This window comes from Leptodactylus fuscus, chromosome 10, assembly GCF_031893055.1.
Source record: "Leptodactylus fuscus isolate aLepFus1 chromosome 10, aLepFus1.hap2, whole genome shotgun sequence".
Lineage (NCBI taxonomy): Eukaryota > Metazoa > Chordata > Amphibia > Anura > Leptodactylidae > Leptodactylus > Leptodactylus fuscus.
The window spans coordinates 62,291,751-62,434,232 of record NC_134274.1 but is presented as its reverse complement, the minus strand read 5'-3'; the positions used below and the strand labels follow the sequence as shown (position 1 = coordinate 62,434,232).

At 43.6% G+C, this 142,482-nt stretch overlaps 1 pseudogene; it reads right to left on the bottom strand.

Moving 5' to 3' along the window:
- Positions 1 to 42,449: 42,449 nt before the first annotated feature.
- Positions 42,450 to 128,486, bottom strand: LOC142183487 (transmembrane protein 132A-like; annotated as a pseudogene).
- Positions 128,487 to 142,482: the final 13,996 nt, after the last annotated feature.

Genomic DNA, 142,482 nt, shown 5'->3' with positions numbered 1-142,482 from the left:
AAGAATTATTTTAAAAAATATAAACTTTATTAATACAAAATTACAATGAATGTAATCACAATAAATGGTGAAATACAAGGTGAAAATACAACCAAGGTCACAAAAAAAGTGACCAAACTACTTGAACCACACCCCCATGAGAGACTTTACATGAACATATGATGGAAAAGTACAAATAAGTTACATACAAAAGATGGACCAATCATAGAAACAATATTATAATAACACTATGTAACAGAGTTTTTGTACTTGTTCATCAAATGTTATTTGCTAATAGTGCATAGTTTGGCATTACAGAAAATACAAATCAACTTAGTTTTTATGACCACGGCATCGAAAACAATAAAAATGTCTGATATTAGTATAAATAACAACTATATTTAGCTGTCTAGCTTCATATACAATAACCAAATGTCATAGAAAAACAATGTCATTATTAGAGATGAGCGAGTAGTGAAATATTTGATATTCGTTTCGAGTAGCGCCTCAATATTTAACCGAATATCGAATCCCATTATATCCTAGGGGAAAAAATGAATTTCAGGGGAAACCACTATTCGACTAATAAGAGTCACCAAGTCCACATTGACACCCCAGGAAATGATGCCAACACCTCTGGAATGCAACTGGGACAGCAGGGGAAGCATGTCTGGGTGTATCTAACACGCTCAAGTCACAGGATCACAGCCCAATATCACAGCCTATCAACTAAACACTCCAAACTCAATATGGAAAGTGGAAAAATACTTGGAAACCTTCTTTCCTCTACATTAGCATGAACAGAAACACAAATTTTAAGCTAAAAAAACATTAGCATGCACCCCTTTAAATCAAGTTGCCCATGACAACCATAGATGGCATAGGCAATGGGAAATCCAACAGCCCCCACCCTTAACTGTCAATGTTTATGTGTGTGTGTGTGATGTGGTGAGACCTCCAAAAATTAAGTTTCTGGCCCTTCACGTGAGCCCTTCCAAATTTATAGGCCCTTAAGCTGAACCATACAAAAATTTTCAATATACTTTTCAGGCTCTTGGGGTGAGCACTCCCAAACTTAGCTTCAGGCCCCTGGAGTAAGTTGAGCCTTGTACCAGCAGAGTTTTAGGCCCTTAAAGTGAGTTGAGCCTTGTATCAGCAGAGTATTAAGCCCTTGAAGTGAGTTGAGCCTTGTACCAGCAGAGTTTTAGGCCCTTTGGGTGAGTTGAGCCTTTAACTAGCAGTGTTTTTGGCCTTTGATGTGAGTTGAGCCTTTTACCAGCAGAGTTTTAGTTTTTGGCCCTTTGGGTGAGTTGAGCCTTTAACCAGCAGAGTTGTTGGCACTTTGGGTGAGTTGAGCCTTTAACCAGCAGAGATTTGATGACCCTTTGGGTGAGTTGAGCCTTTAACCAGCAGAGATTTGTTGACCCTTTGGGTGAGTTGAGCCTATAACTAGCGGTGTTTTGGGCCCTTGAGGTGAGTTGAGCCTTAAACCAGCAGTGTTTTTGGTTCTTTGGGTGGATTGAGCCTTTAAACAGCAGAGTTTTAGTTTTTGGCTCTTGGGATGAATTGATGATTGTAGGAGCATAATATTATGTTCCTATGGGACTAATTGAGCCTTTTAGGAGCATAATATTATGCTGTTGGTATGAATTGAGCCTTGTAGGAGCCTAATATTATGCTCTATGAATGAATAGAGCCTTTTTGGAGCATAATATTAGGCCCTTGACGTGAGCCTTAATGGGGTGAATTTAACAGGGTTTTTTTCAACTGTGATGGTGCAGAAGGATGAGGAGGAACTGGAGAGCTGGAGCACACACATGAAACTTCATGTTGGGGTGCTTGATACTGTTGGACATGCAAATGATGGGTTAATCCAGTGGCAGTTCATTTTGATCAGCGTCAGCCGGTCAGCACTGTCAGCTGACAGACGGCTGTACTTATCGGTGATGATGGCACCAGATGCGCTGAAGACCCTTTCCGATAGAACGTTGGCGGCAGGGCAGGACAGCACCATCAAAGCGTAAAGCGCAAGTTCCAGCCATAAGTCCAACTTTGACACCCAATAAGTGTAGGGCGCAGAGGAATCAGAGAGGACAGGGCTGTGTTCGGCCAGGTACTCACACAACATGCGCCTATACTTGTCCTGCCTGGTGACACTAGGCTCCTCAGTGGTGGTAGTTTGGCAAGGGGTGCCATTAAGGTGTCCCAGTGTGCCCCTGGTGGGTGTGGACTGGATGGCAGTTGTTAGCCTCTTGGAGGAACTATCCTCTATACCACCAGCGAGAGTTGATGGAAACATTTCCATCATATTTTGCACGAGTTGCTTGTGGCAATCATGAATGCGATTGGCCCTCCCCTCTACCGGAATGAAAGACAATATATTATTTTTATACCAGGGGTCCAGGATTGCAAAAATCCAGTATTGGTTGCTCTCCAGGATTTTGACAATGCGTTTGTCACTCGAAAAGCAGCCCAACATGAAGTCAGCCATGTGTGCCAGAGTGTTATTTGGCATGACTTCGCTGCCCCCACCGGAAGGGTCACTCTCCACCGGAAGGGTCACTCTCCATTTCCTCCCCTTTGCCCCTGAAGCAATGGGATGCACTGAACTTCCCCACTAGCTTTGTGTGTGACAATGATCTCATCTGCCACTTCATCCTCCTCCTCCTCTTCCTCCATCATTATAGGCTGAGAAGCTGACAGGAGTGTGCACTGACTATTCTGCTGGGATGGGTCTGCTCCTATCCCCGACTCCTCAGTGTGCAATGCATTATCTCTGATGGCGATGAGGGATTCTCGCATCACACACAGGGGCAGGATGGTAACGCTCACTAGTGCGTCATCACAGCTGACCCTCTTGATGAACACCTCAAAGACACGTAGTATCTCGCATAAGTCTGCCATCCATGGCCACTCATGGTGCAGAAACTGTGGGAGTTGACTTTGAGGAACCCTTGGGTTTTGGAGACGGTACTCCATCAAGGGTCTCTGCTGCTCACACACCCATGTGGTACGTTGAGTTCCATCATGTGGGGACGTTGCACAACAGCCAATGTTCGGACAGATGTAGGCGTTGCTGGAGGGTTCGGAGGCTAGCAGTGGCTGCTGTCAACTTACAAAAGTGGGCGCACAAGCGTCGCACTTTCACCAGTAGCTCATGAACGTTGGGGTACATTTTTAAAAAGCGTTGCACCACTAAGTTGAAAATGTGGGCCAGGCATGGAACATGTTGGAGGCTGGCAAGCTCCAGAGCCACTACCAGGTTCTGGCTATTATCGCACACGACCATGCCTGGGCCCAGGTGCAACAGTGCAAACCACATTGCCGTTTCATCGAGGATGGCATCCTTCACCTCGGAGGCAGTGAGCTGTCTGTCCCCCAAGCTGATGAGTTTCAGCACGACCTGCTGATGTCTCCCTACGCCAGTGCTGCAGCGTTTCCAGCTCGCAGCTGGGGTTGATGGTACAGCGGAGGAGAAGGAGGAGGGGGAGGGTGGTTCAGAACCCCTGCCAGGAATCTTGGGCGGGGAGAGGAGGTAGGCCGCCCCACTTTGTGACCCGGTGCCAGCCTCCACTACATTCACCCAGTGTGCTGTGAGTGATATGTAGCGTCCCTGTCCGCATGCACTTGTCCACGCGTCGGTGGTCAAGTGGACCTTAGTGCAAAGTGCATAACTAAGGACATGACTAATGTTACGCGACACATGCTGGTGCAAGGCGGGGACGGCACACTGGGAAAGTAGTGACGGCTAGGGACGGCATAGTGAGGTGCTGCAGCTGCCATCAGTTCACGGAAGGCCTGAGTCTCCACAAGCCTGAACGGCAACATCTCCAGGGCCAGCAGTTTGGAGATGTGCCCATTTAAGGCTTGTGCATGTGAGTGAGTTGCACTATATTTTTGCCTGCACTCAAACACCTGGGAAATGGTGGGTTGCTGGGAAGAGTTGCATGATGGTGTTGGAGAAGGAGCAGAGGCAGGAAAAGGGGAGGATGAGGGTGAAGTTCCCAAAGTGACAGAGGCAGAGGCAGATATGGACGTGTCCTGGCTGGTGGTCTGGACTGCAGTGACAGCACTGGACACAGTAGAAGATGGCAGTGGCGGCAACACTGGACGATGATTGTCCTGTGTTTGCTCTCTCCCACTGAGCCCAGTGCTTGCCTTCCAAATGACGGCGCATGCCTGAGGTGGTAAGGTTGCACTCTTCAGAGTCCCTACTCAGTTTGTAGTTGCACAGTGTGCAAACCACACTTAATTTGTCCTCCGCGCATACATTGAAAAATCTCCACACCATCGAGGAACGTGGCCTGGAATGGGGAGTTTTTCTCGAGTGGCTAGGAAAGGGAACATCTCGGGCCCTGGGGGGGCAACACGGTGGCTCAGTGGTTAGCACTGCAGCTTTGCACCGCTGGAGTCCTGGGTTTGTATCCCGCCAGGAATAACATCTGGAAGGAGTTTGTATGTTCTCCCCTTGTTTGTGTGGATTTCCTCCCATTGTACAAAGACATACTGATAGGGGAAAAAACGTACATTGTGATCCCTTCAGTATATGGGGTTCACAATCTACATTTAAAAAAAAAAAAAAACATCTTGGGCCTTGCCGGTTCTGCCCTGGCTTCTGTGAAGCAGCTGTCCTCTGCCTGTAGCCACCTTTTTTGGTGCTGCGCTTGCCTCCAGATCTACGCTGCTTTCCCCACTAGACATCACCCCCGTCGGGTCGGTCGCCTCGTCGTCCACCACCTCCTCTTCCAATTCCTCAATCTGCTCCTCCTCCTGCACACCGCACATGACAAAAGCTTGCCCCGATGGCAACTGTGTCTCGTCCCCTTCCACGTCCATGTCCCTTTGCGCTAGCCTTATGCATTTTGAGATGTATACAAATGTTTGGGTTTTTTTGTATACACAGAGGGTAGATATATTGAGCATATATACTGCCGTATATACCGTATAACAGTGTACAGGAATGAGTGAGTGAGTTCACAAACTGATGGATTGTATACATTTTTTTTTTTTATTCAAATTTTATTCAAAATTTTGTAAGAACATACAATAGTATTTCAACAAGTGTAATATATATGAAAAAATACAAAGAATGCAATGTACAAGCACCCCTATTAATCTTATTCATTTTTACTTCTAAATATTTTGGTGTTTGCAACAGCCATTTCAGTTTGATATATCTAATAACTGATGAACACAGTAATATTTCAGGATTGAAATGAGGTTTATTGCACTAACAGAAAATGTGCAATATGCATTAAACCAAAATTTGACCGGTGCAAAAGTATGGGCACCTCAACAGAAAAGTGACATTAATATTTAGTAGCCAAGATATAGCGGACCAGCCTCCTCACAGGATTCGGCCAAAGACAAACAGCGCTCGCCCGTGGTAATGGATGAAAAACTTCTTTATTTAGAACCGATACACAACGCGCTTCTGGCTAGGAAGCCCTTTCTCAAGTGTTATAAATTTCTTGAATAAAACATACAAAAACCAATAATAAAATGGAATGAACAAAATAGAATGAACAAAAAGAAGATGCATAGAAACTGATTGCCATATTGTAATGCATAGGTAGATCCCATATCTAACAAATTGGTGATATCATGAGTATGGTGTTACACCAGAATTATAATGCTCTAGTGGTAATAACAAATGTCATAAAGAGTATGCGTAACAGTAATTAAGAGGCTATGTCTCAAAAAACACTGTAAATGAAAGGGCTGAGCAGAGAACTGCATATAAACAGTTAAAAAATGGTCCTGAGGTCTTAGTTTGTAAAGTATATGTAGCACACATAAACCATTTCTAATATCAAACATATTGGTGGTTCAGGGCATATATAAAATAAATGGATCAATACTTCCAAGTGCAGCAGACGGTTATTATGAAACTTACCCTTCCACAGTGGGCCTGAAGCATGGCACCACCATGGTGGGTGATTTGTTATAAAGCCCCTTCAGTAGGAGGAGTGAACGCCTCGTGCCAAGTGTAGCGGCGTTTGTCACTCGAAAAGCAGCCCAACATGAAGTCAGCCATGTGTGCCAGAGTGTTATTTGGCATGACTTCGCTGCCCCCACCGGAAGGGTCACTCTCCACCGGAAGGGTCACTCTCCATTTCCTCCCCTTTGCCCCTGAAGCAATGGGATGCACTGAACTTCCCCACTAGCTTTGTGTGTGACAATGATCTCATCTGCCACTTCATCCTCCTCCTCCTCTTCCTCCATCATTATAGGCTGAGAAGCTGACAGGAGTGTGCACTGACTATTCTGCTGGGATGGGTCTGCTCCTATCCCCGACTCCTCAGTGTGCAATGCATTATCTCTGATGGCGATGAGGGATTCTCGCATCACACACAGGGGCAGGATGGTAACGCTCACTAGTGCGTCATCACAGCTGACCCTCTTGATGAACACCTCAAAGACACGTAGTATCTCGCATAAGTCTGCCATCCATGGCCACTCATGGTGCAGAAACTGTGGGAGTTGACTTTGAGGAACCCTTGGGTTTTGGAGACGGTACTCCATCAAGGGTCTCTGCTGCTCACACACCCATGTGGTACGTTGAGTTCCATCATGTGGGGACGTTGCACAACAGCCAATGTTCGGACAGATGTAGGCGTTGCTGGAGGGTTCGGAGGCTAGCAGTGGCTGCTGTCAACTTACAAAAGTGGGCGCACAAGCGTCGCACTTTCACCAGTAGCTCATGAACGTTGGGGTACATTTTTAAAAAGCGTTGCACCACTAAGTTGAAAATGTGGGCCAGGCATGGAACATGTTGGAGGCTGGCAAGCTCCAGAGCCACTACCAGGTTCTGGCTATTATCGCACACGACCATGCCTGGGCCCAGGTGCAACAGTGCAAACCACATTGCCGTTTCATCGAGGATGGCATCCTTCACCTCGGAGGCAGTGAGCTGTCTGTCCCCCAAGCTGATGAGTTTCAGCACGACCTGCTGATGTCTCCCTACGCCAGTGCTGCAGCGTTTCCAGCTCGCAGCTGGGGTTGATGGTACAGCAGAGGAGAAGGAGGAGGGGGAGGGTGGTTCAGAACCCCTGCCAGGAATCTTGGGCGGGGAGAGGAGGTAGGCCGCCCCACTTTGTGACCCGGTGCCAGCCTCCACTACATTCACCCAGTGTGCTGTGAGTGATATGTAGCGTCCCTGTCCGCATGCACTTGTCCACGCGTCGGTGGTCAAGTGGACCTTAGTGCAAAGTGCATAACTAAGGACATGACTAATGTTACGCGACACATGCTGGTGCAAGGCGGGGACGGCACACTGGGAAAGTAGTGACGGCTAGGGACGGCATAGTGAGGTGCTGCAGCTGCCATCAGTTCACGGAAGGCCTGAGTCTCCACAAGCCTGAACGGCAACATCTCCAGGGCCAGCAGTTTGGAGATGTGCCCATTTAAGGCTTGTGCATGTGAGTGAGTTGCACTATATTTTTGCCTGCACTCAAACACCTGGGAAATGGTGGGTTGCTGGGAAGAGTTGCATGATGGTGTTGGAGAAGGAGCAGAGGCAGGAAAAGGGGAGGATGAGGGTGAAGTTCCCAAAGTGACAGAGGCAGAGGCAGATATGGACGTGTCCTGGCTGGTGGTCTGGACTGCAGTGACAGCACTGGACACAGTAGAAGATGGCAGTGGCGGCAACACTGGACGATGATTGTCCTGTGTTTGCTCTCTCCCACTGAGCCCAGTGCTTGCCTTCCAAATGACGGCGCATGCCTGAGGTGGTAAGGTTGCACTCTTCAGAGTCCCTACTCAGTTTGTAGTTGCACAGTGTGCAAACCACACTTAATTTGTCCTCCGCGCATACATTGAAAAATCTCCACACCATCGAGGAACGTGGCCTGGAATGGGGAGTTTTTCTCGAGTGGCTAGGAAAGGGAACATCTCGGGCCCTGGGGGGGCAACACGGTGGCTCAGTGGTTAGCACTGCAGCTTTGCACCGCTGGAGTCCTGGGTTTGTATCCCGCCAGGAATAACATCTGGAAGGAGTTTGTATGTTCTCCCCTTGTTTGTGTGGATTTCCTCCCATTGTACAAAGACATACTGATAGGGGAAAAAACGTACATTGTGATCCCTTCAGTATATGGGGTTCACAATCTACATTTAAAAAAAAAAAAAACATCTTGGGCCTTGCCGGTTCTGCCCTGGCTTCTGTGAAGCAGCTGTCCTCTGCCTGTAGCCACCTTTTTTGGTGCTGCGCTTGCCTCCAGATCTACGCTGCTTTCCCCACTAGACATCACCCCCGTCGGGTCGGTCGCCTCGTCGTCCACCACCTCCTCTTCCAATTCCTCAATCTGCTCCTCCTCCTGCACACCGCACATGACAAAAGCTTGCCCCGATGGCAACTGTGTCTCGTCCCCTTCCACGTCCATGTCCCTTTGCGCTAGCCTTATGCATTTTGAGATGTATACAAATGTTTGGGTTTTTTTGTATACACAGAGGGTAGATATATTGAGCATATATACTGCCGTATATACCGTATAACAGTGTACAGGAATGAGTGAGTGAGTTCACAAACTGATGGATTGTATACATTTTTTTTTTTTATTCAAATTTTATTCAAAATTTTGTAAGAACATACAATAGTATTTCAACAAGTGTAATATATATGAAAAAATACAAAGAATGCAATGTACAAGCACCCCTATTAATCTTATTCATTTTTACTTCTAAATATTTTGGTGTTTGCAACAGCCATTTCAGTTTGATATATCTAATAACTGATGAACACAGTAATATTTCAGGATTGAAATGAGGTTTATTGCACTAACAGAAAATGTGCAATATGCATTAAACCAAAATTTGACCGGTGCAAAAGTATGGGCACCTCAACAGAAAAGTGACATTAATATTTAGTAGCCAAGATATAGCGGACCAGCCTCCTCACAGGATTCGGCCAAAGACAAACAGCGCTCGCCCGTGGTAATGGATGAAAAACTTCTTTATTTAGAACCGATACACAACGCGCTTCTGGCTAGGAAGCCCTTTCTCAAGTGTTATAAATTTCTTGAATAAAACATACAAAAACCAATAATAAAATGGAATGAACAAAATAGAATGAACAAAAAGAAGATGCATAGAAACTGATTGCCATATTGTAATGCATAGGTAGATCCCATATCTAACAAATTGGTGATATCATGAGTATGGTGTTACACCAGAATTATAATGCTCTAGTGGTAATAACAAATGTCATAAAGAGTATGCGTAACAGTAATTAAGAGGCTATGTCTCAAAAAACACTGTAAATGAAAGGGCTGAGCAGAGAACTGCATATAAACAGTTAAAAAATGGTCCTGAGGTCTTAGTTTGTAAAGTATATGTAGCACACATAAACCATTTCTAATATCAAACATATTGGTGGTTCAGGGCATATATAAAATAAATGGATCAATACTTCCAAGTGCAGCAGACGGTTATTATGAAACTTACCCTTCCACAGTGGGCCTGAAGCATGGCACCACCATGGTGGGTGATTTGTTATAAAGCCCCTTCAGTAGGAGGAGTGAACGCCTCGTGCCAAGTGTAGCGGCTGGCTCGCACGTGCAAGCCGCCGCCGCCTCCGGAAATGACCACTGCGCATGCGCCGGCTCCCGGACCATGCACATGCGCGGTATAAGGATGCTCCGCTCCGACACGCCGGGCTGTACGACTGCTATAATTCACTGAAAGGACCTAGATCCCAAAGATAGGGTATAAACAAAAATAATTAAAACTTCACCTTTATTGGAATAGGTTAAAAATTAACCATACATATAAAAAAGGTAGAACGCTTGTTGTGATCGGCCAAACTGACGTTCATAAAGCCAATGTACATGTGTACCTTCAACAATCAGTACACTAGGGATAAAGGTGTAACCAGGGACAAAAAGTCTCATATATGTCCCTATATACTGGTACCCTCACTCCCTATATCGTATGCAGGCATGTCAGGGGATCCTGGTTATGAATATAGTCACTCTGAGATCCCATGTAACAATATTGGCGAGCGTGCCGAACCCCCCCCTGAGGATACTGGCCTAACGCCACACCAACAGGGAAGGAAGCCGGCCACCCTACACCAATGAATCACAGAGCTTCAGACCAGTTGCCCCAGCCACACATATAACTCCTAAAACAGCCCTACGCGTTTCGTCTTATTAAAGACTCTTCAGGGGCAATTTACAAGTGATGTTGATTACAGCAACATAGAGCTGCACAGATAAATATTTGGCGGTAAATGTGCTGACCGTCGGCAGGACCGCTCACCAGCAGCGGTGAGGCGTACTGCTCATGCCGATGTATTTAAACCTGTAGCCACTCCCCCACACCCTGCTAAGCCAATCACGCTTAGTATATGAAACCAACCCATTTCTTTGTCCACGTGTGTCGGAACATACAATTCTGCCTGGGCAGCGTCATAGCCAATAGGGTGCAACCGTCAGACCCGCCTCTGACCTCATCCCCCATGCGCTCTAACTGCCCATTCAGGATACGAGGTGCTGGTTATATTCTCCACTACATACACCATTCGTACCCGATGACTATCAGCAGTGATATAGCCCGCCCCCTCCTTTACGTCACGCGCATGCGCGCGGACCTTTTAAAACAGCCTTTGTTTTCTTTTTGCTGTTTATAATACCGGGGGCTGCAAGTGCCGATCCGGATACATGGAGATAATAGATAACCAATAATAAACCCCATAATAGACCCAAAATACTGACACACTATAACAAATAAGGGTGTAAACATATATGTGGGATCGCAAAATCTGGCCAGGTTCTAAACTATATGGAAATATAAAAACAGACTATGATAGTCCATTATTCACCGAACCTACAGCTAAATGACACAATGTATCCAGGAGGGATACTTTAGACAGTTTAAAGATCTTTAGGTACTCTATTACAAGAAACCACCATGGTAAGTATGAAACCCATCTCCAAACATATCATGCATAACCATGCCCTATAAGCTAGCTTTTGGAAAGAACCATAGGAGGTAGAGGGACATTAATCTATGATGTATCTCAATAAACAATTGTTAATCCAGACTGATGTTATAATATAAATTACTTATTATCTAAACAGTTGACAATCCAGAACTAATGTTATATTTTTTATTTTATTTTAGATGAAACAGGTAAAATCCAATTGTTCATTCAACCCCTTAGGGGATAAAGTGTCTAATCTGTATATCCATTGAGCCTCTTTTTGTAGGATCAATCGATCCCAATCCCCCCCTCTCACTGGGGGTTTCACCACCTCTATGACCTGGACCTTAAAGCCGGCTACAATCCCAGCATGTTTAGTTACAAAATGCCTTGCCACCGGCGTGTCCGTCTGATTTTGAATGTCACAGATGTGGTCCCTCACTCTCCTCCTCAATTGTCTAATTGTCTTTCCCACATACTGCATAGGGCATGAGCAACTCAACAGGTAAATAACACCCATAGTGGTACATGTAGCAAAATCCCTAATGGTAAAGGATGTGTTCAGAGTGCTATTATAGAAGGACTTATTCCTATCAATAAAGGGGCACGCTGTACATTTACCGCAGCTAAAAGTGCCCACTGGTTTTCTTCCACTTAGCCAAGTTTTCTGTTGCGGTAATCCAGATAAGTGGCTATGAACCAACCTATCCTTCAAATTTCGTCCACGCCTGAACGTGATATTAGGTGTATCACCAATTGTACCCCCTATCACGTCATCTGCCTTCAAAATATTCCAGTATTTCTGGAGTATTGATCGTACTTCCTTATGGCGACAGTCATATGTCCCTATGACCCTTGCCACATCCTCCTCTTTTGCCGATGTATGAAGGTACACATGTACATTGGCTTTATGAACGTCAGTTTGGCCGATCACAACAAGCGTTCTACCTTTTTTATATGTATGGTTAATTTTTAACCTATTCCAATAAAGGTGAAGTTTTAATTATTTTTGTTTATACCCTATTAGAGATGAGCGAACACTAAAATGTTCGAGGTTCGAAATTCGATTCGAACAGCCGCTCACTGTTCGAGTGTTCGAATGGGTTTCGAACCCCATTATAGTCTATGGGGAACATAAACTCGTTAAGGGGGAAACCCAAATTCGTGTCTGGAGGGTCACCAAGTCCACTATGACACCCCAGGAAATGATACCAACACCCTGGAATGACACTGGGACAGCAGGGGAAGCATGTCTGGGGGCATAAAAGTCACTTTATTTCATGGAAATCCCTGTCAGTTTGCGATTTTCGCAAGCTAACTTTTCCCCATAGAAATGCATTGGCCAGTGCTGATTGGCCAGAGTACGGAACTCGACCAATCAGCGCTGGCTCTGCTGGAGGAGGCGGAGTCTAAGATCGCTCCACACCAGTCTCCATTCAGGTCCGACCTTAGACTCCGCCTCCTCCGGCAGAGCCAGCGCTGATTGGCCGAAGGCTGGCCAATGCATTCCTATGCGAATGCAGACTTAGCAGTGCTGAGTCAGTTTTGCTCAACTACACATCTGATGCACACTCGGCACTGCTACATCAGATGTAGCAATCTGATGTAGCAGAGCCGAGGGTGCACTAGAACCCCTGTGCAAACTCAGTTCACGCTAATAGAATGCATTGGCCAGCGCTGATTGGCCAATGCATTCTATTAGCCCGATGAAGTAGAGCTGAATGTGTGTGCTAAGCACACACATTCAGCACTGCTTCATCAAGCCAATACAATGCATTAGCCAGTGCTGATTGGCCAGAGTACGGAATTCGGCCAATCAGCGCTGGCCAATGCATTCTATTAGCCCGATGAAGTAGAGCTGAATGTGTGTGCTAAGCACACACATTCAGCACTGCTTCATCAAGCCAATACAATGCATTAGCCAGTGCTGATTGGCCAGAGTACGGAATTCGGCCAATCAGCGCTGGCTCTGCTGGAGGAGGCGGAGTCTAAGGTCGGACCTGAATGGAGACTGGTGTGGAGCGATCTTAGACTCCGCCTCCTCCAGCAGAGCCAGCGCTGATTGGCCGAATTCCGTACTCTGGCCAATCAGCACTGGCTAATGCATTGTATTGGCGTGATGAAGCAGTGCTGAATGTGTGTGCTTAGCACACACATTCAGCTCTACTTCATCGGGCTAATAGAATGCATTGGCCAGCGCTGATTGGCCGAATTCCGTACTCTGGCCAATCAGTGCTGGCCAATGCATTCTATTAGCTTGATGAAGCAGAGTGTGCACAAGGGTTCAAGCGCACCCTCGGCTCTGATGTAGCAGAGCCGAGGCTGCACAAGGGTTCAAGCGCACCCTTGGCTCTGATGTAGGAGAGCCGAGGGTGCACTTGAACCCTTGTGCACCCTCAGCTCTGCTACATCAGAGCCGAGGGTGCGCTTGAACCCTTGTGCACACTCTGCTTCATCAAGCTAATAGAATGCATTGGCCAGCGCTGATTGGCCAATGTATTCTATTAGCCTGATGAAGTAGAGCTGAATGTGTGTGCTAAGCACACACATTCAGCTCTACTTCATCGGGCTAATAGAATGCATTGGCCAGCGCTGATTGGCCAGAGTACGGAACTCGACCAATCAGCGCTGGCTCTGCTGGAGGAGGCGGAGTCTAAGATCGCTCCACACCAGTCTCCATTCAGGTCCGACCTTAGACTCCGCCTCCTCCGGCAGAGCCAGCGCTGATTGGCCGAATTCCGTACTCTGGCCAATCAGCACTGGCTAATGCATTGTATTGGCGTGATGAAGCAGTGCTGAATGTGTGTGCTTAGCACACACATTCAGCTCTACTTCATCGGGCTAATAGAATGCATTGGCCAATCAGCGCTGGCCAATGCATTCTATTAGCGTGAACTGAGTTTGCACAGGGGTTCTAGTGCACCCTCGGCTCTACTACATCAGATTGCTACATCTGATGTAGCAGTGCCGAGTGTGCATCAGATGTGTAGTTGAGCAAAACTGACTCAGCACTGCTAAGTCTCTGCATTCGCATAGGAATGCATTGGCCAGCCTTCGGCCAATCAGCGCTGGCTCTGCCGGAGGAGGCGGAGTCTAAGGTCGGACCTGAATGGAGACTGGTGTGGAGCGATCTTAGACTCCGCCTCCTCCAGCAGAGCCAGCGCTGATTGGTCGAGTTCCGTACTCTGGCCAATGCATTCTATTAGCCCGATGAAGTAGAGCTGAATGTGTGTGCTTAGCACACACATTCAGCTCTACTTCATCAGGCTAATAGAATACATTGGCCAATCAGCGCTGGCCAATGCATTCTATTAGCTTGATGAAGCAGAGTGTGCACAAGGGTTCAAGCGCACCCTCGGCTCTGATGTAGCAGAGCTGAGGGTGCACAAGGGTTCAAGTGCACCCTCGGCTCTCCTACATCAGAGCCGAGGGTGCGCTTGAACCCTTGTGCAGCCTCGGCTCTGCTACATCAGAGCCGAGGGTGCGCTTGAACCCTTGTGCACACTCTGCTTCATCAAGCTAATAGAATGCATTGGCCAGCACTGATTGGCCAGAGTACGGAATTCGGCCAATCAGCGCTGGCCAATGCATCCCTATGGGAAAAAGTTTATCTCACAAAAATCACAATTACACACCCGATAGAGCCCCAAAAAGTTATTTTTAATAACATTCCCCCCTAAATAAAGGTTATCCCTAGCTATCCCTGCCTGTACAGCTATCCCTGTCTCATAGTCACAAAGTTCACATTCTCATATGACCCGGATTTGAAATCCACTATTCGTCTAAAATGGAGGTCACCTGATTTCGGCAGCCAATGACTTTTTCCAATTTTTTTCAATGCCCCCAGTGTCGTAGTTCCTGTCCCACCTCCCCTGCGCTGTTATTGGTGCAAAAAAGGCGCCAGGGAAGGTGGGAGGGGAATCGAATTTTGGCGCACTTTACCACGTGGTGTTCGATTCGATTCGAACATGGCGAACACCCTGATATCCGATCGAACATGTGTTCGATAGAACACTGTTCGCTCATCTCTATACCCTATCTTTGGGATCTAGGTCCTTTCAGTGAATTATTGTTATGAGATGGGTTTTTGATATCTTAATTTCAGTGATTTTTTTACATTTAGTCTAGCTTCAAGAAGCAAGAATTCTTTTTGAGGGAATGGCAGGCTTTGTGTTTTCTGCCGGTAACACTGATAACCTACTGAGTGAAGCGCAGTGTGTATTTTCGGAGGGTGAACTACCCATTTCTACTTTAGGAACTATCTCCCTAAAAGGGGTGTTTAGACAGCTAACAAAATCTTATAAAGATTATTATAGAAGTTGGTGGGAAGTGAAATCTCTGGAAAATTACATCAAACATAACATTGTCCCACGGGGGCTGAGAATTACACTTGTACCTGCACCGAGATTAAGATCAAAAAGCTTGCAGGAAAAGTGGGAAAAAGAGGTTACACTTAGCTCACTGAAATTGATGCAGATTTTGTTGGAGGAGGAGAAGGGGTTACTAAAAAAGTTAGAGTCAGAACTGAATACGGAAAGAGAGAAAGTGAAAACACTAGTAGAGCTACCCGGCTTTGAGAATAAAGATAAATATTTACAGCAGGTGGTAGAAAAATTTGGTTCACAGATTAAAGAACGTAAACACTTCCAATTTTTGAGGGACCTCCAGGAATTTAGGGAAGGTAGAGCCTACGAAGTGGTTAGTAATAATTTGGGGAGATCTAGAGACAAAGATCCCTCCTCCTCGGAAGGAGGAACAACAGATTCAGAAACCTCTGGTAACAGAGGGGGTGAGACAATACGGAATCCCAGACCCACATCAAGAAGTCAATCTCGTGGTAGGAGGGGACGTGGAAGGGGTGGAAATAAGGAGCATTTTTTAGATCAAAATCCCCCTATTTCGAAATATCTGCTGCGAGGCAGGAAAGACAATTAACAACGATGTGTCGCCCACATACCTGTTTGGGACAGGGGGGTGTGAGCAGGAGGGTCACTACAAATGGGGATACGAAAAATTCTTATCGTAGCTGTATTGTTAATCTCTCTTCACATACCTTTACTCAAGCCGAAGTGACACTATTGGAGAAAGGTCTTTCATATGTCCCGACAGTGAAATTTAACAGTTTCAACTGGGTTAAGGACATAAATTTATTTGTTAGGAAACTAAAGTGGAGAAAGTTTCATACTAAATCTATATATGAGAAATGTGAGGCCTTCGGTTTAGAATCTTCGGACTATGAAGGTCTACAGTTACTTGAGGGTCTTCTGGAGGAATCTGAACGAGGAGAAGGGACAGGACCTTTTACTGCACTAAAACCAATTAGCAGAAAACAACCCCCTCCAGGGGACTTTACCCATATTGATTTGTTCCTTCAGTTAGTCACAGAAGAATTGAGGGAAATGGAAGGGAGAAAATTGCCCTATTATTCAAACTTGGATGGGGAGGAGATTGAAGCTCTACTAAATTTGGAAAAAGACCACAATTTGATTTTATAACCAGCCGACAAAGGCGGAAATGTGGTAGCTTTAGACAGAGAAAAATACATTGAGATGTGTTGGAGGATGTTGAACAACACAGAGTGCTATGAGGTGATCACAAGGGATATGGTGGGTCAATATTCCTCTGAACTAAGGGATATTTTGGATCGAGCCTTCCAGAAGGGACTCATTGATCAGAATGAGAGGGATTTTATGGCGCCTCGACATCCAGTGCTGGCAACATTCTATGCACTACCCAAAATCCATAAAGGGTTGGAACCCCTGAGAGGTAGGCCGATAGTGTCCCAGATAGGGAGTGTGACGCAAAATACGAGCATATATTTGGATAATATCCTGAGGCCATTTGTGTTGGGACTAACATCATACACTAGGGACACTATGGATATCTTACAGAAATTGGAGGGGGTGGTGCTGGAGGAAGGTATGGCGTTTGCTAGCCTGGATGTCGAGGCGTTGTATTCCTCGATTCCACACAATAAGGGATATGAGGCCGTTCGGTATTTTTTGAAATCACGAAGGGTACAGATGCAATCACATAATGAACTGATTATGGAACTCTTGTCCTTTGTTTTGGAAAGGAATACATTCTCATTTGAGGGGCGCATCTTCCACCAGCTGAGGGGGACGGCGATGGGGAGCCCTGTGGCCCCCACGTACGCTAACCTCCTCCTCGGCTGGTGGGAGGAGACAGTGGTATATGCAGAGGATGCCACGTGGAGTGAATGTATTGATCTTTGGAGTCGATATATCGACGATGTTCTGATTCTTTGGAAAGGAACTAAAGAACAGTTTGATCAGTTTGTGAATCAGTTGAATGTGAACGAGGACTTAGGTTCACGGCAGAATTTCATACAGAGCATATTACCTTTCTGGATTTAAAACTTACCAGGTTGAGGGATGGGAGGATATCCACGACCGTCTATCGTAAACCTACGGCAACTAACAGCTTGCTAAATTGGGGAAGTTGTCACCCAGAACCTTTGAAAAGGGGAGTACCTACTGGTCAGTTTTTACGAGTTAGACGTAACTGCTCCTTGGAGGAGGATTTTTCCAGGGAGTCTCGTGAGCAGTCCTGTAGGTTACAAGAAAGGGGTTTTCCCCAACAAGTGATCAACAAGGCTTATAGAAGGGCGAAGGGGACAGATCGTACCACACTTTTGGTCCCTAAAATACGGGCAAAAGAGGAGGATGTGGCAAGGGTCATAGGGACATATAACTGTCGCCATAAGGAAGTACGATCAATACTCCAGAAATACTGGAATATTTTGAAGGCAGATGACGTGATAGGGGGTACAATTGGTGATACACCTAATATCACTTTCAGGCGTGGACGAAATTTGAAGGATAGGTTGGTTCATAGCCACTTATCTGGATTACCGCAACAGAAAACCAGTGGGCACTTTTAGCTGCGGTAAATGTACAGCGTGCCCCTTTATTGATAGGAATAAGTCCTTCTATAATAGCACTCTGAACACATCCTTTACCATTAGGGATTTTGCTACATGTACCACTATGGGTGTTATTTACCTGTTGAGTTGCTCATGCCCTATGCAGTATGTGGGAAAGACAATTAGACAATTGAGGAGGAGAGTGAGGGACCACATCTGTGACATTCAAAATCAGAGGGACACGCCGGTGGCAAGGCATTTTGTAACTAAACATGCTGGGATTGTAGCCGGCTTTAAGGTCCAGGTCATAGAGGTGGTGAAACCCCCAGTGAGAGGGGGGGATTGGGATCGATTGATCCTACAAAAAGAGGCTCAATGGATATACAGATTAGACACTTTATCCCCTAAGGGGTTGAATGAACAATTGGATTTTACCTGTTTCATCTAAAATAAAATAAAAAATATAACATTAGTTCTGGATTGTCAACTGTTTAGATAATAAGTAATTTATATTATAACATCAGTCTGGATTAACAATTGTTTATTGAGATACATCATAGATTAATGTCCCTCTACCTCCTATGGTTCTTTCCAAAAGCTAGCTTATAGGGCATGGTTATGCATGATATGTTTGGAGATGGGTTTCATACTTACCATGGTGGTTTCTTGTAATAGAGTACCTAAAGATCTTTAAACTGTCTAAAGTATCCCTCCTGGATACATTGTGTCATTTAGCTGTAGGTTCGGTGAATAATGGACTATCATAGTCTGTTTTTATATTTCCATATAGTTTAGAACCTGGCCAGATTTTGCGATCCCACATATATGTTTACACCCTTATTTGTTATAGTGTGTCAGTATTTTGGGTCTATTATGGGGTTTATTATTGGTTATCTATTATCTCCATGTATCCGGATCGGCACTTGCAGCCCCCGGTATTATAAACAGCAAAAAGAAAACAAAGGCTGTTTTAAAAGGTCCGCGCGCATGCGCGTGACGTAAAGGAGGGGGCGGGCTATATCACTGCTGATAGTCATCGGGTACAAATGGTGTATGTAGTGGAGAATATAACCAGCACCTCGTATCCTGAATGGGCAGTTAGAGCGCATGGGGGATGAGGTCAGAGGCGGGTCTGACGGTTGCACCCTATTGGCTATGACGCTGCCCAGGCAGAATTGTATGTTCCGACACACGTGGACAAAGAAATGGGTTGGTTTCATATACTAAGCGTGATTGGCTTAGCAGGGTGTGGGGGAGTGGCTACAGGTTTAAATACATCGGCATGAGCAGTACGCCTCACCGCTGCTGGTGAGCGGTCCTGCCGACGGTCAGCACATTTACCGCCAAATATTTATCTGTGCAGCTCTATGTTGCTGTAATCAACATCACTTGTAAATTGCCCCTGAAGAGTCTTTAATAAGACGAAACGCGTAGGGCTGTTTTAGGAGTTATATGTGTGGCTGGGGCAACTGGTCTGAAGCTCTGTGATTCATTGGTGTAGGGTGGCCGGCTTCCTTCCCTGTTGGTGTGGCGTTAGGCCAGTATCCTCAGGGGGGGGGTTCGGCACGCTCGCCAATATTGTTACATGGGATCTCAGAGTGACTATATTCATAACCAGGATCCCCTGACATGCCTGCATACGATATAGGGAGTGAGGGTACCAGTATATAGGGACATATAGGAGACTTTTTGTCCCTGGTTACACCTTTATCCCTAGTGTACTGATTGTTGAAGGTACACATGTACATTGGCTTTATGAACGTCAGTTTGGCCGATCACAACAAGTGTTCTACCTTTTTTATATGTATGGTTAATTTTTAACCTATTCCAATAAAGGTGAAGTTTTAATTATTTTTGTTTATACCCTATCTTTGGGATCTAGGTCCTTTCAGTGAATTATTGTTATGAGATGGGTTTTTGATATCTTAATTTCAGTGATTTTTTTTGCTGTACGACTGCTGCTGAAGTAACAGGATTGCTACGCAGAGTGAAGAACAGTGGGGTGATAGCCTGGAAAGGCCACTACAAGTATAGATAAGCACATTAGAGGGAAATATAAACTAAAGCACCATCATATAATATACTAGCTGGTACCTGCGACTTCGTCTGCGGTGATTGTAGAAGTGGGTATATACAGGCGTGGGTTTTCGTATTGTGTATAAGGGATGGGATATGAAATGTAACTGTGTTTCTTGTTTTTGCTGTAATTCTGAGAGCACATGAGACTTTTGTGTTGAATGTAGTTTGTATTTCAGCTGCTATACGGTGTTGGTATAAACTGTACATAGTGTCTTTGGGACAGAGGTATTTCAGGTTAATATACTTCGATATACGACATTGTATGAGTTGTTATTTTGCGCCAGTACATGTAAGTTTTGGGCACAGGATACTCTTGAGCAAGCAACATAAAGTCTGGCCCTGTGCATGACAGTTTAGTAACTCCATGCGCCTCTTATTAATAGCAACTAACCCCATCATGTCCCTCACATTAACCCCTGTGTAAGAGTTACTGATAGAGATGAGCAAGTACTGTTGGGATCAGCCGATCCGAACAGCATGCTCGCATAGAAATGAATGGACGTAGCCGGCACACGGGGGGTTAAGCGCGCCGGCTACATCCAAGTGGAAGTACCAGGTGCATCCATTCATTTCTATGGAGCGTGCTGTTTGAATCGGCTGGTCCCAACAGTACTCGCTCATCTCTAGTTACTGATATGTGAGAGAGTGAGGCACACAGGGGTTACACTAAACTAATAACCCCAAATGCCTGATATTAATGAGAATAGGAACTAAAGGAAGGGAGCTGTGTGTTTCTTACTTTCAGTTTGCTAGCAGCTTCAGCAGGAGCTATCACTATAGCAGGCAGAGACCTGAGCGATTAAGCTCCACCCCCTGGGTTTCCTGCACCCCTCGCAAAGGCGAGTGTCCTTATGCCTTAGCTTTAGCAGAGCACTGAAGAGACTCGGACTTCATTTAACTCTTGCAGGTCCTGTGCTGCTGGTGTGCCAGTGAAATATGACAGGAGTGCCACTCTTGGCATGTGTGCCAGGGGTTGCTGACTTCTGCTGTAGGGGGTAATATGAATTTTGTGGCTTGCTATGGTCCAAAGTGTGTGAGATTGCAGAGATAGTGATGTGAGTTTGGGTTTTGTGGGGGTCCTGGGAAAAACGTATGTGCGCTATTGTGACGAAAAGTAGCCTATTGCGCAATCGAGTGTAGGGACTATGTTTGTGGAAATTTTCAGCCAAATCGGTGGAGCGGTTTTTGCGTGATTGACCGCCAAACATCCGAACATCCAAAGTCACAAACCTACAAACTCACAAACATTTCACATTTATAATATTAATAGGATAATACATGGTTAGGGAGGCATGACAATAAATGAATAATAAATAATGTGAATTCATTCTAAATGAATATAACTATAAAAAATATAAAAAATAAAAGTACAAAATTATATATAAATAAATACATAAATAAATACATGAATGTGAAAAATAAACATGAGTTAAAACCATGAATGAACAGAATAAATAATTAATAAATCATTAGTTATTAATAATTCATAAATATAATTAAAAGATAATATAAAAATGATAATACAACTGGGACCCAAATATACCTAAAAAGTAGCTGGCTGAACCACTCAGTCCCTTGAAGCAGTAGGTTATACAGATTAGTGTGTGATATCCTCTAAAGCCTCATTCAAGACCTTAGGCACGAGGCAGTCAAACTTGTAGATCCAGTAGATTTCTTTTCGCCTTAGTAACTCGAATCTATCATGACAAGAGGATGGTATAGACTTGATAGGTGTCAGTTTGAAGCCAGTAAATTCCTTATTATGAAACTGAGCCGCACGTCGGGAGACACTATGCTTAGTATAGCCGTTCACCACGTTGGATCTGTGTTTGTTCAGACGTACTCTCAGGGCCATGGTAGTTCTGCCGATGTATTGAAGTCCACACGGACATTCAAATAAATAAATCACGAATGATGTTGAACAGTCCAAATGGGACTTCAGGTGGAAGGTTTCTCCAGTAGACCAACTGGTAACCTGGGCTGCATTATGGGTAATTCAAGCACAACACTTGCATCTCTTTTTATTGCAACTGAAGCTTCCTTTCTTGACGGGAACCATGGACAAGGGACTAGGGCCCGCAGGGCTCTTCAATCTGCTGGAGGCTATTAAGCTCTTCAAGGTAAAATAAATACACGGATCTTACACATTTTATCTGGCAGGGTAAACGTCCCAGGTTGTCTTGCTCGGTACTCACTCTACCGAAGCAGTGGGGGGGTCTGGGCCTCCCCGACCCCCGTAAGTACTACGAGGCCTCTCTGCTTCAGAGGGTCCTGGACTGGTGCCGCCATTCCCCCTTCAAGCTGTGGATCTCTCTGGAACATGCATTAAACCAAAATTAAATAAACCATTATGCATTAAACCAAAATTTGAGCGGTGCAAAAGTATGGGCACCTCAACAGAAAAGTGACATTAATATTTAGTAGATCCTTCTTTTGTAAAGATAACAGCCTCTAGTCGCTTCCTGAAGCTTTTAATCAGTTCCTGGATCCTGGATGAAGGTATTTTGGACCATTCCTCTTTACAAAACAATTCAAGTTCAGTTAAGTTTGATGGTCGCCGAGCATGGACAGCCCGATCTCAAATGATCTGAAAACAAAGATTGTTCAACATAGTTGTTCAGGGGAAGGATACAAAAAGTTGTCTCAGAGATTTAACCTGTCAGTTTTCACTGTGAGGAACATAGTAAGGAAATGGAAGACCACAGGGACAGTTCTTGTTAAGCCCAGAAGTGGCAGGCCAAGAAAAATGTCAGAAAGGCAGAGAAGACAGCATGTCTCACCATGCGGCATGGAGGAGAAAACTACATGGAAGTGTGGACTTCTTCTTTTCAAGGAGATGATTTTTGGTGTCTATTGCTAATGTGTGAAGATGCCTACAGCTGACTGGTATTTCTTTCTTTTACTGTGGACACGTAGGACTCTGTTACAACCTGGGAACCTATCATCACCCACCTACCCCATGTGTTTATGGAAGCTTGGCAAGACAGCAGCACCCCGCTTACCGGGATGGCTTCAGACTTCTCTGGGCAGTAGAACACAGTGGTAAGAAGAAAGGAGGAGGAGGGCTTGTGATGAAGGACATTTGGGGCATTTTTTTTGTGGTTAATGGACAATAGTGCTCATGCAAGATACCGAACTATCAGCTGTGAGCAGGAGATCTCACTACCTACCAAAGAACTACCACATGTTATCATGATAGCTGCATACATCCCCCACCTCTGCAAAAAATGTTTTTTGCCTGTTATATCTACATGCTGTGACCCCCTCCCCTCCTCATGTCCTCCAACCACATTCGGCTGTATTATTAACATCACTTCACACAGAGAACTAAATGATCCTGCAGTGTGTCTGTGTTTCTTTCTTTTTTAGTTGTTATGATTCCTAGGATTTCTCTATCTGCCATGAGCTTGTATGTGTTTTCTCTCTTGTTATATACTACTGTACCATCTATGACACTGTATCACTGAAATTTCCCCATTGTGTGACTATTAAAGCATTATCTTATCTTATGAAGAATGGTGAGAACAGTCAAGGACAATCCACAGACCACCTCCAAAGAGCTGCAGCATCATCTTGCTGCAGATGGTGTCACTGTGCATCGGTCAACAATACAGCGCACTTTGCACAAGGAGAAGCTTTTTTCAATTTTTTTTCACTGCCTCCGTTGTCATAGTTCCCTTCCCACCTCTTCTGCACAGTTATTGGTGCAAAAAACGTGCCAGGGAAGGTGGGAGGAGATAGGAATGTTTACTTCATATGCAGCCTGGTATTCGATTGTGAACGAATACATCAAATGCCATGATATTCGATCAAATACCTATTCAATCGAACAGCGTTCACTCATCTCTAGTCAAAAGAGTTGATACAGAAAAATAATTATGTATTTTCTGAATTGCTTGGAGTCTTGGACATACCAATGTAATTGAACATGACATTGTCACTGAGCCACCGGTACAGGTTACTCTAAAACCATAATGGGTACCTGAAGCTTGCAGACAAAGCCATATCTGAAGAGGTCAAAGATATGTTGGCACTTGGGGTATTTGAGGAGTCCAAGAGTGACCGGTTGAATCCTATTTTTTTGATTCCTAAGCCACATGGTTCTATAAGGTTCTGTAATGATTTCCATAAACTGAATGAAGTGTCAAAATTTGATGCCTACCCGATGCCCAGAGTCGATGAGTTAATCAAAAGGTTGGGCCATGACAGGTATTTCTCTACCCTCAACTTAACCAAAGGGTGCTGGCAGGTGCTGCTCACTAAAGAGGCCAGAGAAAAAAAACTGCATTTGTCGCTCAAGAGGGATTGTTACAAAATGTGATGATGCTGTTTGGTTTACTGTAAAATATAAAGTGTTTGGTAAAACTTGTGATCATGTGTTGAGAGGCCTTAAGAGATAGGACTTATAAGGCAACAAGAATTCTCTCTCTCTGGGCTCTTCTGTAAAATGTCCCTCCTGATGAGCTTTTTTTCATTTACCAAAATGCTCAGCAGATGAAAGTTGTCTGCTGAGAACTGGGGTGGATGATGCTATCATCCACTCTCTTCACAGAGCTCTCTCTCACCTGGAGAAACCAGGGAACACTGTGAAAATAATGTTCTTTGATTTCTCCAGTGCTTTTAACACCATTCAGCCACGGCTCCTGAGAGACAGGGTGGAACTTGTTGGAGTGGATCATCGCCTGTTCAACTGGATCCTAGACTACCTCATAAACCGATCTCAGTATGTGAGAGCTCAGGGCTGTGTTTCTGACACTGTGATCTGTAGTATGTGGGCACCACAAGGTACAGTTCTTGCCCCTTTCCTCTTCATACTGGACACTACTGACTTTAGGTGCAACTCATTTAGCTGTTGCTTGCAAAAGTACTCTGATGACTCTGCTATAGTAGGCCTCATCACTGATGGCGACGATAGGGAATACAGAGACTTAAAGGGGTTGTCCCCATACTCGCCTGTCTTCGCTGCAGCAAATTCTTCTGTCTTCCGGCTTTGTTGCGTCATTGGTGGGTGGGGTTACATATGCAAAGCCAACGGCGAGAAGTCGTCGCTTCTATGCCGCTGGCCCTGCGTGTGCGCTGCCGATGCACTAGGCATCGGACGTACAGCCTGCGCAATGTAATAGAGACCCAGCATCCGCTGTAATAGAGAGGCGGATGCCGGGGAGTGTAGACGCCGACACAGGTGAAGCCAGCAGCGGCAGGACCAATGCTGCTATTCCGCTCCTCCGCCCCCTCCTCCCCTCCCCTCCGGACTAGCAGTATCGCTCCTGTCACTGCTGGCTTCACCTGTGTCGGCGTCTACACTCCCCGGCATTCGCCTCTCTATTACAGCAGATGCCGGGTCTGTATCGGTGGCCCCTTCCCTCCCCCAAAGTGTAAACTACACCCCCCCCCCCCCCAGGCTCGCTCCTGTGCTTTTAGCCCCTCCTCTCTCCCCCCTGAGAGCAGGTAGATACATCACTTGACTTATGACCAGATAAGTCAAGGGATGTGTCCCAAAAAAATGAATAAAGTAATATAGTGGACAAACAAAGCAGTTTTGCTGAAGCAATGTATTTAGGAAAAGTCTTACATTCACATTAACAAGCAGTATAGACAGGATCCTTGTGATGGGACAACCCCTTTAAACCAGGACTTTGTTGAATGGTACCAGCAGAACCACATCAGGATTAATGCTGGGAAGACCAAGGAGATGGTGGTGGACTTTAGTAAACGGAGATATGGTCCAAAACCAGTGAACATCCAGGGAACGGGCATTGAGATAGTCAAGACCTATAAGTATCTGGGCGTGCTCCTCAATAATAATGTGGACTGGGCTGAACACCTGCATGCACTGCAAAGAAAGGGTCACAGCAGACTGCTCAGATGCTGAGGGCCTTTGGAGTCCAGGGGGTACTTCTTAGGGCCTTTTTCAGCTCTGTGATAGTATCAGCCATCAACTTCAGAGTGGCCTGCTGGGGAAGTATATACTCGAGTATAAGCCGACCCGAATATAAGCCGACCCCCCTAATTTTACCACAAAAAACTGGGAAAACTTATTGACTCGAGTATAAGCCTAGGGGGGAAATGCAGCAGCTACTGGAAAATTTCAAAAATTAAAATGGTCGTAGTTTTTGGGTGCAGTAGATGCTGGGGAAGGGGAGGGGGTGTTTTGGTTGTCTGTCTGCCCCTTCCCTGAGCCTGAGGACTGTTTTTTTTCCCCCACTTGGAATTCAGCCTGGCTGAATATAGGGTATTTGCAGTGCTCCTATTTACCCCTTCCTGATGGAACAGGAGCACTGCAGATAACCTATATTCAGTAGACAGGGCACTGTCAGACACAGGGATATCTAATGTGTATGTGTTTCACAGTCATTTTCTACTTTTGTATGTATTCTAGGGAAAGGAGGGATTAAGAACTTTTATTTAATTTATTTATTTAAATTTTTGCACTATTTTATGGGAGATTCTATACATTGACATTGTGGCTGGTCATAAACCCCCCCTCACCTGCTGACTCGAGTATAAGCCGAGGGGGGCTTTTTCAGCACAAAAACTGGGCTGAAAAATTCGGCTTATACTCGAGTATATACGGTAAATGATCCTGAGTCTTTTTTCTTATTATTTTCCATTACTCCCAGTATCTTTTTTCTATATGCTATGAGCTTATATGTGTTCTTTCTTGAATATATTACTGTATTATCCATGCTGCTGTAACACACTGAATTTCCCCATGGTGGGACTATTAAGGGATTATCTTAAAAGAAATTAAAGAAAAAAAAAGGCAACAACTGTAAGAAGGCCACAGAAATTTATTACATCACATATTTTGTGCTTTTACTTTTCTTTCAAATAAGTTAAATGCAGTCTTACACTAACTTACAACATTATCAGTAACAAGATGAATGTATCAAGAGGAAATTAAATGTAAATTATGGTTTCACAAATATATAATACAACATTAATACAAATATGAAATTCACAAAACGGCAAATAAAAATCCCCAAATTTATTGCTCTGTAGATCTGATCCAATGTACTCTTGCAACATAAGAAGCTCAGTTTTGGCAGAGTTTGAACATATTAATAAAGATTTAAGTAAATACCCTTCATAAAAAGTATTATTATAAAACACATGCTCCAAAAATAAAACATAATTATCACAAATACAATAAAAGTCTTAACTATATAGAAAACGGCTAAGCTAAGACTTTCTGTAGTATTTCCGATGGATTTCAAATATCAAATGAATACTGTGGTCCACAACTTTGCATATAACTTAATGCATTTCACTGGACTACAGATATAGGTCAATAGTTAAAATTAATTAATTGAATACTTTTTTTTAATTGAGGTAATGGGTAGCACACATAACTATGCCAGTAAAGCAAAGCTTTTTAATTCATTGGCTGATAGCATAAAGGTGAAATGCACAGAAACATGAGAAACACTTAAAACTGAATGCAGTAATTCAGGAAAAAAGCACTGTGGAAACCCAGCCAAACAAGGCGCTATTATCAGTTTAATTATTGGTAACAAGCATTTCTAAAAACACTTTTATATAATAATTGGGGGGTTGACACATTATGTACCTTGATGTAGTTATAACTGCACTCACTACTAGGGCAACAGGTACTTTCCCTTATAAGTGAGGCTAGGTTCACATCTGTGCCAGAGTCTCCAACGGTGGAGGAAAAAGTCCTGCATGGAGGACTTTCCTTGGCCAGCTTCAGTTTTAAAAGGGTGGACACCCGATCAATCCCATCATAGTCAATAGGGTCAGCCAGGCTACATGTTTATCATATAAACTTTTTTTTTTTTTTTTCTGAGTAACACGTCGGAATAGCCTTAAGAAAGGCTATTCTTCTCCTTCCTTTCGTGGTCTTCTCTGCGCTGCTGTTCCATAGGAATCCCGGTTTTTAACGGTATGCAAATGAGTTCTCTCGCAGCACTTGGGCAGGCCCCAGCATTCAAACAGCACTGGGGGCGTCCCCAATGCTGTGAAAGAACCCTCTCCAGCGCCGCCTCCATCTTCATCAGCAATGTCCTCTTCATCCTCTTCTTCCGGCATCGGGCCTCAGACAGAGAAGACTGCGCATGCCCACAGGCTACGAGAAAATGGCCGCTTACAATACTGTGTAAGCGGCCATCTTCTTGTGACCTGTGGGCATGCGCAGTCTGCTCTGCCCAAGGCCTAGAAGTCTGAAAGCTGCACCGGAAGAAGAGGATGAAGAGGACATTGCTGACGAAGATGGAGGTGGCGCTGGACAGAGTTCTCTCGCAGCATTGGGGATGCCCCCAGTGCTGTTTGAGCGCTGAAGCCCACCCGCAATGCTGCAAGAGAACTCATTTGCATATCGTTAAAAACGGCATTCTTACAGAATGGTGGCGCAGAGAAGACAACGAAAGGTAGGAGAAAAAAATAGCCTATCTTAAGGTTATTCCGATGTGTTACTCAGAAAAAAATGTGTTTGAAAGATAGGATCCCTTTAAACCACTGTTTTAGAGGTCTGCCTCTCCATTGTTCAGGTTCCCCAATGGAACTAATAGAACTAAAAACAATATACCCTAAATAAAGAAACTGTCTCAAAAACCAATATAAATTCCAACCAAAAAAGTAGAGACGAAAGAATAATAAAAAATATATATTTATTACGTATCAAAAAAATTAATAAAACAAATAACAAAAGAAACACATAAAGGGGAGACACACAAAGAAATGCCCGCTAGTAGTTAGTGGAGAGATACCGCAAACCCACCTTCCTATAGGTGTGAGGATAGTACACCAAAATATCATATAAAAGTGTAAAGAACATTATTATGTGGTATAAAACAATGACCAGCATATAATCGCTCATATAATTAACTTGCTAATACCCAGCAAAGAGTCGGTTATCAAAATACATATAAAGCCAGCCAAAAGTACATACCAAACAACATGATAATGTTAGGAAATAAACCACCAAGGGGGATCCACACCACTCCACAGGAAGGGCAGTATTACATGCCTGACGCACGTTTCGCCGCAAGTGGCTTCATCAGGAGAACTTTTAGAAACACTTTTATATAATAATTGTGGGGTTGACACATTATGTACCTTGATGTAGTTATAACTGCACTCACTACTGGGGCAACAGGTACTTTCGCTTATAAGTGAGGCTAGGTTCACATCTGTGCCAGAGTCTCCAACGGTGGAGTAAAAAGTCCTGCATGGAGGATTTTCCTCGGCCAGTTTCAGTTTTAAAAGGGTGGATACCCGATCAATCCCATCATAGTCAATAGGGTCAGCCAGGCTACATGTGTAAACCACTGTTTTAGTGGTCTGCTTCTCCATTGTTCAGGTTCCCCGATAGAACTGGCATAAACCTTCACAGTCAGTAATGAGAAATTGTCTATAATTAATCTGTGCTTCACTTATTTACATGGGAAAGCACTGTGGCCTGAGAATTCTGTGCAATTATAAATACATCCAAGTACATAGGGAGGCATGGCGTTCATGCTTTACTCCTCATTTTATACCTATTTAAAACACTTTGGCCCAGATTCATTTGGTGTTATACACCAGGCATAGAAAATCGCAATGACTATTAAAACTGGCATTACTAATGCTTCATAAATGTGCCCCTCTGTCCAAAACCCCTTTCAACAAGCCTCAGCCAGATTCTCTACAAATTGAATGTACCTAGCATAGACTGGGCCCCAGAGCAAACGTTTTGACTTAGGGTCCCTTTCCTGGCCCCTATAGTATAAGGCCTAATTTACACACACTATAATGTCCCAAATTGGCTGCTACACAGTATAATGTCTCTTAGCAACCCCTCCTCACAGTATAATGTCCCATAATGGCCCCGGCTCCCTCTGCACAAAATATCAAGTCCCTTAGTGGCCCCTCCATACACCATAATGTCCAATAGCAGCCCCTCCGCACAGTATTATGGCCCATAGTGGCTTCTCCACAAATTATTATGGCCCATAGTGGCTCTTGCACTCAGTATAATGTTACATAGCAGCCTTTATACAGTATAATGTCTCACAGTGATCTCTCCACACAGTATTGTGTCCCATAACAGCCCTTGTACACAGTATAATGTTCCATAGTGGAACCTATAGCCTCCATACATTCTCAGTGACGTAACAGACGTGGATTACACCAACCTCATTATATGTCACAATGTCAGCCTGACCCACGTGACGTCTGATGTCAGGGAGTCACGCCGGAGTACACGTTTTTACGTTCTCTCACCTTCCCTGGATCTCTCCCATTACACCCCAATATATAATGATAGCAGTTTTTGTTGAGGTTTGCCCAACAAATACTCTTGCTGCGGGCCCGCAACCTCACTTACCAATTCCTGCTTCTGCTCACAGCTGCCTCCAGTTTCCCTTCTTTTCTTCAGGGGAACCGAGTGACGTGATATGAGATGCACAAGATCCCGGGCAGAAGGGGAAGCATAAGTGGCCGTGCGCAGGAATGAGAATCGGTAAGTAAAACGGCCTATTTATTAAAAAAAAAAAAAACGGTACGGCTGCCACCCTAGTACTTACACCACTATAGTTGAGGCTAATCATTTTAAACGTTTTTCCTTTGCCGTAAGTAGCAGTGGGGAACAAAAAGAAAGCAACTCGCCTCTTGAAAGATCCTCCAGGACCAGTAGCAGCTGCTTGTTCCTTTCTCTTGATGATCTCAGCATATGACTCAATATGTGTCAGTCCACTGCAGTCAATCACTGGCCTTATCGATACTGCGGTGGTCACCACAATCTTGACATAAACAGTCATGTGCTGACCAGCAACAGAAAGAAGGACTTTTTTTTTTTTTTCTAACTCCCCACTAGGCTTCTGGGTAGAGCAACAATGTGCACTCCCTCTCTGCTCATTTACGCTTGGTCTTTGACTGTCACCTCTGCATCTCTTTCAATAATGCAACCCTGTCACCCCTAGAGTGCCACAACTGACATTTCTAATCATAAAAATGTCAAGCCATCCCCGACTTAAAGTCCAACTTTGTCGCTTATTGCATACGCGTCCTGTGTGAGGCTTTTTTTTTTTTTTTTTTGAGGAGTGCGCCTTTCTATAGTTCATCTCAGGAAGCAGAGGCCATGTTGACCCCTGACTATGACTGGAAGCACAGAAACAGCAGAGGTTTAAATGAATAAACAAAGTGATAAGTGAATCATTTTATATAAACTTTATATAATAATCTACTCACCTCCTCTTTCTTTACAACATGCTGTCTGGAGACCAGACACCCTGTTTTATGTGACACGTTCCTTTCAAACAGAAGTGTTACAGAAGAAACTGAAGGCTGTTAAATTTAACAAGGTAAGGCTAGGTTCATATCCGCGCTTGGGTTTCTGTTCGGAGGGGTCCGCTTGGGGACCCCCAAATGGAAACCTAATATGCATGTTTATCTTAAGAAACCCGCAGACCCCATAGACCAGACCTGGGCAATGTGCGGCCCGCGGGCCTCTAACTGCTTCTATCCGGCCCGCATAGCTAGTGGAAGGTTTGTGAAGGACCTGTGGCGTAGCCACACGGGCCTGTGTGCTTTTTTGCAAGCTGCCGGCAATGGAGGCTGCTGGATGATAAAGAGACAGCATGTGTGAGCAACAGGGACGACTAGGGGCAGATGTCCCCCTCCAGCTGCCAGAGTTTAATGTCCCCTCTAGTTTCTGCTGGTTTATACTGGGACACCAGCAGAGGGACTTAATACTGTGGGACATTTGGAGGAAAACGTTATAATGTGGGGGTGTATAATGTTAGGGTGACGGTAGGAGGATTTTACTTTGTGGGGCACATGGAAAAATTATTGAGAATGGGCGGAGTCAGCAGAGAAGTGGGTGGAGCTAAATTTGCCACGACTCGCATGGCCCTCTAGAACCGTTACAATTTTTCATGTGGCCCCATGGGAAAATTAATTGCCCATCCCTGTCATAGACCATAACAGGGCCCGTGTGGAATGGAATCCCCATACGGAGTGCAAATGGAGATGTGAACCGAGCCTAAGGCTCCTAGGCAAGATGGCATCACAGCCAAATATTATATAAAAATGCTCAAATATTTTTTTTTTTACTCTCCACCTTATTGCCATCCTCCAGAGAATTATTTTTCAGAGAATTTTTTTTTTTTTTTTAGCAGACTACAATAAATGACACAGGGAATCCCCAACCTATTATAGACCAGTCTTGATGTAAACTCTAAATTATTTTCTTTTAAATAAGCTTCCACCATTTGTAATCTGTAAGTACAGGCTAGGTTCATCCAAACAAAAAACTCACCAGGTTGCTCAACCCTAAGGAACGACTCCAAGCTTTTCTGCTTGTTTTTTTTAACCTGCATAGGATCCATGTTTGTATCTTTTAAGATGTCATAGTAAAAGTTATTTTTTTTTATAAAGTATGCTAGAGAAGAGCTTTTTTCTATGTTAGGTTCATCTAAGGACACTATTCTCAGGACAATACCTTCAAAATTTTAAATATCATTCATGTCGATGAAAATGTTCCAGGCCCCATTATCATTACTGGCTCTCATACGTCACATTTGAGAAACTCTATAGCTGGGAGTGAAATACTACTGTTAAATACAACCTTTAGGATATGTTCACATGGCAGAAAATGAAGAGGAATTTGAGGCAGACATCTGCTTCAGATTCCTCTTTATTTTTCACTCCTAGTGGAATGTCAATGCACAGCGCGGGCATTCAATAGTAGCTTTCCACTGCTGATTAGGCCCAGATGTATGGGTCTACTCAGTGGGGTGTTGAAAGATGTGTAATCCACTGCGACATTGTTCAGGAAGCTTATTTTTTCAATGTCCTGCTCTGATCTCTGCCTCTCATGGATAATCTGCCCCCAAATCAGCAGCAAATTATACTATGTGAACAGAGCATTAACTTTCTCAGGGGCCAAAACAATATTACAACTTACATGGATTTCCATAAGCACTTCACATCCTGCGGATTTACTTTGGTGATGTTTGGAACTTGACCAGGTTTTCTTGTGCTTTTCTATTAGACTTTGCCTTGTTCATTACTATGCACACACTTGGTCACTTTTCTTTACTGCTATCTTTTTCAGAAAGGCTGATGCTCTATATATCCACTATATATGTACCTGTTACATTGTAGACCCTGCACCCCAATTATATTGTTTTGGTTGAGGGATTTATGGTTATATTTTTACAATCATGCTACATTGAGACATTGTCTTTTGAATAATTTAGAGCAGCATTGTATGTTTATTTATACCCTGCATCAATATGATTCTTGTACCTTCCACATTGGTTCTCTGGTAGTTTTGGTTCCCCTGTCTTATATGTAATTTATTTGTATTCATTTTGTTACTTTGTTTTCTTATTTTTATTAATTATTTCTAATAAACTTTATTCATTTATGAATTTCTGTCTTTTTGACAACATTTTTTGCACTTTATAGTTGAAATTCCGTATTTGTGCCTTTGTTTGTTTGCATTGTTTTATCTCCAGTTTATTTACACACTCAAAGAACTTTCTCCCCTACACCAGGTAGTCTTTTAGTTTCATGAGATGTTATGCATTCTGTACACATTCATCCAGCACACCAAGGGACTAACAGGACATCAATTGAATAAGTAATCAATTTTACTTAGCTCTCCAACATATCTTACTGACTAACAATGTTTTCTTCTTTGATAATGATCTATGCTTGCAGACACAAGGCACTGTTATGGAATCCAATGTGGCCATGATTATGTGTACCCCAACACTAACTTCTAATATTTTTGCCTAGATACTAACACACAGATAATATTTTTTTGTGTATTGGACGGGGACACTTTACTCCAATTTGATGATATATGAAATACAATTTTTGCAGAATTACAGTTTACCCTACACTATGACACTCATAGAATCAATTTCCTGGACACCTTTTTAGTCCAATATGAAGCAGGACACACAAGTTTGATCTTTATGCAAAAATTACTGATTGCAATAGTCTACTACACTTCACAAGTAAGCACCCCCAACCAAAGTGCTTCCCTGTCCCAATTTAATGAAGATCACAGACATCCATCATCAACACGTCAATGAAATGTCCCAGAAATTTGAAGAAAAGGGACATTCAGCCAAATTGTTGTCATGCAATACATCTGGATGAAACTTAGACCAACCTGTGGACACCAAAAGCATTCCATTCATCCACAAATATCACTAGTTTTCCCCCAAGTCAGCCAATATTATTAGACGTCACTGGTCAACCTTATGCCAGGCTTTTCCAGACATAGAAGAAGAGAACTTAACCACTTCAGCATGGGGCCAATTTGTGGTTCAGGACCAGACTCATTTTTGTGTTTTTTATATTTTCAGTTTTGAGGGCTTTAACATTTTTATCATTTGGATTATTCACCTAATTTCTGCATCTTTTTTTTCGGTGACACATAGGGCTTTGTTTTTATGCTTTTATTTTTGCATGTGTCTTTTTTTTTTTTTTTTTCCGGGAAATTGTAAACAAAAGAGGAGGGAAAAGGTGTTTTTCACTTTTCTTTTTTTTTGATAATTATTTATTTTGGTAATTTTTATATTGGTGCCATCAGGGATGGGGCTAAAACCTGCAATAACAGCGTTTTATTGGCATATTATTCGATGTTTTAAATTATTTTATTAAAAAATTTTTTTTTTTTACTTTTCTGGTTTTTTTCCCATAAAAGACCTTTGGGGACCCCGATTTCCTCTGTAGTCGAGGTTGGTACATTTAGCCCCAGTTGCAGGAAGAATGCAGCCTTCTGCATATTACTATCGAGCTGATCTGGGTCCTGTAGGATCCAGCAGCTCTAAAGGTGCTTTCATACAGAGTTTACACTCCACTCATTCAGACACGTAAACGCGTGTCAAAGTGACCGCTGTAAAACAGATCCCATAGACTTTAACGTGTGCCAGTCTTACGCGCGCTACACATTGAAATCAATGGGTTTAAAAGTCTCCCATTGATTTCAATGTGTAGCGCGCGTAAGACTGGCACACATTGAAATCTATGGGATCTGTTTTACAGCGGTCACTTTGACAAGTGTTTACGTGTCTGAATGAGCGGAGTCGAAACTCCGTGTGAAAGCACCCTAACAGACTCTGATCCCAGCGGATCATGTGACTGCTGGGGTGAAAGGGAAGCTGCATCATGGCGGTGCCCATAGCTGTGTATACATTGCTCATTAAGCACTGTGTACACAGCGATCAGGGAAGGCAGGGATGGTAATAAACAGTCTGCCTTCTCTGCCCCATTGTGCAGCTGCTGAAAACAATGCAAACAATTCCGGATGTAAATACTCCATGGGCTGTCTGGAAGTGGTTAAGGAATAAATAAACAGCCAATACAGACAGTGTGAACCACATACCTCATCATACTTTTATGATTTACAGCGATTACTTCATACACCCCAGGACAGGAAAAAGATATCCCATTAGAAACACTGAAAGTATAAAGTACTTTGGAAAGTATAAAAGCAGCCTTACAAGGTACTGTCATTAATACAGACTTTCTGGCAAACAGATTCCCTTTAACATTGTATCTATTCCAGCCCACTTCAATAGCTTAAGGCTAAGGCCCCACGGGCCGTATCCGCAGCACTAAAGCGCTGCGGGAAGAACCACTGCATGAACACATTGCGGTTCTTTCCACAGCACTTTTAAGAGAAAGTTCACAGAGTTTTCCTCTGCGGACTTTCTCTTAACATTATATCTACGTGACAGCTGCCGGCGTATCCGTAGATATAATTGACGCCTCATTGTTTTTTTTAAAAGCAGAATGGAGAGAGGTGGAGGGGGGGGGGGGGAGCATAAAATGGGGCAGATGAAGGGGGATATGAAACTGGAGGAGAAATGGATGGGGAGACATTTCACTGGGGGTAGATGAAGGTGGCACCTAAACTGGAGGGACACTAAACTGGGGACGACTGGAGGGGACATTAAACCGTGACGGTAGCTGGACCTGTCTGCCTCTATTTGCCCCCAGTTTAATGTCACCCTCCAGCTACCCCTACCGTTTAATGTCTGCTTCTAGCTGCCCGAGTTTAATGTCACCCTCTAATTGCCCCAGTTTAATGTCCCACTTCATCTGCCATTAATTTATTGCACCCCCCAACTAACCCCAATGTTAATGTCCCCCTCCAGCTGCTCCAGTTTCATGTTCCCTTTAGTTTGTCAGTTTTAACTGGGGCACCAGGAGAGGGACCAAATACTGTGGGGCAGTTGGAAGCGAAAATTATAATGTGGGGACATATAATGTATGGGTGACTGTAGAAGGATTATACTGTGCGGGGGCATATGGAAAATGAATGAAAAATGGGTGGAGTAAACAAAGTCGGCGGAGCTAAATTTGCCACGCCGCACTATGCAATCTATACTCCCTTACTACTCTCTTCCCCAGCCCATATTTCCCTCTGAATCCAAACAAAACTGGAATTTACTAAACCTTCTAGATCAAGTAAAGTAAAGTAAAGTAAATTTTCTGACACAGATGAATGTAAACGTTGCGCATCTTCAGTGCACAGCCCATTCATGCACCAAAGATGAACTACTTCACAACTCCTTCAACCACTCTCACTGTGTTCTGCAAAAAGGGGCAAAGCAGGATGAGAGCATGGAAGGGACACCTCAGCCCATGAAATTCATCATAACTCATGCCTGAAAACTGGTGCGAGTTACCTATAGAAACAGATGACAAAATATGGATACCATGACTGAATCTCACTGAAATCCCTAACTTAAAGTATAAAAAAATTCCCTGGACTGCGAGTTTCACAGGAATTAATCGAGAAACTGACTTCCTATCCACACAAGGCGCTGTGTCAGACAGTCGCATTGCTGGTCACATGACAGAAATGAGTCTCTATATAGAATTACCTTTACAGCAATTTATATCATAAGCCTTTCTCGCAAAGCAAAGAATCTTTTTTGTGGGATTTCTACTTTAATTACACTCACCGGCCACTTTATTAGGTACACCTGTCCAACTGCTCGTTAACACTTAATTTCTAATCAGCCAATCACATGGCGGCAACTCAGTGCATTTAGGCATGTAGACATGGTCAAGACAATCTCCTGCAGTTCAAACCGAGCATCAGTATGGGGAAGAAAGGTGATTTGAGTGCCTTTGAACGTGGCATGGTTGTTGGTGCCAGAAGGGCTGGTCTGAGTATTTCAGAAACTGCTGATCTACTGGGATTTTCACGCACAACCATCCTAGGGTTTACAGAGAATGGTCCGAAAAAGAAAAAACATCCAGTGAGCGGCAGTTCTGTGGGCGGAAATGCGTTGTTGATGCCAGAGGTCAGAGGAGAATGGCCAGACTGGTTCGAGCTGATAGAAAGGCAACAGTGACTCAAATAGCCACCCATTACAACCAAGGTAGCCAGAAGAGCATCTCTGAACGCACAGTACGTCGAACTTTGAGGCAGATGGGCTACAGCAGCAGAAGACCACACCGGGTGCCACTCCTTTCAGCTAAGAACACAGGAAACTGAGGCTACAATTTGCACAAGCTCATCGAAATTGGACAATTGAAGATTGGAAAAACGTTGCCTGGTCTGAGGAGTCTCGATTTCTGCTGCGACATTCGGATGGTAGGGTCAGAATTTGGCGTCAACAACATGAAAGCATGGATCCATCCTGCCTTGTATCAACGGTTCAGGCTGGTGGTGGTGGTGTCATGGTGTGGGGAATATTTTCTTGGCACTCTTTGGGCCCCTTGGTACCAATTGAGCATCGTTGCAACGCCAAAGCCTACCTGAGTATTGTTGCTGACCATGTCCATCCCTTTATGACCACAATGTACCCAACATCTGATGGCTACTTTCAGCAGGATAATGCGCCATGTCATAAAGCTGGAATCATCTCAGACTGGTTTCTTGAACATGACAATGAGTTCACTGTACTCCAATGGCCTCCACAGTCACCAGATCTCAATCCAATAGAGCATCTTTGGGATGTGGTGGAACGGGAGATTCGCATCATGGATGTGCAGCTGACAAATCTGCGGCAACTGTGTGATGCCATCATGTCAATATGGACCAAAATCTCTGAGGAATGCTTCCAACACCTTGTTGAATCTATGCCACGAAGAATTGAGGCAGTTCTGAAGGCAAAAGGGGGTCCAACCCGTTACTAGCATGGTGTACCTAATAAAGTGGCCGGTGAGTGTACATGGCAGGTCAGTAAGATTACAGATACCTATTTTATATATTTTTTTTATATTTACCAATTTGCACAATAAAAACAAAATTGATTTTTAGATCACCATATCCTGAGAGCCATAGTTTATTAATTTTTCTGTCAATAGAGCCATGTAAGGACTTGTTTTTGATTTGATGAGCTTTAGTATTTATCAGTTTACTTTTGGGGTACATACAACTTTTTGATCACTTTTCTTGCTCTTTTGGATGGGTGTAACAACATTAACTATGCAAGTCAATTAACATGATAATTTTTAGTGTGGGTCATAGCAGATATAAGAAATACCAATCATGAGTATTTTTTTTTTTAAGTTTTCTTTATTTTAAGATAAAACAGTGTGTAAAGGTAAAAATATGATTTTTAAGGTGAGCTTTTTGGTTACAATTTTGAAAAATATTTTTGGACATTTTAATAAACTTTTCTTTATGTTTTTTTATTTTCATTTAAGAACTTGAATATGCGATAACTTGTATAATAGACTGCAAAATATTTGTATCAGATTGTATGATATCGGTCAGCTATATACTACCAGTTAATTAGGGTCTATCAGAATTCTGTAGATGGCAGGCTGCAAGGCCATGGTTAAGTCTCATGGCAATAAAAGTAACACTGCAGAGGTTTTTTCTTTACTTAAATCCAGCACGATCCATGATTGTTATTGTATTGCAAGATTCCCATGTGAATGACACTGAGGGGCTTACACACTGCATAACGGACTACATTAATTTCTGGGTAGACAACACAGTACCTACAAAACTAGTGAGATGTTTCTCTATTAACAAGCCATGGACTAACTCTGATATAAAAGCTCTTTTTCAAAGATAAAAAGAGAGGCTTCAGGTCTGGAAAATGCCTTGGGGTTGTGCAAAAGGAACAGAACATTGAGTACAGGTGGTGGGTGACAGAAGGATACTGTCTGTGGTGAGTTCTATGCTGGAGAACAACTCTCATCCCATGTATGAGACCGTGATAGCACTGGGCAGTACTGTCAGTGACCGACTGCTTCACCCCAAGTGTTAGAAGCAGTGCTATCGGAGGTCCTTCCTCCCAACTGCAGTCAGGCTGTATAATCAACATCAGGCTCAGCAAAGATCACTCCGCACAGAGCACTAAATGATCCTGAAGTCTTTCTTTTCTTTTTCGTTGCTATGGCTAATAGTATCTTTTTCTATCTGCCATTCTGAGCTTGTGTGTGTTCTTTTCTTGTAATATATTACTGCATTATCCATGCTGCTGTAACAGACTGAATTTCCCCATGGTGGGACTATTAAAGGGGCTCTATCACTGGATTTCCGCTATTTTAGATAAACATATGCCTGAATAGCATTTAAAAAGCCTATTCAAGTCCTGATAATTGTTTGTTGAGAGACGCCCCCGTTTTAATGAATTACCTTTTAAACATATAGCAGGGGCTGCAGCTCCCTTTTTCTATCATAGCATAGATCTACTGTACACATGGAGATCTATGACAGGCACATTGAACTGCAGCCCCTGCTCATAGATCACTACTTGGAAGATGATGAAGGACCTTGTAGTTCCGTCATCACAGGGACAAGGCAATTACAGAGCAGTAGTGACGTCATCACAGGTCCTGTGCCACCAGCAGGGAAGAGACAGTTAGAGGCTGTGACTCAAAAGCAGGAGGAGGGACTTACATACAAGAACCAAGAGAGGAGGGCGTGAACAGAGTATGACGTGAAGGGTGCACGGGAAAGCCCACGGTGCACAGAAGGCTCATTTACATATATGTTTAAAAGGTAATTCATTAAAATGGGGGGTCTTTTAACAAATGATTAGCAGGACTTGAAAGCCTTTTTAAAGGCTATTCAGGTATATGCCCATCTAAAATAGTGAAAATCCAGTGATAGAGCCCCTTTAAAGGATTATCTTGTTTTATCTTATTCATAAATTAACTACTGTATACATATTGAAAAGAACAAACAAATCCTTTTTAAGAGTACAATAAAAATGATTGGCCAAATGGATAAATTGTCTCAGCATATTTGTATGGAAGCTTATATATATAGTGAGAGAGTGAAGGGTGTAGTCTGGGAATACAAGTATATTCCAGCCAGGCACCTAAAAGGTGTGTGGTGAACCCACACCAGGGAGGTCAGCTGACTAATGAAGGCCGCCTGATAATAGTCTGAGTGTGAAGACTAGGAGTGTGGCACCACACTGACAGAGCTGACCTGTCCAGATTGGACCTCCAAAGCAGGTACTGTGCCACCTGTTGTTGTTGCCAAGGTGGGAGACTGGTAGCCAGTCTCCTGTATAGTCAGGGAAAAGTTTCCTTACATTTAAGTTAGTCTCAGCCGAGAAGGGTTTTGTTTTATTTATTCTGTGTCTCTGCAAAGGCAGTGTATGCGCTACAAGTGAATAAAGCCTAAACTTGTGGGCAATCCAGTGCCTGTGTCCCAGTTTCCTGCACTGCTACAAGAATATTGCTTTCAATTGTAAATCCTCACAACAATTCAGGCCCAGGTCAAAAAAAATGATGAAATAATTAAAGATTTTGGCAATTTGTAATAAAACCTTGTAAGTCTTTTCTAAAACCTGGCAAACTTGGATTGATTACCTGCGAGTTTTGGGAATTAATTCATCCCTATCGTCAATCATTTGGAATAGTCACCAAGTGTTAGGCCCCTTTGGCATCTACACCAGATTTTTCTGAGAAGCATCTGTAAACAATACTTAGATGTGTGGTCCATGGATTTTCTAAAACATTGGTGTTATTGTCACAATTGTTAATTGGAAAAATTTTGTCAATCATATTGATTGTTGAAATAAACAAAAAATACAATAAAGACAATTAAATAAAGGCAACAACAGGCATGTTTTTCAAGCTCCACTCCGACACTATTTATTACTTTAATCCTAGAGCAGGGCTAAAGTAAAGTGAACAAGCACTCACCAGATCTATTGTTCACTATATTCAGCCTGCAGCCATTCTGGTGATATTCCCGTTTATCTCCGTATGCAAATATGCAAATAAGTCTCAAAACAGCACAGGGGGCGGTCCCCCGGTGCTCAAACAGCACAGGGCACTTTCCCTGTGCTGCCTGAAGACTCTCCAGCGACGCCCTCCATCTTCTACAGCCGCGCTTCGTCGCCACTTCCACCTTTCGTCTTCTTCCATCAAGACTGCGTTCACTCGTGTAGCGGCCACTAGGCAGAGCCAACTGCGCATGTCTTATCGGCCATTTTTCAGTGGCCACTACATGAGCATACTGTGCTCGTGTAGTTCTATGGAGCAGGGAGCACACTGAGCATGCTCAGTAGCTCTGTACTGGCATCCAGGGCGCAAGTGATGTCGGTACAGAGCTACTGTGCATGCTCAGTATGCTCTGTACTCCATAGAATTACACGAGTGTAATTACACTGTACGCTCATGTAGCGGCAACAGAAAATTGCCGATAAGACATGCGCAGTCGGTTCTGCCCAATGGCCGCTACACAAGCGAACGCAGTCCTGCCAGAAGAAGACGATAGCAGGATGCGGCGGAGAGGTGCGGTTGTAGAAGAAGAAGGGTGTTGCTGCAGAGTCTTCAGGCAGCATAGGGGATGCCCCCTGTACTGTTTGAGCACAGGGGGACTGCCTCCTGTGCTGTATGGGGACTCATTTGCATACTGAGAAAACCAGAAATATCACCAGAATGGCGAAACAAATCTAAAGATAGGGGAAGAATAGCCTTTCTTAGGGTCCATGGAATTTCAGTGCTGAAAAAAAAGCCTCCCATTGACTTTAATGGGTTCCTGTTTCTGCTAGCAGAAGTCAATGGGAGGCTTTTTTTTCAACACTGAAATTCCACACCAAATTCCTCACCATTTTTCTCCGTGTGAATGGACCCTCAAGGCTATTTCAACATGGTAGTACTGGGGATTGTAATGATAGAATCCTATTAAGCACATACAGAAGAAATGATTGCTAATGCAATCACTCACCCTGGCCTATAGATAGTAATTTCATTGTTTGCTAATAGCAGAGCTCCAGTGCACAGGGTGATGTGCTGCTGAAAAACACATTTTTTTTTTTTTTTTCCCCTTTTGGTTTTTTTTTTTTAGCCTACTGAGACCACTCAATTGCAAATGCTTATTCATCTAGTAACTGGAAACACTATTAGGGTGATCGAGAAAGAGCCCTTTCTGTCACATTCACTAGCCACACAACAGAACAGTTATGATAATGGTGGTTATGTTTGGTTGTTCTTTGAAAACAACACGCTGGGCAAAATTGACCATAAAAACAGTTTTTTTGTTTGTGGGTTTTTTTTGTAGTGACATTTATGAAAAGTGGATAATCATGTTTTCAGTGGAAACTCATTTAAACTTTAATACATGGTGAGAACTGTAGAATGTAAAAATTAAGTGCTTGTCCAGAATTTGAAAAATGTAATCATGGACAACTACTTTAAATACAATTATTTTTAGTGTAATACTACAGATTGCGTTGTGCTTTAGCAGATCATATTTGTATTTCACCTAATATTTTACCCTAACAACATAGAACTCGTTTTCTTCCATAAACATTCCATAGTATGACTACTATTTTCAATCTTACTCTCAATCAAGATTGTCAGTTGGACTTCTGTAATATGTAATTATCCCCTGCCTTAAAATCTCATACTTTGCTCAGCATTAGAGAATGGGGGTCCTGACACCTCATTCTCTCTCATTTTATGTAACAATGAATTATAACACAAAATGTGGATATTGCTACAAAAGGCCCATGGATTATCTTCAAATATGAAACTTTTGTTCATCGGTTGTTTAACCACATTCATTTTTGTTTGTGATGTTAAGTAATTCTTTTTACTCTCGCTCCCAATATATCCATTCCCCTACCCCTTAGTCCTTCTCTTTTAATATCATCTTGGTGAGGTGTTTCCGCTCTGATTCTTTCCATGTAGCTCAGGATTTCTTGAGGTTCCCTCATTCCCATATCCTTGCATACCCAAACAATGTCCTCCTCACTTGCTACCAAAATAGACTGCACATTTGGATCATTAGGTGCTCGTTCAATTCTTCTTTCTCCAGGAGTTGTTGTTTTAAATGACTTAATTTCAGATCTTTTTGCTTCTAAATAAGCCTTGGAATGGTTTGTAGATGCAGAGAAGGAGCTAGTATCAGAGTGACAATCACTATTAGTCTCAGCGTCATGAAAATTTCTCACTGGATGAAAAGTACTTGTCAGACTTTGAGTACCCGCATTCCTGGCATCCCATTGCCCTCTTTCCTCCTCTTCCTCACCCACTGCTCCTTGGGATTTTGGTCCATCAGCATCTGACCCTTGTAACCATACCCAGTTTGGAGCCTCAGGATTTCCAGGGCCCTCATGTGCTGATTTTTTTCTATGCTTTCTTATAAAAGCCAAACAGCTAAAAAAGAAAAGAAGGGTGAGCAGAGAGCACATTGCAAGGAGTCCATAAAGTCCTTCTTCTAAACCTGGTATTCCCCATCGTGTTGTAACAATGTCATCAGCACCAGAATGAGCGTTTTCATCTCTTATGGTAGCATCATCACTCCCAAGGATTATGTCACTGCTTCCTGGAATAACATTGTTAGTACTTGAAATAATGTCACCATCCCTGGTCAATAGGACAGAATCCCTCTGTATTATGTCTCTTTCAAGATGTTCATCACGTATTGTTCCATTCCTAGGAAATGTAACTCTGATATACCCAGCACTGAGCAAACCAGTGGTTTCCTTTTCTCTACAATTCTCTGGCAAGAAAATAGATATACGCAAAAGAGGTTCTTCTCCCGGGTTTTCAAAAATCAATACAGGCATAGACCAGTAGTTTGCAGATACCACAGCACGGCTGACTGACAGAACAGATGGATCAGAGGACACAATGGACAAAGACAGCTCTTGAGGATTATAGATGGTTATTGGAGCAACAGACATATCACTGAAAAGTAGGCAGATAGATAAAATAGCCTCCTAAAAAGAAAAAAAATATATATTATTTTTTTAACCCTTTCACTGTTTGTTCAGTTTTTACACTTTTGGTGTACACAAGCAAAGACTGGCACTCACAACTGGCAGAATGCACTATCTGCATAGCATTGCAAATGTACAGCACAGACTTAGTAGCAGAGTTAGCATCCCCAGCAGTAGGTGTCAGATGTAACTAATCCTTGTAATTTAATCCCCTAGAAAAGTGACTTCCTTGCATACTTAAAGAGGTTGTCCAGAATAAAATAAAATCAATTTATGAATTAATCCGGGGAAAAACATAAAATATATATACAGGGTGGCCATAAAATAACCTCAGGTGTTTGGAGTCGTGTGCAGGCTGACCCAATGGACGCAATTGCCTGAATTTTTTTTTTTTTAGGCGCCGCCCCCTTGAGTGGCTGGCTGCCTGATACAGAGCTCCAAGCTGGGAGCAATCTCTATCTTTCCTTTTTCACTCTTTTTCTCTGTATCTTCAAGAATCCGGTAACTAAGCAAACTAGCACTATGAATTAGCAACTATAAATCGAATGAAGACCCTGTGGAGTATTTTGTTCCTTTTATATCTATTGTTAAAGCATGGACAATGACTCTGTCCTGTGCACATGTGCCTGCTACCATCCCCCAGGAGCTAAGGACAGCATATCTCACCATGCGGCATGGAGGAGAAACCTGCATGGATGTGTGGACTTCTTCTTTTCAAGGAGATGATTTTTGGTGTCTATTGCTGATGTGTGAAGATGCTACAGCTGACTGGTATTTCTTTCTTTAACTGTGGACACGTGGGACTCTGTTACAGCCTGGGAAACTACCATCACCCACCTACCCCAGGAGTTATGGAAGCTTGGCAAGAGAGCAGCACCCTGTCTACCTGGGTGGCTTCGGACTTGTCTGGGCAGTAGAACACAGTGGTAAGAAGAAAGGAGGAGGAGGGCTTGTGATGAAGGACATTTGGGGCATTTTTTTTTGTGGTTAATGGACAATAGTGCTGATGCAAGATACCGAACTATCAGCTGTGAGAAGGAGATCTCACCACCTACCAAAGGAACTGCCACATGTTATCATGATAGCTGCATATGTCCCCCACCTTTGCAAAAACGTTTCTGGCTGTTATATCTACATGCTGTGACCCCCCTCCTCGTGTCCTACAACCACATTCGGCTGTATTATCAACATCACTCCGCACAGATAACTAAATGACCCTACAGTGTGTCTGTGTTTCTTTCTTTTTAGTTGCTATGATTCCTAGGATTTTTCTATCTGCCATGAGCTTGTATGTGTTTTTCTCTCTTGTTATATACTACTGTACCATCTATGAAACTGTATCACTGAAATTTCCCCATTGTGGGACTATTAAAGGATTATCTTATCTTATCAAGGCATGAGGAAACGGACGGCATGAAAAAAAAAATTTAATACCAAAACTCATCACCAGGGGATAATGTGGCGCTGTACAGTAAACGTCCCTTATTCTCTACTTAGTCGTCACGATGCCTGTCTTTTTGCCATATCATGCGCGTCCACTGAGGTTGTTTTATGAGAATGCCGGGAACGCCACAGCTGCCTTGAGAGCTTTCGTCTTTTGAAAGACCTGCATACAGGTGCCGGCCCAATGTCTGTAACGTTGCTGAGACAAATGATGAAACGTTTTGAGGCAACTGGGTTATTGAGTGTGCAACCAGGCCGCGGCCGACGACCTGTATGCACCGAGGTCGTGGAGGATATTGCTGCAGCTGTTGAGGAACAGAGCACCAGTAGTCATAGCGGTAACTGAAGTGCACGCAGTGTTTCCAGGCAATTAGGCATCCCATACAGTACCATGTGGAAAGTTCTGTGAAAAGTCTTGAGGGCATACCCATACAAAATTAGCCTTCATCACCAACTGCTTCCTCGTGACAATGACACCCGCATGACATTTGCATTAATGTTTCTGGCCAGAGTGGAAGTGGATACCAATTGGCTATGGAATATCCTGTGGAGCGACGAAGCGCATTTTTACCTGAATGGAACGGTCAACACACAGAACCCTAAGTATCGACAGACGGGTTTTGCGCCGCGCGCTCACTGTACAGCGCCACATTATCCCCTGGTGGGGAGTTTTGGTATTAAATTTTTTTTTCATGCCATCTCTGTTTCCCCATGCCTTGATTAGCACACATACAAATTTTCAGGCAATTCCATCCATTGGGTCAGCCTGCACACGACCCCAAACACCTAAGGTTATTTTATGGCCAATATATTATATATATATATATATATATATATATATATACATATATATATATATATATATATATATATATATATACATACATATATATATATATACATATATATATATATATATATATACATATATATATACATATATATATATATATATATATATATATATATATATATATATATATGCTAACCTGTCCCAATGTTCCAGTGCCTCCCACAGTGGTGCGGTCCTGCTGCTCAAATGTTTTCTTGTGGCAGAAGTCCTCGTCGGCTGTGACGCTCCAGGTCCCTTTCCTCAGGCCACTGACTGACCTCGCGTGACCGTTGAGGATAATCAGCGGTCTAAGGAAAGGACCCGGAAACGTTACAGGTAGTGACATCCCGTGTCTGCCACTGTGGCCACTGACTGACCTCAGTAGTCACATGACTCAGGGACATCCGCAGGAAGAAAATATCGGAGCAGCAGGACTGGATCACACTGGGTGGTAACGGAGAACCTTTGTTGTGCTCTGCATTTATCGCCCCTGTGTTTGTTGTCACTGCATCTAATTTGAACTGTATCTAGTTGGATACATATGAAATGATACTTGGGACCAGGATCTTTTATAACTATAGCAATATCCCTGAATGACTGAAAGCTTGACAATTGCTTGAAAAACTTATTTGCTCATACAATGGGCAAAATATATGAAGACTGGTGTATTCAGGGCGATTCTTACCACCTGCAGCAGTGAAAGTCTCATTTCTGATAAGGAGCACATATTTTCATAAACGTAGCTGTTTCTCCACTGGCCATGCACCTGTGCTACATCTAACTGAGCATACAGATGGCATAGATTTCAGTGATCATTTGCACCAGTAAACTGTTGAGAATAATATTAACTTACTTTTACTGATGCACTGGTTCACACTTACCAACACCTGCATTTACTCATATATACACACTGACACACACACACTTACCTTATTGGAACAAACCTTAATGATAAAAACTTGAATGAAACACTTCATCCTGCACACAGATTTATTGGTACATGTACAGTACAGACCAAAAGTTTGGACACACCTTCTCATTCAAAAAGTTTTCTGTATTTTCATGACTATGAAAATTGTAGATTCACACTGAAGGCATCAAAACTATGAATTAACACATGTGGAATTATATACGTAACAAAAAAGTGTGAAACAACTGGAAATCTGTCTTATAGTCTGGGTTCTTCAAAGTAGCCACCTTTTGCTTTGATCACAGCTTTGCACATTCTTGGCATTCTCTTGATAAGCTTCAAGAGATAGTGACCGAAAATGGTTTTCACTTCACAGGTGTGCCCTGTCAGGTTTAATAAGTGGGATTTCTTGCCTTATAAATGGGGTTGGGACCATCAGTTGTGTTGTGTAGAAGTCAGGTGGATACACAGCTGATAGTCCTACTGAATAGACTATTAGAATTTGTATTATGGCAAGAAAAAAGCAGCTAAGTAAAGAAAAACGAGTGGCCATCATTACTTTAAGAAATGAAGTTCAGTCAGTCCGAAAAATTGGGAAAACTTTGAAAGTGTCCCCAAGTGCAGTCGGAAAAACCCGTCAAGCGCTACAAAGAAACTGGCTCACATGAGGACCGCCCCAGGAAAGGAAGACCAAGAGTCACCTCTGCTGCAGAGGATAAGTTCATCCGAGTCACCAGCCTCAGAAATCACAGGTTAACAGCAGCTCAGATTAGAGACTAGGTCAATGCCACACAGAGTTCTAGCAGTAGACACATCTCTACAACAACTATTAAGAGGAGACTTTGTGCAGCAGGCCTTCATGTTAAAATAGCTGCTAAAAAACCACTGTTAAGGACAGGCAACAAACAGAAGAGACTTGTTTGGGCTAAAGAACACAAGGAATGAACATTAGGCCAGTGGAAATCTGTGCTTTGGTTTGATGAGTCCAAATTTGAAATCTTTGGTTTCAACCACTGTATCTTTGTGCGACGCAGAAAAGGTGAACAGAAGGACTCTACATGCCTGGTTCCCACCGTGAAGCATGGAGGAGGAGGTGTGATGGTGCTTTGCCGGTGACACTGTTGGGGATTTATTCAAAATTGAAGGCATACTGAACCAGCATGGCTACCACAGCATCTTGCAGCGGCATGCTATTTCATCCGGTTTGCGTTTAGTTGGACCATCATTTATTTTTCAACAGGACAATGACCCCAAACACACCTCCAGGCTGTGTAAGGGCTATTTGACCAAGAAGGAGAGTGATGGGGTGCTACGCCAGATGGCCTGGCCTCCACAGTCACCAGACCAATCGAGATGGTTTGGAGTGAGCTGGACCGCAGAGTGAAGGCAAAAGGGCCAACAAGTGCTAAGCATCTCTGAGAACTCCTTCAAGACTGTTGGAAGACCATTTCCGGTGACTACCTCTTGAAGCTCTTCAAGAGAATGCCAAGTGTGTGCAAAGCAGTTATCAAAGCAAAAGGTGGCTACTTTGAAGAACCTAGAATATAAGACATATTTTCAGTTGTTTTACTTTTTTGTTAAGTATATAATTCCACATGTGTTAATTCATAGTTTTGATGCATTCAGTGTGAATCTACAATTTTCATAGTCATGAAAATACAGAAAACTCTGAATGAGAAGGTGTGTCCAAACTTTTGGTCTGTACTGTACGTACTCACATGCAAAATTACTGACATGTACCCTTTCTGACATAAATGCTTTTGGACTAACAAACTTACTATCACACACATGCTGCAGCATGGTGCATACATACTGCACCATATTATAGAGACATTTTATAAATAGAAACATTTTCTAAGGAAGAAAAACTGATACAACATTAGATGGAGCATGCTAAATACAATTTCTGCCTGCTTCATGCAAAAGCATATATGAATTTATATGAATTCAAAAGGTATATGGAGGACTAGTATGGCTCTCTGTGCTACAATTGGTGGCATATTACAGTTCTGTCCCATTTGAAGGTGGTACACATGCATGAGGCCTAGAGATTTGGCCTGTGCTTGCACACATAACAATGGGTTTTATGTAAAATGGAATGATATTTTATGATATGGAATCAATGTCATTTGTGCACTCTAAAAGCACCAGTCTGACACTAGGCGCAATGTCTGAAAAACTCATGTGAAAGAAAAGACTACCATATAATTGCAAACAGTAAAGCTATGAGGCTATCTTTTCTTACCTGTTTGGGAATCATTTTTGCTGCTTGAGACTTGTATGAAATAGTAAAAACACCAGAATGTTTGATAACAGATGGTGTGGCAGTGAGGGATATACCCCACAGCAAGTTTGAACGCAGTTCTAAGATGGAAACAGTTTCTGGAGAGACTGAGATTGTTTGCTCACCAAGAATTGAATGCGAGAGTGGGGAGCGCACCTGCACATATAAAAGAATAAAAAACATCATAGACAAGAATGGAAGAAAGTATGTCTTTTTTTTTATCACAAGAACAAAAAAAATTAAGAGAACCTCAGCAATCCCCTGCTTCCATTTTAGCACAGAATTAAATACCTCGAAATGTTGATTAAGCTAATCACTGACTAGAGCATTGATCTAAGGTAGTGACAGTATGCACTCAGGAGACTGCCAAATCCAGGGATCAGATGAGAGTTGCTGAAGGGTATTTTATTTTTAATGGTAACAGATACAGAAGGGAGGACTTAACTGTGAAAGAGCAACATGCCGGGAATAGTCATATGCACCACCCTCACTGGCTGCCCCATTAATGAGCACTTTTAACCCATGACTGTTGCAAAAATTTAGTTTCCTGAAATTAATGCTGAAAGTGAAAATTGCAATTTTTCTAGAGATACGTCATTTCAGTGCCCAACCTGTGTAAGCAGGATTCCCTGGCACAAAAGCTTTCGGAATGTTTGTGTCTCACTCAAGCTGGGGCACAATATATTGGAGACTGAAATTAAACGTTTCTGGAAAAAGAGGGATTTTTGTGTACTCACCTGTAAAATCCTTTTCTCGTTGTTTCACTGGGGGACACAGCACCTTGGGTATAGACCTGGTCACTAGGAGGCGGACACTAGGCTCCGCCCACACAGGCTATACCAGGGGTGCCCAATACGTCGATTGCGATCTACCGGTCGATCGCAAAGGATGTATAGGTCGATCGCGGGATGCAGCCAGAGATCCCCGGTGTCTGCTCGTTCACAGTGCAGGCTGAGAGTCGACTCTCAGCCTGCGCTGTGAACAAGCACTCTGGACACTTGCAGCAGCTCCAGGGGATGACGCGCTCCCCGCTCTTAGGGATGGAGGGAGCCGGGGTGCTGCTTGTTCACAGCAGGCTGAGAGTCATCTCCAGAAACTGACAGGCGGGGCTGCCTCCAGAGTGATCTGTAATTTGGAGAGATAGTCTGTCCTGGAGGGGGCCTTAGCCAGAAGATCTTCCAGGTGCGGGACAACAAACACACCTCCGGGCGAAGAATAGCCATGAGAGAGGCCAGCACCCTAACGAAAACCCAGGGGGTGAAGGCCAACCCAATGGGCCCAAGTGGAGTGCGACAAATTGGAAGCCGTGACCCTACCGCAAAAACAGAAAACCGCTGAAGGACCAGCACAATGCACAAGAGGAATGTGGAGTAAGCGTCCCGGATAATGATGGACAAAAGGAATTCACCCAGGTACGTACAGTCAGAACACAGTAGCTGCATGGAGATCATGGAGCTACTGAAGCTGGGAGCCGGCTGTAACTTCAGCCAAAGCTCCCAGAGAGATGGCAGGGAAGATTTATTACCTCCCCTGCCTTCTCGATCGCTGTGTATAGAGCGCTCAATGAGCGCTGTATACACAGCTATGGGCGCCGCCATGATGCGGCCGCCCTCTAACCCAGCGGTCACGTGATCCGCCGGGAGCCGCGTCTTGCAAGAGCTGCTGGATCCAACAGGACCCAGATCAGCTCTGTATACTGTGTATACAGCGTGCAGGAGGCTGTATTCCTCCTGCAACTGAGGCTAAATGTACCAGCCTCAGTTGCAGGGGAAATCAGCCTCCAATACAAAAAAAAAAGTGATCAGATGTCCCCAAAAGTCTCTTGTGACCTTATGGGGACACAATCTGAATATATATATATATATATATATATATATATATATATATATATATATATATATATATATATATATATCTTTAAAAAGTTTTTAAAAAAATGTAAATAAAATAATTTTTTTTAAAAAATACACTAATAAAACGCCGTTGTTAAAGGTTATAGCCCCACCCCTGGCGACACCATACAATATAAAAATTACCGTAACGGAGAGGAAAAACTATATTATAAAGTTTTTCAGTGACACTTTGTGTTATTAATTTAAAAGAAATAATAGTAAATTGAAAACCAGACACAATTTCCCTCCTATTTTGTTTATATTTTCCCGGATATAAAAAAAATTATAACATTTGAAAATAAAAGCAACATAAAAATAAAGCCTTATATGTCCCCGAAAAAAGACGCAAAAATTAGTTGACTGAGACATATGAGAAAAATGTAACAGCCCTCAAAACCGCACATACGAAATAAACCTAAAATGTGTCTGGTCCTGGACCACAAATTGGCCCGGTACTGAAGTGGTTAAAGGAGTTTTCCCATTTCCCGGTTTCAGCAGTTTGCCTGCTGTCTCTTCTTTTCACTTCCTGTATTTCCCCTCACCCAGCTTGCCAAAAGCAGCTTGCTTAACAGGACACTATGAAGTATCAAAATATTTATGCAGATCAAATAATATGCACATAGTTCTAGAGAACAGACTGCATGTTATCTGTGTTTCAGGGCTTTATCAGCAAACTGCAATTAGCTGAACTGATTGTCCTGCAGAGCTGTAGATAATAGCAAGAGCAAGTCATCTGTCCTATCAAATAGGTCTGGTAATATGGAAATGCTGTGCAAACAATGGGAGGAAGAAGTTCACATATCAGGCAAACAAATCAGCATTTCTAAAGAAATACATTTAAGAAAAGTCTGCAATTTACATAAGCTACCAGTATAGATAGGATCCTTGAGATGGGAATACCCCTGCTCACAGGAGGGGGGGTAGTGAGCCTCCAAATGGAACATCAAGTCAATGACCTTAAAATAAATCATATAAACTGTGACAAATTTAAACAGGATATATAATAGGAAGTGTTGTATTGATGCATTTGGCACATATTTTTAAAATCTGCATAACCACTTTAAATTTTCAAAACTGATTTTTTTTTTGTTTTTTTTAACATGGAGAAATATCAACGTAAGAAGAAAAATACAGCTATACACAAAGCAATTTAAGAGCACTTTACCTCAACAGATGTGATACCTGGCTGCTGGCCAATGAGAACACTGCCCTCCTCCTCCAGACGTGCAATACGTGGATCTCTGATAACAGCTTGACTCCTTATCAGAGGTGATACATCCAACATCCAATCAGAACCCAACAAATAAGTCAGATGATTGCCACCATCCATGGAATGTGCCACAAAATAGGCCAGAAAGCGAACAACTGCTCTTTGATACTGTGGACGGCAATTTTGACCCTTGTGGTTTGAGGTAGATCTATGATATTCATCATTTTCATTTTCCATACCATTTCCTAAAGACCTGAAAAACACAGTTTTGTTCACATTTTACCATGAATGAAAAACAATTGTTAGGACTTACATATTGAATAAACAAAACCTAAAATAAGGCCAAACAATATGCAACGTGTGTGTTTGCAGTGGAATCTGTGGCAGAAATCCAATAAGCATTGGATATCTGCTGTTTAGTAGTTTAAACTGCCGCAGATCCATAATCCCATATTGCCCCATCTGTGGGCGGCTAATCTGCATGTAAAAAAAACACAATTTCAGCACCATTTGTAAAACCACAGCAAGATTTCACCAGCTATGATCTTTTTTCCCACAATCAATTATGAATTCTGTCAAATATGAACAAGAGTTTCTAATGAGCAGAAGACCAGACAGAAGGCATTTTTTATTCAAAACATATTGAAACATGAAAAAAGCAGTGCACGAGTATATTCTTTCTTATATCTTTGCAGTTGCTTGTTTCTGCAAGTTTGCTTTTGCGTGCTGCACTATTTCATCTAGTACAACCCCCCCTCCTCCAAAAAACCCCCCACATAAATAACATTTATATGTGTAAAGAAAATAATCTTTAACACAAAAACGGCTGGGCCCTAGCTAGCGGGAGCCCCCTTTGGACAGCGGGACAGTACTATATTTGCTATCCCGCTGTCCATGGCAGTGGATCCGAGCTATCCCAACTCATTGGCGTCCTCTGGAGCAGAAGGAGCAATGTAGTGACATCACTTAAATTGCGCCTGTTACTCCTTAAAGACTCTGGGACCAGAGAGAGGAGGAAACGGGAAAGGAGAGTATTAAGGTTAGTTTTTTTTGCTTTGATATATACAGTGGGGGACATGAAACTGCAGAACCAACCTGTGGGGGGGGGGGGGGATGGCATGATACTGGGGCAACCTGAGTGAAGGTGGGGGGGACACATGAAACTGTGGGGGTAACAGGGGGAGGGGTATGACACTATGGGGGCAAACTGGGGTGAAGACATGATACTGTGGGGGAAACCTGAGGGGAGCATGTCAGTGTGGGGGGACATGATACTGTGGGGCAACCTGAGGTGAGGACAAAGCACGGTCTGCTGCTAACTTCGCTTGTCTCGGATGTCACTGCTAAGACCTGAGATTGGGCCTCAGCAGTCACGGGAGGCACGCTGACTTCATAATGTCAGCAAGTCCCATGTGATCACTGAGGCCCAATCAAAGGCCTCAGCAGTGACTTCTGAGACACGTGATGTCAGCCACATAACTGAAAAGGAAGCTGGCGGAAAAAGAGTGAGTGAGTGACGTCAGCTACAGGCCAGAAATGGCCAGAAGAGGACACCGATCGCCCAAAAGAGAAGAGTATGTTTTTTTATTTTTACAGATCTCCCTTGGGCAGGCATCTAGTGGAAAGGAACCTGGCGGCACAAGACACTGGGCCCCTTACCATTAGCTTTCCTGCAGTCAATTGGCATGAGCCTAGTGTCTGCCCCCACATCCCTTCCCAAATGCCATCCCTGTCTTCCTGAAAAGAAGGTTCTGGTCCTCTGACCTTTCTTAAAAATTGGCTAAAGGTCTTAGTGGGTGCAGATATCTTCTGTTTTTTGCTATTGAACAGGCACAACCCATCCCTACATTCTCTGGTCATCCTGGCTTCCCCTGTTAGCAGGACTCTTATACTTCCGAAACCGAAACAGTGATGCAATTTTTCAAGCCGTAAGAGCTAAGGCATAAATCCTCTACAATAATAGTCGAATCTCTTTCTACCCTGATTTTTCTACATTGATCATTGACTGTGACTGGTGGATGGCACTGCTACAAGATTCTTTGTAAAACCCAATAAAGCAATTGAGCTTGATACAGCCTCGCAGAGGCTGTATCTCCACCCACTATTAGGGACAGGAAAAGCACACAAAAAGTTAAACAGCTCCTTCCCTTCCTCCCTCCGTTCCACGCTGGGATGCATGCTGAAGTCACTTCCAGTTTTGGGTGATGCAACCTACATGTAGGATTTTGCTGTCCGCTTGAAAAATCGGACATCTTTGTGAACAGACACTTAAGGACAGACACGGACTATAAAAGAATGCACATGATGTCCCATTAAATCAATGCAAAATGCAACGGACACAGCTAGCATCTGATGCTAATGTCCGCGCATGACCGACGCTAGTGTGAACGCCCCCTTATTGCACCAGGAAGTGGTGACGGTGGAATCATTGGACAAGTTCAAAGAGGGCTTGGATGTCTCTCTCAAACAGAACAATTTTTACGGGTTATGGGTTCTAGATTTTGTTAAGGACAAGTTGATCCAGAGTTTTATGCAGATTGCCAGATTGCAGTCTGGATGGAATATTTTCCCCTGAAATAGGGCAAATGGCACAAGCCTCATGGAAGTTTTGCCTTCCTTTGGATCAATACTGTAGGATACTGTAGTGTTATAGATTGGACTTCATGGACTGATGTCTTCATCCAACTTCATGTACTATGTATCTTCCAAATCTAAGAAATTGGCTGTACTTAGAAAAATGTGCCATCTGTGGAAAATGCTTTCTTCCACTTCCAAAAAAATAGTTTGTCAGTCTTAGGGAGCCTGCACACGGAGTTACGCTCCGCTCACTCTGAACGTAAAATTCGTTCAGAATGAGCGCGTAAAAACCAGTTCCCATTGATTTCTATTGGTGCCGGCATACGTGCACTACCCATTGAAATCAATGGGAAGCTTATTTAGCTATTGCTTTCAATGTGATACGCACGTAACACATTGAAAGCAATAGGGAAAAAAGCCTCCCATTGATTTCAATGGGTAGCGCACGTATGCCGGCACCCATAGAAATCAATGGGAGCTGGTTTCTACGCGCTCATTCTGAACGAATTTTACGTTTAGAATGAGCGGAGCGTAACTCCGTGTGCAGGCTCCCTTAGGGCCCGTTCACACAGAGTAAACGCGCGTGTATTTTGGCAAAATACACGTGTAAAAAATACACGTGTAAAAATAAGAGAAGAAAACAAGGTCCCCGGCACCGAGCCTTTCTTTGTGTAATACCCTTGGTATATTGTTTAATGAATAAATAGAGACAAACAGGTGTCCGCTCACCTGGCTTGGTTGTGTAGAACACAACAACCAATAAACATAGTAGGCAAGAACCAGTGGGGAACTGGAAAGGCAGCTGCTGATGGCAGTCACAGGGACGTCAATCTGAGGCAGAGGGAAGGACCAGCCTTGCGGAGGACAGGCGGGGAATCAGCGCTCACCAAATTTTGATAAATGGAAGTCAACTTTATTAGGCACCACGCGTTCCAGGCAGACAGCCCTTTTTCAAGTGCAATATTAATCTTTTAAAATGAATATTCACAATTACATTCAACCTTAATAAAACTCCAAAAACACAAATCAAAATACACAATAATTACATCATATGTATGCACCATCAGGAGTATAAATGAGCATGTAAAAGCCCCTATCATGATAGTATAAAATCCATTATATGCATATAAATACACATGATGATCATAAAACGATAATAAAACGATAATAAATGAGGAAAAAAAATATATGGATGGATAAATACATAGATAATAATTGAATAAATAAATAGAGAGTAGTTACTTCTCCCTTTTTCAACAAGACTACCAAAAAAACAACCAAACGAATATTAATAATGGTACCAAATGTGATTAAAATCGTTAGGTATATAAATCACAGTTATATGACTTGATCTGCACAATTAACAGACATGTATAACCAAAGAAATGCCTGTTACATATCCACAATAAGTCCGTGCTATACTGCCGTACAACCAAAAAACACATCTGCATATGGCCACTACTTAAGCCACAGTTGACCAAATATCAATAGTATATAAATAAATAAATCAATAAATGAGGCTGAAAAACACTTACCCCGTCACTATGGACAGATTACTTGTCCTGTTTGGGCACCCCAGGGTTTATAAAGGGCTGGTAGACATCATGTGTATGGCAGGAAGGGACGTCACGTGTGTGTATCGGCGGTTTGGCGCGTGACGTTCCTTCCTGCCATACACATGATGTCTACCAGCCCTTTATAAACCCTGGGGCGCCCAAAAGGGCTGTCTGCCCGGAACGTGTGGTGCCTAATAAAGTTGACTTCCATTTATCAAAATTTGGTGAGTGCTGATTCCCCGCCTGTCCTCCGCAAGGATGGTCCTTCCCTCTGCCACGTGTAAAAATAAGACTCCCATTGACTTCAATGACACTTTTTTACACGTGTAAAAAAAAAAAATATTTCCCTACTTGTGAAAGGGGTGTACCCAGAAACACTGCTTAAGCGTCGTGTGTTGGTTTTTATCTAAATAAAGCTACGTGTGACTTCAAAATTTTGGAGCAAGTGAGGTGCCTCTTCGTTCTGATCATTCTTCTGCAATTTATCTTCCCTCGTGGGTGTAGAGGGCTCCTGCTGCTGTATATCTCTCCATTCCATCACCACCCTTGTTATCCAGTGCTCTAGAAGACTTCTTTAGCGGATAACAGACATTTGCTCAGTACCTCATACTGGTTTGCATCCAATTTGTTAAAAACCCTAGTGAGAAAGTCATGCTAGGAGGATTTAGGGGCATAGAGATTACCAAGCTATCCCATGCAGATTACAAACTGTCCCAGGGGTTCAAGGATAGAAGTAGTAACCTCAAGGGGGCAGGATGATGAAACAAGTATGGCAGTCCCCGCCCACTTCTTAGCATGAGCGGCAAAATAAACTGTGGGATAGAAGTGCATGGCAAAATTAAAATTACTGGGGCTATCAAAGTGAGTCTCCTGAAGGAATGCGATATCAGCCTTAAGGGTTCTGTCAAGGCCAACCTGCGTTTCACATTAGTTAAGGCCCTTTGATATTAATGGATACAATCCTAACCATGGGTCAGCATAGGAGAGCAAGCACTAGGGGGATGCAGCTTACAGAAGGAAAGGAGGTGCAGGGCCTCAAGGGTTGCAAAACAGCATCCAGGAGGTATGCAGGAGCCACAACCAGGCGAGTGAGGGCCAGATCTGGAACACACAGGGAAGAATAAGGGAGGGAAGACAAAACAAAAAAACAAAACAAATGAGACAAATTATAAGAAAACATTAACATAACCAGGGAGAAAGTCTCCCAAGAGGGGCTTGGAGGATTTGCAAAGATGCAAGATCAATGCCGATCCAGCCGAAACAGTGTGCCGTGTGAAAAGACAACAGCCTTGGCGATACACCCCTAGGGGACGGGCAGCAAGGATGAAGGATCAGATAGAAAAAAAAAGTGAACCAATCACATAAACAGGGACCAACTCCCACCAGCCTCCCCTGTAAATATATATGTGCATCCGTACATACTGAGAACATACGAGTATTAAGAGAAAAGCAGCAGGAAAAAACCGAGTCAACAAGGGAATGAAATGGAAGAAAAAGCAGAAAGAATTCAAAGTCCAGCATATATCAACAGGGGGACCCAAAGCCATAGTCCAGAGATGGCAGGTGTTGTCTCTATGACTGGACAGTGTTCCAGACTGGAGTGGGGAGAGGGAGGAGAGCAGCAGAGTCCCAGAGCTGTTAAAATCAAAGTCCGTTTGGAGCGGGCCTGAGCCGTGATGGCTTCCTTAAATTCATAGTCTTTAACAAATAACATCCCTCGGAGTAGCAGAGACATTTTTGCGGCGAAGGGTCTTATGCACCCTATCCAGTTAAGTGTGATATTCAGATGGTTTACCCAAGAGCATATTAAAAATGGCCTCCAGGATAACCTTTAAAGGGGCTCTATCAGAAAAATCATGCTGATAGAGCCCCACATATGTGTGAATAGCCTTTAAAAAGGCTATTCAGGCACTGTAAAAGTTATATTAAACTACCCCCCCCCCCGGGGGGGGTAGTTTAATATAACATTTACGGTGCCTGAATAGCCTTTTTAAGGCTATTCACGCATATGTGGGGCTCTATCAGCATGATTTTGCTGATAGAGCCCCTTTAAATCCTCCTCCCCCATGGCCTCCTGGACGCTGCAGACTCTATTGTTATGTCTCCTGCCGCGATTATGCAGATCTTCAAGGTGGCGAGTCGTCACTTTAAGAATCTCGGACTGGGTTAAAACCACATTGAGCATTTGAGACATATAGATGCAAGTCTCATCCTGGGAAGACTCTAGCGAATCCACTCTAACAGCTAATTAGCACAGGACAGTACGTACAACAGTAAGTTCTTAGTTAAAGGTGGTTTTGACCTCATCAATAAGGAGCTTAAAGTCCTGTTGGAAGTCTTGTCTAGTAGGAAGATGATTGAGTATAGATTGCCATTGCAGAGAGGGGTCCGGGGGAAAACAGGAAGGGGTATGGGGGACTGGCACAAAACCTGATATCAGCATATTTCAGGTGTACTCTACTGCTGACAGCCCCACAAGCCCCTGAGAATTCAAAGACAGGTGCACCTCATGTTCAGGAGAGGGTGTAGAAGACACACCATAGGAGAGGCAGGAGGGAGCTTAGGAGGCATGGCAGGAGCTTCCTTAGAGGGAGAACCGGGGGGGGGGGGGCAGAGGAGGAGAAAGTCCAGTGTGGCATGCCCCAGGTTCCAAGATGGGGTATTCGGAGGTAGCGCAGGAGGGGAGAGGCGTCACAGCTCACTTGGGTGCTGGCTTCCTGCCAGCTTGGGCGAGAAAATGAAGCATTGGACGTAAATGGAGGAGTCTCCAAGATGGCGGAAGCATGAGGCCGGAGTATGAGCCGGCCAGGGTACAGAGGAGTAGAGCTATCAGGGGGAAGTGCGGAAGAAGCTACAGGCAGCAGAGCATGGAGAGGAGAGCTGGAGTCCCACTGTGTGCGGGGGGAAAGAAAGATGGCGCATAGTCCCCCGTGTTGTTGGGACCTGTGCTGAGGTGCTAGGTTGCCATTGGAGGAAGGGGTCCATCATAGAGGGTCCCCCGCAGATTACTGAAGGTCCCGGGGGCTTCTTGAGGGGGAGTTTCTTCACCATGTGGGCAGTGCAGCGGAGCGGCTCGGTAATTCAGGCAGGGGAGACGGGAGCTCCCCAGGTATGCAACTGTCCCCATCGGGTATCAGGCCACACCCCGTGAAAAGTAATTTGAGGTGGAAGTACACCCAAATGGTGACTTATGTGGTCACCGCACTGTGTATAAAAAGGGCAATCTAGGGAATTTTTACATTTGAGATATTTATATTGCATTTCAAAACTGCAAGTGCAATTTATAATCTAATCTATCCTTTCACATCAAAGCATTAAAAATGAGTACTCCCATTTCACATATTTATGCCATGTATCCACTGGATATCCAATAAATATGCAACAGATGCAAGTCTAGATGTAAGTCAAACTCCTGCCTGCCTTACAGCCAAGAACACCCCTTTATAAGGTATATAAAAAACAATTGTGGATAAGGGTTAATTTGTTGTGACCGGAATACCCCTTTAAGGTACAGGGTTGTTTACTGTGTTTTGTTTACCTTTTGGTCCTTGATAATTTCCTTCACAGCTTGTTCGAACAAAAGCAATTGACAAAATAAAAGCAAAGTATAATGAAAATGTGATATTTTAATAAAGAATATTCATATGCATATTCAGTTTTTCATGGTCTTAGCAGTAACTTACCCTGAACCTGGTAAACGTTGCAATTTTGTATCAGAAACCTCTACTCTCAGAGGAAGCAGAGGTACCCAGAGAGAAAGAGAAAGAGAAGAACGCAGGCGCTCTAGCCAAAACTCCACTTTTACACCTATAGCTCCTTGAGTCTCCTTTCCTCCAACAAATAAGAAATCGCAGCCATCTGACACCTGGCACAGTAATGTTAAAAAAAAGAAAAAAAAAGAAAAAGAAAAACAAGTTAATTTAACAAGAATGCTAGCATTACTGTGAAAGTGTTTGCATATTAAAGGGTGTTTGCACAATAAATTGAAATCACCAGCTTGATAACCAATGCTCAAAAATGTTGTAATAAATAAAACATGACTTTTAGTGGCCTCTGATCGCAGGCATTAGCTTCAGGTTTATGCTGTACATTACAGTGGAGACCAGTTAACTATGGCCACCGCCATCAACTGTAAAGCCCTGGCTTCCATAATAACCGTGGATATCGTGAAGCATTGCCCTACTCCTGCTGCCAGCAGTGGCCTACCAACATTTGAAGGAAAAAAAAGTTAGTTTTATAGTCTGAAAAATAAGGTAAAAGTATATAGACCCCTATCTACTGGCATATAATTTTTACACAAATAGATCTAGGCTGAGAATACCTCGATGATACTTTGTAATGTTAAATAGATAATCTAGATATATTTTAATCCAAAATATCTCCAACAATGCACATAGAACTTAACCACTTCCGGACCGACCATAGAGTATAAACGTCCGGGAAGTGGTTGCCTAGTTCTGACAGGACGTACCGGTACGTCCAGTCAGAACACAGCAGCTGCACGGAGATCGTGCAGCTGCTGAAGCTGTAACTTCAGCCGGAGCTCGCAGAGAGATGGCAGGGAAGGTTTATTCAAAATGTGAAAAGGTTCAAGGGGTATTTCAGTGCTGAAATTCCACACCAAAATCCTCACCATTTTCCTCCGTGTGAATGGACCCTTACGCATTTTTTTTGGTATTGTAGTGCTTTATCCCCCTTCTGGGACTGGATTAGGAGAATTATTTTTCAGGTTACTGAGACATCTCACCACTTGGGCCCTGCTCTGTTCCTTCTCCATCATTGTGGAGTACCCTGTGCGTATCCATAAGTGCTCCTTGCTTCGATTTTTGGTCCTCACAGCTCATGCACGTATCTTGCAGTTTTGTAAGTGAATTGAACCCCGCCTCTCTCCCTCTGCATTTTGAGGGTCAATGAGATTATGCATATAGAGTACCTTACCTCTTTCCTCTTAACAAAACCTGGTTCTAATGGATGGAATACCAGTGAACATCAAACATTTCTCAGGTCTCTGCCTACCCTACACACCTATACTGGGATACCCTGGCATTTATAGCTAACTGATGTGTTACTTGTTTAGGACTATTTTTGGTCCTCTGGCTTTGCTCTTATTGCTCTACCTGATGAAGAATTTTTGATTGTTTGCACACCTGGTGTCCTCCCCCAGTCCCGGATACTGACGCTAGGTTCACACCTGCGTTCAGGGTCTCCGTTCTGTGGTTTCCGTCTTCTGCATGCCAGAAGACGGAAACCACAGACCGAGTCCGGCCATGAGCGGCGGTGAGCGTTTTATGCTCTCCGCCGCGAAACCGTTTTTTTTAATCCAGACACAGAGTACTGCATGTCCGACTCTGTGTCCGGATTATAAAACCCGGTTTCGCGGCGGAGAGCATAAAACGCTCACCACCGGACAGCTTTCTCACCCATTCAAATGAATGGGTGAGAAAAGACTCCTGCAGGATTCCGTATCCTGCCCCTGTTTTATGCAGGAAACGGAAACCTTCAGTATGGAGAGGAGAACGCAGATGTGAACGAGCCCTGATGCAGTATAGTTCCCCCACTCACACTTTTTTTCCCATTTTTTCTTCTCTCTCAATCTGTGTTTGTTTTTGTTGCCTTGTGGCTCCTTTTCCTTCCTCCTCCCCTTCTGCTCCTTTTCTTATCCTTTGGCCTCTACTCTAGGATCTTCCTGTCATCTACAGTATAAAATGTTATTACTGCTGTTGCAGCTATCTATTGTTACTGTATTTTAGGCCTTTTTGAAAACCAATTAACTCTGAATCATCCCACATGATCCACCCTGGGTTCATTTTGGCTATATGCCACCCATTTGTGATTACACCGCTAACACCACTAACTGTTAAGATGGTTCCATTTGCTTTGAATTATGGAGCACCCTGTTACAGATAAACTTTTAACTAAATTGTATTAAAAGTTATGTTTTATTTAGTAAAACATTTTTGAGTATCGGGTAGCAAGCTGTCTACTTCAATTTAAATATAGAAGATCCTGAGTTGATTGTGGTTGCAGATTAAAGTGGGAAAATAAAAAAATAAAATAAAAAAACATACCTGTACAATCTGTGCATTTGGAGTCTCACAACCTGCTTCTTTGGTAACATCCATCACAATTCCACCAGCTTGCAAGGCAAACACCCGTACAGGAATCTTCTGAGAAATGCCAGTCAGAGGAGCTGTATTCAGTATTTCATGAGACTGTATTAGAGAAGAAAAAAACACCAAAAATTTTATGAAAGCAGAATGGAGCACCAACATTGCACGGGATATTGGAAGAAGTAACAGTGGGACTGTTTTTATGCAAACATTGTGGCGTTGGCAACTACAGAATTTGAAGAAAAATTTGTGCACACTGTTAATGTGCCTTCCACTTGAAGCATGAAGTGATAAACAAATCAATTTATAAAAATGCCAACTAAATATCTTTTTCCACAGAAACCTCCCTATTAAAATACTGGACTTCCTGGTAGATCAGGATGCCAGATATCTTTACTTTATATGTGAACTACATGGTGCAGTGTATACCATTTCGAATTTGTATGCACTCAGCTCTAACCAGGTCCTGTTCATTTTATCAGCCCTGTCTACTCTCTGTTCCTTTGCTAAAGGGCAGCTCATCCTATGTAGTAACTCTAATCTCCCTATGAACACCTTGGACACTTCGACAGGCAGATCTCAGACTTCCTATAGTGCGCTCAATAAAGTACGTAAACTCTTGCAACCTATGCTCTTGTGCGACGCTTGGCGGATCCTCCACCCAGCTGACAGGGACTTTACTTTCTTCTCTCATCCTCACATTTCTTATAGTAGGATTGACTACATCTTCCTCCTTCATGCACTCCTCTGTCAGGTCACAATGACAGAATCTTCTGTTCTGTTCGTCTCCTTCGCACTGGCCCCCGCTCTAAAACCTGGAGGCTGAACAAGTCGCTGTTGTTGGATGATCAATGCTTAGCTGATCTTAAAGCTTAGCTGATCTGAAAAGGTGAAGTAGTTGAAGTACAGCAGGAGAAATGCGGTGGCTGTCTTACCCACATGCAGGGACAGGAGACAATGAAAGGAGCCATAACATCAGCACACTCCCGTGCACAGGGAGAGGAGAAGAACAGCAGTCCCACAGAATATCAGATAAGTGGGACTCACATACCCTCCCTGAAGCCCAACCTAACCACTCATATCTGCTAATAAAGCTAAACAGCTTCATTTGTGGCACAACCTGTACGGGCCCTCCCTGGCTAATCCTCCTATACCACAGCCCCTATGTTGCATGCCTCAAGTGACTTGCCTTGCTGAACAGCAAACAGCTCTGTGATCTTACATTGCAGTACTGTAGAACAGCCTTTCAGCACACAGAAAGGAGTGTAATTTCTATTACTATCTTCACCCAAAACTACTGGCAGCACTATACAATACTATACCTAGTGGTCATATTGGAAATTACACTCCATTCTAAATTCACCAAGACCCAATTGGCAATACTTTACAATATTGATTCGACTAGAATGCAATGCAAGGCAATATTTATCACAGCTTCTTCTTGAATATCCTTTTTCAAGAGACTAGACTTTAACTGGATTACTCAATGTGACTGATCTTAAGTTTAATCCCGGGTATGTTCTTTTAAAAAAGTGCGGCCCCTTGTACTGTGTCCCTGTACCTCTGACAATGGAGAGCATACTGGTGCAAGAGAGACCCAGAGGCTACAGACCGCTGCCTGAGTTCCCTGCAAAAAATGATGTCCATAGACGACTGAGAGGCATATCTTCGGATTTTTGAGCGCGTGGCCGAGCAAGAGAAGTTGCCAAGGGATCAGTGGGCCAACATTGTGGCACAGTTTCTCATCGGGGAACCTCAGAAGGACTACTATGACCTGTGCAAACTGGAAGCTAAGGACTACTCCAAATTGAGAGGTGAGATCCTGGCACGTCTTGGTGTGAACATGCACGTACGTGCTGGGAGAGTGCACCACTAGACTTTGTCTGAGAGTCTCTCACCCTGATCCCAGATGCATGACCTGGTGTATCTGGTAGAGAAATGGCTTCAGCCTGAAGAGGCCATTCCAGCACAAATGGTGGAGATAGTGGTATTGGGCAAATACACCATGTCACTTCCAGCTAACCTCTCGTTCACGTCTGCGCTTGGTAATCCATTCGGGGAGTCCGCATGGGGACCCCCCGAATGGAATACCAAACGCAATTGAAAGTGCTGTGCATTAAAAGCACACAGACTCCATAGACTATAATGGGGTCTGTGTGTTTGCCGCGCGCTGCCTGCACGAATCATGCAGACAGGAAAGCAGATTGTGAACTACTTTCCTGTCTGTCATGTTCTGTGCGGAGATCTGGCGGCAAGCACACAGACCCCATTATAGTCTACAGGGTCCATGTGCTTTTATTGCACAACGCTTGCTATTGCGTTTCGTATTCCCCATGCAGAGTCCCCCGAACGGAATACAAATGCAGATGTGAACGAGGGGTAAGTTTCAGCGCTGGGTTGGACAAGTGGGACCTACATCGGTTGACCAGCTGGTGGGTTTAGTGCAGGGGTGCTAACACTTTTTCAGCATGCAAGCTACTTATAAAATGACCAAGTCAAAAGATCTACTACCCACATCTTGTGGGTGGGGCCTGGGCCGCAGCATTGTCAGATTGACATCGGATCCCGGAGAGGTAAGTAACATTGTTTATTATGTTCTCTCACCTCCCCTGGGGCTCAGATTATTATACTCGAGGGTCTGAAAAGACCCCCAAATATAATAATAGCAGTAATGGGATTGCGGCCTGGCCCGGGCCTATTCACTACCGCCCGCCCCGGCCTATAGTACAAGGGGAAGCGGGGGCGGCAGTGAACAGGTCCGGGGAGGTTGGTACATAGGCCACTACCTGCTGGGAATACTCCAGCAGGTAGCAGAATATTATAAAAAACAAACAAACAAAGTTCCCATACTTACCTACCTCGATGCTGCTGCTCCCGCTGCCGCATCCTTTTCTCTTGGCAGACGTCTGCGTATCAGCGCAGGCGGCGTGATGACGAGTGATGAGACGTAGACATCTGAACCATGCAAGGAGAGCATCAGCTCTCCTGCGCTGGTTCAAACAAAAAAAAAAGTAATAAAAAAAGAAGAGAGATAAAAAATGTCACGCAATCGACCCATACTTCCTTTGCGATCGACGTATTGGACACCACTGGTTTAATGGAACGGTACCGAGCCACCGAGGGGCTACTGCAGATGTCTCCCAGACCTGTTACCCCCAAGACTAGTAAGACTTTACTGACTACTGTAGGGGTAAGGCAGGTTGTGGTGGGAGAACACTCAGAAGGGGAACAGGCAGCTGAGACTGAACTTTAAATCCAGGTCTCAGAATGGAGACCCATACTGTCTCAAATATTGGCGTTGCCATGAACTGGATCACGTTGCTGCATACCGTCCCCTGACGACTGAGCCCATGGACTGCAGCAGTTCTAGACGGGTGTCCCTGTTTACTCAACCCACTTGTTCAGCAGAAACTGCATCTGAACTGCAAATGTGTACTGTGACTATAGCAGCGTGTGTGGTACTTTCTCTCCTGGACTCTTGAGAGTCTGATAACCCTGGTATACCATGACCTAGTCTAACTGTACAGTGGACAAAGTATTGGGATCTTGTGCATACATGGTGAAACTAGAGAATATCCTAATGCAGAGGTCTCCATAATAACTACTTCTGGCACCGCCTCTCACAAAGTGGGCGTGGTTAAGTCCCTGTTCCATAGTGTAATTATAGGGAGGGATTTTTCTCTGTTCTGCTACCCTTATGGTTTGATGTTGTGCAGTAACGGAAGCCAATAACCTGGGGAACATTAAAGGGGTTGTGCAGGATAGCATTTTTAATTACAGGTGAAAAAAAACAACAACTATACTTTCTCTCTTGAAAACCGCACCCTTCAAAGAATTTATCAAGTGATGTAGTGAGCATTAGTAACCCAGAAGTGAATATGTAAACTGTGCGGAGTAAATTGGGTACACCAAATCCCATTCTATTTTCCCACTAGCTCCTATGGCACGGACGGGGAAGAGGGGCATTCTGGGGTATCAGCACTGGTGTATTCTATTTCATAAGCTCTAAATATGGGGTGTCCCCTGAAAACGCTCACACAGCTTATACATTTCCATCTAGTCGCAGCCACTTATGTCCTAATGATTTGGCGACTTTTGGGGTTTTTGTCTTCACATTGTACAAGCTAGATTTTTATTTTTATTTTCTGGCAATGTGGCCATATGAGGGTTTGGTGTTTGCGGTATTAGATGTACTTTTCAATGCCACCATTTTGGGGTGCCTGTAACTTATTGACTACATTTTATTAACTCTTTCTGGGTGGGATACAAAAGGAAACATCAATTCTGGCATTGCTTTTTAGCATTTATTTTTTTCCCCGTGCAGAGTACAGCATAAGTAACATGATACTTTTATTCTGCGGATCGGTATGGTTACGGCGATACCTCATTTATATGATTTTTTAATGCGTTGCTATTTGTGCAGAATAAAATTCAATTTAGGGGAAAAAAATCAATTATTTTTGCATCGCCATCTTCTGAAAGGCATAACATTTTTATTTTTTGGTAGAGAGAGCTGGTTGAGGGCTTATTTTTTGCGGGATGACCTCTGCTTTTTAATGGTACCATTTTGGTTTTCATCTGACCATTTGATTACTTTTTATTGAACATTTTGTAAGGGAAAGGTGGTGAATAATCATTATTTTGTGCAGTTTTCTAAGTTTTTTTTTTAATGACGTTGGCCGTTCGGGTTAATCAAGTATAATGTTTCAATTATACTGTTCAGGTTATTACGGACGCGGTGATACCAAATATGCAATGTTTTTTTTCTATTTTTCTTTATTTTACATAAAACATTTTATATGGGGGGAAAAATGGATTTTTGAGGCTTTATTTCTAATTTATTTTAAACTTATTTAAACTTTTTTATTTTTACTTTTTTATCACTTTTTTTTCTGTCCCCATGGGGGATTGATCTGCTGATCACTGCTTCACTAGATATACGCTGCAATACACGTGTTACACGTGTACTGCAGTGTAGAGGAAGCTGTCAGCCTGTGTATACGCACAGGGCTGACACCTGCAGGGCATGGTGCGAACACAGGTTCTGTACTATTACGGCGGATGTCGGGAAGGGGTTAAAAAAAAAAAAAAAGTATACTCACCTGTCCCCAGAACCCCGTTGTTCCCTGGCTGTGCCTGTTAGGTCTCATGGCAGCACCTCATTTCTGAAAATCGTGTACCTAATTGGTCTTTACAGTCACACGAGGTGCAGGACTGCCAGCAAGAAGGCGCTGGCACAAGACTGAATGGACACTGGCAGTGGACAACAGCATTTTTTTTTTTATTTTACACCTCATACCCGACACATCTGTTGCTCCTCTGAAGATTAGCTTTTCCAGAACAGAGCAGCTACAGGTAATTGTAACAATTCTAAGAGCCACGCTGTTCACTTGCCATCCAGGATGCAGCAGTAGGTTTAGGTAGTGCGTTGTTGCACATGGTAAAATGGGTGAACAGCATGGCTCCCAACATGTTATTACCTTTAGCTGCCTTGTCTCGGTACCGCTGGTCTGCAGGAATCCTGATGGTGGGCCCCTAAAAACAATTCCACTGGAATTTGGCACATAAGTATGGGTTAGGAGGACACCTGGGGTACAAAAAGACCAAAGAGCGCATCCTACAGCATTTCTATTGGCCAGGAATTGATAAGCATATCCAAGAGTATTGTAACTCCTGCCCAGAGTGTCAACTATGTCTCACTTCAGGAGTCCTTTGGTACCGCTACCCATTATAGAGGTACCCTTTGAAAGAGTGACCATGGACTTGGTAGGCCCTGTTGAAAAGTCTGCTAGGGGGCATCAATATATACTAGTGGTCTTAGATTATGCAACACGATACCCTGAGGCCGTACCCTTGAAACATACTTTGGCTAAGTTAATTGCCAAGGAGCTCCTTTATATGTTCTCTCGGACATGTATACCCAAGCAGACCCTGACTGACTAAGGGACTACTTTTATGTCTAAGGTAATGAAAGAAATGCGCAAGCTCCTGAAAATTAAACACCTGCCAATCTCTGTATATCACCCCCAGACAGATGGCCACTGGAAAGGTTCAATAAAACCCTTAAAGTCATGCTAAAGAAGGTAAACCATGATTATGGTGCCACGGCACTGAAACGCGTCGGCGTTAAACAGTACCACCTCTGCATATGGACCACATCATTGTGAGATGTCCGAATTTTTAATGTGAACAATAAAAGCGAAGTTTTAACCCTATTCCTACATACAAGAGTTCTGGGTGCTGGATCCTCTTTTTCTTCTACCGCTATTGCCACGGCTCCAGCCGGAGGGAGCCCTCTTCCTGTGCATCCAGGAGGACTCTTCAGGTGAACACCGCAAAATACATAAACTATCAATATTGCACTTGAAAAAGGGCTGTGTGTCCGGAATGCGTGGTGCCTAATAAAATTGACTTCATCTTATCAAAATTTGGTGAGCGCCGATTTCCCGCCTGTCCTCCGCAAGGCTGGTCCTTCCTTATGCTAAAGAAGGTGGTTAGTAAGGATGGCAAAAATTAGGATTGTTTAATGTTTGCAATCCAGGAGGCACCTCATTCCTCCACAGGTTTTTCTCCATTTGAGTTGGTGTATGATAGACATCCACATGGTCTCCTAGACATAGCCAAGAAAACCTGGGTATAAAAGGAAACTCCTTACAGGAGTGTAAGTGAACAAAATTACCCTGATGCAGGACAGAATCACAGCAGTCATGCCCATTGTTAAGGAACATATGGAGCAGGCCCAAATGGCCCAGAACCGTGTCTATAACAGAACGGCTAAACTTAGAACCCTTAGTCCAGGTGATCGGGTGTTTGATTGGTTCCTACGGTTGAAATTTCTGGCCAAATGGCAAGGGCCATATGAACTTATTGAAAGAGTGGGGAAAGTAAACTATAAGGTGTACAAGCCAGGCAAGAGAAAACCTGAACAAATATACCATATAAATTTACTAAAACCCTGAAAGGACAGGGAAGTGTTGATGTCAGTAGATACCCCAAGCAAGGTTACTACTACTGGTAGTGCTTCACCTGAAGTGCACATAGCAGAGACCCTGACTAAAGGCACAGAAACAGGAGTCAAAAGAATTGGTACAGAAAATAATGGTGTATTTTTCTGAACTGCCTGGACATACCAATGTAATTGAACATGACATTTTCACTGAACCGCAGGTATGGGTTAATCAAAAACTGTACAGGATACCTGAAGCTTGCAGACAAGCCATAACTGAGGTCAAAGTTATATTGGCACTTGGGGTAATTGAGAAGTCCAAGAGTGACTACTGGTGAAATCCCACTGTTTTGATTCATAAGCCAGATGGTTCCATAAGGTTCTGGAATGATTTCTGTAAACTAAATGAAGTGTTAAAATTTGACACCTAACCGATGCTCAGAGTTGATGAGTTAATCAAAAGGTTGGGACATGCCAGGTATTTCTCTACCCTCAACTTATCCAAAGGGTACTAGCAGGTGCCGCTCACTAAAGAGGCCAGAGAAAAAACTGCATTTATCACCCCAGAGGGCTTGTTCCAATATGTGACGATGCCGTTTGGGTTACATGGGACTCCAGTAACCTTCCAGAGGTTGATGGACAGAGTCCGTAAGCCCAATTGAAGGTATGCTTCAGTCTACTGGATGACATTGTCATTTTTAGTACGGACTGCCAGAGTCACTTGCCAAACATTCAGGCGGTAATAAATTCCCTCTGAGAAGCCAATTTAACAGCCAACCCAAAAAGTGTGCTTTGGGTCTGGAAGAGCCCAGATACCTTGGGTATGTAATTGGCAGAGGGATGATAAAACCCCAGGTTAACAAAGTGGAGGCCATTCAAAATTGGCCTCGGCCCTTAAATAAAAAGCAAGAAAGGGCTTTCCTGGGAATTGTGAGCTATTACCGCAGATTAATCCCAAATTTTAATACTATTGTAGCCCCGCTGTCAGACCTAACTAAGGGGACTAATTCTGTCATGGTCAAATGGAATGAAGAGGCAGGGAGGGCATTCCAAGAGTTGAAGTCAATACTCTGTAAACAGCCAGTTTTGGGCACACCAGACTTTACCAGAGTATGTGGTTCAAAAAGACGCCTCTGATGTAGGGTTAGGTGCATTGCTGTCCCAAATGGTGGGTGGTGAAGAGGATCCAGTCATGTACAACATGCAGTTAGAGCGGTACTGTGCATGTCAGAGCAGCCATTTTATTTTATTCAACTAAACGACACTCGTGTAGTTCTCTGCAGAATTGAACTTACTGTTGTGTAGTTGACTACAACAAAATGGCCCCTCGGATATGCACAGTACCACTCTGACTGGAGGGAAACTGTACATGCCCGAGACTTGAACTCGAACAGAGCGATCTGAGACAAGAGGAGGGAGGAGAGGAGGAGAGACTGAGCACAAGCAGTGGAGGGGCAGTATTAAAGGTATGATGTGGGGGTGCTCGGAGGCCCTGTGGAACACCCAGGGTGCTCCGTGGGGTTAATTTGCATAAAGAAATAAAGCAGTTATAAAGAAACGGTGAGGACAACTGAAAAAGAAAAGGTAGTAGTAGAATAGCCTTTTTAAAGGCTATTCAGACGTGTTTAGCTCGAAAGCACTTTTCACAATGATAGACTCCCTTTAAATCTCCCGACAACTAAATAGCTTCATTATCAGCAGGTGGTTCGCTTTGTCTGTTCCCTACATGGCTCCCTACCCACCTTATTTGAGAAGATTTGTCGAGCTGGTAATTCCAATAAGGGCCCTATTTCCTCCATTTATCAGATACTCTCTCGATATACACTCACCGGCCACTTTATTAGGTACACCATGCTAGTAACGGGTTGGACCCCCTTTTGCCTTCATAACTGCCTCAATTTTTCGTGGCATAGATTCAACAAGGTGCTGGAAGCATTCCTCAGAGATTTTGGTCCATATTGACATGATGGCATCACACAGTTGCCGCAGATTTGTCGGCTGCACATCCATGATGCGAATCTCCCGTTCCACCACATCCCAAAGATGCTCTATTGGATTGAGATCTGGTGACTGTGGAGGCCATTGGAGTACAGTGAACTCATTGTCATGTTCAAGAAACCAGTCTGAGATGATTCCAGCTTTATGACATGGCGCATTATCCTGCTGAAAGTAGCCATCAGATGTTGGGTACATTGTGGTCATAAAGGGATGGACATGGTCAGCAACAATACTCAGGTAGGCTTTGGCGTTGCAACAATGTTCAATTGGTACCAAGGGGCCCAAAGAGTGCCAAGAAAATATTCCCCACACCATGACACCACCACCACCAGCCTGAACCGTTGATACAAGGCAGGATGGATCCATGCTTTCATGTTGTTGACGCCAAATTCTGACCCTACCATCCGAATGTCGCAGCAGAAATCGAGACTCCTCAGACCAGGCAATGTTTTTCCAATCTTCAATTGTCCAATTTCGATGAGCTTGTGCAAATTGTAGCCTCAGTTTCCTGTTCTTAGCTGAAAGGAGTGGCACCCGGTGTGGTCTTCTGCTGCTGTAGCCCATCTGCCTCAAAGTTCGACGTACTGTGCGTTCAGAGATGCTCTTCTGGCTACCTTGGTTGTAACGGGTGGCTATTTGAGTCACTGTTGCCTTTCTATCAGCTCGAACCAGTCTGGCCATTCTCCTCTGACCTCTGGCATCAACAACGCATTTCCGCCCACAGAACTGCCGCTCACTGGATGTTTTTTCTTTTTCGGACCATTCTCTGTAAACCCTAGAGATGGGTGTGCGTGAAAATCCCAGTAGATCAGCAGTTTCTGAAATACTCAGACCAGCCCTTCTGGCACCAACAACCATGCCACGTTCAAAGGCACTCAAATCACCTTTCTTCCCCATACTGATGCTCGGTTTGAACTGCAGGAGATTGTCTTGACCATGTCTATATGCCTAAATGCACTGAGTTGCCGCCATGTGATTGGCTGATTAGAAATTAAGTGTTAACGAGCAGTTGGACAGGTGTACCTAATAAAGTGGCCGGTGAGTGTATGTCTAAATGGGAGGAAATATAAAAAAACTAAAAACTTGATAGTCTTCAGTAGTTGATACCTTTTTAATGGCTAACTAATAATGATGAGAGATTACAACGTTTCGGAACTTTCGGCTCTTTTCTCAAGTAAATTTAAAACCATTTCTGAAGGATGCATATTTATGTACAAAAGGGCACAAAGAGATAGAATTCCAGGAGGAAGGGAGGTAGAGGGTTATTAGTAATTGGTACAAACAATGTAAACAATTCCAGGTTTTTATCAGTTCTCAGGTCAGTGATTTCTGTAAAATGCCATAAAACCATGTGACAGTGTTTGACGCAGGGTCATAAATTTATACTCATAAATCCGTTGTTCTTTCTTTGATTTGAAATTCCCTCTTAAAACCAAAATTTTCATGTGATCGGTGATATTATGATCCTCATTGCAGAAATGTTTTGATACAGGAAGGTCCAGTCTTCGTTCTCTAATTGTATGGCGATGTGAATTCATACGCATTCTAAGTTGCAGTCCGGTCTCTCCAACATACAGATTTTCAGTGGGACGTTTGGAGACAGGACAGCAACTTAGAATGCGTATGAATTCATGTGCCCTTTTGTATATAAATATGCATCCTTCAGAAATGGTTTTAAATTTACTTGAGAAAGGAGCCGAGAGTTCCGAAACGTTGTAATCTGTCATCATTATTAGTTAGCCATTAAAAAGGTATCAACTACTGAAGACTATCAAGTTTTTTTGTTTTTTTAGATTTCCTACCCACTGGCTAACACGGTATAATGAACAAACATTTTCCTTATACTAAATGGGAGGAAGCAGTGCGTATACCGATCTCTTTGGGGCAGTGGCAGATAGTGTTATCGCATGCTATCAAGTCTTCTCTGTGTGTGATCTTTAAAGAAACCCAATACAAACTTCTGATGCATTGGTAGCACGCCACTGACCTCCTCCACTCTCTAAACCCATCATTTCTCTCAAATCCTCTCACTTACAATTTAAACCGCCCTCCAAGACACCTATGCAAAAAATTAATAGGCTCTCTTTTTTACTTGTGCATGGCTGCGAAGACATTTATTGACAAGAATTATAAGAGTGTGTTTCCCCCCCCCCCTTCCAATCCATCTGGACCACCTGGTGGACATATTGTATTTTACATTTATTTTGACCGAGGACTTCTCCCTCAACCCCTCCCTCTCGTTTATTCCTTTGTCTTGTCTGCACCTATTCATTGCAATTATTTTCTGCTGTGAAGGTAGTCTGAAGTCAGACTAATAGGTATATTGGATGGATTCCAAATTATGCGTAGGCCCGGGGCATCAGTGATGCAATAAGCACTGAGACAAAATGAATCTGAAGCTAAAGCATAAGTTTTATTGAATAAAACATCTCTTCTTATAGCAATTTTAAGTAGGCGTACATGGGTGTGTAGTTAATTAATCATTACCCGTTAGGAGTCAGCAATATCCATGCATATGTATGCATATGTACTACACAATTGCCCCTCCCTAATTATGAATATGCTAACTATTCCTCTTACTAATGCTAGATGACAAAAGGTTATGTCAGTCTGTTGGTCACCTTACTGTGTGGTATACCAAAGTCTATGCAATATCAATTTTCCTATTAATTTATCATGTACCATATTTAATCAACTGCTGATCACTTTATTCCAGTAAAATTATTATATGTTTTGCTGAGCTGGGTCATGGTCCAAACTGATCTAGCGAACAGAATCAGAGAAAACATGTTTCAACCTTAATGAAAATACAGATATATATATATATATATATTCATCCGACCGAATATATATATACACTCACCGGCCACTTTATTAGGTACACCATGCTAGTAACGGGTTGGACCCCCTTTTGCCTTCAGAACTGCCTCAATTCTTCGTGGCATAGATTCAACAAGGTGCTGGAAGCATTCCTCAGAGATTTTGGTCCATATTGACATGATGGCATCACACAGTTGCCGCAGATTTGTCGGCTGCACATCCATGATGCGAATCTCCCGGTCCACCACATCCCAAAGATGCTCTATTGGATTGAGATCTGGTGACTGTGGAGGCCATTGGAGTACAGTGAACTCATTGTCATGTTCAAGAAACCAGTCTGAGATGATTCCAGCTTTAATGACATGGCGCGTTATCCTGCTGAAAGTAGCCATCAGATAATGGGTACATTGTGGTCATAAAGGGATGGACATGGTCAGCAACAATACTCAGGTAGGCTTTGGCGTTGCAACGATGCTCAATTGGTACCAAGGGGCCCAAAGAGTGCCAAGAAAATATTCCCCACACCATGACACCACCACCACCAGCCTGAACCGTTGATACAAGGCAGGATGGATCCATGCTTTCATGTTGTTGACGCCAAATTCTGATCCTACCATCCAAATGTCGCAGCAGAAATCGAGACTCATCAGACCAGGCAACGTTTTTCCAATCTTCAATTGTCCAATTTCGATGAGCTTATGCAAATTATAGCCTCAGTTTCCTGTTCTTAGCTGAAAGGAGTGGCACCCGGTGTGGTCTTCTGCTGCTGTAGCCCATCTGCCTCAAAGTTCGACGTACTGTGCGTTCAGAGATGCTCTTCTGGCTACCTTGGTTGTAACGGGTGGCTATTTGAGTCACTGTTGCCTTTCTATCAGCTCGAACCAGTCTGGCCATTCTCCTCTGACCTCTGGCATCAACAACGCATTTCCGCCCACAGAACTGCCGCTCACTGGATGTTTTTTCTTTTTCGGACCATTCTCTGTAAACCCTAGAGATGGGTGTGCGTGAAAATCCCAGTAGATCAGCAGTTTCTGAAATACTCAGACCAGCCCTTCTGGCACCAACAACCATGCCACGTTCAAAGGCACTCAAATCACCTTTCTTCCCCATACTGATGCTCGGTTTGAACTGCAGGAGATTGTCTTGACCATGTCTACATGCCTAAATGCACTGAGTTGCCGCCATGTGATTGGCTGATTAGAAATTAAGTGTTAACGAGCAGTTGGACAGGTGTACCTAATAAAGTGGCCGGTGAGTGTATATGTATGTATATATATATATATATATGTATATATATATATATATATATATATATATATTTTTTTTTTTTTTTCAGAATTTACATTGATTTCCCTATCACTGCATATTTCTTATTGTTATTTGTATTGGTTGAAAGCGAGAAGTTATTCTCGCTCTACTTGTTGTATTTGTTCTCTATTTCCTTTCTGAAAAAATGACTGCTAAAAAGAAAAAAGGGGGTAAACATTTCAAACACAGATATTGAGGTATGGGCCTAAAATACCCTCCATCTTCGGCCTCATACCCCAATATCTGTGTTTGATGTTTTTATAACCCTTTAATACTGTCACTCTCTTTACCTCTATTTGTGCTCCAGACAGTGATACGAAAAAGCTCCCTTCTTAAAAAAAAAAACAAAAAAAACTGTTCAATATGTTGAACTATTTTTAATGAATATAGCTAAATTAGTTAAAACTAACAGATAAATAGATATGTAGATAGAGAGATAGACAGAAATATTAAGAGGCTTATGTATTTTTCTTTCAACAAATATGAAACTAAAAACATTGCAACATATAATAGTAACATTGCTTACCTTTACAAGAGGAATAATAGCTCTAAGGTCATGATCTGACACCAGCACTTCAGCATTGCCTCTGACACCTGCCGAAGCGGCACCACCACCCGGAACTTCCAGCTGAAATGTAATTCTGCGTGAGACAGCAATGCCAACAGAAACATTGCTCACAAGAAAATCCAAATGAGCAATAACCGGAGGGAACCTGAAAAAAAAAGATACAGAAGACACTGGTAGGTACAAAAATTTTAAAAGTGAGAAAAAAACATTACATTTATCTGTATGGAATATTGATTGTAAGCCTTTGAGGGCAAGGCTTCCTGTCACTGTTGGGGCGGGTTCACTCCAGCGCTTGGTCTGCGCTTTGCAGGTTTCCGTATTCTGCCCGAAAAACTGGACAGGAGACGGAAACCAGCAGTCAGTTTTCAAATCCATTCACTGAATAGGTTTGCAAAGTGTCCGCCCGTGAGCGTCCTCTAACTCTCCGCAGCTAAACCGATTTCTTTAACCGGACACAAAGTCGAACATGCAAGACTTTGTGTCCGGTTAAAAGAAAAAAAAAAAAAAAAAAACAGTTTTGCTCATGGACAGACACTGACTGCCGGGTTTCCACCTCCTGTCCAGTTTCTCAGGCAGAAGACGGAAGCCCACAAAGCGGGGACCGGGTACAGGTGTGAACCTGCCCTTAGCATTGTTTTTGTTCTGTATATTTTGTGTACTATATGTAAAACCTCAAATGCTCTGGGATTCATGGTGCTCTAGAAATAACAATAACAATCTATATATATATATATATATATATATATATATATATATATAACTCAAATTCTGTAGTAGCCTGCTCTATACAAATCCACAGTTCCTGCCCAATTTGGCTGAAATTTGGCACGCCCACCTCTCCACCCACAGGAACAGAATACTGTGCGCATTACATCTCGCTAGCAAATTTAGGCCCTATGCATATAATGGGGAAAAAGTGAAAGTGAAAGCGCTGAGGGGAAAACAACAGTTGTGACTGACAGGGACGGATTATAGCAACGGTGCGAAACAGTCGTAGCTAAAGGGGCCGCACCACCACACACAACACACAAACATTTCACAAACACCATATAAACATCACACAGACACCAACCCACAAGCACAACACCACAAAATGCCACAACACACCACACAAACACCAGACCACTCTAGACACACACAACGCCAACACCACCCCACAAATACCACACACACACACACACACACACACACACACACACGCACGGACCACAAACGCACGCATAGACACTCGGATGCACACTACACACACGGATAACTACCACACGCACGGCCACTTGCTCTGTGCACGCAGAAACACATGGATCACACGCGCACATACAGGCATACATATACACGGACCACACACATGCATGCACACATCCATACATACACATGGATAACACACGCGCGCGCACGCACATGCATACATACATATACTCTGACCACACCCGCATACATACACATGGATCACACACACACAAACACATACATATACACGGACCATACACACGTGAATGCACACTCCTATACATACACATGGATCACACGCACATGCACACACGCATACATGGATTATACACACATGCATGCACACACATACATACACATGGATCAAACACATGTACATGCACGCATGCACTGACAAAACATGTCTGGTATCTTTAGTGGCTGCTTGCACACTGCAGTATTTTTCAAAGGCCTCCAGGCCATGGATTTGGTGGTTCCATAGACTTTGTGCATAAAGCTGTGAATTTTGCAGGCTACATAGAAGTATATGGAGATGTAGAATCCACAATCCGGAGACTGTAGTGTTACAGTAGTGTGCAAGCAGCCTTACTGAGCAGCAATATTGGTCAGGCGAAAACTACTTCATAGTAAGGTTGTAATTATTGCTTACAATACAGGGAGCTTTTATCACTGAAGCACTACAATAGATAGTTGTGTAATTGTAAACCAATTTTACTCTTTTGTCCATGAACTACTTATAAATTACACTGGAGGGAGGGGGAAGGGCTGCATTATGTTGTAAATTGGGTGTAAATCAGTGGCATAACTAGGAATGGCGGGGCCCCGTGGCAAACTCTTGACATGGCACCCCCCCCCCCTCCCGACACTGAAGACCCTGACCAACCCGCCAACATTCCTGCGCACACTATTATAATCCCATAGTGGCCACTGCACACAGTATTATACCCCATAGTGGCCCCTGCACACAGTATTATGTCCCATAGTAACCCCTGTACACAGTATTATGTCCCATAGTGGCCCCTGCACACAGTATTATACCCCATAGTGGCCCCTGCACACAGTATTATACCCCATAGTGGCCGCTGCCAGGATCGGTAAGTAAATAGGAAATAGGGCCTGTTACCGTCTGGAGTAACTCCAGCCAGTAACAGCCGATCAAAAAAACACAAAAAAACACAGCAGTTGAAGCTGTCGCCAGGCCCTCTAATGTCCCGGGCCTTGTGGCAGCCGCTACTGCTGCTACCCCGGTAGTTACACCCCTGGTGTAAATGTTTTATATGTTTGTGTAAGGTGCATACATTTCATTTTTTGATAAAAAATACTTAAAAATAGTTGTAATAGTTTATACTAAATAATATGTATTGAACATATGAAATCAAAAATGTTGAAATGAAAAAAAGCTGTTCACATCAATGTTACGACAAATTAGTAAAATGCCAAAATAATATAAATTTAAAGTGGAAAAAAGATTTACTGTAGCACTTTCAAAATGTCAATTTTAGTGTGACACTGAAAATTTTACTTTAGCATAACCAATAATTTAACATATTTTCCGTGAGCGAAGTCACGGATAATCTACTAGTAATAATAATAATAATAATACTATTAGCAGGGAAAATTTTTGGCTGACTGTGGATTACTGGCTTAAAAACGACACTCCAGTGACTTATTTTCAAAGGTCAACATCTCAATAGTAATAGTTGACTACCGTACTCACAATGAGAAGGTTCATCAAATCAGTTATACCAATTTGTGACTATTTCACACCACTTGGGACTCCTATAGTTGAGAGTGGCATTTTAGCACTAACCCCGAATCTTTTCCGGAAGTGTGAATGGCTTGGACTAATGACAGATCCGCGGCACATGTCATAAACATTATGATTTACACCACAAAAGAAATGGGGTAAATGATGGCAAAAGCTACAGTAGACCTGGGCTACTTTGTATTTGCTCAAAAAAAAAAAAAAATTCATCAGAGTAAGAAATATTTTATACCAAAATGGTATGAATAAACAGTACATCTGGTCAAGCAAAAAATATACAACTTAAACAGCCCAGTACACAGAAATATAAAAAGTTCGTCAAAATATGGAGACTCCAAGAATTATTCATTTTTTGAAAGTTTTTATTTTTATTTTTGATAAGTTCAAAAAAAAAAATAAATAAAAATAAATATATATATATATATATATATATATATATATATATATATATATATATATACACATTAGAATCCACATAACTATAACAACTGACAAAATACAAAAAGCATGTATTTTTGGCTGCCCAGTGAATGCTGTAAAAACCAGAACTATAAAAAAAAGTGGGCAAATGCAGTTTTTCCTCTTATTTCCACCCTATCATATGGAATATTAAAATGGTACCATTATGAACTGAAAACAATTAAGCCCCATACAGCTCTGTGAAGGAAAAATAAAAGTTATGGCTCTATGAAGGCAGGGAATAAAAATGAAAAACTGAATTAAAATAATAATAAATACGAAAAATGGCTGCAGCTGGACAGTAACACTAATAACAGCAATTCATCCAATTTTGCCATGCAATTCTACAGTGAGAAAAAAAACCTCAGGATAATGTTATACTGTGTTCCAAAAACAGTTCTAACTGCATTTTGTGCTTGGGCCACAGATGCTTTCACCATGTAGGTAAAAAGGGGAAAGGGAATAAGCTCATGACTGGATGTTAAGAAATGAGCATCCATAGAAGAAGTACAGCTAACCTTCTGTAGAGTAACACTCACAACAATTTATACCCACTATAATATATGGCTGTGTTCGTGAACCTATGGCTCAGTTGCCAGAGGGGGCACTCAGAGACCTCTCTGTTGGCACGTGTGCAGTCGACCTGATTGCTCACTAATGGGGAATCCAGTACAGGAATCCTGGTTAATGAGCGAGCGCTTCTTTCAGCTGTATGTGCAAGTGCATATACAGCTGAAAACTGAGTATAGGTCTGTGGGAATGCAACTTGCACTGACTGCAGTGTGACTTCTGCCCCGACGCAAACACAATGACGTAAATCATCAGCACCTGCAATCAGAAGAAGGAGAACGTTACTTACCTACTCTTCTCGGGACAGTACTACTGTCCTATACTACTGTGTGGGGGCCAAAAGTGAAGCATATAATACTTTCGGGGTAGGCCTAGTGTGGAGCATATAATACTGTGGGGGGGGAGGGGGCCTACTGTGTGGAGCATATACTACTGTGTCGGGGCCAAAAATGAAGTATAAAATACTTTTTGGGGGGCCACTTTGGAGCAGATTGTACAGCGCGGGGACCACTGTGGGGCAGATTGTACAGCGTGGGGACCACTGTGGAGCAGATTGTACAGCGCAGGGACCACTGTGGAGCAGATTGTACAGCGTGGGGACCACTGTGGAGCAGATTGTACAGCGTGGGGACCACTGTGGAGCAGATTGTACAGCGCAGGGACCACTGTGGAGCAGATTGTACAGCGTGGGGACCACTGTGGAGCAGATTGTACAGCGTGGGAACCACTGTGGAGCAGATTGTACAGCGTGGGAGCCCCTTCACTATTTATATGACACAGTATCTATCATCTATTTTATAGCAGACTTGATATTAATACAGGCTGTAATAACAATGTGCAGTCACTGTGCAACACAGATCCTGTGCATGTAAATAGTGAACATTAATTGTTCAAATGCAAACTTTTACCTTTCAGTACAAAGTTCTGCACAGTATTAAGGTTACATTTCAGTGCTGGCACTTTGTAATAATTGAGTGGGTTGTGGGTTGCAGTTTAGGCACTTGGTCTCTAAAAGGTTTGCCATCACTGGTATCTGGTATTACCTACAGGCACGACTAACTTTGCATAGCTGACTGTCAGAAGTAAAGCAGGTACAGCAAAAGGTTATCCAAAAAGACAATTTACCAGTTTGCTTGCTTACAATTAATGCAGTTAGATGGTGAGGAAATTTATTCTGCCTAAATGAAAATTGTATGTATTTAGTATCATTTTATAATGTTGCTCTTTTCAGAACAGTTTGTTTCAATTTGTATTTACATAACTACAATGTGACTAATTATGTTAAAACATTCTAATCCACACAGACATGTACTAAATCAGTTTTCTCACCTACGCTCTGAAGCTCCTCTTTGAGTTAAATGTCCAGTTACAGTATGGTGTTTGGCTCCTCTCTGTATCTCAGTCTTTATTGCCCAGGTGTTTGGAGCAGCAGAGCGTGCAAACAGGAGTTCTAGGCCAATACGACAGCGCACTCTACAAGATATAAATGTAATGTTAAATATAAAATTATACGGATAACTTACTTGTCATTTTTGTAATAAATGTCTCACCTTAAAGTGAAGCTAGGTTGTGTCCAGTTATGCCTGAGACTAACTGAGGCAATGAATACCTCTCCAGGTAATAAAGTCTTGTCTGGAAGGGTAACCATCATGAAGTCTCCCACATTTAGATTCTGAACCTTTGGTGAGCTCATACTCATTATTTGTACGATCCCTGCAGTTTCTGATCCTTCATGTGAGTACTTGCAATCTTCAGAGACAGAGTAATTTAGGGTTACATTCTCAATTGTTGAGGCAAGGGTGAACCAGGAAGGTGAAAAAAGAAGCTCCACAACACACACATCAAAAGGAAGCTGAAAAAGTAGAAAAAGTTGTTTTACAATTCAATTTCAAAATCATGAAGGGAAAGAGGAAAAAAAAAAAAAGTACAGACACTTAGACAAACCTCCAATTACAAAATCAGCTTTTAATAGAATACAGGTGTGTACAAAAATTGTTGCACTATATAAATTATTAAGGATTAAGGTTTGCTCTTCACTTATCAACCACTTTTACCCATCTCAGATCACTAACAGATTCCATCATCAGTACGCAGCCTCATGCAAAAAAGCCCTCCTATTGCCTATTGATCGGTCGGGCTCAGACGGTTGTGAGGGGAGCCACAGGCTGAAGGAATGGTGGTATTACAGAAGGCAGCAGCAGAATCTACGTCCTGGAGTGAGGATATGTTAGCGAGTGGTAGGAGACAGTCTGAGAGTGTGTGGATGTAAAAGGTGGTTAAAGTTCCTGCGGGGGCGTGTTGGTTTAGAGGTCGTGGGGTCTATTACAAAGGAGATAGCAGAGAATGTCAGCAGGTTGTGATCAGAGAGCATGGATGGAGAGCTACAGAAGCTGCATAGAGAGCAGAGGTGGGTGAATATAAGGTCCAGTGTGTGCCCCTTTATGTGGGTGCCAGAGAAGAGCCATTGCCATGGGTATCGCTGTGTTCAGGAGAAATTGTATAACAAACTGTGGAGTGCTTTATCTCCTTTAACCCCTTATGAAAATGAGAACTTTGGGGATAAATGACATTTTAGTAATTCTTCATTTACACGTCCCAATGTTCAAAATCTGTAAAAAGGCTGTGGGGTCAAAATGCTCATTATACCCCTTGATGAATTCTGTCAGGAGTGTAGTTTCCAAAATGGGGTCATGGGGGTCTCATGTTTTTCAAACACCCAGTGTCGCTCCTTCCCTTCTGAGCACTGCCATGTGGCCAAACATCAGTTTACTGACCCGGTCATTCCCCCCCACTGATTCTTCCCTGTCTACCCCTCCTTCCTTTTGTCTCCTGTCTTGATATAGGTACTTTATATACCCTTCATACTTCATATGCCCTATGATTGTTTGTTTTTTGTTTTTTTCTCTCTCTTGCATTACTAGTCCCTGTTTATGACAGCTTATGGTTTGTTGTACTGCATATTTGTATTGGTTGATTTGCTGTTCCCTGTTTTCCCTTCTGTACCCCTTGTTTTCCCTATATTTGAAAATAAAAACTTCTGATTCAAAAAACAAAACAAAAAAACATCAGTTTACACTCACATGTGGGATATTTTTGTGCTCTGAAGAAATTGCATAACAAAATGTGAGATGAATTTTCTCCTTTAACCCTTTGTGAACATGTTCATTTTAGAACTAAATGAACATATTATAGAAAAAAAATGAAATTTCTAAATTACACCTCCATATTGTTTTAAATTCCGTGAAATGCTTAAAGGGATAAACTTCCTATATAGCAGAGATATGGTAGATAATAGTTATTAATGTGATATGACTATCTGCTTGAAAAGCAGAGCCTTTCACATTTTGAAAATTGTGATTTCTTTCCAAATTTCCAATTTATTTATTTTTTATAAATACAAAAATTTTGATTAGTGTTTACCATTAACAATAAGTACAATGTGTTATGAAAAAAAAAGAACTCAAAATCACCTGTGCAAGTTAAAGCGTCTCAAAGTTATTGCCATATAAAGTGACAAGTCAGTTTTGAAAAATGAGGCCTGGTCCTTAGGACACTTTCGGTCTGTGTCCTTCAAGGGTTAAGTCATTGAGATTTCTACTATTCAAACCCGAATTGATTCGCTAGCGCTAATGCTAATGTGTTCCATGCACTCTGTTAGAAAAGTTGACAGCATAGTTTCCCCTCAAGCTCCATACATGTCCCAGCTGTAGTAATCTATAATCCCCAGTAGTGATCCCTACTGTACTACCATAGTCGTACCACTAACAACATGATTCTCCACCAAAATCAATAACTTTAAATAAAGAATGACATATTCTGTATGTAGCCACTAAACGATGTTAACCATAAATACTTATGATGTTACTCAATGCGAGTATCACTTAAAGGGAGTCTTCACACGGCTCCTGTGTATCACTCGTTGCTGCAGCCTTGGACATATACTTTCCCTATATTAACAGAGAAAGTATTGCACCAAGAGGGGGCCCCTGCAAGTGCTGGGGTCCTGGACAATAGCCAAGTTTGCCCCCCCCCCCCCCTAACGCCGGCCCTGCTTACCTCTCCCGGGCCACCGATCATTATACTCGGGGGTCCAAAAAGACCCCCGAATATAATGATAGCAGTGGTAGCGGCTTTCACTGGGCCCCTAATGTCCCGGGCCCTGTGGCAGCTGCCTCTGCTGCTATGGCGGTAGTTACGCCACTGCTTTCAATGTATTACACGCGTAATACGTTGAAAGCAATAGGGAAAAAAGCCTCCCATTGATTTCAATGGGGAGCGCAAGTATGCTGGCTCCCATTCAAGTCAATGGGAGCTGCTTTTTACACACTCATTCTGAACGTGTTTTTACGTTCAGAAAGAGTGCAGCGTAACTCCGTGTGAAGGCTCCAAAAGTTAGCTTTTAATCCATCGATGTGAATATAAAAATAAATAAATAAAACACAGGGTACAAAACAAGGAATTGTTTATGTCCTTTGAGGAAAGAATCTCCTTAGTCGTAGCATAAAAACAAATATTTGTACCACTTTTTTAACCCTGTCTTGATCGCAGGCATTAACTCCTTTGGAACCTCAGTCAAAGCTGACAAATCCGCCATTTTTTCTGGGGATAGCAATAATACACACGCTACACAGAGGTCAAAATACTAGCAACGTCACAAAAAGTAAAAAAAAAATTTATTTTTTTTTTAAATTAGGGAGACGTCAGAAAAACATTTTACCACTATATAAGTGCAGTTAGTGCAATAAAACAAACCAAAAAACGCCACATCCGCTCGACATGAGTTTCGCCCGATAAATGCATAATCTGGGGAAGGTCTCCAGACAAAGCCTTCATCGGGTGAATCTGGGTTAGGTGGCTGTGGGCCACTCAAACTCTTATACTTCTCCCCTGCTTAAAAGTAATGGCCAGTGTCATCCATATATCCTTACTAGAGATGAGCGAACAGTGTTCTATCGAACTCATGTTCGATCGGATATTAGGCTGTTCGGCATGTTCGAATCGAATACCGCGTGGTAAAGTGCGCCATTACTCGATTCCCCTCCCACCTTCCCTGACGCCTTTTTTGCTCCAATAACAGCGCAGGGTAGGTGGGACAGGAACTACGACACCGGTGACGTTGAAAAAAGTAGGCAAAACCCATTGGCTGCCGAAAACATGTGACCTCTAATTTAAAAGAACAGCGACGCCCAGGTTCGCGTCATTCTGAGCTTGCAATTCACCGGGGACGGAGGTTTCCATCCAGTTAGCTAGGGCTTAGATTCTGGGTAGGCAGGGACAGGCTAGGATAGGAAGGAGAAGACAACCAACAGCTCTTATAAGAGTTAAATTCCAGGGAGAAGCTTGTCAGTGTAACGTGGCACTGACGGGCTCAATCGCCGCAACCCAGCTTTCCGCGGATCCTGAATGGAATACACTGACAGTGTATTCCCGTATACCCGATATATACCCCCGATACCCGTTCCAACGGTGTGCCCCCCCACCTTCACCCCAGAAATACCCTGCAAGTCCCCTAGCAATAGAATTGGGGCTATATACACCCACTATTTTTGCTACTGCCATATAGTGCCATTGTCTCACTGGGAATTCAAAGAATATATTGGGGTTACATATCACTTCAATTCCAGGGAGAAGCTTGTCAGTGTAACGTGGCACTGACGGGCTCAATCGCCGCAACCCAGCTTTCCCAGGATCCTGAATGGAACACACTGACAGTGTATTCCCGTATACCCCATATATACACCCCAAATCCCCGTTCCAACGGTGTGCCCCCCCACCTTCACCTCAGAAATACCCTGCAAGTCCCCTAGCAATAGAATTGGGGCTATATACACCCACAATTTTTGCTACTGGTATATAGTGCCATTGTCTGACTGGTAATTCAAAGAATATATTGGGGTTATAAATACCCTCATTTCTTGCTACTGCCATATAGTGCCAGTTTCTGACTGGTAATTCAAAGAATATATTGGGGTTACGTGCACCCAAAATTTTTGCTACTGGTATATAGTGCCATTGTCTGACTGGGAATTCAAAGAATATATTGGGGTTACAAATACCCTCATTTCTTGCTACTGCCATATAGTGCCAGTTTCTGACTGGTAATTCAAAGAATATATTGGGGTTACGTGCACCCACAATTTTTGCTACTGGTATATAGTGCCAATTTCTAACTGGGAATTCAAAATGCGCAAGGCTCCCGGAAAGGGACGTGGACGAGGCCGTGGGCGAGGTCGGGGGAATGGTTCTGGGGAGCAAGGTAGCAGTGAAGCCACAGGGCGTCCCGTGCCTACTCCTGTGGGGCAGCAAGCATTGCGCCACTCCACAGTGCCAGGGTTGCTTGCCACATTAACTAAACTGCAGGGTACAAACCTTAGTAGGCCCGAGAACCAGGAACAGGTCTTGCAATGGCTGTCAGAGAACGCTTACAGCACATTGTCCAGCAGCCAGTCAGACTCTGCCTCCTCTCCTCCTATTACTCAACAGTCTTGTCCTCCTTCCTCCCAAAATTCCCAAGCTTCACAGAACAATAACCCCAACTGTCCCTGCTCCCCAGAGCTGTTCTCCGCTCCTTTCATTGTCCCTCAACCTGCCCCTCCACGTCACGATTCCACGAACCTAACAGAGGAGCATCTGTGTCCAGATGCTCAAACACTAGAGTCTCCTCCATCTCCGTTCGATTTGGTGGTGGATGACCAGCAACCCACCCTCATCGACGATGATGTGACGCAGTTGCCGTCAGGGCATCTAGTTGACCGGCACATTGTGCGGGAGGAGATGAGACAGGAGTTGGAAGAGGAAGTGGTGGATGATGAGGACACTGACCCGACCTGGACAGGGGGGATGTCAAGCGGGGAAAGTAGTGTGGATGTTGAGGCAGGTGCAGCACCAAAAAGGGTAGCTAGAGGCAGAGGTCAGCAGCTTAGGCGAAGCCAGGCCACACCCGGAATCTCCCAAGATGTTCCAGTTCGTACCCAGCCCCGAAAAACTCCCACCTCGAGGGCACGTTTCTCGAAGGTGTGGAGTTTTTTCAAGGAATGCGCAGAGGACAGATATAGTGTTGTCTGCACAATTTGCCTCTCGAAATTGATTAGGGGCTCTGAGAAGAGCAACCTGTCCACCACTTCAATGCGCCGTCATTTGGAATCCAAGCACTGGAATCAGTGGCAGACAGCAACGGCAGGACAAAGGCCGCCTGCCGTTCACGCCCCTGCCACTGCCTCTGCCACTGCCACTGCCACTGCTGACTGTGCTGGCGATGCACTCCAGAGGACGAGCCAGGACACCACTTCATCTGCCTCCGTCACTTTGTTGACTTCTTCCTCATCCTCCCCTGTTCCTGTCTTATCTCCTTCTCCTGCACCATCAAAGGCACCATCAGGCGCTTCTTTACAACAACCCACCAACTCTCAGACATTGGAGCGGCGGCAGAAATACACTGCTAACCACCCACACGCGCAAGCCTTGAACGCCAACATCGCTAAACTGCTGGTCCAGGAGATGTTGGCGTTCCGGCTTGTTGAAACTCCCGCCTTCCTGGACCTGATGGCAACTGCGGCACCTCGCTATGCCGTCCCTAGCCGTCACTACTTCTCCCGGTGTGCCGTCCCCGCCTTGCACCAGCACGTGTCACTCAACATCAGGCGGGCCCTTAGTTCCGCGCTTTGCACAAAGGTCCACTTGACCACCGACGCGTGGACAAGTGCATGCGGACAGGGACGCTACATTTCACTGACGGCACACTGGGTGAATGTAGTTGAGGCTGGGACTGCTTCCCAAACTGGCCCGGTGTACCTCGTCTCCCCGCCTAACATTCCTGGCAGGGACACGAGAAGAACACCCCCCTCCTCCTCCGCCTCCTCCTCTGCCACCGCCTCCGCTGTTAGATTGACCCCAGCTACGAGTTGGAAACGTTGCAGCACTGGCGTTGGTAGACGTCAGCAGGCTGTGCTGAAGCTGATCAGCTTGGGGGACAGACAGCACACTGCCTCCGAGGTGAGGGATGCCCTCCTCGATGAGACGGCAATATGGTTTGAGCCGCTGCACCTGGGCCCAGGCATGGTCGTTTGTGATAACGGCCGGAACCTGGTAGCAGCTCTGGAGCTTGCCGGACTCCAACATGTTCCATGCCTGGCCCACGTCTTCAACCTAGTGGTGCAACGTTTCCTAAAGAGCTACCCCAATGTTCCAGAGCTACTGGTGAAAGTGCGGCGCATGTGCGCCCCCTTTCGCAAGTCGACAGTAGCCGCTGCTAGCTTAAAATCTCTCCAGCAACGCCTGCATGTGCCACAACACCGGCTTTTGTGCGACGTCCCCACACGCTGGAACTCAACGTTTCAGATGTTGAATAGAGTGGTTGAGCAGCAGAGACCTTTGATGGAATACCAGCTACAAAACCCTAGGGTGCCACAAAGTCAGCTGCCTCAGTTTCACATCCATGAGTGGCCATGGATGAGAGACCTTTGTGACATCCTACGGGTGTTTGAGGAGTCCACAAGGAGGGTGAGCTCTGAGGATGCGATGGTGAGCCTTACAATCCCGCTCTTGTGTGTTCTGAGAGAATCCCTGATTGACATCAGGGATAACTCAGATCACACAGAGGAGTCAGGGATAACATCCGATCCGTCACAGCTGGAGAGTAGGTCCACACATCTGTCCGCTTCATCGCATTTAATGGAGGAGGAGGAGGAAGAAGAGTTGTCCGATGATGTGATGGTGATACAGGAGGCTCCCGGGCAACTTCGAATCGTCCCATTGTTGCAGCGCGGATGGGTAGACATGGAGGATGAGGAGGAAATGGAGATTGAACTTTCCGGTGGGGCCAGAGGAGTCATGCCAACTAACACTGTGGCAGACATGGCTGAGTTCATGTTGGGGTGCTTTACAACCGACAAGCGTATTGTCAAAATCATGGAGGACAACCAGTACTGGATCTTTGCTATCCTTGACCCCCGGTATAAAAACAACATCTCGTCTTTTATTCCGGTAGAGGGGAGGGCCAATCGCATCAATGCTTGCCACAGGCAATTGGTGCAGAATATGATGGAGATGTTTCCAGCATGTGACGTTGGCGGCAGGGAGGGCAGTTCCTCCAGTAGGCGACCAAGTTCTCACCGGTCCACACAAACGAGGGGCACACTGTCTAAGGTCTGGGACACCTTGATGGCACCCCCTCGCCAAAGTGCCGCCACGGAGGGTCCTAGTGTCACCAGGCGTGAGAAGTATAGGCGCATGTTGCGGGAATACCTTTCCGACCACAGCCCTGTCCTCTCCGACCCCTCTGCGCCCTACACGTATTGGGTGTCGAAGTTGGACCTGTGGCTTGAACTTGCCCTATATGCCTTGGAGGTGCTGTCCTGTCCTGCCGCCAGCGTCCTATCTGAGAGGGTGTTCAGTGCAGCCGGTGGCATCATCACTGACAAGCGCACAGCTGAGAGTGCCGACCGGCTCACTTTGATAAAAATGAACCACCACTGGATAGAGCCTTCATTTTTGTGCCCACCTGTGTAAAGCACCCCAACATGAAACTCCATGTCTGTACTCAACCTCTCCAATTCCTCCGCATCCTCATACTCATCCACCATAAGCGTTGCACAATTCTGCTAATACTAGGCTCCCTCCACCCTGATTTCCCCCAACTCTGCTGGTTAGAGGCTCCCTCCACCCTGATTTCCACCAACTCTGCTGGTTAAAGGCTCCCTCCACCCTGCTTTCCCACAACTCTGCTGGTTAGAGGCTCCCTCCACCCTGCTTTCCCACAACTCTGCTGGTTAGAGGCTCCCTCCACGCTGCTTTCCCACAACTCTGCTGGTTAGAGGCTCCCTCCACCCTGATTTCCACCAACTCTGCTGGTTAGAGGCTCCCTCCACGCTGCTTTCCCACAACTCTGCTGGTTAGAGGCTCCCTCCACCCTGATTTCCACCAACTCTGCTGGTTAGAGGCTCCCTCCACCCTGCTTTCCCACAACTCTGCTGGTTAGAGGCTCCCTCCACCATGAATTGGTCCAAACTGGGGTTTTAGAGGCTCCCTCCACCATGATTTGGTCCAAACTGGGCTGGTTAGAGGCTCCCTCCATCATGAATTGGTCCAAACTGGGCTGGTTAGAGGCTCCCTCCACCATGAATTGGTCCAAACTGGGGTTTTTAGAGGCTCCCTCCACCATGAATTGGTCCAAACTGGGGTTTTTAGAGGCTCCCTCCACCATGAATTTGCCCAAACTGGGCTGTTTAGAGGCTCCCTCCATCATGAATTGGTCCAAACTGGGTTTTTTAGAGGCTCCCTCCACCATGAATTGGTCCAAACTGGGTTTTTTAGAGGCTCCCTCCACCATGAATTTGCCCAAACTGGGCTGGTTAGAGGCTCCCTCCACCATGAATTTGCCCAAACTGGGGTTTTTAGAGGCTCCCTCCATCATGAATTGGTCCAAACTGGGGTTTTAGAGGCTCCCTCCACCATGAATTGGTCCAAAATGGGTTTTTTGAGACTCCCTCCACCATGAATTTGCCCAAACTGGGCTGGTTAGAGGCTCCCTCCACCATTAATTGGTCCAAACTGGGCTGGTTAGAGGCTCCCTCCACCATGAATTTGCCCAAACTGGGCTGTTTAGAGGCTCCCTCCATCATGAATTGGTCCAAACTGGGCTGGTTAGAGGCTCCCTCCACCATGAATTGGTCCAAACTGGGTTTTTTAGAGGCTCCCTCCACCATGAATTGGTCCAAACTGGGCTGGTTAGAGGCTCCCTCCACCATGAATTGGTCCAAACTGGGGTTTTTAGAGGCTCCCTCCACCATGAATTGGTCCAAACTGGGGTTTTTAGAGGCTCCCTCCACCATGAATTTGCCCAAACTGGGCTGTTTAGAGGCTCCCTCCATCATGAATTGGTCCAAACTGGGCTGCTTAGAGGCTCCCTCCACCATGAATTGGTCCAAACTGGGCTGGTTAGAGGCTCCCTCCACCATGAATTGGTCCAAACTGGGCTTGTTAGAGGCTCCCTCCACCATGAATTGGTCCAAACTGGGGTTTTTAGAGGCTCCCTCCACCATGAATTTGCCCCAAGTCTGCTGGTTAGAGGCTCAATCCACCCTGATTTTCAAAACAAATGTTGGTGCCAACCTCAACTTACTACAAGGGCCAAATTCACTGCTGGTGACAAGCTCTCCTCACTGCAAGTGCCAAATACACATGTTTCAAGGTGTTTTCCTACTGTCAGAGAGGTGGTATTGAGTGTGTAAAGTGTGTAGTTGTTAGGCTGTGATGTTGGGGTAATAGAGGGTCTTTGGTGTGTTAGATGCCCCCAGACATGCTTCCCCTGCTGTCCCAGTGTCATTCCAGAGGTGTTGGCATCATTTCCTGGGTTGTCATAGTGGACTTGGTGACCCTCCAGACACGGATTTGGGTTTCCCCCTTAACGAGTATCTGTTCCCCATAGACTATAATGGGGTTCGAAACCCGTTCGAACACACGAACATTGAGCGGCTGTTCGAATCAAATTTCGAACCTCGAACATTTTAGTGTTCGCTCATCTCTAATCCTTACCAATATCACAATATTGTGATATTGTCAATATGACAATCCCCAATACGTTAGAAGAATTTACTTCACCTCACTAAATGCTACATTGTATGTACTGTGAGAAGGTGACAGGCAGAGTGCTGGAGTCCAGATATACAACCCAAGGTTTATGACGTGTGGTCCAGGGTGAATCTAGAGTAGGCCTCAGCCAAGGTGTAGATACTTGGCTCAGTACTGAGCCAGAAAAACGGTGCAGATCCATGGAGTGAAAGGAGGTGTATGGTTCCTTCCTGTAATCCTGAGTCCATTGAGACATAGACATTTTCTGATTATCGATAACAATGCATTTCCCTATTTCCGGAAACGGATTGTCACTACTACTTTCCCCCATACACCCCATTATACTTACCATACAGGCTTCTTCCGGTGAGACAGCTCCTCCCTCTGTAATTATTCTGGTTGTGCGCTTCACCGGTAATTCACCTCTACTGAGCTTCCAAGCATCAACAGTACAGGTGGATCATTCCTGCTGAGATGGAGGAGTACAGGAGGAGCTGTCTCGCCGGAAGAAGCTTGGAAGGTAAGAGTATAATATGGGTAGGGGATTGGGCTGAGTAGGTAGAGAAGGGTGGGATAGTTAGAGAGACAAGGAGGGGGTGTATAGGAGGCAGGGAGAAAGGGAAAAGGGGAGGATTAAGGTGAGAGGGGGCAGGAAGCTGAGCATGTAAACAAAAGCAGGAGATACCAGTAGCATCCAGAGACACACAGAAATCACTCAAAACACGCTAAAAGGTATATGGGTGCATTTATTAACCCATTAGTAGCACTGACAGACATTTATTTATTTTTTTTTAAAAAGCACACTTTTATTTGCCCATAAACCCCTTTAAACTGCAACACTGTTAATGACTTAGCAGCACATTGATGTGCATGAATAGACACCTTAATCTAAACAAAAAAGTAATAAATACAGACTACCACTCACTTGTATTCTGCAGGATCCTTGAACACTTAACGTATCATGCTCTGCTTGCACTGTTACACACTGATCCTGGGAAATTCTTGAGTGACCATCAATCCCTGAGCGGTGAAATATTACACGTGCCACAGGATCAGAAAGTGATATCACTCCACCAACAATCTCGCCTTGAATCCCTTTAACCCGAGCTCCCAAAATTTCCCATGGAATATTCTGTAATAAAAGGACAAAAGTACAAATTATACAATAACCAAGAGTTATCATAATAAACAAAGGGAGAAATTACACTGGAAACCAATTTGCAATGATAATATCTTTTTAGATTCTGAAGTACAAAATTTCATTGTGAAAGGTGAAACTGGAACATTAAACATTAGAAGTTTTGGACTCCTGACTGTAGCTATCAAACACTAATGCAAAATACTGACCACAAAACCCTCTGTGAAAAAACAGTATATTTACGGCCATCATTTGCATTTTTGACAGCAATTTTCTGACCTGTGTTTTAGAAACAAAGAATTTTCTAATCAGAATTTTTCCTGATTAATACTGGGTCAGTTTTGGATCCATATATTCTGTAGAATTCACACAAAGCTTACATTAGAGGGGTCCTCATTAAATTTGGCTCTCAACTCAAGCATAAAAGACGACATGATTTTCACATTTTAGTTGTTAATATTTAGAGATGAGCAAACAGTAAAATATTCGATATTTGTTATTCGTTTCGAATAGCCGCTCAATATTCGACTATTCGATCGAATATCGAACCCCATTATAGTCTATAAGGGAAAAATGCTTAGTTTCAGGGGATACCACCATTTGACTCAGGAGGGTCACCAAGTCCACTATGACACCTCAGCAAATGATGCCAACACCTCTGCAATGCAACTGGGACAGCAGGGGAAGCATGCCTGGGGGCATCTAACAAGCCCAAGTCACTGTTTTACCCCAACATCACAGCCTATCAACTACACACTTTCCACACTCAAAAAAACCTCTAACAAAGTGAGAAAATACCTGGAAACCTTTTTTCTTCTCCAAATGGATGGACAGAAACCCAAATTTAAGCAAAAGAAACATTAACAAGCACCCCTTTAAATCACTTTTTTAACTTTTATGGTAGAGTTGGAAGGGACCTCAAGGGCCATCAGGTCCAACCCCCTGCGAGTGCAGTTTTCCTAAATCATCCCAGCTATATGTTTATCCAGATTCCGCTTGAAGATTTCCATTGATGGAGCGCCCACCACCTCCCGTGGCAGCCTATTCCACTCTCTCACTACCCTCACTGTCAGAAAGTTTTTCCTAATGTCTAATCTGTATCTCTTTCCCTTTAGTTTCATCCCATTACTTCTTGTACTTCCTTGTGCTAATGAGAATAGGGTAGATCCCTCTGCACTGTGACTACCTTTCAGATATTTGTAGACTGCTATTAAATCTCCCCTCAGCCTTCTCTTCTGCAAACTAGACAATCCCAGTTCTTTTAGCCGCTCCTCATAGGACATGGTTTGCAGACCTTCCACCATTTTGGTTGCTCTTCTCTGGACTTGCTCCAATATATCGATGTCTTTCTTGAATTGAGGCGCCCAGAACTGTACACAGTATTCCAGGTGTGGTCTGACCAGGGAAGAGTACAGCGGAATAATGACCTCTCTTGATCTAGATTCAATGCTTGTCTTAATACATCCCAGAATTTTATTAGCCTTTTTTGCAGCAGCACCGCACTGTTGGCTCATGTTGAATTTGTGATCTACTATTATGCCCAAGTCCTTTTCCCCTATGCTATCACTTAGTTCTATTCCTCCCATACTATATATGTTTTTTACATATACATCACATTGCCAATGACAACCACAGATGGAATAGGCAATGGGAAATCCATCAGTACCCACCCTGAACTGTCATTGTGGATGTGTGTGTGTGTGTGATGTGGTAAGACCTTCCAAAATTCACTTTTATGGCCCTTAACGTGAGTCCTTCCAAATTAAGTTACAGGCCCTTAAGCTGAGCTACCAGCAGAGATTGAGGCCCTTCAGGTGACTTCAGCCTTGCACCAGCAGAGTTTTTTGCCCTTTGGGTGAGTTGAGCCTTGCGCCAGCAGAGTGTTAGCCCCTTTAAAATTCTTAGCCCCTAAAACAGTGGTTCCAGAACCATCACTCTCATTGTGATGGATTGATGCAGTGGATTGGACTGAGGACCCAGACATTGACCTTGATTTGGATTGTGACATTGATAACATTTTGGCATCAAGTCCTGGGGGTAACTTCTATTTAGAGGGTCGCAAAGGTGGAGAATTGGCTGAAACCACTACTACCGGTAATGGTCTTCTAATATGGGACTCTACATTACCTCTACAGGGTTCTGATCAGGTGTTAATAGTCCAAACAACATGCTCCAGTATTTTAGATGTAGATCAGAAACCCCTTTCCCTTCCGACACCAGATTTAACAAAGCTTCACCATCATCATCCTGCTGAGGTGGAGCTACTAAAGGAAACCATGCCTTCAAAGGCATGTTCTGGAGCTGCAACTGAGCCAAATCTAAACACAGAGTCCTTTGGAACGGAACAAAATTCACCAGCAGTGTTTTTGGCCCTTAGGGTGAGTTGAGCCTTGAACCAGCATTTGTCCCATAACATCAGGCGGGCCCTAAGTTCTGCGCTAAGTTGCACAAAATTCCACTTGACCATCGACGCGTGGACAAGCACATGCGGCCAGGGACGCTGAATCTCAATAGCGGCACACTGGCTGAATGGTTGAGGCTGGGACCGGGTCGCAAACTGTGGCGGCCTGCCTCGTCTCCCCATCCAATATTCCTGGCAGGAGTGTGGAAACACCACCCTCCTCCTCCGCCGTTGAATTGACCCCAGCTACTGGCGTGGGGAGACGTCAGCAGGCCGTCCTGAAGCTCATCAGCTTGGGGGACAGACAGCACAGTGCCTCCGAGGTCAGGGATGCCATCCTGGATGAGATGGCAATGTTTTTTGCCCCGATGCACCTTGGCCCAGGTGCAGGTTGGCGTATGTCATAATGGCCGGAACCTGGTAGCAGATCTGGAGCTTGTCAGACTCAAACACGGTCCACACATGGCCCAAATTTTCAAATTATTGGTGCAACGGTTTCTAACAACGTACCCCAATTTACACAAGCTACTGGTTAAAGTGCGGCGCTTGTGCTCCCACTTTGGCAAGTCTACAGTACCTGGTGCTAGCCTCAATACACTCCAGCAATGCCCACATCTGCCTGAAGCACCGGTTGTTGTGCGAGGTCACCACACGCTGAAACACTAGATACCGTATGTTGAGCAGGGTGTGTGAGCAGCAGAGACCTTTGATAGAGTTCCATCTACAAAACCCAAGGGTTCATCAAAGTCAGCTCCCTCAGTTTCTGCACCATGAGTTTCCATGGGTGGCAGACTTATGTGAAATTCTATCCCATCCTTTCCACTGGACAAGAAACATTAGCATGCACTCATCACAATTCCTGATATGGCAGCTGTGTTAAGCAGGGTGCAGGGTACAACGCAGACCAGGCCCGAGCACCGGGAAGAGGTGTTACAATGGCTAGAGGATAATGCTTCCAGCTGCTTTTCAAGCAACCGGTCAGCCACTACCTACAGTCGTGTTCATACCCTAGAGTCTGCCCCTCTTTCCTCCCAACATGACCAATCTTTCCAACAGAGTCATCCCACCCTTGCCCCCTTTTGAGGAAACCCGCACCATTCACTTGATATTCTTTGAAGGACTTTTCTCTTCTCTTTTGCAGCAATACACAAATCTGCTGAAGTTCCTTTGGGAGCTCAGAGGAGGTGGCCTCAGTGCTGAGAAACACATCTGATGCCCCTTGGCGATATGCATTAAGATAAACATTGACCAACCAAGTGTAGTCAGCTAGCATAGCATTGAGCATGGCTAAACACAGAGAAAAAGGTGTACCACTTCCAGAGATAGTAACTCCAGTGCTGCAGTTGGCAATGGACGGTGTAACAGGATTAGCTCAGGGATCGCTGTCTTGACCACTTTTGGCACAAAATGAAAATCCAATCCAGCCAAGTATGATGCAACTGGCCGTAACCAGTTTTATTAGGGTTTTTCAGGCAAAACAAAACAGAAACAATACAAAATAAAATTGTAGCCATTCGGCTTCTACCTTCAACAGCAGGTATCCTAACTATGAGAGCTGGGCCTTCTGCACAGCTCCCTAAACACAAAAACAGCAGTATTACTCACAACTTCACAAGTAGTTTCCCAGGAGCAGAGAGAGCCATATATCTGTGGGCTGACTGCCCTTTTATATAAGAAAACAAAAAACTTGCAAGTCTTCAGTAGGTGATATCTTTTTTAATGGCTAACTCATAACGATGACAGAATATGACATTTCGAAGCTTCCTCTGGCTGCTTCTTCAGATATATCTAAAAACACTTTCTACAGGCTGCATATTTATGTATAACTGGACACAGGGATAGGATTTCAGGAGGGGGGGGGAGAGGCTTACCACTGGCTAACACGGTACAAAAACAAACATTTTCCTTATGCCCTTTTATACACATACTTCTGGATAGCAAGGATTTATCCCCACATATCCCAAAACCTGGAGTGGCTGAATGGAGTAGAGACACCAATACTCCCTGCTCCAGCAGCCAGACCTTTACCAGGGTTTTGGTAAGACCCAACAGCCAGGAGCGCAGCTTTGCTCAGCTGCACCTAGATTGTGTATGACAGGAACCTGGGAGAAACGTATACTCCTTCTCCCACTTTTACCCTGGTCCTGTCACAATGGTTACACCAGATGTTCGGATTGTCCTTCATTAAAGTTTCCTTATACTTTAGGAAAGAAACTTGTGAGGGTGAAAGGATGAGATATGGCATCAAACAATCCTTAACTGTACTTGTGTGACTTTGAAGAATGCCACCAGTTGCCATTGAGAATAGGTAGACATCAGCGACCTGAGTATCAAATATATTGTTTAGTGTATCACACCGTATTGAGGGGAAGTGGTTCAACAGAGGGAGAAAAGGACCCGAAAAGAGAAGTTTGAAACGAACTGTTCTGTATCCCAGTTTTCCACCGTCCATGGAAAGCTGGACTCCTGTCCCTGCAGTGTATAGCTCTGAGAAGGGCTGCTCTTGTTCTTCGGTTTTTCCCTGCCTATCTGAAGCTAATGCCTATCTAGCCCTCAACATCTCTGACCGCAAAAATGGAGAATATGCCGGCGGCCGTTCTTATAAATGAGAGATCACATGTTTTCGGCAGCCAATGGGTTTTATAAAAAAATTTTAACTGCTTCCGTTGTCGTAGTTCCTGTCCCACCTCCCCTGCGCAGTTATTGGTGCAAAAAAAGCGCCAGGGAAGGTGGGAGGGGATACAAATTTTTACTGCGTATGCGACCTGGAATTCGATTGGAATCGAATACCTCGAACGGCCTGATATTCAATCGAATAGCTACTCTATCGAACGGTGTTCACTCATCTCTACTAATATTGCCACTTTGGAAAAGAAAAATAAGGAGTCTCCCCCTCCATCAACGTCTAGTCAACTTAGATCCCTTAGACTCTAACTGCAAATCCTTCTGGCATGTCTTCATGAAAGTGCGGTTTTATACACCGCTAGATAGCGACAGTGCACTGAATTCAGAAAAACAGTTAGCTTTCTTGCTATAAACCCCACTGCTGGAAATATCAGTGCCGTTAATTTCGGCAGCGATATCTCCTCTCTGTTAGAAGGGCATTCCTCATAGATCAGCGTCATTACTCTTGACCCTCTTGACAGTATTTGTCCATAGCCTTGTACTGGGGTGTTCTTCACATCTCAGCCCCCTCTGACAGTACAAGGCTATGTTAGAGTACTATCGGGGGAGGGAGGAGGCTGAGCCATGAAGATTGTCCTCCTGACAGTGGGGAGATATCAGTGCTGAAATTAACAGCACGGATATCTCTAACCCCGGGGGGAAAAAAAAAATAAATTGGAAAGCCGACAGTGTGCTGAATTCAGTGCTTTGACGACTTTCTAGCGGAATATAAAACCGCACTTTCATGAGGATATGTAAGGTCCTCTTTAAACGTTTTCAGCTGCAATCCTACTTGCAAAATAATAGAGTTGGTTTGTTCCTACGCCAAGAATGGGAAACAGATTCAGACTAAATCCCGCATAGCACATCTAGTGGACTCACACAGCCTTAAAATACTTGATCCATCCATGCCCAGCAAGTTAAACTATGAGTCTTTATACAAACAAAGATAGATCCCTCAACTCCAAAGCCTTCCAATGATGATATTAAAAGCTTCTTGCAAACTCTCCCTCTGCCTAAAATACCCCAGTCCAAACCACAGTCACTCTTGGCCACCTTCTCTATTAAGGACTTTATTGTTGCCATCACATCCCTGAAACCTCAACATGGCCCTTGGTCCTGACAGATTTACTTAAGAATTACTACAATTACTACTACTATTCTCTATAATTCTGGCCCCACCTTGCTGTGTCTTCTAATAAGACATTTGAGAGAGATGCTACAGGCGACCCAAGCCAGAGAAAGAACAAGTAACACCCTTCCAGTTTCAGCCTAATTTTCTTATTGAATTAAAATTAAAATTTATGCTAAAATCCTTGCAGACCCATAGTGCTGTATTATATTCCATGGTACAACCAGATTAGGTGGGCTTTGTGGCTGGGTGCCAAGCTCCAGATGGGACTAGGAGGTTTATGAACCTTTTTCAATGGGCAGAACGCCTTCTCTGCTCCTCACTTTGGATGAGGAGTTTGACAGGGTCCACTGGGGTTATCTAGCTAGAATTTTTCACAGGTTCGGAGTGCAGGGGTCTCTTAAGTCTGTTATACTTGTTCTATACTATACTCAACATCTTCAGTAAGAGTACTGGCCTATGCCCACCTGCTACTACTTCCTCCATGCTGTAGCCTGAACCTGAACTCCCTACAGCCAACACAGATTAGTCAGCAGCACTTGCAAAGCACTGCCCTGCCTCCACCTGTCCTTTCAGCTTCTACTGATGCTCCTCAGGATCCCTACACTGCTGCCTTTGTGTATGGAACTATAGCTCCTGTATAACTCTGGCACCATGCACTTTCCACCTCTACTATTCCCCCTCAGACTGTCCTGACCCCCTCCTCCCCATCTGGGGGTGACGATTTAGATTCGGGGCAACCCCCTCTATCTCTCTGTACGCTGTACTGGATATTGAAGATGAGGCTCCATCATTGTCCCCCCTCCAACACTATGGTGACCAGGCTTCAACCCCTGCTCCTATGCAGTCTCAATGGGTCCAGCTACTTACTCACCTACTGACTAGACAGGACTTTCAGTCTATGGTTGCTGAAGTCACTAGTGTCTCCCGCAAAGAAATCCCTGCTTTACAGAAAGACTTTCAGCAAATCATTTCTAGGGTGGAGACTTTAGAGGAGGACCACAACCAGACTCGGGTCCATTTTTCCCAGCTTCAGACTTCGGTCTATTTCCAATGTCAGGTTGTGCAGGAAACGCAGCGCCACACAGAGGACTTGGACAATCGTGGGCGCTGTAACAATATTAGAGTCAAGGGCCTCTATGAGACTAACAGGGCCAAGGACTTAAATGTCACACTGGAGGCAACATTTAACGCTATTCTTCAGGAGCCCCCCCTTCCCGTGAAATTAAGTTGGATTGTGCCCACAGAGTCTTGCACCCAAAGGGAGTTGGCCGAACTCAACGAGATGTCATATGTTGTACATGATTTTGCTCTTAAAAAGGCCATCCTTTCTAAAGCCCACCATCTTAAGGTCATTGACGGAGCCATGATAGGCTGTGACCAGGTGGGATTCATAAAAGGGAGACAGGCTCCAGATGGGACGAGACGTGTGATCACACTGATTGCGGTGGCTCGGATCTGGCGGACACCTTCTCTGTAGAAGGATGTGGAGAAGACATTCGACAGCGTTCATTGGGAGGTAGCTTTTTAAGGTTTTACATAAATTTGGTCTTTCAGAGCCCATAGCTACTGCAATATCTGCACTCTACTCTAGTCCATCCGCACGAGTGCTGGCAAATGGGGTTCTGTCCCACCCCTTCCATATCTCAAATGGCACGAGACAAGGATGTCCACTGTCCCTCTTAATAATTTTCTTTAATGATGGAGACCTGTAGTGCTAAGGTATTAATTGACCATCCAGAATCCATATTGACAGTATCCCTTTAAGAATATTAGATGGTAACAGTTAGGGAGCCTTCACACGGAGTAAACGCTCGCTCATTTTGAACGTAAAACTCGTTCAGAGTGAGTGGCGTTAAAACAGATCCCATTGACTCTATGGGTGACGGCACACGTGCGCTCCCCCACTGAAATCAATGGGAGGCTTTTTTACCTATTGCTTTCCATTGCTACACCCACAAACTTCTCCAGCTGCTTATAACATGAAAACTCTGTACCGCACTGTGAACATGGACTGCACCTTTCAGAAATCCAAACACGAGTCTTTTGGAAGACAATTTCGGCAGCAGATTTGAGGTCAGTTGCTGGCGGGAGGCAATTAGTTGGGCTAAGCAATCCACGGTATGCGACTCACATTTGGAACAATATAGCAAATTGCTCTTACGCTGGTATTACCCTCCCCTCTGTCTATATAAGTTCTATCCTCTTTGCCCCTCTTGTTGGAGAGGTTGTGGAGGGATTGGCTCACTGTTCCACGTGTTTTGGCACTTCCCGATTATACAGCCCTTTTGGATATTTGTTTTTTCATTAAAAAATAAACTGTATGGAGGTGGGGTGGGATCAACACCCGAGCTGGCGCTGCTCCTGTTGGGCGTCCATACGACGCCAAGCAAGTATAGGACTGTCATATGCAAAGTATGTGGGGCGGCTTGCATACTTATTCCCCAAAGATAGAAGTCTACCTCTTGTCCGACATTGATGGAGCTGATTTCCATGGTATCAATGAACTACCAATATGAACAAATTTATGCATACAATGGTGGAACCTTGGCCCAATTAAGAAACAATTGGGAGATATGGGTGACCCTAATCCCCCTCCAAATGCCCATTGACAACCTACATGTTCTGGCCATTTCCAGTGCTATTGGTATACCCCCTATCATCCGGGCCTAATCAGGAGTGGGATGCAGCGACGGAAAGCTGATGCACTTTCTCTACATAAGTCTATGAAAAGAGAAGGGGGATTTAAAAAAAGACACTCAAATAAATGTTGCTGTTGCATTGTGCTGTTCCTTTAAAAAAAAAAAACATAAAAAACAATTCCAACACTAGGTTCAGAATGTTCTAGCATTCGAAAAACAAAAACTCAATCTGCTTATAATGTGGTTACTTGCGGAAACCATCAACTTATAATGGGGTCCACCAGGTTTCCCCCCGAAAAATGCAGAGAGAAAAGTATTCCATATTTTTCAAGCCGAACGGAAACCAGGTGCAGGTATGAACCTAGCCTTAGTTATAGATAACAAGCCATAGCAAAGATTAGGCAATAAATTAATTAACTAGTCAGAAGAAGCAGAAGAACCTCACTCCCTCCTCCTCACTCCATAGAACTCTATGTCTGAGGCTGAATATGGAGGAAGATATAATGTAAAGAATTAGTCAGATTGAAGATAAGGAGCAGATAAACAGTTAAGTGGAGAAGGAAACAGAAATCCTTAATATTATATATTACAAAGATTCTTATATTTAAATGCAAAATTCAATCATAAAAAAAGTTGTTTGTAACTAAGATATATTTTAAGCATTTTAACCTACTGCATGTCTTTTTAAGTATTTCAGAAAACATATATCTTACCTCTTGGCTCTGTATGTGCTGAAGTGATGCCCTTACATGTGGCTCACGGGCCCCCAGACGTGGAATAAAAAAAGTTTCATTGTGTGACTGTGCCAAAGAACCTTGAGGCAATGTAGAATCGTCGCCAGATACTGTTTTCTGTAACCGGAAGTATTGTGGAACATCTTTTACTTCTAAAGATATTGGTAGCATTGGTGTGTTCATAGCATGGATAGAAGCTGTAAAGATTTAACAAAAAAAATCATTAAAATTCAAACACAAAAACCTAATGTAAAGATTCATAACGTAAAGATTAGGCACAATGCTACTATCACATTGAAAGCTTTGTAAGGCTAAGGCCCCACATTGCAGAAACGCAATTTTTTTTTTGTTGTTGTTGCAGATTTCGTCGAGGTTTTTTGAGCCAAAGTCAAAAATGACTACAATGTGTGGCCTCTTTCTTAGAATTTGATCAAATTCATGGTGCTGCAAAGGCTATCAAACAATTGATTGTGGTATTGCTGGGCATCAGATTCCTGCTGATACGATATTGACCAATCCTAAGTAAAACAGACTGATGAACACTATGGGCAATTTTGTCTTCTGTAAATTTGTATCAATTGTTTCGTGGTACATAGTTACATAGTTGGTATGGTTGAAAAGAAAGAAATATATCTATCAACTTCAACCAGGATATTTCAGGGCATAACACCCTTTACCTTTCCATAAGCTTTAATGGAATTGTTCCCTAAAAGGGATCTAATCATTCTTTTAAGCTGTCATATGTGACCAGTGCCTTGTGTAGGCTGTTCCACAGATTCACAGCCTATGAAGAAACCTTTTTTTCTCCAGACAGAGGGAGTGTTCCCTTGTCTTTTGAGAGGATTTCAAGTGAAAAAGCTTTTCCCTATATTTTCTGTATGGGCCATTTATATACAGTATTTATACAGGGTTATCATATCTACCCTTAAAAGCCTTTTCTCCAAACTAAATTAATTTTACTCCTTTCATGTCCCTTAGCAGTTTTGTGGCCCTTTGTTGAACCTTTTCCAACTCTAGGATATCCTTTCTGGTGCCCATAACGGAACTGCATATTCCAGATGGGTCCGGTGAAGTGATTTATACAGTTGAAATATTACATTCATGTCCCATAAGTCCATACCCCTTCACAACTTCACAATATCCTGCAAGCCTTAGAAAGAGCAGATTAACATCGCTTGCTGTAATTTAATCTGTGATCTACAAACACATCCAGGTCCTTCTCCACCAGTGACTCTCCCAGCTTTATTTCCCAAGGACAGGGGTCCTCAAACTTTTTAAACAGTGGGCCGGAGGCAGAGCAGGTTGCACAGACATTGGGAGAGGTGCCCTCCAATAGGTAAAGTGAAGTGCGCTCCTTGGCCTGGCCCGAGCTCCCCAGGAGCTTCATTATAAATGCACGCCTGCCGGCGTTGTCAGCGGGGCCAGACAGAAGTGCTTGGCGGGCCGCATGTGGCCCACGGGCCGCAGTTTGAGGACCCCTGCCCTAGGACCTATGTTGCATTTGGATTATTTTTACCCAGATGTTTAACGTTACAATGAACCTCATTTGCTGATCCTGTCGCGTTTTTTAGCATGTTTTCTTTTTACACGTGTAAAAGATTTAATTGAAGTCAATGGGAGTGTTATTTTTACAGATATATATGCAGATATATTACATTAAACTAGGACTAGATGCTCACCACTAGGACCTTCACTCAGAGCCCCAACGCACGTTTTGCACCCCGCATTGTCAGGGGACTACTTATTAAATCCTGCCTGCAAAAGATCAATGATTTTTGATATATCTGGAAGAAATTGATCCGGGATATTTAGAAGTTGCCATGAACAGAACTTCTTCTATATGTTTATATAGATAGAAGAATTTACTTTTTTATGACTTTGTTTGAGAGTGGAAATAACTTCATCTTATAATCCTCTCTTCCTCAGGATGGCCCTTTCAGGATCCAGGACGTTAGATTCAAAGTCTCTAGATCTGGATGTAGCAGCAGACTCAGATAACAGGTCCAGTATCAAGGGAAGAGGAACTGGGTGCTCCAGGGCCAGTCGTTTTAGAATGGGAAACCAACTTCTCTTGGGCCGAGATGGAACCACCAGGGTCAATCTTATTTTTTCCCTTCATATTTTCTTTAGAACCAAGGGTATCAGAGGAAATGTAGGGAAGGCATACACCAGTTCCATGCCCCAATCCTGAGAGAGCGCATCGATTGCCACAATTTGTCCCTCTTTTTTGATGGAAAAAAGCACCTTACTTTGGTGTTTCTCTCCATAGGGTCCTTCAGCTGCAAAGAGTCTTCAAAAGGTTTAGCAGTTTTTTTGACTACCTTAGCTACCAGAATATCTACTTTAGGTAGCTCGTCCCATAACCCAGAATCCCCAGAATTAAAGAGCAGACGATTTTTAAATTCCCTGGGGATAAATAATTGTCTTTCTGCGTTCTCCCATTCAGACAAGATTTCTGACTTGTTGCACAAAAGCACAAGATGGGATAAGGTGGTTAAGGAAGGTGAACAGAGAATGGGAGCTGCACATACGTGAGTGAAGGAGAGACAGACAGATGTGGATAGAAGTAACAGGAGGTGGGAATGGGCAGTAAGTTTGTAAAAAAAAAGCAGCAAACAGAATCAAAAGACATGCCTACGTCGGGTTTTGCTGTCTGCTTGAAAAGTCGGTCATCTTTAGGAACGGACACTTAAGGACAGGCACGGAGTGCAAAAGAACGCACCCGATCGCCATTTAAATGAATGAAAAATGTCACGGACACAGCTAGTGTCCGCTGCTAATGTCCGTGCAAGATTGTGAACGGCCACTAGCAGCGGACAATGACTTTAGTGTGAACGCTCCCTTACAAGTTTTTCGAAGTGATAATTCAGCTGTTATATCTTTTGCCCTGTCTAAGTGCCATGAGTAACTGCAGCTTCGATACCCTTAGGATTGAACTGTGTCATGCCAACCCCAGCACTCGTGCCTCCCCTATTAATAAGTCTACATATATAAGACACATATGCCTTTTTTTGCTGAAAAAGCCACCCTGCATAAAAAAAATAAAATAAATAAATAATAATAATAATAATAATAATAATAATAATTTTTTTTTTTTTTTTTTTTTTTGGGGAGGGGGGGGGGGGGGGGCTCTGAACAGCCACAATACAAATGTGTAGAATCTCCCAGAAAATAGTGAAAAAAGAGAAAGGCTTTAACAAAATATATAAAAAATAAAGTAAATAAAAGTTCTAAATCACACAAAAAGTATCCTTGTGTCTAAAAGTGCCCGGTCTACTGAATATAGGGTATCTGCAGTGCTCCTATTCTGTCGGGAAGGAGTTAATAGGAGCACTGCAGACACCCAATATTCAGCCAGGCTGAATTCCAAGTGGGGGACAAAAAAAAAAACAGTCCTCAGGCTAGCTCGGGGAAGGGGCAGACAGGCAACCAAAACACCCCCTCTCCTTCCCCAGGTAATGGCAAGTGAAACCGAGGAGGTTGGTACCGAACTTCAGATGTCAGATTTGAAAGTGTCTCATGATAACTTTGGTACAGCACAACACCAGGATCCCACTTTGCAAAGGGCCTGGGAAAATGTTATTGTTATCAATGGTGTGACTCAGCGCCCAGGCGCTGATGAGGTGTTCCCCCGCCTGGTTGTCAACCAGGAGTTGTTATAGAGAGTTGCCAGGGTGTGAGGTGAGACCTTAAAGCAGTTACTGGTACCCCAGCCTTATCGCCGGATGGTGCTGGAGTTGGCACATAAACATGTGCTAGGGGGTCACCTAGGTGCCACAAAAACACTGGACCGCATATTGCAGCATTTTTATTGGCCGGGGGTATATCATGAAGCAAAAGTGTTTTGTGAAACATGTCCAGACTGTCAGTTGCATGCGCCCATGGCACATTTTCGAAGCCCCCTGGTACCTCTGCCCATTATTGAGATGCCCTTTGAAAGGATTGCCATGGACTTGGTAGGTCCTTTAGTTAAGTCCGCTCGAGAGCATCAGCATATTTTGGTAGTCATGGACTATGCTACCCGATATCCTGAAGCCATCCCTCCACGTCGGCAAAGTTGATAGCCAAAGAGTTGTTCGCCGAGTGGGTCTACCCAAAGAAATCCTCACAGATCAGGGTACCCCGTTCAAGTGTAAAGTCACCAGGGAATTGTGCAAACTCTTTAAAGGGGCTTTATCAGCAAAAAATTTTTCTGTATGAGCCCCAAATATGCGTGAATAGCCTTTAAACGGGATGGGGGTTTAAAATAAGATTAGCGGTGCCTGAATAGCTTTTTTAAAGGCTATTCACGCATACAGTGTTGGCCAAAAGTATTGGCACCCCTGCAATTCTGTCAGAGAATACTCCTTTTCTTCCAGAAAATGATTGCAAGCACAAACTCTTTGGTATGAATATCTTCATTTATTTTGCTTGCAATGAAAAAACACAAAAGAGAATGAAAAAAAAGTCAAATCATTGATCATTTTACACAAAACTCCAAAAATGGGCCAGACAAAAGTATTGGCACCCTCAGCCTAATACTTGGTAGCACAACCTTTAGACAAAATAACTGCGATCAACCGCTTCCGGTAACCATCAATGAGTTTCTTACAATGCTCTGCTGGAATTTTAGACCATTCTTCTTTGGCAAACTGCTCCAGGTCCCTGAGATTTGAAGGGTGCCTTCTCCAAACTGCCATTCTGAGATCTCTCCACGGGTGTTCTATGGGATTCAGGGCTGGACTCATTGCTGGCCACTTTAGAAGTCTCCAGTGCTTTCTCTCAAACCATTTTCTAGTGCTTTTTAAAGTGTGTTTTAGGTCATTGTCCTGCTGGAAGACCCATGACCTCTGAGGGAGACCCAGCTTTCTAACACTGGGCCCTACATTATGCTGCAAAATGTGTTGGTAGTCTTCAGACTTCATAATGCCATGCACACGGTCAAGCAGTCCAGTGCCAGAGGCAGCAAAGCACCCCCAAAACATCAGGGAACCTCCGCCATGTTTGACTGTAGGGATCATGTTCTTTTCTTTGAAGGCCTCTTTTTTTTCCAGTAAACTCTATGTTGAGGCCTTTTCCCAAAAAGCTCTACTTTTGTCTCATCTGACCAGAGAACATTCTTCCAAAACGTTTTTGGCTTTCTCAGGTAAGTTTTGGCAAACTCCAGTCTGGCTTTTTTATGTCTCTGGGTCTTCCTGGGTATCCTACCATACAGTCCCTTTTCATTCAGACGCCGATGGATAGTACGAGTTGACACTGTTGTACCCTCGGACTGCAGGGCAGCTTGAACTTGATTGGATGTTAGTCGAGGTTCTTTATCCACCATCCGCACAATCTTGCGTTGAAATCTCTCGGCAATTTTTCTTTTCCGTCCACATCTAGGGAGGTTAGCCAGTATCATGGGCTTTAAACTTCTTGATGACACTGCGCACAGTAGACACAGGAACATTCAGGTCTTTGGAGAGGGACTCAAAATTTTGCTTCTCAAGTCCTCAGACAGTTCTTTGGTCTTCTTTCTTTTCTCCATGCTCAATGTGGTACACACAAGGACACAGGACAGAGGTTGAGTTAACTTTAATCCATTTCAACAGGCTGCAAGTGTGATTTAGTTATTGCCACCACCTGTTAGGTGCCTCAGGTAAGTAACAGGTGCTGTTAATTACACAAATTAGAGAAGCATCATATGATTTTTCAAACAGTGCCAATACTTTTGTCCACCCCCTTTTTTGTTTGGTGTTGAATTATATCCAATTTGGCTTTTTGACAATTCTTTTTATGGTTTTCCATTGAAGACAAAATAAATGAAAATAATAATACCAAAGAATTTGTGATTGCAACCATTTTCTGGAAGAAAATGAGTATTATCTGACAGAATTACAGGGGTGCCAATACTTTTGGCCAACACTGTATGTGGGGCTCATACAGCAAAATTTTGCTGATAGAGCCCCTTTAATATTAAATAATTGCGCACATCTGTTTACCATCCCCAGACAGATGGGTTACTTGAACGGTTTAACAAAACCTTAAAAAGTATGCTGAAAAAGGTGGTGAGCAAGGATGGAAAAGACTGGGATGTTGTTACTCTATTTGATGTTTGTCATCCGTGAGGTACCACAGGCTTCCACTGGGTTTTCTCCTTTTGAGTTGGTCTACGGCAGGCATCCTAGGGATCTATTGGACATTGCCAAAGAGACGTGGGAGCAAGAACCCACCCCCCACAAAAGTATCATTGAACATATTGCTGGTATGCAGGACAGGATAGCGGCAGTTACGCGCATGGTTAGAGAGCATCTGCAGGAGGCCAAAAAGGCTCAAAGCCGTGTTTACAATAGGTCAGCGAGGGCAAGGACCTTTAAACCCGGTGACCCAGTACTTGTACTCATTCCCACAGTGGAGAGTAAGTTTCTGGCCAAATGGCAGGGCCCCTATGAGGTAATGGAAAAGATAGGGGAAGTGAACTACAAGGTCCATCAGCCAGGTAGGAGAAAACCTGAACAGGTTTATCATGTAAACTTGCTAAAGGCGTGGAAAGACAGAGAAAGTCTGCTTACAGGGAGCCAAGAGAGTTTAGCTGGAGATCTTTCTGTAAGCAGACTATGTCCCATGAAACCCCCACAGGCTGTAGTTGGGACTACAGATAGCAGCAGGGGTAGGAATATCAGAGACCCTCACAAAAAACCAGCAACAAGAGTGCAAAGAGTTTGCAGCTAGGAATACAGATGTATTCTCTGAGCAACCTGGGCGTACATCTGTAATCAAGCATGTTGGGGACATCAAATGGTCCTCATAAGAGTATGTTGCAGAGCTCCAAATTAAATAATTAATTAACAGGCCTAGATGGACTGCAGCCATCTTCTTTAGGCCTGGAGAACTGATTAAGACACAAGATGGTGGTGTATTAAAAGAGTTCTGATTTATTGTTACAGAGAGTAGCATTTATACAGACAAAAGCAGGTTGGACTTGACATGATTGGTTATAACATAAGCTGTGGCACATGACTATTGGATAAGGTCTGCATCTCATTATTACACTCCAACCTGGGATGACCTTTCTCATGGCATAAAGAAGAATCTAAAATATTTATGTGTAAACCAACATCTTACACTAATTCTAGATGTATATCACAGCAAGAGAGATAATGATCACATGCTGGTCCACTCCGGCCTTGGGGCTACCGATCAACAAGTTATTGAACCAGTTTCTACACCCACCCTCAAAGATGAATAGTCTTACCACAAACAGATAAGGAGTTATAACCCAACCATCAACATTCCACACGCCTTATCCCCTAAAGGGGTCTCTTAGACTCTAAACAGACATTTTCATAAAGTTTATATAAGAAAAAAGTTACAAGATGGCTGACAGAATACAAGATGGAAGATGTGATCCTAACAAGCATGATATTGTTACTGAGCCCCATGTGAAAGTACGGATGCGGCCGTACTGGGTCCCCGAGGCTCGCCGACAAGCTATTTCAGGCAACGTGCAGAAAATGTTGAAATTGAGAGTCATTGAGGTGTGTGAATGGGCCAGTCCCATTGTTCTAGTTCCCTAACCAGATGGGACATTGCATTTCTGCAATGACTACAGGAAGCTGAACGAGGTGTCTAAGATTGACGCCTACCTCATGCCTCGGGTAGACGAACTTATTGAGAGGCTTTGAGGGGCCCGGTACTCCTCTACGCTTGATATCACTAAGGGATGTTGACAGGTACCCCTGACAGATAGCGCCAAAGAAAACACTGCCTTTATCACCCCTGAGGGACTTTTTTTACTATGTCGTGTTACCGTTCGGGCTCCATGGGGCTCCAGCTACATTCCAACAGTTAATGGACATGGTGTTGAAACCTCATAGCCTCAGCGTATCTGGATGACATCATCATTTTCAGCAATGACTGGGAGAGTCATTTGGCCAAGGTACAAGCTGTAGTGGATTCTTTGAGAGCAGCTGGACTGACTACCAACCCCAAAAAGTGTGCTTTGGGGATGGAGGAGACACGCTATTTGGGGTATGTTATCAGCCGTGGCATAATCAAACCCTAGGTCAACGCTATCCAGGAATGGCCTCGACCTCTGAGCACCAAACAAAGTTAGGTCACTCCTAGGCATAGTTTGGTATTACAGGTGGTTTATACCCAACTTTGCCACGGTATCTGCTCCCCTGATGGACCTTCTAATGACCAGGCCAAAAGTGCTTTTCAGGCGCTAAAGGTGGCCCTTTGTGGATCTCCTGTCCTAATTAAGCCCAACTTTAGGAGGGAGTTTGTGGTCCAGACGGATGCATCAGATGTAGGACTGGGAGCCGTCCTGTCTCAGGAGGTGAATGGAGATGGCTAGACGGTTGGAGGAGTGTTTAAACTAGGTACTGGGGGGGGGAGGGTAACAGATGTAGAGGGCAAGATAGGGTAGAAATGGAAAGAGGGCTAGATACTGTAACTGGGGTGGAGTGGGGGATGGGGTTAGACTGAAATGTATGTATACGAATGCCCGAAGCCTTACTAACAAGATGTAGGAACTAGAAGTGATGATGTTGGAAGAAAATTATGACATGGCGGGGGAAAGTGAGACATGACTGGACTCTAGCTATGACTGGGCTGTAACTATACAAGGGTACAGTATGTTTAGAAAGGAGCGTACAAATAAGATAGGTGGAGGGGTTTGCTTACGCTAGGTTCACACCTGCGTTCTTCTTTCCGTTCTGTGCTTTCCGTCTTCTGCATGCCAGAAGACGTAAAGTACAGACCGGGTCCGGCCGTGAGCGGCGGTGAGCGTTTTATGCTCTCCGCCGCGAAACCGGATTTTTTTATCCGGACACAGAGTACTGCATGTCCGACTCTGTGTCCGGATTATAAAACCCGGTTTCGCGGCGGAGAGCATAAAACGCTCACCGCCGCTCACGGCCGGACATCTCTCTCACCCATTCAAATGAATGGGTGAGAGAGACTCCTGCAGGTTTCCATCTCCTGCCTCTGTTTTAGGCAGGAAACGGAAACCTGCATAACGGAGTTCACAACGCAGATGTGAACGAGCCCTTATACATAAAATCCAGCTTTAAGCCAGTCCTGCGTGATGACATCTGGGAGGAAAATGAATATGTGGAGTCCTTATGGGTGTAAATTACGGGAGGAACAAAAAATAATAAAATACTGATACGGATTTGTTATAAATTTCCAAATATATAGCATTATCAGGGAGGGAAGGCGGCGTTCCTCCCCGCTCCACAGCACAGCGCGATTGGCTGTGCTGTGAAGAAGGACGTCTCTGGCTAACTGTCAGAAACGCCCTTCTGACCATAGAAGAGCTACGGTACCGGACCGTAAGCTCTTCACACCGGGCACAGATCGGGAAAGCCGACAGTGCGCTGAACTCAGCGCACTGTCAGCTTTCCGGCAGTATATAGAACTGCCTGTGTGCAAAATGGTGAAAGGTCCTCTTTAAGGATTTAGTAATGACTGGATCTGTTCCACAGGATTTGCAAATAGCAAATGTGGTGCCAATTTTTAAAAAGGGGTGTAAAAGAGAACCTAGAAACTATAGGCCAGTAAGTTTAACTTCTGTGGTGGGAAAGATATTTGAGGGCTTTCTAAGAGATGCTATCCTGGAGTATCTCAATGTAAATAATCTTATAACACCCAATCAGCATGGGTTTATGAGGAATCGGTCCTGTCAGACTAATCTGATCAGCTTCTATGAGGAGGTCAGTTCAAAACTGGACATGGGTAATGCAGTAGACGTGGTGTATCTGGACATGGGTAATGCAGTGGACGTGGTGTACCTGGACTTTTCACAAGCTTTTGATACTGTTCCACAATCTGTTGGTATGCAAAATGAGTATGTTGGGACTGGGGGAAAACATATGCATTTGGGTTAGCAACTGGCACACTGATAGGAAACAGAGGGTACTTGTTAATGGTAAATATTCAGACTGGACCACAGTCACTAGTGGGGTGCCACAAGGGTCAGTATTAGGTCCTCTCTTGTTTAATATCTTTATTAATGACCTGGTAGAGGGTTTAAAAAGCAGAGTGTCCATATTTGCAGATGATACTAAACTTTGTAGGGTAATTAATAATGAGGAGGATAGTAGAATATTACAGGGGGACCTAAGGAAACTGGAAGCATGGGCAGAGACTTGGCAAATGAAGTTTAATGATGACAAATGTAAGGTAATGAACTTTGGTCGATGTAATAAAATGTATGACTATGTACTTAATAGTAAATTACTGGGTAAGACTGTCAATGAAAAAGACTTAGGGATTTTGGTGGACAGCAAGCTTACCTTTAATGACCAGTGTCAGGCAACTGCTGCCAAGGCAAATAAGATTATGGGATACATCAAAAGAGGTCTAGATTCTCATGACAAGGACATAGTTATGCCTCTATACAAATCACTGGTACGGCCACACTTAGAATATTGTGCGCAATTTTGGGCCCCGATATACAAGAAAGACATAAGTGAACTTGAAAAAGTGCAAAGACGGGCAACCAAAATGATTAGGGGAATGGGTGGACTGGAGTACAACGATAGGTTAACAAACTTGGGGTTATTCAGCTTAGAGAAAAGACGTCTACGGGGAGATCAAATAATGTACAAATACATGAAGGGACAATACAAAGAACTTTCTAAGGATATTTTTATTCCTAGGATAGTGACAGTGACAAGAGGACACCCTCTACATCTGGAGGAGAGAAAGTTTCACCAGAAACATAGAAGGGGATTCTTCACAGTAAGAACAGCGAGGCTCTCGAACTCTCTGCCCCAGGAAGTGGTGATGGTGGATTCATTAAACAAGTTCAAAGAGGGCCTGGATGCCTTTCTTGAAGAGAAAAATATGACAGGTTATGGACTCTAGATTTTAAGGACACGTTGATCCAGGGTTTTTATACTAACTGCCAGATTTGGAGTCGGGATGGAATTTTTTCCCCTGAAATAGGGCAATTGGCATGAGCCTGATGGGGTTTTTTGCCTTCCCCTGGATCAACACTGTAGGGATTGTAGGGTTATAGGTTGGACTTGATGGACTAATGTCTTAATCCAACCTCATCTACTATGTAACTATGTAACCTACCTGAGCAGGAAACTCACACCAGCAGAAAAGAATTACAGCATAGTAGAGAAAGAGTGCCTGGCCATAAAATGGGCATTAGAGGCCCTGAGGTACTACTTGCTGGGGAGGCAGTTCCGTCTGGTGACCGACCACTCACCCCTCACTTGGATGAGCAGGACAAAGGACAAGAATGCCAGGGTGACTAGACGGTTCATGGGTAAAAAATATGCAAATCTATTCTCCTGGATGGAATTAGGAGAACAGAGTGCACTCTGTACACCACCCTATAGAGGGCAGCATCCTTAACATCATGAACGACTCAGTTTTAAAGTCTTTTAATCATAATGTGGATTTAATTGCTAAATCAGTATTTCTGTCCCAAAAGGAACAGATTCCCAGCTATGGAAAGCGCTGTTTCGGCCTATTGGGCCATCCTCAGCATAGCGTAGGGATACTGATTTAGCAGAGTGAGAGACTATAGACCAGGGTATGGGAACACTCGTCCACATTAGGGAGAGCATGTGCCTACATAGGCAGTACGGAGACTTACAAGTCATTCCTGCTCCGCTAGGGATTATGAGTCCAATAGCCCGAAACAGCGCTGTCCATAGCTGGGAATCTGTTCCTTTTGGGACAGAAATACTGATTTAGCAATTAAATCCACATTATGATTAAAAGACTTTATAACTGAGTCGTTCATGATGTTAAGGATGCCTCCCTCTATAGGGTGGTGTACAGAGTGCACTCTGTTCTCCTAATTCCATCCAGGAGAATAGATTTGCATATTTTTTACCCATAATCCCTAGCGGAGCAGGAATGACTTGTAAGTCTCCGTACTGCCTATGTAGGCACACGCTCTCCCTAATGTGGACGAGTGTTCCCATACCCTAGACGGTTCATGTCACTTCAGAACTTTAAGTTCACAGTGGAGCACAGAGGCGGGAAAATGCCTTGTCCCGAACATTGTTTGTTGGCTGGAGTTCGCCCAGAGGGGTCAGAACTGGGGGAGGGGGGGGGGGGTATGTGAGAGAGTGAAGGGTGTAGTCTGGGAAGACAGGTATATTCCAGCCAGGCACCTAAAGGGTGTATGGTGAGACCCACAACAGGGAGGTCAGCTGACTAATCAAGGCCTGATAATAGTGTCAGTGTGAAGACTAACAGGGTGGCACCACACTGACAGAGCTGACCTGTCCAGACCGGACCTCCAAAGCAGGTACTGTGCCACACGTTGCTGTTGCCAAGGTGGAAGATTGGTAGTCGCCTGTAAAGTCAGGGAAAAGTTTCCTTACGTTTAAGTTAGTTTCTCAGCCGAGGTTTTTTTTTTGTTTATTCTGTGCCTTTGCAAAGGCAGTGTATGCGCTACAAGTGAATAAAAGCCTGAACTTGTGTGCAATCCAGTGTCTGTGTCCCTGCTTCCTGCACTGCTACAAGCATCTACCTGAGCGATTCCCCACAACATGAACTAAGCAAACATTGAATACTACACTGCTACAAGCATCTACCTGAGCGATTCCCCACAACATGAATTAGGCAAACATTGAATGGTATATGATCCTCTATTCAACCCAACTCTGCTTGCTGTTGTGCATCTCCCTTCAACTCTTGCTGTAACATTAAATGGTATTTGATCTTCTATTCCACTCATCTCTTACTGATCACTGAACCCTATCCTAGCATTAAATCCAGGCTGTATTTTTGCATTTCCATGTGTTCTTATCTGTACTAGTGTCAGTCTTTTGCTGCTCACTGATTTTATGGCTGTTTCTGGTCAGTGTTTACTATGGTCAGTATGTGTGGGCAGGTCTTGCACTTTTTCTGTCCCCACTGACCACAGATAAAATAAAGGCCCCCAACTCTAATCAGGACTACAAGATCCCAGGTACCTTCACCTGCAGCACACCTAATGTGGTGCATTTAATAATGTGTACCAAGTGTCTCACTGGGGGTCTGTATGTGGGGGAGACAGGCCAGACACTTAGGATGAAGATGAACTCGCACCGTCACATAATTAGAGAGCAGAGAATTGACCTCCCTGTGCCAAAATACTTCTGAAATAAAAATCATAATATCATCAATGATATGAAGATCCTGGTTTTAAGAGGGAATTTCCAAAACAAAAAAGATCGGCGTGTGTGTGTGAATATAAACTAATGATGACCTTTGACACACTTCAAGGAGGGTTAAACCAGTCACAGGGTTTTATGTAGTTTTACAAGTAAACACCACTAATCAAGGGAATCATAAAACTCAGAGACCCTTCCTGTGAACTGACTTTTTTTTTATTATTTTTTTGACTTATGTGTTTATTTGCTTGTACTGCTTTCCAACACTGTATTCCTCTATAAATATGCTCGCCTTCGGATATTGTGTTATACCAGCCTGATGAAGGAACCAAGTAGTTCCGAAAGCTCTCAATATGTCATCATTTTTTGTAGAGCAGTGCGTTTAATCTACCGTATATACTCGAATATAAGCCGACCTGAAATAAGCCGAGGCCCCTAATTTTACCACAAAAAACTGGGAAAACTTATTGACTCGAGTAAAAGCCGAGGGGTGCTTTTTCAGCACAAAAACTGTGCTCAAAAATTCGGCTTCTAGTTGAGTATATACAGCTTATGAGGGAAGCATTTCCAATGCAGAGGGCATTTTTCTATGCTGCATCCAAAGTGCAGATTAACCAAAGTGCACTTACACATGGCATTTAAACAGGGCACGAAACAGGCAAACCATGGAAGAACACCAGGTAAACTTGAACCCAAAACAACAAGATTAAATACATGGTATCATGGAGCTGCACGGTCACTTACTATCTTAGCAATTGTCTTCCTGCAGACCACCCATCCATCTTAACCACCAGTGCACATTATCCATATCAGTCCCTCTCTTCTTCCTTTTCCCATGTACAGCTCTCACAATCTTTTCACTCTCTTTAACCACCCTAATACCTTCACTTATTTTAGCAGTAAAACCAAACTTAAGTGCCCACGTAAATCACTGAACCACCTTCTGTCTCTGTCCATTATGCTCCTCCTAGCTGCTGGGGACATCTCTCCAAACCCTGGCCTTCCTTCTTTCACTAACTTTTCTTCTTCCTGCAAACAGAACTCCTACAAACCTCATCAATATTCACCGTGCTCCTTCTCCTTATCTTTCTCCTGTCTCTTTTAACTGCTCTCTCTGGAACACCCGCTCAGCATGTAACAAACTAGAATTTATTAATGACATATTCCTTAGAAAATCTCTCAACATGCTCACCCATACTGAAACTTGGATCCAGCAGTCAGATACAGTCTCCACTGCTCTGCTTTGTCTCATGGTGGCCTACAATTTTCATAAATTTCTAGGCCTGACAACAGGCAGGGTGGTGGGGTAGGCTTACTTCTGTCGCCACAGTGTCATTCCATCGGTACCCTCGCTCTCATTCCCCTCATTTGAATTCCATGCTATCAGACTTTTCCGCCCACTCTCCTTACATGTGGCTGTGATCAACCATCCACCTGGCTCATCCTAACAATTTCTGGATCATTTTGCTTCTTGGCTTTCCTTCTTTTTATCCAGTGAAATTCCTACCCTCATCATGGTTGACTTTAACATCCCTGTCTCCCAAGCTGCCTCACAGTGTCTCTCAATAACCACTTTTTTTGGTCTTTCACAACATTCATCTTCTGCCACACATATGATCTTGTCTTCCATCGACTCCTCACAGTTTCTAAATTTACTAACTTTTCTCTGTCGCTCTCTGCTCATAACCTTCTGTCTCTCACCAGCAGTGCTCTTCACAGGATACACCTACCCATCATACATATAGGAATTTACGTGCTATTAATACCCAGCACCACTCTGATACTCTACAGTCCTCTCTATCCCCCATCTCCTGTCCCAATCTGGCCACTAGTCACTATAATGAAACCCTTAAAAGTGCATTGGATGAGGTGGCTCCTCCCTCCACTCGAAAAGTGCAATATAGGAGGCAGAATCCCTGGCACATGCCAAAGACACGTTTTCTTCAGTGGTGCTCTAGGCATGCTGAACGTCTCTGGAGAAAAATCACATACATCTGCAGATTTTCTCCACTTCAAATTTATGCTTAAAACATATGGTTCTGCCCTTTACCTCACCAAACAAATCTATTTCACCGTTCTCTCTCCTGTAACCTTAAAAGGCTCTTTGAAATGTTTCACTCCTTACTCACACCCAAGGTGCAGGCACCATTTATAGACCTTAGTGCAGATGATCTGCCGACTTATTAACATGTCAAAATCGATAAGATCACTCAGGAAATAACGGCCCAATCCCCAAGGTGGCATTGATTCTGTCACCTACCAAAGTACTGATCCCCTCAACAGCTGTACTTCCGACTGTGCATTCTCATCTTTTTTTTTTTTATGTAGATTGTAAGACCCATATAGGGATCACAATGTACATTTTTATTTTTCCTCCTATCAGTATGTCTTTGTAGAAAGGGAGGAAATCCACGCAAACACAGGGAGAACATACAAACTCCTGGCAGATGTTGTTCCTGGCAGGATTTGAACCCAGGACTCCAGCGCTGCAAGGCTGCAGTGCTAGCCACTGAGCCACAGTGTTGCCCCTTCATTCTCATCTTTTGAACCTGTTACAGAAGAGGAAGTATTCCAACTACTTTCTTCATCTCGCTCTACAACATGCATTAGTGACCCTTTCCCCTAACACCTTCTCCAATCTCTGTTGCCTGCTGTCACAACTTGCCTTACTAAAATATTTAACCTCTCTCTCTTCTGGAATTTTTCCATTCTCTTTCAAACATGATGTCCTCCCGCTATTGAAAAAATCCTCCCTTGACCCGTCCTGTGTTGCTAACTATCAACCCGTCTCTAACCTCCCCTTCATCTCCAAAATATTGGAATGCTTGGTCTATTCTCGTTTAATCTGCTATCTATCTGCTAACTCTCTTCTCGAGCCCTTTACAATCTGGCTTCCGTACTCTGCACTCTACTGAAACGATCCTCACAAAAGTCTCCAATGATTTCCTGACGGCTAAATCCATTGGTAATTTCTCTCTTCTTATTCTTCTGGATCTCTCAGAAGCATTTCACACTATTGACCATCAACTCCTCCTCACTATGCTCCACTTAGTCGGCCTCACGGACACTACACTCTCCTGGTTCTTCTCTTAGGGAGCGTTCACACTACCGTCGGTGTCCGACATGTAGTGTCCGCTCCTAGTGTCCGCACAAAATCTGTCACGGACACTAGGAGCGGACACTAGATGTGTCCGTGACACCTGTCATTCACTTGAATGGGCATCGGGTGCGTTCTTTTGCACTCCGTGCCCGTCCTTTCCTGTCCGCAAGAGAAGATGCAGGGTTTTTCTGTCCGCTTGAGAAGTCGGACATCTTCTCTTGCAGACAGGGAAGGACGGGCACGGAGTGCAAAAGAACGCACCCGATGCCCATTCAAGTGAATGACAGGTGTCACGGACACATCTAGTGTCCGCTCCTAGTGTCCGTGACAGATTTTGAGCGGACACTAGGAGCGGACACCGACGGTAGTGTGAACGCCCCCTTATCTCTCAGCCCATGCTTTCAGTATATCATTTGGAGGCTCTGTTTCTTCCCCTTGCCGTTGAGGTTCCTCAGGGCTCAGTCCTAGGTCCCCTGTTCTTCTCTCTACACAGCCCCATTGGACAAACCATCACCAGATTTGGTTTCCGGTACCAACTTTATGCTGACGACACTCAATTATGAACATCTTCCCATTATATCGCCCCTGCACTCATACAGAACACCAGTGACTGGCTCTCTGCTGTCTCAAATATCATGTCTTCGCTCTATCAAACTGAATCTCTCAAAAACAGAACTACTGCTGTCTCCACCATCTAATAGAGCTATCCCTGATATATCCATTGCGGTCTCCGGCCTTACTATAACTCATAGACAGCAGGCCCGCTGACTTTGGGTTGTGTTTGACTCAGACCTTTCCTTCACCCACCCATATCCAATCACTTGCACCCTCATGTCATCTCCACCTCAAAAACATCTCCAAAATACGACCTTTCCTTACTAGAGATGAGCGAGTAGTATTCCATCGAATACTTCTCCTGCATAGGTATTGGTGTAAAAAAAGCACCAGGGAAGGTGGGAGGGGAATCAAATTTTTATTGCGTTTACCACGTGGTATTCGACAGAGTACACCAATAACTATGCAGGGGAGGTATTCAATCGAATACTACTCGCTCATCTCTATTCCTTACCAGAGATACATTAAAGACACTTATCGTCACTCTGACTCTTGCCTTGACTACTGCAACTCCCTTCAAATTGGTGTTCCCCTTACTAAACTCTCCCCTCTACAATCTATTCTGAATGCAGCAGCCAGTCTCATCTACAACCAGATTAATTCCCAATTTCTACAGCTTCGAGCACAAACTAAATACACATCTTTTCAGACAGGCCTATCACATTTCCTAATATAAACCCTTCCGTACCGTAATTAGAATCCCTAAAACAAACCCTTCTCCATTCATGCTCCCACATTACGCCACATGATATGATGCCGTTTGAGTCTAATTTTATATGTCCAGGCACCATCTGCATGTTAAAGGATATGACTAGGAACGGTCATACAGTTTTGTGTAATGACGGTAACCCCTATTACAAAACTGACCACTGTATACGCAATGCTACCTCCGATGCCGCCCCTGCTACCTTTTGAGTCACCCCCTCTACCTCATAGATTGTAAGCTCTTGCGAGCAGGGCCCTCAGTCCATTGTGTGAAATAACTTTCTTTGTAATGTATCTTTCTGTCTGTATTTGAACCCTACAAATTGTACAGTGCTGCAGAATATGTTGGTGCTATATGAATAAAGTTTATTATTATTATTAACTATACAAAGAAAGACTAGCAGACTTGCAGGCCTGATTTAACCCCTTTTGGAGAGTGTTGAAGGTCATCATGAGTTTAATCTCCCATATGCGGCACTCCATTCCTGCATATATATGCCTATCTTCAGAAATTCTGTTATACCATCCTGATGAAGGGACCTCTATAGAGTCCCGAAAACTCGATATGTCATCAAAAAATTTTTTAAGTTAGCCATTAAAAAAGGTATCAACTACTGAGGACTTCTCTCAAAAAATTTCTTTCACTTCATATCCACTGGCTAACACGGTACAAAAACATTTTTTCTTATATAAGAACTAGCTTTTACCCGCAACTTCGTCTGCGGTGATTTGAGAATTGGGCGGACACAGACTTGTGAAAGTAGTTTAAAAATGTTGGATGGCCAGTAAATGAGATATTGTATATTGTGTATGTAGTAATACAGACAATTGTTGTAGGGTTTGAACCTGCAATCGTTTGAGTGCAAGTCTCCATAGGAGGCAGTGATATGTATATGCATTACAGTAGTTTTGTCCGTGTGTTAGTGATGTGTGATATGTATATGCATTACAGTAGTTTTGTCCGTGTGTTAGTGATGTGTGATATGTATATGCATTACAGTAGTTTTGTCCGTGTGTTAGTGATGTGTGATATGTATATGCATTACAGTAGTTTTGTCCGTGTGTTAGTGATGTGTTTGTGTCATTTTATTCTTAGTTGAAGTTTTTTTTTGAGTACCACTTAGGGGTTTGAACCTGCAATCATGTGATTGCAAGTCTCCATAGACGGCAATACACGCGTATTGCCGTCTATGGGAGATTGTGTCCTGTACTATTATCACGGCTGTCTATAGACAGCCGCGATAGTAGTATTCCAAGCACAGACGTGGGAGCTTGCAGTATGCTCCCGGCGATCAGCGGAACAGGTCGGCTCGTGGGAGGTGAGCAGCCAGGAGCCGGCCTGCAACTTTGAAGGCATGGGGGTAACCGGCTCTCCGCTCCGAGTGTAGCGGAGAGCCGGTTACTCTTTGGGGATGTTGGGGAGGGCCGGCCCGTATGGGCTAGCCGGCGGGCTGTGGGGAAACGCTAGGGCGGAGGAGACTGGAGAAAGAGCAGGAGCATGTGTGCCTGAAACTTACCGCTGAGCAGGCAAAGCAAGGTAGGGAAGGCAAGTTTGAGGGTTGGGGATGAGTGTGGAATGCCGACATAGACTTGTGGCGGCGCGGGCCAGGCTTTCTGTGCGCTGTAGTGACGTGTAGGCAGGAAGTGTGCGTGTGGCCTCCTCAGTGCAGTGTAGTTCGCCTGGGGCTAGGAGTCCTGCTTTTGTGAGTGTCCTGCTAGGAAGCCATGTTGTTTAGTGGCACAAAAAGTAGCCTGTGACTCAATCCTAAGGGAAAGCTAGGTTTGTGGAAATTTGCACGCAAATCCGTCCAGGCGTTTTAGCGTGATTGAGGTACAAACAGCCAAACTCACAAACATCCAAACACACAAACTTTCACATTTATAATATTAGTAGGATATGAGCATACATAATATAAAAAGAATTACTCCAATAACCCCATTATAGTTTATGGGGTCCATGTGCTTTAACTGAACAGTGTGTGCAGTTGAGATTTTATTCTGTCCGGAGGGTTCCTCATACGGACTCCCCCGGATGGAATACATAAGCTAAAGGTGATCAGCCTTACCCCTGGTCCCGCCGCTCACCTTCAGCTTACCCAGCATGGCTTGGCTCCTCCTCCGCTCACCGCCATCTCCAGAATGAAAATGGCACAGCCTAGGCCACTAAGACCCATAGCAAACCATGCCTCTTGCACGCTGATAGGATTCCATCCAAGCGTGAGAGGAGCTTGTGGTTGCTTGGGATACCTACTGGCCGGATAGCAGAAGTACCGGTAAGTACCGGTATGCGTCTGCATTTTGTGAATGTAATCTGTACTACATTGTTGTTGATGGGGTTTTGGGGTGCAGTAGGTGCTGGGGAATGGGAGGGGTGGGGTTTTGTTTTTCTAACTGCTCCTTTCCTGAGACTGGGTTTTTTCCCCCCAGTTGGAATTCAGCCTGACTACAACCAGGCTGAATATAGGGAATCTGCAGTGCTCTTATTCCGTCAGGAAGGAGTTAATAGGAGCAGTGCAGATACCCTATATTCAGCCTGGCTGTAGTCAGGCTGAACTCTGATTGGAGGGAAAAACCCAGTCCTCAAGCTCAGGGAAGGGGCAGACAGACAACCAAAACACCCCCCTCCCCTTCCCCAGCATCTACTGCACCCAAAACTCCGGCCATTTTGATTTTTGAAATTTTCCAGCAGCTGCTGCATTTCCCCCCCCCCCCTTCCCTCGGCTTATACTCGGGTGAATAAGTTTTCCCTGTTTTTGCGGTAAAATTAGGGTCCTCAGCTTATATTCGGGTCGGCTTATACTGGAGTATATACAGTATCTTTCACATTCTTTTTGGGGCCATCCTTGGCTTTGGCTCAAAAAAACGCAACAAAATCTGCCCCATGTGGCATATATGGTCATAAATACAGTCTCTGCAAAGTAGATGGGAGTCTAGCACAGAGGTAGGCACCTTTTTTAGCATGGCGTGCAGATTTAAATAAAAAAAAATCAAATATGAGGTCCTCTGAGTGCTGGGCAATTGTTAAGCTGACGACCCCTATACTAAAGTAATATAGCACAATCCGTAACACAGGGGTGCCATCATACTGTTCTCCCGGCCACATGCGTTTACCTCATTGATACACCTGTACTTTTCCATTAGAAGCAATGTAAATACAGGTGTAACCCACAATTAGTGGTAAATGTATATGACTGGGAGCAGATTGGGGTAACACCTGTAGGGTGTCACACTATGTACCTGAATGCTGCATAGAGTCCCCAGTTGTCGGTACTTTCACTTTAAGTGAAACGCAGATTAATTTCAGCCACTTTTAATTCCTGACGGTGCAGTAACAGCAAAACCACAGCCAGGAATTAATGGGTGTCACACTTACACCAAAGTGACCGCACTGGTGTCCAGGAACTGGATTTGGCTATAGTTGAAGCTGGGTACACAGTGTGTCACCATCCAAAAAGATTCACCCTAAGGCTGAGGCCCCATGTTGTGAAAACGCTGCTTTTTTGGTTGCATATTTTGCAGATTTTTTCTGAGCCTAAGCCAGGAGCGGATTGAGCAGAAAGGAGACGTATAAGAAGTATATGCCACTTGTGCCACTCTCGGCACACGTGCCAGGGGTTGCCGACCCTTGGTCTAGCAAATCCCATCCACATTTTGCGTAACAATATGTGCAGCGGACACGCTGTGAATTCTGTCAAACGCTGGTGAAGCAGAAAGTCTTTTTTGTGGAAAAAAAAAGTGATGCGTTGGTGTTGCTGTGGCCTGCTACACGAGGCTTTAGCCTAAAGGGGTTATAGGAAAGCCCCTTTTAGAGTAAGTCATACATGGGATGTACATGCAGAGGATTAGACACTGCGGACTTGTTGACCACTTATTTGCCACATTGTACGAGATCTAAATAAATCCCACAGCATAATATGACCTGAAGTGCAGAATGTCTCGCAGAAGCCTTATGTTCGCTTACGCTGCAGGTCATTCTGGGCATTGTTTGCTGTGAAGTAGATCAGGAAAATCCTCTGCAAAAGGAAAATTTGCTGCAAAAGGAAATTAGCAGCGGACACTTACTCTATATGGAAGTATCTGCAATTAGAGATGAGCGCACACTGTTCAGATCAGCCGATCCAAACAGCACGCACCCATAGAAATGAATGGAAACACCTGTGACGCCGGCCGCCGTCAAAGTCAGGGCTCGTTCACATCTGCGTTGCCCTCTCCGTACTTCAGGTTTCCGTTTCCTGCCTAAAACAGAGGAAGGAGACGGAAACCTGCAGGAGTCTCTCTCACCCATTCATTTGAATGGGTGAGAGAGCTGTCCGGCCGTGAGCGTTTTGCGCTCTCCGCCGCGAAACCGGGTTTTATAATCCGGACACAGAGTCGGACATGCAGAACTCTGTGTCCGGATAAAAAAAATCCGGTTTCGCGGCGGAGAGCCTAAAACGCTCACGGCTGGACCCGGTCTGTGGTTTCCGTCTTCTGGCATGCAGAAGACGGAAACCATAGAACGGAGACCGTGAACGCAGGTGTGAACCTAGCGTCAGCGTCACAGGTGTTTCCATTCATTTCTATGGGTGCGTGCTGTTCGGATTGGCTGATCCGAACAGTGTTCGCTCATCTCTTTCTGCAATCTGTACAGAGGACTAGGTACAGGCATTTCGGCAGTTTACTAGTATATTCTCTTGTTAAAACTCATTGGGAAACGCCAACACTTCGTGCCCTGAAAATGCCCACTAACAAAGGGCAATGTGATGCTGCAGCGCCCACCACCAAATCCTATATAATGAACTTCGCCTGCATCAGTCTCCTGATATTCCAGGACCATTGTCCTGCCAGGAAGCTGCAGAGGTAATGAGTATGTCATTGGGAGGCGCTATGACTCACAAGTGAGGAGTACATAGCTCCTAGGAACTACCCACTTACTGTAGAGTCCTATAGGTTAATTGCCCCCTGGCATTACGAGGGGGCATTTGAAAATAAAAGGGGTCTAGTTGTGTTCTTAATATGGGGAATGGATGAAACTCTGATAGTAGTGAAATGTTTGGCACTATGAAGGGAACATTATACAGTTAAAAAAAAAAAAAAAAAAGCTATTTGTGGATTATACTATGAGGGCAAATGGGAATCTTGTGGTAAGTGGATGACATGACAGTATTTAGTCCTTGTATAGCAGTCAGTGAGTGAGTGAGTGAGTTAAAGACCTTAGGAACATCTCTGTAAGCAATGCAGCACATCATATTAACAGAATGTGACTATGTAATAGGTACAATAGTTCAACATTTGGGGCCCCACTTATTTTTGCCCCACTTTGTCTAAAACCGGGCCCTGCTGTCGCGTATATGATATTGAAGACCTATTACAAACAAGTAATAAACGTTGCAGTCCTGGAAAAACCCTATTAACACAAAATTTGTGTTAAAAAAAACTTGGACAGAGAAGCACTAAAATAATAAATGTAATGTTATGCACATAGTAATGCATGCATACATACAGTACATACATAGTGAAATAAATTTGAAGATTGCTTACTAAAATGGGGAAAACACTGCCCAATGTACAACACACTAGGTAGCACAATAGATTAATGGGGTTTCTGAGATCATCAAACATTGGGCCAAACAGTGGAAAATGTAACAAAAAGGCCCCAATAAATCCTCTACAGTTCCAGTATTGTTGTTGTGCTCTTATTTACTGTGTAACACTGTTGACATGTCTGACTATCCATTTCACTGATGCAACATATTAATGGCCTCAATATCCTACTGCTAAGACCACTGACTGGTTACTGCGATGACATGAATGGTCAGACATGAGCCACTAAATCATTAGCGTTGGAGCGGAGTAGTTTTATCAGAAGAAAACTGGTCTTATTTGATAGTATTTTCCCTATCAGTTAAGTATAGTAGAGCTGCAAGAGGTCCAGATGTTGGAATCTTAAGGTGCCATGCACAAAAAAAAAATTTGGTCCATATATCCTTGCAGAATTACTGTCTGACTTTAAACAGAACATGACAGTGAAGCAATGGGCTGGCATGGACTACCAGCATCACAGATCACTAAGATGCAAGTAGTCCTGTCCAATGATGTGCAGGTTGGGTTTTCAGGACCAAATTCTTCCACGTGCAAGAGGCAAAAACACCTAAACACAACCAAATTATGAAAGCAACTTATAATTGAAACTCAATGCACCGAGATACAAGTAATCAAACACTTATAGAAGAGATTTAAAGGGATTCTATCATTAAAATTATATGGTGCCCCTAGGTTAAAGCGATTCTATCATTAGAAAGCAATTTTTTTCTGCCTACCACGTCAGAACAGCTTTAAGAAAGGCTATTCTTCTCCTACCTTTAGAGGTCTTCTCCAGGCCACCGTTCAGTAGAAATCCCAGTTTTCGTCTGTACAAGTTCTCTCGAAAGCACTGGGGGCGGGCCACAGCGCTCAAACAGCACTGGGGGCATTCCCAATGCTGTGAGAGAAATCTCCAGAACCACCTCCACCTTCGTCTGGAACGGCCTCTCTTTGCGACTTCTTCCGGCGCTGTTTAAGCGGCCATTTTCTTGTGGCCGGCGGGCATGCACAGTCGGCTTTGCCCGAGGCCTAGAAGTTTGAACCCAGCTCTGGAAGAAGATGCGAAGAGAGGCCGTTCCAGACGAAGATGAAGGCAGCGCTGGAGATTTCTCTCGCAGCATTGGGGATGCCCTCAGTGCTGTCTGAGCGCTGGGGCCCGCCCCCAGTGCTGCAAGAGAACTCATCTGTATTCTGACGAAAACCGGGATTTCTACCGAACGGCGGCCCAGAGAAGACATCTAAAAGGTAGGAGAATAGCCTTTCTTTAAGGCTATTCCGACGTGGTAGGCAGAAAAAATACAATTTTAATGATAGAATCCCTTTAAATGCGTTTTCCAACTGCAAATGGAGTTTTCATACTGATGACCTATCTGTAGTAGACGGGGAGAGTGCGCAGGCTGCTCCTATTCAAGTAATGGCTGAGGTGTTGCTCCTGTCGCTTGAATAGGAGCAGCCTGCATATGCTCCACGTCCAGTACAGCAGCTTCCGGTACCTGGACGGTGTCAGCACAGCGGATCTGTGTGGGCTTCAGGTGTCATTCAGTATACAAACTCCATTTGGGGCAGGAAAATCCCTTTAAATTCTATATTCACATTTGTGCTGGAGTCTTCGTGGTAACGTCTGTTTGTAATTGTGACTGTAATTCCTAGACAGATGACATTTTCGTCTGCCAGTTTCATTTTTAAAACAATAGACCACATTATACTCAATGGGTTCAATTGGTATCTGTATGCAATCGCACTTGTAGTCGTCCACATCCTCTGATGGACCAGAACTATGGAAAGCCCAATCCAAATGTGAATTTACCATAAACTAGCACGCAAAGGTGAATTCACAAACAGCAAAATTTAGAACTGAAATTTCTGTGATGGTCTCCTCTCAGTAGAGGCTGGAGAAACGCATGTGTTTGCCAACAAAACAACCTCAGTCAGATGAATGGAACTGATTTTCAGTTACAAAATTTCTATAACAAATCTGTTTCACATTGTAAAATACACAAAGAACAGGGGATGCTTGTCTTGCACAATGGACTTTATTATTAACTGGTTTAAAGTCATGCAACTTAATTCTCTTACAATTCTCTTGTGCAATAAAATAGAGAAATACAAACTATAAAAACATATTATATTGTGACCTGTGGAATGACAGCTGCTGCTTGGGAAGCCACAAATATATATATATATATATATATATATATATATATATATATATATATATATATATATATATATACACACACACACACACACACACACACACAGTGCACCCAGCAAGCCATAACATAGACTCACAGACAAAAGACACTGAGGCGGCCAATACCTTGTGCCAAGCTCAGGATGCCCAAGATCAACGGAGCAACGTCCATGTTCTTCCTAGAGCTGTCACCTCGAAGCAGCGAAGTCCATGCACTAGAGAGTCTCGGCCATGATGCCCCTTCAGTGACTACCTCTGTGAAAAACCGTGTCCCTGCGATACAGGGCGTGTCAGAGTATGGGTGTGACCGTGCACCGAACACGCGCGGCACGCATACACGGAATGAAAACAAACGCCCTATTCCGGTGCTGAGGAAGATGTGTGAACCGCAATATAAGGCAGCATGGAGCTGTCAGCATTCCTGTGTGTGAATACAGCCTCTATCCTCAGACGCTCAACATCGTACAAAGACAAGGAGAGACAAAAGAGGGCGGGAGTAGTGAGGGGAGGGAGGGTAAGGAAGGATTCCTGCTCTGCCTGCCTGTCCACCACCTCCCCCACCTCGCATGCCCTGACCAATTTCTTATACTCAGAACAATACATCGCCTGCCTGCCGCAAATTGGGCATTTTGTGTGTACAGACCACTTCTCTTCTACACACTGTAATATAATAATGTAATATATGTAATGTAATACTGTAATATATAATGTAATAATGATTTGCATAGCTTCACCTTTAAGATGTCCTTAAAGGGATTCTATCATTAAAATTGTATTTTTTCTGCCTACCATGTTGGAATAGCCTTCTTCTCCTACCTAGATGTCTTCTCTGGGCCGCCGTTAGGTAGAAATCCTGGTTTTCGTCGGTATGCAAATGAGTTCTCTCGCAGCACTGGGGGCGGGCCCCAGCGCTCAAACAGCTGTGAGAGAAATCTCCAGCACCGCCTTCGTCTTCATCTGGAACGACCTCTCTTCGCGTCTTCTTCCGGAGCTGGGTTAAAACTTCTAGGCTTTGGGAAAAGCCGACTGCGCATGCCCGCCGGCCACAAGAAAATGGTCACTTAAACAGTAAGTGTAAGCGGTCATTTTCTTGTGGCCGGTGGGCATGTGCAGTTTGAAAGGCAAAAGACGACACGGAAAAGAGGCTGTTTCAGATGAAGATTGAGGCAGCGCTAGAGATTTCTCTCGCAGCATTGGGGATGCCTCCAGTGCTGTTTGAGCACTGGGGACCGCCCCCAGTGCTGCGAGGGAACTCATTTGCATACTGACAAAAACCGGGATTTCTACCAAACGGCGGCCCGGAGAAGACATCTAAAGGTAGAAGAATAGCCTTTCTTAAGGCTATTCTGACGTGGTAGGCAGAAAAAATACAATTTTAATGATAGAATCCCTTTAAATTTACATTATATGTAGTGCCACATGATAAATAATACCATTGCACTCTGACCTTATGGTGCTGCCACATATTGGGGGGAATAAACTATAACTAAGAATGAACCACTTTCAAATACATCAACAATATCGTAAAATGTGCCACGCAGCAATAGAAAATTTGATACAGTATAAGAGGACTTTTCACCACCTCCGCCAATTCAAGTTCTTAGCTTCTGTTAATAATCGCTACTTTGAATTTCCTCTCTAGCCTTCACCATTCCCAAGCAACAAATGCAGTTAGTTTTTATCTCTGATGAGCTATTTAGCTCTGTAATGTCTGAAGGGCGCTGTGAGTCAGGGGTGTGATTCAGAGCTGCAATAAGAGACAGCCAGTATCGGTAAGTTCACACTGGGATTTTTGTATCGGAACCTGAGATGTAGGCCGCCGCAGTTTCCGATCCAAAAACCAGGTAGCTGTGACTGAAAGCCGGGGCTCTGCATCGGCATCCAGCTGCGCACTCTGCTCTGGATTAGGCCCAATCCTAACACCACCCTCTTGACAGTACAGAGACTAAATACTATATCAGACACCAAAAGTAACAGCATTGATTGCTCAAGTACTAGAGAAATAATTCCAACTGTGCCAGAAACAGTGGAGCGGCACTTAATAATTGATGTAAAGAGCTGGACTTGTTGGAGGTGGTGAAAGGTTCTGTTTATTAAAGAATAATCAAGCGACCTACACCAGTTTAGAAGACGTCTATTCTGCATTGTATTTTTCACACTTATCTAGTAGTTCATGCAGCGTATCAGATGTATTTTACAAACTGGTGAGAGTGTCACTTTTCTGTATTAATATAGGTGCAAACCTTAAAGGGGATTCCCAGGCAAAAAAAAATCTTAAAAAAAAAAAAAAAAGTTGTTAGTGTTATTAATGGGTTAATAAGTGCACACAAATACCTTTAGCAGTGTTTTAAGTGATTTCTGGGTTTCTGTGGGGGCTCCTGGCATTCTCTGTATTTGTATACCTGGTGTGGCTTCCTGCATGGTATCATGGTAGTCGTAGGCTGGCTCATACTACCTCCCTCTTTCACTCCCTCACACCCCCTTCCCTAGCTATCCCATTCACTACTAGCCCTTCCCAACTAACTCAGCCTACCCCATCATACTTACCTGTCTTCATTCCAGTCTTCCTTCTGGAGGATGGCTCCTCCTCTCCTTTGACTCGGCTGAGGAGCGTCCTGGCCAGAGGAGCCTCCCACGTCTGCGCAGTCGTGGTGGAGTACTGGCTGCAGTGCAAGGCCAGGACTATAATGCATGCACTAGCAGAGTCAAAGAAGAAGAGGAGCTGGAGGGAGAGTGTTGGTGATGTTACATTTCCGGAAATGGGAAAACAGAACCTCTGTGGACTTTTTGTGAAAAGTTATGCAGAAAAAATGGGTTGATATCACGTTTTTTCCCGCAGCGCTTATTTGCTGCAGCCCACAATGTGAGGCCTTAGTCTAAAACAGAATTCTGGTGGATAAGCTTCAAGTTTATATCCCCAATGTACCTAAATGCATCTCTATATTCAGTTTTAGTAAGTGAGACATCAACTAATTTCAGTTGTGTATCATCACTGGCTATGCAGATTTACTGTTAAACTGGGTTTACTCCATGGATTTTTTCTGGAAATCACATTTTTTACTAATGCACAGTTTAAAACCAGCCATTGGGCATTACATACTAACTGAATCCAGCAATAACTGCCCTCAGAACTGGGGTCACAGGTGCTTGAGGTTAGGTTTACATGGGGCTCTTTTTGCTGAAGAACCTGCATGCAGTTTTTAATTGCAACATGTAAGCACATATTACTATGCATTTCTCCTATGAACTAATCAAGGCAGGTCTTAGGGCCCCTTCACACGGAGTAAACGCGCGTGTATTTTGGCAAAATACACGTGTAAAAATAAGACTCCCATTGACTTCAATGACATTTTACACGTGTATTTTGATATGTTTTTTTACATGTTTAAAAAAAAATGCCATTGAAGTCAATGGGAGTCTGATTTTTACACATGTATTTTGCCAAAATACACACGCGTTTACTCCGTGTGAAGGGGCCCTCAGGCTGGGTTCACAATGAGTTTTTTGGACCGGATTTTGACTCAGAGGGCACCTCAGAATCTAGCTCAAAAAACCGCCTCCAATTGACTTCAGTTGGAGCCATTCACTTCTTTTTTCCGCTAGCGGTTTTGTGCTGCTTGCAGAAAAAAAGACACGACCTGCCCTTTCTTGCGGTGGCATCCGTGGCTCGAATACTCCCTCCCAACTAGGCCCATTCAATTGGGCCTAATCCGGAGCGGAATGCCACGACTGGATGCCAATGCACTGCACCGGCATCCAGTCGCGGCTAGCCGTTTTTAGACCGGATTCCAAGGCCGCCTCCGCGTCAAATTCCAGCCCAAAAAACCCTGTAAGAACCCAGCCTTAGGTCTGGCGACCCACTGTGCAGAATCCACTTGTGATGACCCTTACTCGTCATAAGAAAAAGTCCTTTACAAGTCTTGTACAGTGAAGGACCTGGTGCCCACTTGATGCTTATTGTCTCTTTAGGCTGCTCGCACATGACCATAATATGTCCAGAATTGCTGCAAATCTTGTTCAGACCTTGGGGCTACTGACCAGAATTTATAGCATGATAGAGCCCTATAATGTTTTAAAGGATCAGTGAGGGTCCAACATCTGGGGCCCATGATGATCAGTTGTTTGAAGGGGCAGCAGTTCTTGTGCAATTCAATGGATTCATAGTGGTCATATACTGTAATTACATTATCTCGGTTTCACAAAGCAGTAGATATATGCATGACCATTATGAATCAGACAGTGCGTTATATAAACAGTAAATGTGTAACAGCAATGTGGTCGATCAAGATCCATACATAACTATTTAGGCGGTCCACCTGTCTGTTTTTCTGGTGTTCTGATGGACCAGACAAAAGATAGCTGTAGCTAGTGTGAATCTAGTATCACTGAAGGAACAGCTTTCAATTGCATCTCAGGTGCACTTTGGCTATGGTGTATGTGCTTCTTGGCCTACAAAGCCGGGAAGCAAAAATATGAAACTAGGTTCACATCTGCGCCAGGCTCTTCCAGGGGACCCAAACAACAAAGAGGCAGACCACTAAAACAGAGGTTCTTCACAGACTTTGGTAGACCCCATTGACTTTAACTCTTTAACGCATTTTCACGTACATATACATAAGGGAATGTGGGTAGTTCCCACAAAAATGACCACGGCATCCAAGGGATTCCACCTGGTTAAATGTCCCCCTTTGTAAAATGCATATGGACACCCCGCGACGAGATTGGGGGGTGTCAATGTGTATTTTATGGAGGGATGTCCATATATATTTTATGCAGCCCTGAGCCCAGACTGCCTGGCGTGATGTTGTTCTGTACACTATATGAAAAAAAATTAAAAGGTAAAAGGCAATACTAGAATTGTTGGAGGGGGTTTAATCCATCAAGAAAGAGTTAATAAAATTTATTCTATAGGTTGTAGGAACCCAGAAATGTTGTCATTACAAAATACATTTCATCCGCAAAAAAAAAGCCCTCATATGGCTGCATCACCAGAAAAATAAAGAAAATATAGCTTGTACAATGTGAAGACAAAAAAAAACCAAATCACCAGAACACAACTGGCTGCGGCAGGAAGGGAATGTACAAATGTACAACTTACAAGGGAAAAGACACCATAAGTGATCCCCAGAGTGACCCTCCTCCCTCCCAATCTTAGTAGCTACTGTGGCTATATCCAAGGAAAAAGGCAGCACTCCGTAGTTTTTAAAAAGACAATAGTGAAGTGTATTCCATGTGTATAGGCAAAGTTTCAGCTCTGGTGAGCATTGTCAAGCTGGAGATATAGAGGGGAATTTGGTGTTTGCAATCTTCTCCGCACAGATTACATATTCACTCTTCACCATCCGCTGTGCATTCACGTCTGGGATACTAATGCTCACTACACCCCCTGATAAATTCTTTAAAGGGTTCAGTTTTCATAATGGGGTTACTCCTTGGGGGATTCCACTTTACTGGTACTTTAGATGTTCTCCAAACATGACATGGCGACCAGATATCAATCATCTAAATGTACACTTCAAAAGCCACATAGTGCGCCTTCCCTTCTGCACCTTGCTGTGTGCCCAAACTGCAGTTTATTCATGTATGACACTGATGTACTCAAGAGAACGTACTTAATGTCATATCCTACTATTCTAAATGTGAAAGTTTGTGTTTGGGTGTTTGTTAGTCAATCACGCAAAAACGGCATAGGCTACTTTTTATCCTGGTAAATGACATGGCTTCATGACAGTTATGAATTTATGATCACATACTATATTATACTGCTCTTGGTTGCAACTTATCTCAGCTTCTGATAAAGCCAGGTCTGTTATTACTCTATGTAAACACTCAGCTAACCCTCAGTGGATTCTGTACATGTATTTGCATATTATCTGATCAGCTCCAGGCACCATACTGACACACTGGATGGGAAAACACCTTTAATCTAAATTGGCAGTTTTCTACTCTGGAAAAAGAAAATCTAATTTGTTGCAAAATTCTAAAACGACGACAGCTTTGAATGTAGCCAGAAGTCAACAGAGTTCTCCTCAAGCAGAGCGGACGCGGATCATCGGCGCCAACAACACGCTCATTATATGGCGTCCCAGCAAGCTGCTGGATCAATCAGGGGCACAGCGCGAGGAATGAGTTCAGCGGCAGACCAGCTTGACAGCTACCGAAACGCCGGAGCAGGCGGATTATCAACACCAACACGCTCATTATATGGCTTCCAAGCGAGCTGATGAGATACCGGAACAATCACAGGCACAGTGCGAGGAAAGAGTTCAGCAGCAGGCCAACTTTACAGCTACCGAAACGCCAGAGCAGGTGGATCATCAACGCCAACAACATCCTCATTATATGGCGTCCCAACGAGCTGCTGAGATCCTGAAACAATCACAGGCACAGTGTGAGGAACAAGATCAGCAGCTGCCAAAATGCCGAAGCAGGCAAACCATTGACGGCAGCAATTTGCTGAATATAGGCAGATCATTGATGCCAACAACATGCAGACTAAGTCGGGGGCAGAGACTAGTATGAGTATAAACTGCTATTTGGGTGCAGCCGGGTACAGAAGGGAAGGATCACTAGTTGGCTTGTGGAGCACAGATTTAGATGGTTTGGTTTTTGGACACCATTACACTATTGCAGAGCCCTGAAATGCACTCTTGGGCTCAAAATGATAATACCCCTTGATAAATTTTTTGAGGAGTATAGTTTCTAAAATGGGGTCACTGTTTGGGGGTTTCCATTCTATTGGTACTGCAGGTGCTCTGCAAATGGGACATGGCAATTGAAAAATATTCTGGCAAAATCTGCCCTCCAAAAACCAAATAGCGCTCTTTCCATTCTGAGCCCCATTATGATATTTTTCAATTGCCATGTCCCATTTGCAGAGCACCTAGAGTACCAATAAAATGGAAACCCCCAAAAACTCTACAGCAGATTACAACCACATATTGGGTATTGTCGTGTTTAGGAGAAATTGTATAACAAGCTTTGGGGTGCTTTTTCTCCTTTATCCTCTTGTGAAAATAAAAAAAAATTGGACTAAATTCAAATCCTGTTTTGAATTATTTGAGGGGTGCAGATTTGAAAAAGGGGTGATTCATGGGGTTTATAAAATATAGTCCTTTATAATCCACTTCCAAACCGAAGTGGTCCCTAATAAATTAGTTTGGGAAATTTTCTTGTAAATCTAGAAAATCGCTGTTTCAATTCAAAGCTTTCTAACGTTCAAAATACCATAAGACGCACTAAGGTTTTAGAGGAGGAAAATAGGGAAAAAAAATTTTTTAAGGAAAAAAAAAATTGGTGAAATATTTAATAACCTAATAATATAATATTTCACCAATGTAAATAGAACCGGGGGCTTTCGGACACAGGGATACCAAATGTGTATGTGTTTCACAGTAATGGTTTTGTTTTATATGTATTCTAGGGATATGGGGGTGATTTGAACATATATCTCTCTCTATCTATCTATCTATCTATCTATCTATCTATCTATCTATCTATCTATCTATCTATCTCTAATCTATCTCATCCATGGATGGAAAGAGACACCCTGCAGTGAAGCTATGCAAGAAGAGAAAAAGGGGCGGGCTAGACGGGTGAAGGAGGTGTGGTTTTCTAAGCAAACTTGAAAACATGCCTCTTTCACCTGTCTGGCTCGTCCCTCCTTCACTGCCTCTCATATCTTGCTCCGGCAATGAAGCCACACAGGCAGGGAAGTAGGGGCGGGCCAGACGGGTGAAGGAGGCGTGGTTTCAAGCTTGCCGAGAAAACCACGCCTCCTCCTCCCGTTTGGCCCACCCCTCCTTCCCTGTCTGTGTGGCTTCATTGCCAGAGACAGATCTGAGAGGCAGTGAAGGAGGGGCGGGCCAGACAGGAGAAGGAGGCGTGGTTTTCTCGGCAAGCTTGAAACCACGCTTCCTTCACCTGTCTGGCCCGCCCTTACTTCCCTGCCTCTCATATCTCGCTCCTGCAAAGACACGACACAGACAGGGAAGGAGGGGCAGAGCAGGCAGGCAGGCACCGTGCTGCTCTCCTTTTCATTCGCACAGACGGGACACAGACGCTGCACACGCTGCATTCGGACTATAAGACGCACACACATTTTCCTCCCATATTGGGAGGAAAAAAAGTGCGTCTTATAGTCCGAAAAATACGGTAAATTAAATGACAAAAGAGGATGCCAATAGAAAGCAGAGATATGGTAGATAATAGTTATTATGTATTTGTGTGATATGACTATCTGTTTGAAAAGCAGAGCATTTCACATGAGATGAGACATAAGATGTGGATTCTGCTAATGGGTTATGTTAGGACTTATAGTACATTCTGTGTTGTAGCATGTATTTATTTTTTTCTTACTGTATTTTACAAAGATTTTTTTTTTAAATCACAACTTACCACTCTTTTGTTTTCAATATGTCTCCTCCTCCGTCTCCCAGCTTAAAAACTGAGTAGGTGGACAGATAATGATGAGGGATATTACCTTCTGTACCTCCTCTATTAAATTAAAGAGGAACTCTCTTGTTCTCCAACATATGCCATGTTGCAAATTTTACTGAGCTGTGAGGAAACCCCCCCTGACAGCACAAGTCTATAGAAGTGCTACCATTGCATTTTGCAGCGGTGTGTAACACAGCACAAGTTAGAGGACATGAAAAGTCCTGTTTAAGTCTCATATTGGACCACTTTAGCAGTACTAACAGTTTATTTTCATGAGGGTCTCACAATTTTCCCCAACAGATGATATCAGGGAAAGGAAAGCTCAGACATGCCTGATCTTTTGTTACTCCATGAGATATTTTGTTTTTCACCTTCCAAAAATATCACACTTTGATGAATTTGTACATCATTGGGTTCGTATTACTACTCGATTGTCTGACCCGAAGCAAGAAAAGTGGAATTCTATCTGGCCTCATAATAATCGGTACTTATCTGTTCCACCTTCCACTTCCAGAGGCCCTGAAACTAGGAAATACTCTGAAGTTGATGCTGAACCTATGCAGATTGACGTAAGCAAAAATGTGAAAGCACCAATAGAAGGGAACGCAGACTGTGGGAAAACCAATGGAGGGGGGCAGCTATACCTTTTGGAACCATATATCCATCGTCAGAGCCTGAACTGAAAGCTCTTAAAGAATACATAAATGAAAATTCAGCTAAAGTATTTATTTGCCTACGTACTTCACCAGCAATTGCACAAATATTTTTTGTTAAATAGACAGACTGTACCTTAAGGCCTTGTGTCGATTATAGGAAACAAAAGGAAATAAAGAATCGTTACCCTCTGCCTCTTATACCGGAGTTCCTGTATAGAGTCCATTATGCAAAGATTTTCACCATACTAAACCTAAGTGGTGCCTATAATTTGATGCATGTAAGACCTTGTGATGAATGGAAAACAGCATTCAGATCACATTATGGACACTTTGAGTACTTAGTCATGTCTTTTGGACTATGTAATGAACCCACAACCTTTCAGCATTTCATTAACGACTTTTTCAAAGATCTGCTAGATCAGTTTGTAGTCATTTATCTGGATGATATACTAATCTTCTCCAACTCTGAAGAACACCAAAACCATGACAGAGTTGTGCTAGAGCATCAACAATTTCATCAAATCTATATTAAGTTGGAGAAATGTGAATTTCATCAAACAGAAATTCAGTTCTTGGGTTATGTAATTTCTACTAAAGGACAGCTTATGGACTCCAGCAAGATCCAAGCAATAATTGACTGGCCAACCCCAAGGAATGTGAAAGAGGTTTGTTTTGTAATATTTGCTCATTTCTACAGACAGTTTATCAATTGCAGTCAATTACTCAATTAACAAGGAAGGGAATACCATTTAATTGATCTTCTCAAGAATAGGATGCCTTCCTTTGTCTAAAGACAAAATTTACCACAGCCCTTTTACTGATTAATCCTGAACATGCCTTTATCGCAATAGGGGTATTCTATCACAAAGAAGTGGAGGAAAATACATGCTACATCCTTCTGCTTATTTTTGAAGTAAGATGACTTTCTAGGAAGAATCTGAAACGTCATGTACCTTCAGCAAAACTAGTTAAAAAATTCATTGGGCCTTTCAAAGTTATTGTACAGGTAAATGCAGTAGCATTTTGCCTAAAAAAATCCCAAGACAACAAGGGTACATCCTGTATTCCATGTATCACCTCTAAAACCTGTTATTCCAAATCCATTTCCAGAACGTATCTGCCTCTCCCCGATCCAGTTGTAGTAGATGAACCAGAACATTATACTGTAGAAAAAAATACTGGACGCCAGGATATTCAGAAGTAATCTACAATACCTAATAAAACGGCAGGAGTATGGCCCAGAGGACAATTCATGGGAACCTGTAACCAACATCAATGCTCCCCGACTGCTTAAAGGGGCTCTATCAGCAAAATCAGGCTGATAGAGCCCCACATATGCGTGAATAGCCTTTAAAAAGGCTATTCAGGCACCGTAAATGTTATATTAAACTACCCCCCCCCCCCCCCATTTTAAAATAATAACCTAAAAAGAATGTGCTGTACTTACGGATCGTGCACCCTGGGCGGGCATTCAGGGTGTGTCTTCATCTTCGTCCACGCCTCTTCTTCCTCCGGTCCCATCCTTCTCCGGCGCTCGCAAACGGACACGGATATAAAAGAAAATAGCCTGGGCGCATGCGCAGTAGCATGCGGCTTCTACTACGGCTACTGCGCATGCGCCCAGGCTATTTTTTTTTTATCAACGTCTGTTCGTGAGCGCTGGAGGAAGACGGGACCGGAGGACATCAGAGGAAGAATTGATGAGGAAGAATGATTTTGCTGATAGAGCCCCTTTAAGGAATTTCATCAAATCCATCCATGCCAAGCATCGTCCAGAGGTCAATGCTGAAGGAGAGAATAAGGTCACAATCCTGATGTATTTTGCTAATCTACTGCTAGTGGCTGGTGTTTCTATCACTCTGAACTATTGTGTTGCACTTCCACGCCTCACCACTGGAGGCTGCTGTGTTTATCTTAGGAATTGCTTTTAACAACGATAACCGATTTGTGCCAATGTCAAGCCATCTTGTTTCCCATTTCCCAGACTGTTCTACTGTTCACTAAATTATCACCTTCCGTTCCACACTTCAAGCTGCTCCACAAACTACAATTTTGCTATTCCTGATTGCGCCTGGTTTATTTCATGTCTATCGGATTCCAGTCATGTCTACCAGAATCGTAACAATTATACTAAAGATAGCACAATAGAATAAAAGGTATTTATTTTTAAGAATGTGCCCAAGTACTAAAGAGGGGATCCCCAGAAAAATTATTGTCCAAAATTGGGTCCTGCCTTCTGAAAGTTTCAGAACCACTGCTTTAGACAGTAGAGTATTTTAAGTAAAGAAACCACATTTATACAATTATGTACAATAAAAAAAAAAAAAAAATCTTTTAGTTTATTGCCTGTAAACAAAATAAATATAACAGTGGACGTTTATGAAATTACCCCAACCCAATATAAGGATGTACAACAAGGATTCCTATTATATTCATCTGTATATTATACAGTATGATAAATTAATAGTTAGGGACTCATGCAAACCATGACAGAATGTGCAGGCTGGGGATCTACAGATGGATGGGTCTGATGCTCCTTTCTGATGATCATAGAGCAGGTCCTATCCTGCTCTGTGGCATCTAAATGGAGCGGACCAGAACCCCCTATTGAAATTAATGGGGGACAGCTGGTACTCAGATGACATTTGAGTTTATTCTGCTATACAATCATTCCTTCCTCAGCATGCACAATCGGTTGTGTGCATGCAGCCTTATGCTAGGTTCACACTAGTGTTCAGTTTTCTGTTCTTCAGGTCTGCTTATAGCTCAAAAGGCTATAATGGGTCCGCCGAGTTTCAGCCTGAAAAATGTGAAGAGAAAAGTCCTGCAGGTTCTGGGACGGAAACCCTGAGCAGAATATAGGCGCAGGTGTGAACCTGGCTTAACTTCGAGACACATTATCTTATCAAATGATTCTGATTGTTTTTTTCAACACATTGTACTTCATGTCAGTGGAAAATTTTGTATAAAAAAAACAAACAAAAAAAAACTTGAGTCTTCAAATAGTTGATACCTTTTTTAATGGATAACTAATAAGGATGACAGATTACAAGCTTTCGAGACTATGCCTCTTCCTAAGGTATAGATTAACCCCTTCCCGACATCCGCTGTAATAGTACGGCGCTGCGGGGAAGGACTTCCCGCAAACCGCCGTACTAGTATGCTGCATGGTGCGCACACAGCGCGCGTTGGTTTCGGGGGGTGCCGGTGTTGGTAGTGGGCAGCCCGGGGTCTGATCAGTGACCCCAGGTCTGCCCCATGCCGTCCCCTGCACTTACCTGGCTGATCCTGCTGGAAGTTGTCATCCTGTGCGTCTACACAGGATGACAGCTTCCTGTGTTCTGCAATACACGTGTATTGCAGATACATATACTGAAGCAGTGATCAGTAGATCACTGCTTCAATCCCCCATGGGGACAGAAAAAAAAAGTGAAAAAAAAGTAAAAATAAAAGTTTAAATAAGTTTTAAATAAATTATAAATAAAGTCCCAAAAATCCCTTTTTCCCTATATAAAATGTTTTATTATGTAAAATAAAGAATAGAAAAAAACATTACATATTTGGTATCACTGCGTCCGTAATAACCTGAACGATAAAATTAAAACATTATTTAACCCGAACGGCGAACGTCATAAAAAAAAACCGCACAAAATAATGATTATTCACCACCTCTCCAAATGATTCCTTTACAAAATGTTCAATAAAAAGTAATCAAATGGTCAGATAAAAACCAAAATGGTACCATTAAAAAGCAGGTCATCCCTCAAAAAAATAAGCCCTCAACCAGCTCTGTCTACCAAAAAATAAAAATGTTATACCTTTTAGAAGATGGCGATGCAAAAATAAATGATTATCCCCTAAAATGAATTTTATTCTGCAGAAATAGCAACGCATTAAAAAATAATATAAATGAGGCATCGCCGTAACCGTACCAACCCGCAGAATAAAGGTAACATGTTACTTATGCTGTACGCTGCACGAGAAAAAAAGAAAATGCTAAAAAGCAATGACAGAAATGATGTTTCCTTTTACATCTCACCCAGAAAGAGTTAATAAAATGTAGTCAATAAGTTACAGGCACCCCAAAGTGGTGGCATTGAAAAGTACATCTAATACCACAAACACCAAGCCCTCATATGGCCACATTGCCAGAAAATAAAAATCTAGCTTGTATGATGTGAAGACAAAACCCCCAAAAGTCGCCAAATCATTAGGACATAAGTGGCTGCGACTAGAAGGAAATGTATAAGCTGTGCGAGCGTTTTCAGGGGACACCCCATATTTAGAGCTTATGAGAGATAATACACCAGCGCTGACCCCCCAGAATGCCCCTCTTCCCCATCCGTGTCATAGGAGCTAGTGGGAAAATAGAATGGGATTTGGTGTACCCAATTTACTCCACACAGCTTACATATTCACTTCTGGGTTACTAATGCTCACTACATCACTTGATAAATTCTTTGAGGGGTGCGGCTTTCAAAATGGGGTCACTTTCTAGAGGTTTCCACTGTTTTGACTCCTCAAGGGCTTTGTAAATGCGACAGGGTTCCTGAAACTGATCACAGCCAGATCTGCCCTCTAAAAGCTCCTTGGCGCGCCTTCCCCTCTGCGTCTCGCTGTGCGTCCATATATTAGTTTACACCCACAAGTGGGGTACTATGGTAGTCCTGAGAACTTGCATAACAAATTGTGGGATGCGTTTTCTCCTTTACCCCTTGTGAATGTGCAAATTCTAGGGCTAAACAAAAATATTAGTAAAATAAAATTTGAAAATTTCACCTCCATTTTGTATTAATTCCTGCACTTATAGGGTTAAAATACTAGGTATATGTTGCTTTGGCTTATTTAAGGGGTGCAGTTTTGAAAATGGGGTGATTTATGGGGGGCTTTAATACAAGGGTCTTTCAAAACCCCTTCATAACTGGATTAGTCCCTTAAAAAATGGGTTTTGGAAATTTCTTGAAAATTTTAAATGTTTTTGTTTCACTTGTAAACCTTCTAATGTCCATAAAAAAATAAAAGGGTGACTAAAGTTTGATGCCGACATAAAGCAGAGATCTGGGACATGAGATTTATGATATAATTTTGGCGGTCTGACTATCTGTATGCAATGCACATCATTTCAAACTTTATAAAATGCATATTTTTACAAAATTTCCACCAAATTTCCTATTTTTTCATAATTTTAAACAAAACATATCAACCAAAATTTACTACTAACATGAAGTACAATATGTTACGAAAAAAATCTCAAAATCACTTTGGTAAGTTAAAGCGTTCCAAAGTTATTGCCACATAAAGTGACTTGTCAGTTTTGAAAGATCGAGTTTGGTCAGGAAGTCAAAAAGTGCCACCGGCGGGAAGGGGTTAAAAATTTCT